The sequence below is a fragment of the Drosophila teissieri genome, chromosome 3R (genome assembly GCF_016746235.2).
Source record: "Drosophila teissieri strain GT53w chromosome 3R, Prin_Dtei_1.1, whole genome shotgun sequence".
Lineage (NCBI taxonomy): Eukaryota > Metazoa > Arthropoda > Insecta > Diptera > Drosophilidae > Drosophila > Drosophila teissieri.
This window is the reverse complement of record NC_053032.1, coordinates 11,463,881-11,589,664: the sequence shown is the minus strand read 5'-3', so window position 1 is coordinate 11,589,664 and position 125,784 is coordinate 11,463,881. Positions and strand designations below refer to the sequence as shown.

Sequence of the window (125,784 nt, the reverse complement as noted above, 5' to 3'; positions counted from 1 at the left end):
CCTCCTGCTCCTCCAGCGCCCACTGGCGCACAGTTGTCGCTGTCGCTGAGCATCATGTCGTGCAGCTCCTTGGCTATCGTCTGGTTGGAGAAGGTCCTCGATGTGGCCTGTCTCTGGCGCTGCCCCACCGAGCTGTGCTGCTCCTGCTCCGACAGCTCGTTCTCTACGTCCGCTGCCGTGTAGCGCTTGAATTTCTAGACACGCAAAGTGCACAAGGCGGTTAAGTCAATGTCGATGATAAATAACTAAAATGAAGTCAATGGGCGGCAAAAAGCGGCAGAGATGAAAGGAACGGAAACGGAAGGCACGCTAGGAAAAGCCGCAGCTTTAAACACTCTTGTTGGCATCATCATCCTCTTTAAGGAACCACGTGGTAAGCAGGTGACTTTAAGCTGCTTTAAGGCTACATAGTACATACCTAATGCCATGAGGCCATTGTTCTACGAATATCAACTGCACGATGTGATAATCTCCATGCACATAAAACTGGATTTTAGACTGGTTTCAGTGCGTATGGTTGCCTGGACTTGATTCAGTTTAAGTGCAATTTAAGCCTATTTTAAAATGCACACGAGGTATATGTGCAAATGTATATATGCACAAGCAATTTCCAAAGCGAGCTTCGTTTAATGTTAGCTATTTAGTGATTACCCTGCAGTTTGTTTCAGAAACAATTGGGCACTTTAAGAAATGTTGATGGCACTATCATGCTGTTTGCTCTAGTTTCTGTTTAAATGAATGTTGCAGCATTTTCATCATTTCATAACTAACGTTTTTGAAAGGCATTTACCGCTTAAGCGGCCAAACTTCGCCCCTCAGAAAATGGTTAGTTGAAAACTCATTAATTCAGCTATATGGGCCGCCAGAGTTGAAGTGAAAAACTTGTGTTATAGGGCACTCTGGACCGGATCGGATCGGATCGGACCGGATATTGAGCACATACCCCGATGCGAGGGTATGGTATTTAAATCTGTGTGAGCTCCTGGCATTTGGGAATTATGAGCGGACGTGCCGCAGTTTGTGCCGCACGTGGAGTGTCCTTTAAGCCGGAGTGGTTCGCAACAGAGATGACTTTCGCCGGGCTGGCCTGGGCAGCGTTTGTTGTTTGCAGCTGCAGTGGTTTCCCTATACCATATACCATATTCCGTATTCCGTATTCCGTATTTGTGCACCATGTTGGCTTTGGTTTTGGATGGCGATGGCGATGGCGGGAGACGTGCGAATGTTTGCAGGCAAACAGGAGGACGTGGGGCATGGTTTTGGATGGCTGCGACAGAGCTTACCTTGTTGTGAACACTTATGTCGGTCATATTGTCGTGCCTGGATGCAATGACACAGGAAATTCTTGCATACACATAAATCATGACTGCCATGGGTATGAAGAAGGAGCCCATGGCCGAGAAGATGACGTAGCCCTCGTTCTGGTTGTATCGGCACTCGCGGAGGTCCCTTCGTCCTGGCTCGTACCTGCGGGAAATGGAAGTGAGCAGGATACGCTTAATGGGCCACCAAGTTAGTCAACTAATGCAGGAAGCTCCCAATTATTCGCCTCCGCAGGAGGGGCTCAGGGGAGTCCTACGAGTCAGAGGGGTCAGAGGTCGCAGGTCGCAAGAGCAGCAGACAATTGCCAGCTAATTATATTCGTTTGTTCAGTTTAGTGTCGCCACTCAGTCTGCTCGGAGGTCTCGAAATTTATGCTAATTAATTTCCACTCACAGTTGGCAACATTTGTAATGCTTAAGATGGACCAAAAATAGCTAATAATGCCCTAAGTGGTCCTTCAAAATTATGCAATGACATCTTTTGGCACAGTTTGCTGCACTGGACAAATATAATATGTTAATTTTATTACACAAGATTTTTAATTGAAAATGAAGGCAAATTGAGTTTTAATTATTTTGGATTCTTAAATAAATTAACCTTCTCTTGGTGGAATTTAATTTCTGCTACTAACATTTGAAGAAGAACTTTAATTGCATTTCTGGTTAAATCTGTTGACTGTGCTAATGAAGTTAAATATAAACAAAGCGCTCTATTTAATTCTCCTTTTAGTTAGTTAGGCAAAGTCGTGGAATTATTCCGCACGGCACAAAATTTGTTCTTAAAGTAGAAGCGAACAACATGGAATTTTATCTAGTTAAAGGGGTTACCTATGCCCGAAGTCGATTAATTTTAGTAGTGTGTGGACTGTCGACAAACGCCTGTCCCAGACTAGGTTGTGGGAACTCCCCTACATAGCAATAATTTCTTAAAGTGTACTTACCATCCCAGCATGGGGGGACAGGTGATGGCCAACGCGAGCAGCCAGACGATTAGGATCATGATGAGGGCCAATCGTTTCGAGCGCCGTTTACGGGAGTACGTGAGCGGCCTGGTCACGGCCAAATATCTGTCGGATGGACGTGAAGGATGCCGGGATTTACGATTAGGGGGAATACGGGAATATGCTCCCGGAGAGCTCTGCTCACCTGTCCACACTGATGGCGCACAGGCTGAGAATGGAGGCCGTGCAGAGGAGCACGTCCAGGGAGATCCAAATGTCGCAGAGCACCCAGCCCAGTTGCCACGAGCCTGCAATCAAGATTCCAAATTAAAAACTTTGCACCAGCCTTTTGCAGCGCGGAGTGGAGCAGCGGGGCTGCGGGATGGCCAACTTAAAATTCCGGTCCAAAGTCAATTTGATTAGCAACATTTTCCATGGCTTTCAGCAAATGCCTCACCTAAGGCCAATTAAAGCGGCCAGCTCGGCAAATTTTGGCAATGTTTCTTGTCCCCTTCAACCCGTTAGTGGTTTAATTTCTCCATTGAACCCCAACCTTTCCAGCTCTTCCAGTGTTTTCTCCTCGTCCGAGGCCTGTCAAGCGATTAATTTTTAAATCAAGCGCCCCTTAATGGTCTCCGTGCGCCAAATGAAAAGTTGTTTTTGTGAGAGTCGCACCGACCAAGGAGCCAAGGAGCTCATTACAAGGATATTGCCTATGGGCTAGCACAGATGGGTTGGTCCAATGTAAGGATGCAATTTGCTGAGTCTCAGAGGACTCGGATTGAACCAGTAAAAGGCAAAATTAGGAGTGAATTAGGAAAACGGGGATTTCTTAATTAATAAAATAAACAAAAATGGCATTGGAATGCTTTTCCATCCGTGGAGGAGTATGTTGTTATCTACATATCTATAAGAACTAACTACTCAGCATTTACTTACTACTCAGCAGTACCTACCCCAACTTCAAGTTGATAAGGCTCCAAAAGCAAACTACTAATCCCGACCGTGTGGGTGTATTACGTCCTAACTTAATGATATGCGTACATATACTTTAGACAAAAATGGTCTGAAAGTGGGGCTTGGTAAATTGTTTACCTCGAAAAAACCTGGGGGCATGAGTAATTATGACTGAGACTTAAAAGGAATCTCCACAGAGAGAAACTAGTGGGTGAATACCTGAAAACAAACTTTATATTAAACAGTTCCAAGCGCAGTTAACAGAAGCCAGTTGAGCTTAAATCAGAAGTGGTTAAGTCAAGGATCATGCAATTAGCATATTTCCCATTCAACTCCACGAGTTCAGCAACAAAGGCGAACTATTTTCTGAAGAGAATAATTCATTCCGATTCGGATTGTCAGTGGTCCGGATGATTATGACAAACTTTCGACATGCCGTTGCCTTTAAAGAATTTCCACAAAGTTGGGCTCGGGAATTTTCCCCTTTTTCGGCTGCTAGCCTCTTTTTTTTGTGTTGAGGAAATTGCACGAGAGCCGACGCAAAAAATGAAAGAAATTCTTTCAGTTCAAAGAATACAAATCCATAAGGCGAGAGAGATACATACTCGCATATTTCACCTAGCAGCATTTACATAAATACTCGGGCCGCTTGCCCCGCCCCCCTTCTGACACGCCTCCTCCTCGAGTTCCTGTTCGTGTCCGTGCTGCTATTCCTGTTCGTGCTACTTTGTTGGGATACACTTGGAGAAAGATCTGTATCCAAATGCCCGCAAGAAATCGCTAGGCAATGCTTCAAGCAGGATCATATTGTTATTCGCAGGTTCGAAAGTTTTTTAAATTCGTCAGGAAGTATTGCTACTGCATTTGTACTTAATTTTATACAAGTCTCATAAACTTGGATTGGATTTTTTCTCAGTGTAGCCTCTTGGTTCAGGGCGCCAAGCTTTTGTTAGCAATTTTTTGAGGGATTTACCGGAATGGCATCTTCATCTTGTAATCACGCGAAAAGCCCGGCAAGCGGCGCCTCCCTTCGCGGAACGACTCTAATGCCTTAATGGCGCTGCCACACACTCACACACCCTGGCGCACACACACACACACACACACAGGCACAGCCACTACTAGACTCACCTATGAGATGGACGGCGACGGCGGGGGGCATGACGAAGATGCCCACGAGGAGGTCGGCCACCGCCAGGCTCATCACAAAGCAGTTGGTAATGGTGCGGAGCCGGCGAGTGGTCAATATGGCCAGTATCACCAGGGTGTTCCCGATGACGGTGACCACGATGAAGGTGGCAAAGACGGCAATCAGGATGATGCCCTGCCAGGAGAGCACCAGGTCGTAGAAGTGCGCCCACTCGGCGGCCGCTGCCGACTCGTTGTAGTAATTAAATGTGGTCACGGGTGCCGTGGGTCCGGGTTCGGTGAGAGCCACTGCATCCGTTCCGTTCGGGCCGCTGGGATATCCACTGCCTCCACCCGTCCCGTTGGCCGCATCCTCGTACACGATGGATATGTTCTCCGGCAGACCACCCACTCCCAGGCCCAATCCCCGAAGGGAGGAGGGAGAGGAGGGAGAGGAGGCGGCCACATACATGAGCGATGGATAAATGACGCTTAAATTATTCAGCTGCAAGTTGACAGCCATGGATCGGCCAGTTGGGTTCTCAATCGAGTGTGGCTATCTCCGGCAGCAGCCCGCCTAGGCCCAGCCATATCCTGCCATATCCCTGGAGTTGGTGGAGCAGGAGCGCGGCCCAGCTGCGGTCATTGTGTCCAGTTGCACGTCCGGTTAACTGGAATTAAAGGAAAGTTCGGCAGTTAGCAAGTTCGGCAAAGGCCTTTGCATGGCAATAAAAACGGCTCTCAGCAGGAAACAATAACAATTTGCACATTCCTTTTATCCTTAAATCTATTTGTACGTGTTTTAAGTTTCCATGAACATACTATCTGATTTATTTTCTGTGACAATTTCCGAAATTAAATGGATTTCACTGCATTCCATACAATCTCCTTTCAATTGCAATCGGCGAAATTGTCACTTTCATTTATTCGCTTGCAATTAAGCATTCAACAATCTCAAGGGTGAAAGTGCACAGCACTGAATTTTCCCGCCTTTGTGATTTACGTTAAAAGTGGTCAACGGTATTGAGAGATTCCTAAGATGGCCTTTGTCTTGGGCTGCCATTACCAAAACAGTTAAATACTTTACTTTTTAAGTAGATAACTGCTAATCCTGTAGTTAGTCACACTTTTACCGAAATAACAAAGCAATGAATCAAATTAAGTTACCTTATCATTGAAAAACCCCACTGGTTCGATTCAATTTAAAATGTATGCAACTATTTGCTTGGAATTAGGTACCGAACTTCACAGACGAACTAATAATTTATGGAGGTATTTCCTATAAGAAAATTCAACATTTTTATATAAATATTCACGGTTTATTCGTAAAGTAAATTCAAGAAAGTCATCACCATCAGAATTCCTGGCAGTAAATGCACTTTTCGTTCTAATAATAATTATAAAAATATATAAATACAATGAGCTTTAAACAAAGTAAGTATTATTACCACAAAGTGGCGAAATGTATTGTAATGTATTACTAATAAATTTGCCAACGAAATGGCTACATTTGCGAATATTTTATTGAATTCGCATATAAACTTTAATATATTCACTTATAGATGCGAATTTTATTGAAAACGGAAGAGGTTTTTCGGAAAGGTATTTTAAGTCAGAAATATTCAAAAAGCCTAATTTGACTATTTATTTTGAATGGCAACATTTGTTTGTAGCTTTTACCTCAATGTGTGTTTATTTGTGGATTATTTACAGCTAACACTTGATATGCCGTATCTAGGAGATAGCCGTTCCATTTCCGAACTTGATAGTCATTCGTCTGCCGGATTCGACTATTCATCACCGAAACTTTTCCACCATTCACCCATTCACTATTTTCACTTTTTCCACAACCGACAGACCTCCGCGTGCGCCTGGCGATAAGATTGGTACTCGACTCGACGCTCTATTAGATATCCGATTAAATTATGTGCAGCTATAGGTTATAGGCGGCACTTTTGCAACGTAGATTCCGGCGGAATATCGTCGGAATATCGTCGGAATATTGCCGGAATAAACAGCCAGCGACGCGGATGACTGTTGACTGAGCGCGAGACTGCAGACCGAATGGCAAGGGCTGGCAGTTCGACACTTCTTGCCACTTCTGTTGACAATAATTTGGCATTAAGTATTATTTATTTAGCGATAGTCCGATGGTGTGCGTTATATATAGGAGTATTTCAGATTGCGACTCCTTGTGAGCGTCTGTTCGGCTGTGTGGGTGCGATAACCAAATTAAAACTGATATCGCAATAGACTAGGTGGCGGTGGAACGCAGGCACTTCGCAATGGCAATCGTAATCGGAGTGGCAATGGCAATGAACACGGGAATGGGTATGGACATGAGTATGGGTATGGTTATGGTTATAGGAATCCGGAATCAAGCCGCAGGCAACGGCGTTTGCCGCAAAAAGGGAATAATTCACATTCAGTACCACAATTTGCATATTCAAATCTCTGTGTGGGAAGCTTGGAATATTAGCTTAAGACTTCAGCTGCAAGTATCTCCGGCAACTGGAAAGTCCGTAATAAATTCCGTGGACCACAAAATTGTAAACTAACTTTTAATTAATTTATGAACAAACATTGGGGTGCTATGCAACATTAAATTAGACTCTTGTTTTTAGGGTAGTTCTGTTTTCTGGCATATGTAATAGGAGGTGCTTTTGTACGCCAATATGTTTAATTATTAACCACTGAATTTAAAATGTGGTGTGAAATACCTGTTTTGCATGAGGCACTAAATGTTTTACTCAACGCGGGCTGGTTCTTATTATAGAAATAGACAATATGGGGCTTGGGGCCAATATGTTTAATAACTGATTCCAAAATGTTGTGGTGTGAACTACCTGCTTTGCACGAGGCACTAAATGTTTTGCTTAGCATGCTAAACTATTTTTGAATACTTAACGCGGCCTAGTTCTAATTATAGCAATAGATAATAAGGGACCAAGGGCCTAGGGCTCTCGGGAAGGGTGTACCCCAATTCGGCCTTCCCGGACTCCTCCCCCGCTTCCACTTCCACTGCCATTTCCCTAAGCCTTTTAATGCTGACGCGCAATGGTCATAAAAGAGCTTATCGCTCACATGATAGCAATCTGGCCGGGGGCGAGGTGCGCAAGGGTACTTTTACTTTTTATGCTGCGGCTGATGTGTAAATATTGGCCCGGCCTAGTGACGTACTCAAAGGTGAAACTGATTAATTGGAAGCGATGCCAAAGCCACGGATGTCTGTCAGGGTTAAGGTATCGATCGGGCTCAATGGAATGTGTCATCCCATCGCCGAGAGATAAGGTCCTCTTTCTTCGGCCGCAAGTTGGGTCTACCGATATCTGCGATATCTGCGGTGGTATGCACGAGTATAGCTTATAGACTTCCAATCTCGAGTGTTCAATTAGTGGCGTTGGAAATCATGTGTGTGAAATCATTTCGCGGGGGCTTTCGGCCGAAAATAGATTTATGAACTCATTCGTTAGAATGTTACTGGGATTCCGGGTGGAAGCCAAAAGTCGGAAAACTGAAATCGCTTTGCGATCGGGGGCTGGAACATTCTTTGGCGGCAAACCACCCATCGGCAATTGACCGCGATAAGCAATGGCGTTTTTATTGGCACTTTGATTGATAATCTAATTCGCAACTCAATTGCCAAGTTTGCACGAGCGGAGCACCCTAATCTCCCTGGTTCCTGGCCAGTTTCCATTTTACTGCCATTTCCATGACAATGGCAGCAATCAGCTCAGAGCTAGAGCTCAGAGTTTTACCCTTTTGCCCATCGTGGTGGGGGCATAAACTATTTCTTCAAAGGCTACAAATTGAGTTGCCCCAAATCCAATTACTTTGCCGAAAAGACCAAACTTATGAATTTCTAATTGATACCGAGCGTTCATCCTTTTCGGCCGGCTGAACTTGAAAGATCGGGGAATGGATTTCCGCCGCTCTTAGCGGAATGGGTCATCAATCAGACGGGCACTCATCTCCGGCATTAGATAAATCTGTATCACTGATGTTAGTGTCCGTGGAAGATTTATTTCACACTAAAAGTTCAACCCAAACAATGGAGCAGAATACTCTTTGTATACGCCAGCCAGTGCCGCCAACTTTATATACCCAAAGACACGATAGTTTTTCGGAAAAAACCGCAGCAAGAGCCTCAATTATTGAACAATCTGAAAACAGATTTATTGAAATATTAATCTCACTCAGTACGAATTCATTTATAAAATTGTTGTGTTTACGGCGCTAATGTGTTGTGTCTTATTCAGATAAAATCATTTGACTTATAGCTGGTATTCTTATATCGTCAAAATCAAGATTTTAATTCTTTCTTTATTAAAGTTTCGAAACCTATTCCCGGACATGAAATTCTTTAAAGACATTTTATGGGTCTGGCCAGAGAAAAAAGGACAGAGAGCAATTGGGCAGCTCTGGTCTACATATTTTCGTATTTATGCTGCCTCATTGCCTATTTTTTAGATATTTTCCAGCTCTTGGCCAGCTGTTTGGCCTTCACCTTATTCCGCTTTAATCGACCAAGCCCCATTTCACATTCGCGTTATTAAGAGATGTTTTTCGGAAAAGCCAGAAGGGCACTTCAAGTGTGACAATTGCAAGGCCAGCCGAAATACTTTCCGACTCTTTCGGAATGCGTTTGGAATGTGATTTTCCTTTTTTGTTACCATGTACAGCACACCAAAAAAAAAACACAAAAAAAATAGTGAGAAAGAAAAAATGCTGAGCTCCGTCAAAATTCATTCGACCGCCCACACTGCACCAGCATCCGACTTCCGTTGAACATTTGTTGCAATTTGCGGCCAACATGGCGTATGTGTAATGTGCATGTGCATGTGCATGTGTAATAATATTTCATTTGCATTCGGCAAATAAACGCTGCGGGACGGAGGGGTGTCAAGAATGGGTGGGACCCCCGAAAGGACTCTCGCTGACGTCAAAACACCCTGCCAGCCAATAGAAGCCACTATTTATCGAGACTGTCAGACACTTATTTGTCCTCTTTATTTGGCAGTGCCATCGAGGTGTTTAGCGTGAAAGCATTTATCCATTACCCGGTCCTTGGCTGATCTATGCAAAGCGTCCATGGTTCCCCCTTCCCGCTTCCCCCTGCCCGCTCCCTTTGGCGCACACCTGAACCGGTTGAAGGTGAAGGGTTCCTGCCGGAGGGTCCTCCATGAGGGTCCTCCTGAAGAAGGGTCCTCCCCGTCGCACTGTTTACTTACTTAATGCAATCGCTTTCCTGCGCAGTCCTCCGCTTTCATATCAAAACATTTCGCATTGTTTTATTGACACAAAGCTGCTATTATTTTTATTGCCCCCCGGCAGGTATTTTTCTGTTATTGTTGTCTGAGGAGCCGCAGCCGGAGCCGGAGTCCCATTTAATTGGATACTTTATAAGTGCACTACAAACGCAGTGAGAGGAGACGCTCGTTCACTTTCATTGCACGTTATTTGATGTTATTAATTTGGTTTTTCTTTCTCTTATAAATATTTTTTTTATATTTTTAGCAGCGTGACGAACTGATTGCACTGAGTAATTCAAGTCACATTATCGATCAGATGAACCGGCGGCTGATCAATCTCTTCTGGATGCTCGGTGTCGGTTACGTTCACGAATTCGTCTGATTGAAATGCCCCGAAGTGTGGCACAGTGCTCCTGCGGACCGATGGACAACCGCCTCGGTTGAGCGCTCGAGGAAAACTGAAAACTGAACTGAACTGAACAGAACAGAACTGAACTGAAAAGCTGACGATGTGAGTCGGCCGAAGTCGTCGGTGGTGGTGGTAGTAGTAGTATCTGTCACTGGGTTTCCAGTGAATTTGTGGATCCCAAGTTGGCGGGCAGGCAAACACGCGACTTTTAAAATAATCCTGTGCCAGTTCCTTCGTCTGGTGTTTAAATATTTTCGCAAGCACTCCAAGTGCTTAATATTCAAATGCTACCTGTGCCCAGAGCAAAGCACATTTAATTCCTGGAACAATGTTTAATTAAGCCGCGACTAACTCCACGCCAGGTTGATAAGACGGGAGCACTGCGGATTCTTGGGGCTCCGGAGCAGAGCAGATTTTACGACGAATTTCCAAATGAAAACATAAACGATTTCGCGGGTACTCAGCAAATCTAAATTAAGACTTTTATGGTAGCCTTATGGACATAGACATAGCTACAGCCAAGCGTGCACAGGCGGCCCGGCTCTATCTATACGGGTATGCATATAGCTATTCGCACAGCGGTCTTTGTTTGCTCATTTTATAACTTGCAGATGCGTCTCCACGCGGACTTCGCTAATGCTCTTACTACACACTCATAATGAGTAGTGTCAACAGCTGCTGCTGCTGCTGCCAGAGGTTAGATTCGATTGTATTCGATTGCGATCCACACGGTTTCACACGGTGTCAAGGTGAATGCGTTCCACCACAGTGGCGGTAAAATGGTAAAGTGGTAAACGGTAATGGTAAAACGCCAAAACGCCAAAAGGCCCAAATGGCCAAAAGGAGAAATGCCCGATATGGAAGGTAAACAAAGGCATGCGCTCTCCGCCGTCTGCAATTGAACCGAAATAATGGCAATGGCACGGGACTCACAGGTCAGGGGACAAGTGGAACCAGCTGAAGTGAAACAAAGGCCATTCTAGCGCCAAAACTGGCTTTTGAATGCTCAATAATGTTACGGTCTCTAGAAAAGGAAATGCATTTCCCTTTAAAGTTATTACATTTTCCGGTCTTTTAACAAGAAATACAATTTTTCAGGTACAAATGTATATAACTTATTATTACTCACACGACGTATCTGTTTTGTAATGTTCAGTTATTCATTTTGTTTTGCAGCATTTTAACCAAACTGTTGCCATCTTATATTGATTAATGTACCATTGTCCTCACCAAAAATTACTCATACGACATGTATGCCTTACCCCACCGATTTCTTAACTAGTTGTGGCCAATAAATGATATTTCACCATTTTTTTATTATAATAATTAGTCAGAGTTTCGTGCCCAAGCCAAATTTTAAGATTTATTAATAAAAGCTTATCTATAAGCAAACAAGAAATATATATATTTCATTTGGAGTAAGCCCATGATTAAATTGAAATTAAGTTGATGAAAACACAGCTCACACCCACTGTTTCCAAGTAATTTTGATTTAGTTGCTAGCATTATATAAATAAATAAACACATCTTAAAGAAATTTCCATTTAATTCCCATTATCGTGTTGCCCAGCCTGCGGCGCAGTTAGTAATCCCCAGGTCAGATCCAAAACCACTGCATACCTCCGGGCTGTTCCTCCAACCGAAGCTAGCCCAGAATCGTTCCGGAGGCCGGAGTGCGGACCACCTGTAATCTCTGCAGCTGTGCAGCGGGTTGGGCTCCGACCACTGAACATCACTTAGATTGATTAAATGCTGGGAAAGCTGTGCGGTTCGGGTACGTGACTCGGCTGAAATGGGCGGGCATAATTGGTGTTCATGCAAAGAGGCGATGATCCCGAAAAGGGTAAAGAGTCACTGGCACGGGGACCGAAAATGGCTGCTGGCCGTGGACAAAGTTTTGCAACATCATTTAATTATCAAATGCACGTACATAAGTGAGTTTTGCAGTGACAGGAAGGTCGTCACCCGCTTCCGCCCCTCAAAGAAGCGCCCCCATTTCCCGGCTTCCCATTTTCCGACCAACTTCAAGGCTAACTGAAAGTTTGTGCCCCGCACAAGTTCTTGGCGCAAGGGAAAAACAGGAAACTTTCCATTTCTATGCACCCGCCAGACTTGGCAGTCGTAATCGCAATAGCAATAGCAATAGCAGTCGCAGTGGCAGTCGCATTGGCAATGGCAATGGCAATGCTAAATTGAGTTTAACAATTTGTCTTAGTGGCACTGGCAATGGATTCAGTAATTGCCTGACAAATCGCTTCCCCACGCGTTGTGGCGCATGACACTCACGCACTTTCCCGACCACATTTCCACTCCACCCAAAGTGCACATGTATCGGACGGCACTCGCAGGACACGACAATTGGTCGCCTAATGTCCCGGCACCATGTGTACTCCAGCGTCATAAAGTTTTAATTTCGCCAGCATAATTAGTCTGGGGAAATGGCGGAAGGAAGCCCTATCCCAGCGTCTGAACTCGACGAGTTCCATTTGCTCACAGGAAAAAATATGTTTATTATATAGAAGACTAGTTGGTTTTACCATTATATAGGGAAACTAATAACATCACATATGATTTTAGGGATGAGATAAATTCTATTTAAATTTAACTAATAAATTTATAAAACTTAAATACCATGAATATATGTTTTTTTATGAAAAGTTAGGACTTCCACGTAAGTTCCAAGAATGCCATAGTCAACCCATAAAATGGTAGGTCTTTTATTGGGCTCATTAAATCGGCGAAATGCCATTTTTATAGGCCAAATGTAAAATCAGCTTCCGACAGAAGCGAGTGGCATTGGTCATGCCACATTTATGACCAATTTCGCCGGCATTTCTTCTTGTGCAGGCTTGTTAAAGTTGCTTTTAATTGATAGGTGAACGAACCCGCTGGGTCCCTAATGCATGGCGTGGCCGCTTAGAGACGGCAAAGGCCAGAAGCTATTAATAATTTCCAATCAATAAGTGTAATATTATTCGCGTCTACGGGATCAGCGATGGCGCACCGAAACGGGAGCTGCGGAGGCCATTGGTTTGGGTTTGGTTTGCCCAGCAGACAGACTTGAGCAGATATACTCCGATTACGGTTACCAGGCACGCCCCAGTCGGCGTATATATTTGTGTATATTTTAAATTTGATTCTCGAGCATCCTCGACTTTTGCCACTTTTCTTTCAATTTATTGTTCCCCTCGGAAAGACCCCATCCTCGGGCATTCCGGCCTGGACTTCCTCCCACCAGTGGGAGTAGTGGCCTATTGTCCGTTAAGCAGATTTCCAGCTTATATTGCGTGTGCTGGTGTGCTGGTAAATTGAGAAAAATCATACAAAGGACCCGGTCGCGCCTCCTTCCAGCTCGGCTTAGCTACGCGGATAAGGGGCGTGGCACTGAAGCATGCTAAACAGGGCGAAATTCTAGAACAACGCCCCTCCAATCTCCAATCAGCCATTCGGGTGGCTATGAATTGGTTAATCAAATTTACAGCTGCAGAATATTGGCACTGGTGCAAACTGGCAATTTCGGTTCTGGCCATAAATGTGCGGAAGCTCCGCGAACAAATGACCAGTCCCACGAACGGCAACCGCAAAAGCCGCACAAACACTACATGCGTTGACCACGGACAAAACCAGAGCACTGAACGCGGAAAACGCTGTTGAAAATTATGAGGCAGGCCGAGAGGATGGAAAGCCCAGGAGGCCCGGAGAGATTTATGCGCATATTAACCAATATTATCTATTTGGGAATTAAAAAACCTTCTCAATTAACGAGTGGAAGGAAAACAAACATTTAATGAATTAGTATTCATTAATCAACTTTAATAGCACACTTTACAAATTTATAATGCTACTACCACATTACTTGTAGAGTAAAAGATATAATGGATTTGTTGGTTGTAACAGGTAAAAGAAGGCGTTTTATATCCTTTATATAGTACACGATCACTAGACAAGTCGACTTTACTATCGAAGACATTCTCCCCAACAACGGGGTTTGGGTCTTGGTTTTAATTATCGTTTTAACTATCGTTTTAACTATCGTTTTAACTATAACTATTAAGATATCGGATTTGCTACTTAAAAGCTAATGTAAAGGATTTAGTACCGGCTTGCATTATGTAGGTTTCCACTAGTAGGCTCTGGACCACAAGTGATACCACTGCAGTTAGATACACGTGCTTATATATACGAGTATGGTCAGAAAAGAAAGTTGAATGAAAACCAATAACAAGGTTAAGCCAAGCCTATAACCGAGGGCTTATAAAGTTCTGCACAGCTTAAAGGGATGTACAAGCAGTGAAGGTAATAACTATAAGTATAAGCTCTTTCGCTGGCATCGCCTCGAATATTTAACATGCATTAAGGTGAAGTACCATTTAAGTGGGGCCAACCTGACTCTGGTGGCTGAAATTCCGAGCGACTGGACTGCTGGCAGCCATAAATAATGCCACACGAAGTTTAAAATGCAATAATGAAATTTATTAAGAACTTATGCGGAGTTAAAACACCAAAGATGGGGACGGCATCCTTGTGTAAACACGGGCCAAAGGACCCACGCAAGTCAAGGAGAGCAGAAGTCCAGATACTCTAGCAAATCGGTAAGTCCTTAAGTTGGCTGAAAGTTGTGCGAAAGTTGGCAACTTTTGCTAGGCCAAAGTTTTGCCCTCGGCTATCCGGAGAAATGGATGTGGCGGTGCGGAACAGTTGACCATATGGAAGGGTATTATGGCAGCGTAATTTACACAGCATGTTGCCACACACATGTGGCCAAGCGTATCGAGATGGCGGTGGCATCATGGCCAGGGGTGAGCATAAAGGCTCCTCCTGACCCACTCCTCCTCAGTCTGAGCGACCTGCTCCGCATCCACATCCACATCCACATCCACATCCGCATTCGCATCGGCCGCCTACGGATCCCACGAACTCCATGGCCAAGCACTTACGTAAATGCCTTACGGCAAAAGTTTTCCCCTTTGTTGTTGTTCTGGCTGTTTTAAAAGTCCCGAATAATTGAGTTTTACGCATAATTTGCTTGATTTTATTTTACTTACGGATCCCCTTGTCTCCTGATCCCCTCCGGAAAAACCGCCTCGTGTGCAGTCCACCACAAAGGTAAACAAAAAAAAAACAATCAATAGTCCCAACTTTTGTTTCGTTTCTTTTCGCTTCACCTAAATATGAATCTTCTGGCCGGGATTATATGATAATCCGAATCGGATTGGAATCGATAGTGCAACATGGGGCAGCGTCCGCGATTTTGACAAACACTAATTAAAATGAATTATTTAATTGGAACAAAAAGGGGCGGCGAAGGCCCAGGGATTTGGGTAAACCAATTAAAATGGCCAATGGCCACGTCAGTTGGGATGCATATGCATTCGGTTAGACACAGATAGGTACAGCATAAATCCATTTATAATTAATTTTTACAAATGAATGCGTTAATTAAATATGCGCGCATCTGAATCTACACGCTTATCAGCAACAAAAAGTTACACATATCCCATCTAAATGGCCGGCAAAACACAAATCAATTTAATTACGAATTATAAATAATTCTGGCTGCATATGGATGCACGCATTAGGACCTCGAATCCCCAGTGAATTTGATAGATTCGCTTTAACATTCAAAGACCCACATACTGATAACAATGAGCTTTTAGTTGGGCTTAAAGATTCCATTTAATATTGTAGATGATACAAACATAATCATAATACATGCTTACACCTCCATACAAGTATATATATTTAATTTTTAACACATTTACAATTTATTATTGAACCTTACAATGCAGCTTGGCAAAGGGGGGAATTATTGTTTTAGATTCTATTATTACAGCTCGTTTTGGGAGTTTCTCCTGTTTCAGCTCCAGCTCCTGCTCCTCCTTCTGCTCCTGCTCCTGCTCCAGCTCCTGCCACTTTTGACCCAGTTTGGGATCGTGTGGGAGCGTTACCTCGAGTACAATGTATATAAGTATATATATGTTCAACACCTTGGTATTCGTAGAGGTAGGATAACAATTGTCAGATGTTCACTGAATATGGGAAAATGCATTCAATACATTTCGTAGGATGCGTTTAGCCACTCAAATAACAGATGAAACCGCTCTCGGTGGTTCGGTGTGTTGTGGTTAAGTGTTGCTTTTAAGTGATTTGCTTTTGGGCGGTGGCAAATGGTTGGTGGGTGGGTGGTGGATGGTGACAAGTGGATGGTGGAAGAGCTTAACATACACTTGAAATACTGCACTGAACAATTAATAACCAACCAGACTATAACATAGAAATATTCATACTTAAATTATTACAATTTTCTACCTTAGAAAGACGATCGAGCTTGAGACGCGACCTCCAAATTGATGGGCCACTTGAGTTGCTTGATTTTGGGTTTTGGGTGCGCACAACTTACAAATAGTATTCAATTAGAAAAAATAGATGTTTATTTTTAAGTACGTAGTGTTTAGGCTTAGGTTGGGGACTTGGGGCCTTGTGAGTGTTTAGTGTCGGTTTAACGTTTTGTACATGCCCAAAAAACTTTAGCAAAAACTTGAATATCACTCGTATTTATGTTAAAATTTGCAATTTTCAAATTCAATTCTCTTGCATGAAATAGGTTTTACAATAAACTTTATAAACGCCATTTAATCAGTTATCGATATAGTTATTAATATATATGTATATGTATATATTACGCGCGTATGTATACAATAAAAATAGGGAGATGCTTAGACTACGATTTTTACAAGCCTATCGCATGGGCATGCGTTCTCATTGTTGGAGACACATGCGAACATAAGTGACATGACCCTTGAGTGGTTTGTAGATTATAAATTCGATTAATGCGCTTGGATTGCGGGCGGGGATCGAATCTCAGATGGATTAACTCGTACACCTTACACCATGCATATGTATGTAGTCGGTAGTATAACTTTATGATCTAAGTTTGACCTGTATTCGAGTCAAACAAACTTAGACTTGAACGGGTTTTAGATGTACAATTAGTCTGCCTGCTAAGCAATACAAAAATATCTATCGTACTTTGCCGTGGAATCGAGTTCGTTTCCATCCCCTTCGGCGGTGCGATCTGTATGTACATTGAAAGTGCCTTCCAAATCGTGATTTGGCGCAGGAGTCGTATAAGTTATATTTTTGGCACTGCTTTGAGTAGCCAAAGTCGGGATGATGATGGTCTTGAGTCACACAATACTTCAAATGCCAAACCATAAGTCAAACAAAATTCATCTGTACATCCGTCCAGTTCGTCCCTCGGTCCGTTAAGTCCGTCAGCTAATCCTACTAATTTCCAGCTTAGCAGCTGCTGTAGATCTCTGGCGATCTCGACTAATGCTCGGCCCATAAAAACCGGCGGTAGCTCCACTCGAACGCTGGCCTCGGACATCCACTGAGGCGATCTCAGTTGTTGTTCTTCCAGCGCGAGAGCAGGAGCCTCCAGCGGTTTTTACGCCTTCTGCTTCAAATTTGCCATATCAATAGATGGTTGGTGCTGTCCTCGCGGCCAGCGATCTCGCTTAGCGAGTTGGCACCGGAGTTGCGGAAGTCCTCATAGCCATCGCCGCCGGAAATGATCAGGGTGTTGTTCGTCTCCGACTTGGATTTGGAGTGCTTGATGGACCTGTAACACGTAGTTTATGTTAATAAAATCGCTACTACCTGCCATGTTCTTAAACTTACCCCTGTTTGGTGTACTCATCGCTGGTGGAGCTGCCTGCATCGCGACCGCCACCTGCACCAGAAGCAGCTCCCTCCAAGCCCGTAGTTTCCACGAACGTGAGGAACCGCACGTGTCCTGTGTGACCATGAGGAATGCCGGTGGGCACTATGTTTATGGCACCCTTTTCGTAGCCCTGCGCGGGGATGGTCAGCAAAACACCAGCACTGGTTCCAATCCAAATGAGATCCTTGCAGCATAGCAGCGATGTTACTCGCAGACAGGCGGCCTTGTGCTGCCGGATGATCTCATCGCAATTGGATAGCATCTTGTTTACGGCGGGGGCGAGATTCACTTCGGTGACCAGTTGGTGGCTGCAATTGGGAGGTGTTAGCAATAGGAGGCATGGAATCTTTTGAACTAGTTTCTACTCACGTATTGGAATGGAAACACTTAATGTGCGCTGAGTTCTGAATGGATATCCAGACATGATTGTTTGAGACTGTCATATTTGTGATCGGCTTCGAGTCCGATGAAATCTGAATTTGATTAACGACCTGTGGGATATAAGAATCATTTAATCAAGTCTTGAATGGGTGGAAAGAATGCACTTCCTTACTGTTAATGTCTCCACGTCCAGCACTTTGATGATGCCCTGAATGGAGCACCATAGTCGGCCGTTGACGTTCAATAGCTTATTCACCGGACTGGTGACCGTGCCTATGGACAGGCAATGCGATGAGCAGGTATTCCAGGAGGTGGCTAAAAGAAAAGCCGATCGTTAGACTTTTTTATGGGTTCCCAAATAAATAACACTTACCACCATCTCTCAGGTAAACGCAGATATCACCGTTGGCTAATGATACAAACACACGATTGTCCAGGTACCTAACCGAAACAAATCATTTAAATAACTAAGATATTGAACTATTTTAGTTCTGCTTACAAAATGGAATAGACGGCCGAATGGTGCTCGATCTTTATGCGGTTTTTCTTAATGCGAATATTGTCAGTGCTATTATAGACGTGGATGCAGCCGTCTTCAGTGCCAATCCACATGGTTGATTGATTGCTCTCGCCCTCCTCGGGATTTGAGTCCTGCGGGGCAAATGAAGTAAGTCACAGGAGCATTGGCAAAGTGATTCGCCGAAACTCACCTGATGCCCATGATAAGAGGGCGCTGGACTGGGTACGCGTTCCGCTAATGTGGCCCCAGATCCCGTGCTGCCGGCGACGTTCAAGGAGGCGGCCGCAGCCTCTGTTTCATCGTCGCTGGAGCTTAGATTCAGTTCCAGCTGAGTATCACTGCCGCCAGTGGTCGCCGCATCCGCAGGCTCACCACCAGCCACAGGCGTTGGAGTCGGCGTCAGCTTCTTCTTTTCGGGTGTCGCCGTGGCCGATGTGGAGGCACTTTGGAAACTGGGTGAGATGCTCTTGCGGTAATCCCTTAGCTGCTGCGTATAGCTCTGTGGGGTGTTGCGCTTGTCCTTCTCCTCCTGGCCGCCGGATCCTGCCGGCTGCTCGCCACTACTATTGCGACTGGAGGCCGCCGAACTGTACGCCGGCACGGAAGCCACACACAGGATGCGGGCATTGCACACGCCATTGCAGCTTGTGACATTCGGCTCCGGATGCAGCGACATGATGCACACCTGGCCCACATAGCCATCGCTGTTGCACACCCATACATCCCGATTGTCACTCAGCGTGGCTGCCGCACATGTGAACTGGAGGCCAGCTCGGGTCTTGCGAATCGGTATGGATGTAAGGAACTCGGGAATTGGATGCCGCTCCAGGGTGGCAGCTGCCGGGAATTATGGGAGCTATTACTTATTCAATGGGGATGAGGTGCAGTGAAAGTACTTACCCAGCTTCTGCTTGGCCTCGTTGAAGCTCTCCTCCCACTGAGTACGCTTCTCCGTCTTGCTAAAGACCACTGTTAGCTTCTGGTTACCATTTCTGGAAAATAAGATTAATATGGGTAAGAAGAATAACACTTTAAACTTTTAAGGGTATTCATTCATTGGTCTTTTAAGGCCTGCTATTAAATTTTCTAGTGCAGGTTTAGCTAGCATAAAAGAACACCTAGTTGGAAATAAATATTAAGGGGTAGCATTTACAGATTGCAAAAATCAAGTTGCAAAGGTTCCAACTAACAGGTGAATAAATACGATTTGGTCTTAATCATTAACTTAACAGCTATTCCAAAACAACTTACGGAGAACTGACGGTCAGCTCGAGCATATTCAGCTGGGTGTCGTTTGTCTGGCGTTCAGAGAGCTGTCGCTGGACTTCGCGGTGGAGCTCGCGGATTACATCCTCCAGATACTGATGCGGGTACTTAAGGGTGACGGTTACATCGGTGATTTGCTGCAGCTTATTGCAGTCTTCGGCCAACGTCTCGATTTCGCTGACAATGCGCTTGATGTTCTCGTCCTTGGCTGCAAAACAGAAACAATAGTTCGTTCTAGATCCCCATTTGCAAGGTATTTAATTAGCTACACTCACATTTAACAATCTCCAGGCAGTCCAGCGAGATCTTGGTGAGGAACTTGTACTTATTGGTGTCCAAAGTGGTGGCCACAGTGCCCGGGCAAATGCTGCTGTTCGGCTTACGGATGGTACCGCTTCGTTTCTTGATGCTCGTCAGGACGAGCAAATCGTTGAACAGGAAGAAGCCACGATCCTTGCGCGCCCCTTGTCCCGAAGGCATGGAGACCAGGTCGAAGAGCAAAAACTGCCTTTCGGGGGCTATAAGATCGGTGATGCCCTCGATGACACCTTCCAGTTCCCGGAGCGTGGCCTCCCTCTGTCCATTCTCCATGATCTCGCGCTCCTTGCAGTTGATGTGCACCAGTATATCGTGGACCAGCTTCAGCACATCCTGCAGATGCTTCGTGTCTGGATGATCGTGATCCGTGTGCTTAATCAATCGCTGGAAGAGCAGCTCATAGCTGAAAATAATAGAAATTCTTAAATGTTTCGTCTTTTTCAAGTTTATATTGTAAATAACTCACTTGGGAAACTTTTGCACGGGTTTTATGAGCAGATTGTCTAAGGTTAGCTTGCCCTTGTGCTCCCGAGCTGTCGTCTCAAGAAACTTGGAAAACGAGGGTCGCTGGTGCTTCATGGAGCGTATGGCATTCTTTGCTCTATTGCAGTTATTCACAAAGGATGTATAGACCTCTAGGACTTCTAGCTTCGAGAACTGTGAGTAAGAACACCAATATTAAAGCAGGTTAAAATATAGAAGTACGATAAACAGAGCTTAATCTAATAAATTATTATTTAAAATCTAACAAAGGAGTAATTGCGGTGTAATTTTTCAGATAAGTAGATAAATTGAAAGTAATCAGGTAGACTTTACCGTGTCCATGAATGCATCACCGACTTTCTGCTGGACATCCCAGTCATCCAAGCGGTTCTTCAGGTCACCGAGAAACTTCTCGTGAATCTCGAGGATGTCGGGTACCATAAAGAAGATCTCATCCACAGTGCGTGTGTCTATCATGCCGGCGTGCTCGGGCGCCTTGAGCACTTTCAGATACTTGACAACGACGGTTTGCAGGGACTCCACGTAGGATTGCTCATTCCGATAGATCTCCTGCACCACATAGGTGCGTGTGTCCTAAAGAAAACAGATAGTGGAAATTAAGTTAATAGGGATTATAGATTGGCACTTGGCTAAAAGGTAGTTGGGGTTAATTACGACCAGACTTACGCCTTCATAACCGCCCAGATTCCATTTACTACTCATCTCGAACTGCGCTCGTCGCTCGGAGTCGTCCTCCGAGTCGGAGCAGGTGATCGAAGTCATTTTCTTCAGCCTGTCGCACTTGTCGTTCTGATAGCCACTCCCGGCCCCGCCCCCTGAACCGGCAGCCGCCCCGAATCCCGCCTTGCTCAGGCGCGCCACCGTGGTGGTGGCCATCGATACCGCCTGCGAGACACCAGAGTTGATGTTGCTGCTGCTGCCGCACGCGCTGATGTTGCTGCTGCTGTGCGAGTGGGTGTTGCTGCTGCTGTTGCTGATGTTGCTGCTGCTGCCACTCGGCAGCTGTTGCATGTGGGCGGTCGCTTGGGGGAGCAGGGCGGCGGCAACGGTTTGGGAGGGCGCCGTCAGGGTGGCCTGCAGATCCAACAGGCTGAGTCGCAGATTCTCGCGATTGTGAGACATGCTCGGAATGTGTATTAAAGTGTCACTTCTCCGCTTTCTTTCTGTTCACTCTGTCACTAGCTTAGGCCACTTTTTGTTTCACTGCCGCAACGACACTGAGTTCTTAAAGCACCGCTGAAGCATTCTGTGTGTTGGATTTGTTGTTTATTGGTGTAAAGACAAAAGCGCACGTCTGGCCTGGCTAAAACGCCCAAATAGACTGAAAGTGCAACAAGCGACTGGCAAGAAGCAAATTGCAGCTGGCCGAGGATGTTGCACATCCACAAAAACAGACACCCACATTCACTCACTCGCATGGAGAACAACCTGCGTAGTCGGAAAGTGGGAGAACCACTTGCCCACGTTCCACATGCCCTGCACTTCCACTCAGAACAGCGAAATACACTACAGATATTTGTTGGCACATACATATAAACAAATATAAATGCCGGAAATTATTGTTAAACATTTCGAATGTGTCGAATAGAAGTCGGCACACATACAGCTACAGTTAGATTTATGTAACGAGTTCTCATACAAAATGTTACAAACGTGCCTAACTTTTAGTTAGAATAATATATGTCACTTTTATCATATATGTATGTTGTATATAGTGTTAAACGAAAACTAGTTGACAATAATGTAATTGATTATTCTTGAGACATTTGTGAAGGTTTTAGCTCTTTTCCCAGTGTAAGTAACTATAGAGAGTCACAAGTCACTCACTCACAGGGACAGCCTTGAGCACCCCGCCCTGACCCCGCAGCTGTCCCTGCCCCTACCTTCCACCAGCCAGCCCACCGCCGACCGCCTGCAGTTCGCGCGTGTGTGCGTGTGTCTGTGTGTGATTTGATAATGACACTGACCATGTTGTTGTTTGCCTTTGCCGACTGAAGGCCAATAAGGCGCAAAGGAAAAACAAAGGAAACGCGTGGGTTGGGTTGCAGGAAAAACACACAGACATTTATGTATGGGTGCGACATAAAAAAACCAGTTGCGGTCTGTCTGTTTTCTTGTTTTTGCTTTGATTCACGGACTAACTGCTGTTCAGCTGTGTTTTGCTGTTGCGTTTTAATTGCCTGATTAGGGCAACAACAAAAGCCAAGCAAGCAACATGTTATCACACACATAAACGCGCACACGCGCTTACAACTTTAAGTGTGTATGTTTGTGGGGGAGGTGAGCGTGTTGCACAGTTAGTTATGTAGCCGTATTTTGCAGCATACATTTGTGCGCAGTTTAGATGGCCGTTGCAGTTACCGTTACACGCGAGTGGGTATATATGAAGGTTAGAGCAGTGCAGGCTGCAAAAGCCACACAATTCCATTTTACATTTCACAATCACACACACACTACGCACATATACACTCATGGAGGGCTGACAGGTAATTGATTTGCTCTCTCCACTCCGCTCCTCTCCTATCCACTACCCTGATGCCCTCTCGCTCGCACTCACTTCATTCACGATAGCTAAGTTGAGAGTTTATATTTGCACTCAATGTATATTATTGGCGTAACGCGGCGCAACAAGAGGTTGGCCTTGTGCACTCAGGTACACATATACATACATACACATGTACAGCGAGAGAAGAAGAAAAATTGAATTTGGAATAAAATGAAAAGTGATTTTCATCTCCGACTTTTCGTCTTTCGAGACATTTTCCCACGCACATCACCATGCATTCCTTTTTCCACCTATGCAAAACTCACACACTCAGACACTCAGACACGCAAAGCACTCCAGCGATAAATTATTTTTCTATATTCGCTTTCGTTGTTGTTTGGTAATTTACGATTCGTTTTAGTTATTTTTCACGTTTTCCGATTTGTTTGTTGCTTTTTACACGCCGTTAGCGGATTCCTCGCTCCACAAAAAATAAATAACAAACCAACGAGCGAACGAAACATGAACAATTCCGCCACACAATGGTCGTAGAAAAGCAAATAAGAATTGAAACACAGCGCACAGTGGTCTCCTTTCAGCCTTTCGCTGCTGCTACTCTGTCGCTGCTGCTGCGGCTACTGCTGCTGCGACTACTGCTGCTGCTGCTGCTGCTGCGCGGGAGAGCAGCCACAGTGGCACATCCCAAATCCAAAGGCCAACAACAGGAGTGCGCGATTCCGCCACTCGACTCAACCAACACATTCCATTGTGCCATATACACACTTAATTTCCATTTTTCATATTCCAAGCGCACTGAAAAAAGAAGCCAACCCCACTAACCCCACCACCCCCACTCTAAATGGCACCCACCACCCACCGAATGCGGAGAGAGCGAGGGAGAGTGGGAGAGAGAGAGAGTGCGGAACGCTGGAGAGAATCACGTTAAAAAAAAAATGATACACACACAGCAGCACGAGTATTTGGCAATCAGGAAAAACGCGCATAGTAAATTGAAGAATATCGGTTTATCTGCTCTATGGCCAAACATCAATTATCCATGTGCTCCGAAAGCAGATCGTAAACACACTCAAAACATTGTGTAGTGCGCTAGTCTCAGCTGTTAAGGCCCCATTGGAATGCCATGCGTCGCGCTCAGAGAGCAACTGATATGGGAAAGAGAGTGGGCTTACCCCATTTTTGCATGCGACAAGTGTCCGAAAAGATAATGTGAAAGGGTTTATTTTTATGCCGGGATTTTCTATACTACCACTACTTTCCTTAAAAGAAATATAATAGAGCAGTAGAGATTGATGCACGGTAGAAAAAAGTATTGGTTTTCCGATTTACAATTTAACTTAAATCATCGTGCATCGGTTAACTAGCTGTATCTTTAAGATACATGTAAAGTGTTATTCAAATAAAACGTCATTATAAAATAGAAAATATTATATTACAAAGTATCCCAAATTTGTTAGTTATGAGTAGAATATCCAGTTAACAAAATGGCGAAACTAATATCGGACTAACACATCCTTTACGATTTTAAATGTTTTTATCGTCGAAATAGTGGGTCAGAAATGCATACTCCAGAAGAAGCACAACATTTCCAAATTAAAATGATCTCACTTTGTACGCCCAACGCAATCTGCAGCACGCATCAGTCATCAGCCTACTACAACTTGCAGCCAATGTAAAAATAGTATGCTGCAACCACTGTGCCTGGAACGGATCGGAATGGAACGAAGGGATGGAACAGATAAAAATGAAACAAGACGGAACGGAACGGGTCTAACACACTAACACACATTTCCAATGCGCACCGTTTTCTTTATTTTCTGTTTGGAGCATGCGCTTTGAAGTTCACATGGCGCCGCTGCCGCTGCTTTCCCTCTGCCGCAGCTTTTCCTCTGCCTCTGCCTCAGCCACTGCCTCTGCCCACACCCACAATATGCACTTTTACTTAGCAAGCATAACAAAAAAGCGTGAGAAAGTCAAAACATGTGAGGGTGTGGGTGCGCGTGTGTGTGGCAAGGCAGCTGGAATAAAACGGGGTATCCCAAGAGAGAGAGGGTAGTAAAGTTAACGATCAGTGGAACTGGAAAGGTTTTGAACTGTCAGTGAGAGAGAGAGGAAAATGTCTACTTTCTGAAAGGATCCACCATTTCGAAACCCCGCTCAAAGTCATCGGATTGTAGCATACTTCCCAGGGCCGTTTTCCGAGCTCAGCTTAAATCAAATGAAATCATTCACACTACATTTAAAAATCTCGTCACTTTTAAATCAAGTAATTTGATTATGCATTCTAATTTCGCTCGGGACATTATTCGTAAGTGAAACACTAAGCATTAGCATTGGTACAATGAACAACAAGCAAACAAATCCCCTAATCGATATTGAGTCATTTTATTTGAATTATTTCTTTTGAATTATCGTGCTGAAAGTCTATTTAGAAAACTCAACATTTTTAAAAATGACTATTCCAATTTCGAGAACTACAAGAATAAAAAATCAACTCCGAATAAGGTTTTCAATTGGATTTAGAACGCTTTTACAGTCTACTATACCTCAACTGATATCAACAAAATGAACTCACCGCTATCGTCTTCTTTCGCTGTTCGGAGATCATATTCTCGCTGGAACCCTTAAGTAGCTCGGCCAACAAAGCGGGCGTTGGCTTCAGACCTGCCTTTCCGCCTCCTCCTGAAACTGAACCCGATCCCGAGGCTCCTGCAGCCAGTGGGGCATTTTTGGCTGCCTTGTCGCCAGATCCAGCATCCAAACTGCGCTTGGCGGCATGATGATGACCATGGCTATGCCCATGACCATGCCCATGGTGATGGTGGTGCTGGCTGGGACGCTCCGTGCTCATTGACTGGCTGCGTTTGCTGTGGTTGGATTTAGGAGCCGGAGCTTCGGAGGCGGCCCGCTTCATGTGATGCACCTGGTCATCCAGTTCCGCCTGGCTTAGATTCTTGGCAGACACGGAGATTTGGGCAGTGGCCGCTGATATGCCCTTAGTGGCGTGCTCCAGCTGCGAGGGCGTGGAAGCCGCACGAGCATGAGATGGCACTGGCAAAAAGGCACTTGTCTTTCTCACCCGCATTGAATTGGAATACTGCGGCAGGTTTCGGGAAGGACCAACCGATCCACCAGCTGTCCCACCAGGAGCTGATCCACGCAGGTGCAAGCTGGAAAATAAAGAGAGAGTTATAACAAATCTCTAAGGACCGTATGGTTCAATCTCACTTGTCCGTCTCTCGCAGCTCCTCAAGGATCTCCTCGAAGTGCATCCGGTTGGGCTTCTTCATCTCCGCCTCCAGCATCTGGCCGTAAGGACCTCTGAGTGGTCGCTTCGAAAACCTCTTGTAGTCGTAGTCGCCGCTGCTGGGCGTGGGACTCGAGGTGATTCGCTCCCTCTCCCGCTCCCGGATGGCCCGATCGCATTCGTTGTCCGAAGTGGAATCGGTGCGCAGAAAGCTCAGGCTCCGACTTGAGGCGTCGTCCTTTTCCTCGCTGCTGTGGCAACTAAAGTTGCTTAGCAGCTGCGCCTTGTCTCGCACCAATCCTCCACTGCCCCACGAGGGCGAACCCTTCTCCAGTTCGGGGGTATTCAATTCGAAGGAATAGGAGCTCTGCGGACTGCTGATGTACATTTGCGAGGCGCCAGGGGTGCTAGCTTCCGGTGATTCGGGTTTAATTGCATTCAGATTGGCCACACGGATGTCCAGCGCTAGACCACGTTGCGGTGGCTCCGTGGGAGCTTGCCAGTCCGCATTGTCTATGTACATGCCCTTCCGTTTGGTCGACTTATCCAGATGCCTTCGTTGCCGCTCATCTGTACTGTGTCGCGGCGTGGCTATGGCCTCCAAGGAGCTCCTCAGATCGACATTGGCCAGGTCCAAATCATCTTGGCTGTACTCCTTGATGTGACGATCCATTGATGTATTCCTGGCCGTGGTGGCCACCTCTACTTGCGGTTCGTCCTCGATCTTAGCCAGTTCATCTCCTTCTTCCGAAGAGCGACTCACGGATATGGTGGGCACAAGGTCACTTCTCACGGCTGTGGTCAGAGTGGACGGCGTCTGGGATATTTTGCAGGCTGCATGCGGAATGGGAGGCTGTATGGTCTCCGGGACAATGCCAAATTCCTCGGGTGCCACCTCCACCCACTCCTGGGCGGGCGTCTCCAGCCATTCTTGGGCGGCACACTCATAGACCGGCACTGGGATTTCGCAGGTGGTGGCCGTTTGCAGGAAGTTATCCGGCGGGGCCTCCAGTGGCAGCTGCTCCTCCATCAGGGTGGCCAAATTCGGAGCACTGCCGCTCACCGACGAGGCGGGTGGTGTAATCTCCACTACCGGTTGTATAGGCGTCGGCACCTCCTCCTTGATCAAGCAATCGCTCTCCGACTGAATGGTATCCGTGAGCGATTCCATCGTGGCATGTGCGGCTATCACACTGCTGGCAGTGGCCGCCGGGAACAGGATACCCGAGCTGTCGCTCGCTGCCAATTCGTTGCTAAAGATATCCTCCTCCTGGATGGCGTCGTGATCCAGCGACTTCTCCTGTCCGTAGTTCAGATTGATGCTGAGTTCGGTCTTTTTCAGTGGTATTCGCACCCAACCGGGATCCGGAACAGCAACTTCCTCCTCCCTGGAGTGCGTCGGACTGGGACTGGGCGCCTCGATGGCCTTGTCCCGTTTTAGGCGATCTCTTAGAGCCGATAGCGTGGACTTGCAGTCGATCTGCGAGAATGAAACGGATCGAAATGGGGCTGCCTTGTGCGCGCTGCGTGAATCCGGCCGTGATGCTAGCGCCGTGCTCTCGAAACTGGCACTGCTGCTGCCAGTGGCCGACGCATCTACGCATCTGCTGGCCGCAGGTCTTTGATTCGGCTGCGCAGGTGGGGGCGGGGACTTGGACTTCTCACGGTTGCTCAACATGAAGGCCTCCAGGTTGGAGAGACTTGTGTTTGGCCGAAGGGAGGCAAATATACGGGCAGCGGTGCTGAGACCACCACCACCTCCTCCACTGTGACGTGTGCGTTCTTCGCTGGGCAATCGGAGGTTAACGCTGCCCGCTTCCGACTCCGAAGTTTGGCTGGCGCCCGTATCCTGGCGCTCCAGGTGCGATGTGCGCGGCTTGCGGGGTGGTGGAACCGGTGGCGGCGGAGGCGGTGGCGGAGTGGGCGTGGACGAGGCGCGGGAACTGCTGCCACCGCCGCCCCCTCCCCGCAAAAGTTCCGTTAGCTCGCGAAGACGCTCCGAACGGTCCGACGTCTTGCGCTGCTTCTCCGGACCGGAAGTGGATGGCGAGGAGGAGGACGTGGACGCGGAGGCGGCTGCCGCTGGTGATGATTTACGCCCGAAACCGAGGCGCTGAAAGCGGTCCAGGGTATTACGTCGTTTCTCCATTGTGTGCTAAAAGTGCGAGAACGGGAGAGATAATTCGAGTTAAACGTTTATTATTCATCGACGGATTGCTCGGCCTGCCCGGGCCCATTATCCATTCCTCCATTCCTCCCCAGCCTCATGTCTTTTTATGGACTAGCTGTGGGCGTACTTGTGATCCCACCCCCAGCCCACTACACCCCGCTCACAAAATAAAAACAAACAAATCGCTGGCAATTCAGTTCGATACACTGAAGCGGCAGCAAACATTGAGTCAACGTCAACGCGGCGTATGTGTAATATCGGCAGAGGGGAAAACGGTGAAAAGATTTCGCTTTACCGCAGGATCGAATGGGATATACGGGATGGTAATTGGAATGAGCATAAGTATTATGTATTTGAATCTCCGGAACCCAGCCAGCATGATTATATTAGGCGCCTGCTCATTCCCAGCGTCATTATATTCGCTGCACAATGACACACATACCAGCCAATCCACGAGAACACAATGTAAGGCAAGCCAACACGGTGCTCTATATATATTAAGCCGATTCGTGTATACATACGCACACAGTGATATTTTTAGTATAAACAACAGATCTCAGCCGCATATATAAAAGTACGTATTCCACATACGTATTTAAATCCAAATACATATAGGTATATGTATGTAGGTGGAATATAGAGAAAATACAAGAGATCTGTGGGACTATGACTGGGAATGAATGAGCAGACAGGCCAACTTACAATACACTGCTAGGAAATCGGACTAGTTTTGCTGATCAAAAGTTTCAGGGCCTGAAGTGAAATATATTTCATACTTGAAAGCCGTCATAACAATATTATTTATGTATTATCTCTAAGAAATCATAATAGTTCCATATATTTAATTATATTTCTTCGATTCTAAGTATCCAAGTTCTAGCGAACTGTTTCCCGCAGTACACGCATTAAAAAAATTGTACAAACAACACAAAAGTAGAGCAATACTACCAATGCGATCCATGGTGAGCAGAACTCTCGCAAGCAACACAAATCACAGGCGAAGATCCCACATTCTCCCGATCTCTCCGATTGAGCAGCAGAACGTGCCGTTCAGGTGGTGCCCATCCATCCATCGTACATATATGACTTATTCTCTGGCCCAACTACAATCTCCGAGAGATCTATTCTGGCCCATTGAAGGGGAAACAAAAGTACGAGTAACTATATGATATATGGGATCAATAAAATCGATCAAAACAAAAGGTTTATGGCTGAAAATTGCGCTCCCTGACAGTTTGGTGATGAATGGTCGCCATCGAGTTTCGGAAAATGCAAATATACATTTATCTATATCTATATATGTTTAAGGTTGATATTCTCTTGCTCATTTCTTCCAAGTTTGGCGCTTTAACTCATCATATGGCTTTCGAGTATGCCTTTAGTTTATCACATACGTATCCTATGATTTTAGTTTTTTTGATATAATTTAAACTTACCCCGTTCTCCTTGTTAACCTCGTACGGAGCATCCACATGAAAGTTGCAGTGGCAGGGCAGAAGAATATTGTTGAGCTTAACGTGGCTTGGATGGTGATTGTTGATTGGGCTTGCAGCACTCGCTTGGTTCAGTGCATTGCACCCACGACTGTGCTGCAGTGGTAGAGAAAACGCACTGCTCCGATCACTAATTTTCTGGTTTATAACATTGGCAGTCACACGCGACAAATCGGTGTACGGATCGTAAGGAACTTTGGGCTCTGCGAAAAATTGTACTGGCAACCGCGATTCGCTCAGTGACTTGTGCAATCCGTTGCTCTTTGCCACCACCACATCCGGTTCCGGTTGGGAGTCGAAGGTCAGGCGACCGTGTCGATCATAGCAGAGGGATCGCGGCCCTTTCAGCGGCCCCCAAGTGCACTCCCCACTCGATCCGAAACGGCAATTGTAGTTGATGTTGTTGCTGAAGTTGCCCTCAAAGGCATGTGGCTGGTAATCCTTGGGGATGCAACAGCTGTTCGCCGGATAGATGCGAGGCGGATAGTGAGTGGGGTGGGCAGGTGGCTGAGGGTGATGATGATGTTGTTGCTGGCAGACCACTCGGCGGGTCTTCAGGGCTGGTTCGTCGGATGCAGGGGACTCCACATAGACACGCGGCTTTGGAGGAACTGGCGGCGGATGGCGATAGCTTCGATAGCTAACGGTGGCACACGAATTGTAGTGTTGCAAATGCTGTTGCTGGTGTTGCTGCTGGTGCTGCTGTTGTAGCTGCTGCTGCTGATGCTGTGACAGTTTTTTGTCAATTGTATAACAACAAATTGCTGGTGACTCGTCGCTGATTTCAGATGACAGGGACAACACTGGCGATGACGCGTCTCCCACTGGTGTTGCTGCTGCTATTGCTGCTACTGCTGTTGCCGTCTCTGTTGATTTTTCCGTTTTCGTTGTTGATGTATTTGGCTGCCGCTTTTCTATTTCTATAACCGGCGGCCGCACAACGTCATCGTCGTCGTCAGCGGCATCCTCATAATGAGCATCGACTAATACGCGCCTCGTGGAATCGACTTCCTCCCCATCGAAGACAAAGCCAAACGACGACAAATCGGACACTGAATCGTAGTCCCCAAACGGCAGCTGCTGTTGCTGATGCTGCTGCTGCTGGTGCTGCTGGTGGTGCTGATGTTGCTGCTGTTGCTGTTGCCGCTGCTGCGGCTGCCGTGGCTGTTGCTTCTGGCGGTCCATAGAGCTGCCAACTTGTTGCTGCCTCTCGCCACAACAATTCTCGCAGAGAATCCGTGAGCTTTTCGCAGCGATGCCAGGAGATAGCTTTTGGTGCTGCGTGTTGGCAAAGTATTTGGCAATGGGATCGTACTCCTCGCCATCGTTGTTGTTATTGTTATTATTGTTGTTATTGTTATTAATATTGTTATTGTTGTGGGCGAGATGCTGGTAGGTGAGCGGCGGATTGGCCCTGGCCTCCTGGCCCCGGGCGATCATTGATCGTTCGCCTGTCTGCCGGCGTGGCTGCTCCTCATTCCATGAGAGCTTCTTGTAGCCCCGGCCGCGCACCACCCGGTGGCCCAATTGCGGTGTGGTTGGCAGGGAGCTGGACAGCTTGAGTGGTGCAAGGTGGGGCACCTGCTGATCGCCTGTGGAAAGGTGGTGAATGTGAGTCAAGTTCGTGTTTAGGAGATACATGTGCTGCTAATCTCACCAATGATAGCCTCCCCTTCCAACTGAATGGCTTCGCTGTCGACGGTCCGCGTCGAGTGGCGCATGCAACAGCAGGATATGAGGCGACTGCTCTTGCTCCTTCTCCTCGCCGACTGGTCAACTTCTATGGGTTGTGGTGTTCTGGAGCTGGTTCTCAAATCACTGCAAAAATTATGCTATTTTTAGAATCGTAAATATTTAAGAAGTCGTAACGGCAAAGTGACAAACATTCAGCTGCATTGGTTATTTTTAGCCTTGGCTCATTTGTATATCTCGTGATAAGCTTAAAATAAACTGGACAAGCACACAATAGTCTATGTTTGGTTTAACACTTTTAAAGATAACTATAAGGTAAACCACTCAGATGTTAGAATGGCTCAAGGCGAATAATTAATAAAATAATTCCAGGCATGCAAAGAATAAACAACTTACTTTAGCCAACAAATTTATAGTCAATTCAGGCAGATTAAACAAGCAACTAATATGCCCCACGTGGTTAATTTGGTTACAGGATATTGCATATGTTCGCCCAAAAGCATGCCACAAGCACTGAACTCCCAATTTTCAAGCAAATCAGCATGCGGGATATCGCTTCGATCTTCACCTCCGCCAAGTGTTTCCATTCTCATTGCTCAGATAATAGGTTTTCATCGGAAGATCATCAAATGTTCCTCGGGAGGGTAGGTCGTATGCAATATATCCCTGACGTGCCTCCGGCATTTCGTGTGATCTATAAGATATAGAAGGCGATGACAGTTCCGATTCGGCCGAGTGTACTCGCAGTAAAGTTCAGTGCCTCAGATATAGCGCACACAGCCGATCTATTTTTATCTGGTGCAGCGCCTACTTCATTCCCAATGCGATCGAGGCTACAGTTAGATTGGATATTATAATAATTCAATATGTGCCTTGCAATAAAAACATTTCAAGAAACTTTATTTTCAATGGCTTAAATATTAAATATGCAGGCAATTCTGATATGGAAACAGGTTAACCTTGTACAAAAGCTTTTGAGTCAATTAAACTATTTTTAAATTCCATGTTTCATGTGTGCTTCTGTTTCTATCACATAATTAATGAAGTTGCAGCGGATCACAAGTAATTTTTGAAAATATTTTTTAATTACCAACGGTATTTATGATCTCTAATGAAAGCCCCAAAACCGACCGGCAGATAATCACCGCCTTGGCCTCAGCCGCAGACTTGCCACCTTTCGATTTCCACCAACGAAACCCGAGTGTTACGCATGCGAATTTTTAGCACAGAGCTGCTAGTCAAGCCGTGACCATGACATGCCCCTCCTTGTGGCCACACTATCTGTGGCACAGCCACTATCCGCTGGCTGTCATTAAATATGTTTGGTCGGTTTGCCAGTTTTTGTTGCATCCACTGGCGTGTCCATTGTCTTTCGGGGATTGGTTACCCGAGTTGGCCAGGCTTTTGTTTCAGTGGAAGACTTTTTCTCCGGCTGGCTGCTGTTAGCCTCCTTTTTTGTTTTCTTTGCCGAACAAGTGGCTTTCCTATAATCTTAATTGATGTTGAACAAACGGCAGAGCATGTTGCACAAGCCGGAGACGTCTCCACTTTTTGTTCGGGCCACAAAAATCGCCTGCAAGAGTTTACCATCAGCTACACATTGTTTAAGGAGAGATTTGCATGAGCTACTCAGCTATCTTTAATATTATAAGCAAATCGTTTAGAGCTAATTGACGGAAGAGGTTACAAAAAGTTGTAAATTGGGACTGAGACGGTAAACAAAAGGATTTTATCAAAATATTCACAAACAATGAGTACGAAAAATCAATAAAAATTAGAGAACTGACTAGAGAGTTTTGTAATGGGTATAAGAGACAAAACTAGATGAAATCCCGCCAAAAGCTTACACTTTTCGGGTTGTAAATACCACGCTGGTTGGGAGTCACACATTTGTCCCCAAAATATCATTCCGCCAGAAAGCCAAAAATATCTTTTCCACCAGAAGAACGCCGAAGATACTTTGAGTGAAAGATGCTCGTGGCGAAACAATTGCAGTGTCGTGTGTGTACATACAGTGTGGAACTAAAATAAAAGTCTGGGAATGCCCAACGTAAGTGCAACTGAATTATTATTCACACTGAAAACCAGTATAATAAAATGAGGTAATGACTCTTTTATAGATCGTACCACTTTAATGGAATATATTGAAAGCCATTAGAAATGTATTTTTAAAGCTGTCAAAGCTCGAAATGTGTTTATTATTCAACTCATCCCCAGTCATCCAATAATTATGAAACTTTCTGTACCCGCACATCTAGATATAAATGGTTGTGCCCGTGTGTACATAGAATTTTGTGTAAGGCATTTTTTAGCCGAGATTTCTGGGGTGTTAGTCCATCGGATACAAATGTATCTTTCGCAGCGTAATCACTCAGGAATGCAGATGCACAGATCTCTCAGCGGCCTGGTCTATATTTATAATCCGACCAGATCCGAAGCTGGCTTATCAGCAGCTGGACTTGCACTTGTCAAAACGGCAGATACAAATGCACCTAATGTGCATAATCGCACCTGCGTCGCGCAATTAGAAGCCCCTCAAGGTCGTCGGAATAATGAGATCCGACTGCGAGCAGCTGATTTAGCTTATCTAGTACTTGGCCGGAGTGCTCAGAACTCAGAACTTCCAAAACAACTTTAGCACATAAATACTATACTGTACGCGGGTAAATCCGTGAGTTTATTGTGAATTCTTTTAGCTGTACGCCAGCTTCTTGATAAATACACGGTTTTTTGAGTGTTTGCCCATGGAATACCTGGGCAGATAAACCACGCACAGATATCAGATCTGGCGACAAGGCAAAACGGGCGTCAGCAATCAGAAGTCAGAGATAAACAAGATGTAAGAATGACAAAAAAATAATTAATAAATAAGAGCCCTCGCTCGAGCAGGGGTGATATGTACGTACGTAGATACATTATAAATAGTTTGCCGCCACTCATAAATAAACAAAAATTCAATTAAAATCGTACGCTGGCCAAATCTAAATGGAGAACCATTAAAAAACCATAAAAGTTTTGACATGTTGCGAACATTTCGCTGTCAGCTGCAGAAGCGCTCCCATCTCATGGCTTCCATCTCCGAACAATAATAACAATTAAGCCAGCTCCTCAGCCCCCCGGGTAACACCTATTTTTTCGCTCTTTTTCGTAACTATTCCATAGGCCTGCCCTCCGCCGGCAGAGTCATTTTGACTGACACGTGACAGCGGGATCCGTGATCCGTGCCAGATGCCCATACCCATACCCATGCCCCCTGCTGCACAACACCAGCCCACATCCCACATCTTCGTCGGCATGCAAAACTTCTTTGTTATGGCCTTTATGATTAATCTGCACAGCTTTTCAGCGGCATATCAGCAACACCTCCAGCTCCGCAGACCAGATGCGTGATGGGATTAGGAGCGCATCTAGCTGGGATCCCTTTCAATACCACTTACATGCACATAGCTCACCTCCAAGCCCAATCCCAGTCCCAATCCAGATCCCGAGCTGGAGGCGACTGCAGCACACCTTCCATATCCATCGCTCACCTGAACTTGGACTTGAATTGAAATCAAGAGTGGCGTGGCCCAGAGACCTTGCCAGTCTCTTTTGCATTGCAAATCAAACGATTCTCCCAGTTCGTACCCCCCATCATCATTTGCGGGCTTGTGGGGCTCTGTAAAGTGTGTGCTTGAAATCGTATCTTTCGGTTCAAGTTCAGCTCGGTTTGGTTCAGAGCGGCAAGGAGGCACACATTAGAATTAGTCTAGGGGACACTTGATACTAAGCATACATAGTTGGGGAGTGCTCAGACTTTATACGATTATATGTTAGAAGAGTGATTGCACTGAGAAGAACGCAGCTATGACCAAGAAATTTAAGTGTGCAAACCAAAATACTAACCATTAAATAAATAAATATTATGACACCAAGTACTCATAGGCAAGAATATACCATTCCTAATATGATTTATATTATCCACCTTATTCCCTAAATACTTACTTCTGCTTAAGAATAGATAAGTTGAAGTGTTTTTCTACAAACAAAGAGAATTAAAACTTTTAAGCCAAATTTCTTTATCCGTATTTACAAATGCTTTATCAAAAAGAATGTTGCTTTTAGCTCCATATAGGGGTTTTTCCCCAGTGTCTTGCATCGAACGCTTGCCCGTAGATCAAACCACAAAATCGTAACCCACACCTCGAGGCAAAAGGCGGAGAAAAATCGGCTCTCGGGGCGAGGCGCGTAAGACCAGATGCATTCGGCATTCGGCATTCGACTTAGGAACAGCCCAAAAATCCAGCTGGCCAAGATCGAAGACCAAATTATGTCAGTCAGTCGGTTAGTCAGCTATAAGCCAAGCTGTCTGCCTGTCCGTCTGTCTGTTTGGGCCAGGGTTCGACATTTCACTTTTGATTTTCGGTTTCGTACTTTCACGAGCCGAGTTTCTGGGTTTCTGGCGTAGTGACCCCAAAGTTCAACCCGCCTGAACCCGACTCAATGTAGAAGCGATGCAGATACAAATGGGATTGGGATTGGGATTGGGCATGGGCATGGGCATGGAGAGGGAGTTGGAGCTGGAGCTGCAGTTTGGGGCTGAAGTGGGTCTTTAGCTGGGGCTGCACAACATTCAATTAGTACATATTAAATTTGTTTGCCCGTTGTTGTTGGTTTCTCTTTTTTGTAATTTTGTTGCATTTTTTTTGATTTCTTTGGCCAGTCCGAACAATGAAGCGGAACTTAACTCGATTTAAGTTTTTATGAGCGGTATTTTGTAGTTTGTATCTGCTGCCTTGTATCAGCAGACAGCGATAAATTGTGTTATGAAAGTGCACTGCAGATGCAGTGCAGGAAGACCCCAACTTCGACTCCGACTTCGACTTGGAGTTCGACTCCGTCTCCGTCTCTGACTCCGACTCCGACTGCGATCCCAGATGCGCCAGTCGAGAGTCAAAGTTGAACAGCAACATGGACTTTAAAGTCTCTGGCCATTGATTGTTACATCGATTTGGGTGATAACTCTGCGGCAATCAAGCGCAGATCGAAATTCAGCGAACACGGGGGAAATCACTTTCATAAATTGCTGGCCATGGAGTTCTTTATCTAATCGGTACTTAAGCTGGTGAACATTTAAGACAATTTTTAAACTGGGTTATTTCCGCGTTGAGATTACCGCAGTTGGGTGAATCAAGAAACCACATTCTTCTTCAATTATATACAGAGAAACCATCTTTTGGGGTATTAAGATGTTAATAATAAGTATCCGATTAAGGCAGATTATTAACGTAAAAGAAAGAGCTATAAACTTGGTTTAATATTAGATGGACATACGGAATTCTTATTTTGAGTTTCTAGCTTTCATTTCATAGGAATCCAAGTTTCATTGAAGATTTCAGCTATGCATAACACTAAATACCTGATATAACTTAATCTCTGGACTTACTAAGAATCTAACAACAGAGTTGCTATCTAATCAAATAGTAACTACGCCCTAGTGCGAACATCTCGTCTGTGCAACTTTCCAGATAACTTTCCAGATTATTCCGCAGAAGAGATGAGCGTTTTAATGAAAGGGAATCTACACAGAAGAGCTATGCATATACATATATGTATATATGGTATTCCCTAACTATGTTTTCACATACAAATGCAGGTTGCATAACCCGGATGCCCGATTAGCCATCTGATACGAAAGCTATTCTCAGGCGCTTGATGGATTTCAATTACGTAAGCTCCGCTTCCACATTGATATATGCACAAGGGTCGTTGGAAAGGTGGCCGCAGGAGGAGGTGTAGTCCCATCAAAGTTCGATCGTCGTCGTTTCCTAATTTTCGGGTTCCGGACTCCAGGTTTTCGCTGCCGGGGCTGCCGCCTAAATGCTAAATGCACGCCGAGATGCAGATGGATAGCGTTTTGGGCGGTGTGGGCGTGGTCGCAGCTAACTACTGACGAGGTCGTGAGTATCACTCAAATTGCCTTGCCGCATTCATCATCGGACAGCGGCCGAAACAGAAACCGAAACAGTAAATGTAACATGTGAGCATTGGGGTGGTCCCCCAGATCTCGGTGAATTATTATGATCTACGGGTTGCCCTATACGAAAGTCTCGGAAAGTGAAAGCGGGACTCTTCTAAAGGTTATTAAGAAACCTGGGTCCAAAGTGTGTTATTATTTATCAAGAGGTTAAACATTAGGTCAGATATGAAAATGCATTTATTTGTGAAGTAAATACAAGATTAAAGTTGTTACATTGGAGTAGAATACTTAGTATTACACAAACGCCATTAAACGAGTTGTAATGATAAGTAATCAATATCTAATTTAGTTTATTATGGTTCCTTCAATTTACTTAAACCCTCAGTTATTACAGTAAACTAAAATTTAGCAGCCATAAGAGGTAATAAAGTGCCGCAGTTGTGGGTCCACCCTACTTTATAAGACACACACCGCAGTTAAAGTCGTTTTTGCTGCCCCATCGGAGCTGTTAGTTTAGCCGGCTGGGGGGCGTGGCCGTTCAGCGCTGAACTCCTTTGGCAGAGACGACGTCGTTATATACGAGGCCCCATAATGGGCCGAGCTCTGGCACATATCCGAATATGAGCTTGGAGGGACCACTTGTCCCCAGCGACAGTTTGCCACTTTCTCACCTCCCCCAGGAGTCGGAGGAGGATTGAAATGGAATTGCGAATGGGAATGGGATGGGGATGGGGATGGAGATGGAGATGGGGGGGATGGGAGCTGGGAGCTGGGAGCAACCGATTCCCGACCAGGCAATAAAAGTTCACCCCAGGGACAGGACAGTCGCAGGGGCGGTGGGAGGTCTGCAGTTGGGCTTAGCTTTTCATTACTTTATTTTCGAGTCTGGGCTCAATCTGAATCTGTCTTGCCAATAACAGCAATGCCACCAAAACAAAAACACCAAAAGCAACAACACCAGCCGGCAAGCGGGAAAACTGCACCGGACTCGCGGTGCTCGTTTAAATGCGGAGTCGCAATGGCATTCGTTGTTTGAAAATCCAAAATAGACAGACAGAAAGAAAACAAGAAATAAGTATATTACTCTAAAGGTTATCCAAAGCATTGCGATTCGCGGATACCCTACGAAGTATGTGGTTACCACGGAATATGAAGCAAATAAAAGGCACCACCAAAAAAAATTGGCACGATCGGAATGCAGATCGAATCAAAGTTACTGGTTGCTAATATTAATCATGTATTTTGATTCAATCTTTACGCCAGTGTTCCCATTCACAGCTGAGAATTAAAATTGGGAAAGGCATTCCTCCACGACCATTTTCCTATCTCGTTAGCTAAAATGTAAACCAATTAATCAGATTATTCAATCAGCTAATTTAACCGACACCTGCCCTTCTGACATTTGATAGATTTTTTGGGTGACACAACCCAAAAAATGCTAAATTAAACAGGTTTGCTGTGATAAGGAAAACAGCGTTGGTTCATTATTATTATAGTAATAAAGGTTAATCCCATTTGGTATTTTGAATAAAATGTGTAGTGTGCAGTTTAAGAGCACCTCAGCCTGTGTCGTTAACTTGTGATAATACAAATGTGGCATTTTCCATTCGAGCCAGTCAGTCACTCACCGGACACGCCTTGAAATAGGGTATTTGTAGGTCTTAGAAGGAAAACTAGGAGTCGAAGGAGCAGGCGGGCCAAAAGGAAAACAGAAATCGTTTTTGCGCAATCCTCACAGATCTGATAAGCAGTTAGAGAGCATTAGACCAGCTAGCACACACTCGCAAACGGCAAACTGCAAACGGCAAACAGCAAACAGCCAGCAAACAAACCAATAGACAAACGGAGAAACACATCCACAGCAGACCCAAAGTGTCTGGGCCAGAGTCTGAGTCTGAGAGTCTGGCTCTGAAAGCCCCAGCATCAGCATCAGCATCAGTACAGCATCAGCATCAGCATAAAGCCAGCGTCGAGTCAAAATCCCCAAGCCCCAATCTCAACTGGCCCGACCGGGCTAACTTTTGAGTGTTGCAGCACTGACTGAGCTTAGCTGGCTGGCCCGGCTCCCAAAAGATCTCCTCCGGATCCCCAGATCCCCCAGATCCCCCAGTTCCACCAGTTCCCCCAAATGCCCAGCAATCCCACCAATCCAATGACTTGAGACTCGCGACGTAACATGCAACATTACATGCCTATAATTTGTTTTCACACAGCAGGACGTTTTCACTCCATAAGACATCAGAAAGAGGTCTTAAATGGTCACATTACTGCCATTTCCAACAGCGTTCAAATGTTCAGAGACGACTAGGAGTACGACTTCGACTGCGACTACGACTACGGCTGCATCTTCTCCAGAGTTTCAATGGCCGTGCCTTTTGGCCAGATCTTTGCTACACAGCCTGCGGGCAATGCAATAATGTTTGCTAACTGTTATTTAATATAGTCATTATTTGGCCACAACTTGTCCCACTGAGCAAATGGCACTTCATTCCCCAATTTTCCAACGCATCCCCCGCGGCATCATTCTGCCGCATCCTCATTCATGCACCGTTGTTGCCCGAACTTTGGCAGACGCAATATGGGTATAGTGCATCGTACACTTTAAGAAAAGTTATGATGAGTAATAGGGGAATCGTGTCCTAAGAATATAGGTGGACTTTGTTAAACGTTTTATATTTATTAAACAATAATTAAGAAGTAATAATTGCAACTCATATTTTGTCGGGTATTTCCCTTTATTGGGTCTTTATAAATAATGTGCAAATAGGAAAAGTGTATCAATGGATCGAAAGAAATAAATTATATATACCGTTACGAATGTTCCTTAAACTAAGCAATCTCCCAAATTGTTAGCTTGAAGATATTTCCATAGCATTGGGGTATTAAATCACTACTTCAATTCGTTTCATTTGCAAGGTAACGCGATTTTGGGAGGAATTTATCACTATTTCCTTATGTGATCTCTTGAAGAAATCGATGATTTTCATAACATTCTTTACAATTCATACAACACTTTAGAAATAAATGAAATCGGCATATTGAATGTTACATTGATTTATTTGGTTTCCTTTTAATTTCCTTTTTATGTGGAGTGGCTATGTAGAGGTAATAAATCGTGAGTTTAGTGTAACAGATACGAATTACTCTTGCATCACTGCACCGATGATCGAATGCACAAGTGCCGGGGCTGGTGCTGGTCATCTCCTGCTCCTCCTCCGGCTCCTTCTGCTTCTTATCCCTCTGCTTCGCAGTCTATCTGGCGGGGCATTCGACCTCGTTTCCCCTTCCGCCACCTCTTTTCACAACTGAGGCTAAGCCCCAATTTGGATTATTTGTAGACATTAAATAAGCTGCGGCCACTGCAAATGCTGGTGGAATTAAGTCGCGCCAGAGTTAAAAATATCCGCGAGACGTCTCGGGATTGTCCCATTGCGAGGTTCCTAGATCGAGTTGTGCCGATAAAGGTGCAGCTGCAGATCGGCTTTACTTGGATGAGCAGAGGAGCAGAGAAGCAGAGGAGCAGAGGAGCAGAAGAGCAGGCGAGGATCAGGATGGGAGGGTATGTGAGTTACCAGGTAAGAGGCATCTTTTCACAATTCAATTGAGTGGCAGGCGGGGCATTTACATATGAGCATACCAAGTGTCCTTTACCGTTATGGCCAGGTAACAATATAATATGAGAGACAGCAAAACAAACAACAAAACAAAACAAAACAAAGCCAACTACCAACTACCAACTTCCAACTACCAACTGCTGCCCACACTAAACAAGTTAACATTAAGCGTCGGCAGCAGTCAGCAGTCAACACCGAACAATAACAATAACAATAGCAATAAAAATAAAAATAAAATACACGAGAGGAGCGGAAGGGTGAGGGGCAAGGAAAACACAACACGAAAAAGTATCTTCAAAATACACTTATGCTGTCTTTTTATGGCATATCTTTTACTTATTTGCCCGCACTTAAGTATCGCTGCTCTTTTCTTCAGATTTTCCCCTTTTTTATTTTCTGTTGTTTTTTCGATTTCGATTTGTGTTTTTATTTTTATTTTCGTAAATGAAACGAAATCGAAATATGGGTCGTCGGCGCGCAGTCTGATTCCGATTCCGCTTTAATTTTTTTCGAGCCTCTCCCCCTAAAAAACCCCTTCGAAAATCAGAAAAATCGGAGATGAAAAAAACTCCTGATCTCGAAACACACTTCCAACAAGAGATGCGAGCCAAATTTCGAGAGCATTATTGGCACGAATTATTAACCTTTTCTTTTGCCATGCTTCATTTTTTGTTGGGATCCAAATTGCTTTTTTTTGGATTTTTTTGGTGGTGCACTTTAAGCCCACATCTCTTTGGGGCGAGAAATTGGCCCAAACATATAGCGTACGTATATGCGGAATGAGCCACAATTCGGCACGAAAGATCGTTCCAATTGGAACATGAGACCGCGACGAGTGCACCTCCATGCATTCGCAATCGCATTCGCACTCGCACTCGTATTCATACTTATTCATAAGTCCAAAGAACATTCACACAACTGGGTTAATGGCTAATCATCATCGCCACCATAGGCGCCTTCTGATTTACGTACTTGGTATGGGTACAGGTATGGGATCTGGTGGAGCTGACCTTGCCCACGCAGTGTGGGTAATGTGTTATGCCCTTCGATTCAACTCGATTCGATTGGATTCGATTCAATTCGATTCGGGTTTTCACCTTTCTACCGTTACGGGGCGATCACTGGGAACTTGGAGCACTGCGCACTATTTGATTTGATTTGATTTGATGGATTTGAATTCCGCGCGAATCGCGGTTAATCCCACTGATAACTGATTCACGCAGCGCGAGCGGCTTCTGTTTTGGCGCTTTTATCCGCGGAGACCTCCGAACACGGCCAAATGTAATTGCCAAATGAAGATCACTCCAACAACCGGCCCTGTATTCTGCCGTGTGGTTGTTGTTGCTGCAGTCGCCGACACATGGTGAATATTCGTATTGGTATTCGGTCAGCTCAGCTGCTCTGCTGGTCTGCTGCACAGTGGGACCGATCGGTGGTCAGAAATAAGTTGTTAAAAGTATCTTAAAAAGTGTTTGTTACAAATTTGCAAGCGAAAAACGGGTTTTAAAATAACATAAAAGATAAAGAAATAAAAGCAAATAATTGCAAAATATTTGGCAATTATTTATTTAGATGGACACATTTTTTTCAATTTTATAATTATTCAAGTTTTAGACGCGGTATGTACTAAAACAAACACGGAATGAAATAGAGGTTTTCGAAATGTATTTCATGTTTCCACTGTAGAAAACGCACAAAAGCTAACTGGGAGCTCATAAATGCGTTTTCATTTGAAATCGATAATTTCTTATCGATCAATGGTTATAACGTATTTTTTTATTTAGTTACAAGGTTTATTAAAATCTGCAATAAAATAAGTCTTATTTTGAATAAATAAATATCGATTGAAATTGAATTATTTTTAAATATATCAAAATAAAAAAGTAAAGAAATCATACAATTCAAATTTTCGCAGAATTTAAAATGTATACTTTTTATTTCATATGTAGCAGAAATATATCGATATTTCCCATTTTTACGCACGCATGACAACCCTATTACTCAAGCCGTTGTTGTTTTTTCAATTAAGCGATTATTATTTAAAAAAGGTACGCCCACGCCCTAGAAACCAAAACAATCTGTAAATTTTTAAAGGATATATCACAGGATAAGCCTTTGAAGTAACTATCCATTGAAAAACTGAAGAGAATCGTAAATTTGGAATGCGTTTTCATTGACCAAAATATTTGGGCGTTGACGCTGTCACGCAGGCCAAATAAGTTTGTGATTGAAAAGTGTTTATAGTGTTTCCCGGTGTTTTCCCACAGCAACATGGTAGTGCTGAGTTCCTGCTGGTCGCCTATCATCTGGTCGGATAATGTCCGGACGGGGAGTTACGCCGTGGCCGCCTATACGGCTGCCCTATCCGTCGTAATGATCACGATGATTTCTTATATGCTGGCAGGCGGGGAGTCTGCGCAGCTCTATTCCCCGCTCTTTGAGACGGATATCCGTTCATCGATGCCCGTGGCAGGTGGATTCTTCATCATCTACTTCCTGCTGATCATCCTGTCCTCCTATTTGGTCTACTACGGCATTAAGATCAGGTAAGACAAGCTTTGGCTTCTTATATTGGTGGATCCAGTCACGACTTTAGCTATTTGCAGCACTCGGGGATGGCTACTGCCCTGGTTGGGTCTCATTGGCCTGGCCATTCTCTTTCAGTTTTGCTGGAGCCTTTGGCTTATTGGAGGCTACTATATATATGTGAGTAGAAACTACTTTTTGCATGAATTGAAGCTAATGGATTACTTTTTCGCCGCCAGCTGGAGCAAACCTTCTCGGCCCTTTTAAACTTTGTTTGGGTAGCCTATAATGTAAGTGGTTGAGATTCAAAATCCTGGATAATCATGCTTTTAAACCCATTTTACTTATCCCCTCAGATCTATTGCTGGCTGGTGGTCTTTTCGCAGTACCAGATATTCCTGGAGATCCAGAATCCAAACATTGAGCTGCTTATGCCATGATAGGAGAACCTTCGTACGAAAGCTCGAATAATCCATTAGAATACTTTTTGACTTGACACGCATCAAGAACTCCGTCCAAGCGCATTTTTACAATAAGAATTCCGTACAATTCCACAGATGCCTACCAAATAGTTTTATACAAATTTATATATTTTACACACATTTATACACAATCAATTATACTAATGTGTAAATCGAATGCCTGCTAAACGACAATTAAACTAATAGATTCGTAAAACTACTAGATACGGGGCTCCTTGGGGCCAAGAAATTAATGTGGGTTTTGAATATCAACGTTTATTACCGTAAATTAAGTTTAGGTGTACTCTAAGTATACGAGTTTGTGTGTGTATGTGTGTGTGTGTGTGTTTACATCGAGAAAGGTATTATTTGTACAGAAACTTTAAATGAAAACTGACGACCTTTAACCACAAAAGCAGGGTATCTAAACTGGATGAAAGACGAGGAAGTCGGAAAAGGATCGGGCATAAGAAAGTCATTAAATATACATTAAGGTAAATCTTAGGATCGAATATTTTACAGAGCCTGGTGTTTGACACAGAGCAATGGGCTGGGATCGCTGGCCTAATAGACTAGGTCTTCTCCTCCTTCTCCTTGTTGTAGCGCTCCAGTTCCTTGAGGAACTGCGCCTTGGGTTTCATTACGTTTGGCCGTTCTCCGCGGCAGTTGGGGCAGAACCACTTGCCCTTTGGTTTGAGCACCAGGGAGACGCACGAAAAATGGAACCACTCGATGGGGCATAGGTCGTTGTCGCACAGGATCATCTCGCCGAAGGAAATCTGCAACAGAAAACGCGATTTGTGGCGAATCTTTTTAAAAGCAATAGTACTGCGAACTCACCTGATTGCAGACACAGTAGGTCGGCTCGTCCGGATCAATGGTCTCCGGCGGAGGCGTCTCCTCGCGCGTACTTGCATTGGCATTTGAAGCCCCAGATCCGCGTACCTTGCGTTTCTTCTTCTTGCCGGAGTTGTTGCCACCGACTACGCCGGCTCCGCTTCCGCTGGCACCACCACCTCCAGCTGCTCCACTACTCGTGGCTGCTGAGCCGCTAGCCAAACTGCCGGAAGCCGACTGTAGACTGGCCTTGCGTCCTTGTCCCGCTCCACTTGCTCCGCCCAACGAGGATTTGCGCTCGCCACTGCCACCACCACTACCACTGGCTTCATTCGCAGAGTTGGACTCGTTGCCGCCCATCTCCAGAGAGCTACCGTTGTTGACAACGCTCTCGTTTCGCCTCCTCGACCTCTTGCTGCCTGTGCGCTGCAGATCTCCGCCAGCACCGCCTCCTCCGCCGCTAACATTGCCATTGGAGCCGCTGTTGCCGCCATTACTGACATGGCTTGAGCGCTCCGAGTTGGACGTTGAGCTGCCACCGTTTCCGGAGGTCATGGCAATGGAACTGGACACAACACCACCAGCATAGCCGCCCAAGGCGTACAGATTCTTGGCCGAAAGCAGGCCGTTTCCATTCAGGCCACCATTGCCGGTGCCCGCTTGGTTCCCCTGCTCCCTCATCGGGCTCTGCAGACGTTGCAGCTTCGAGGGCGCGCCATCGTCCAGAAGCGTATACCGATCGCGGTCCTCCTTCAGGTCCAGGTTCTGCTGGTCGGTGTCCAGCTGCCGCAGCTTTCCGTCGATTATCTCCTGCATATGATTGACGATCTGCATTTTTTCGTCGCCCAGTTCCTGCGCCTGAATGAGACTCTGGTGCATCCTGGAGATGCTTCTGGACCGTCGCCCGGCATCCGGGGAGTTTTGCAGGGACAGATACAGGTCGTAGTAGTGGTCCACGTCGCGAATGAGGCCTGCAAATCGAGGAGATTTCCCCAAGGGGGAGGTTAGGTTTTCCGCTTTTCCAACAGGCGTACTCTCGGCCAGAACTCACCTCTGTACTGGACGTCTATGTCGCGGATGCGGGACAACTGGCGCTGCACGTCGTCCGGCAGGTTCTCCACCGAATCGATATAGTTGTCCACATAGGTGGCCGAATTGATGGCCTCCGACTCGGATGCAATGGGGTTTATCATCTTGTTTGGACTGCGAATCGCTCTAATTTCGCCGCGACATCGGCTCGGGGACGTGGGATCAGGTGGGAGCTGCTCTTCCGGCGCTCTGGAAGGGATCGGCTGGCTATATAGTGCTCCGATTCCACTCAGTTCCAACTTTTTGTATGGCGTTGCGAGTCGCAACTTGCGACTGTACTCGTGTGTGCGTGTATGTGTGCGTAGGTATTATTTATATGTATGTATACAATGGATGGTGCTTCGCAACACTAGTCGGCTGGTGTTTTGCTGCACTGAAATCAGGGTTGTTAACGGCACTACTGTTGTTTCAGTTAAACTTTTTATAATTAACTACATACATATATATATATAACTATATATTATAGTTTTAAAAGTTTGTGATAATTTTTATACATCAATTCCAAATCATCAACGAAAAATATGAAAAATAGTACTTATTCTTATAATCATAATGGTAAAATTATTCTATTGTTCTGTTAACTTTTACTGTGTCTTATTTCACTTTTGAATAGCCAACAACTAGTGCTGGAAAAGCATTCAAAACCAACCCTCTCAACTATTTGCATTTGCGCGGGAAACTGGAGTAATTCAAATATCCATATAACCTGTATTTTTAAATTAGGAAAAACAAATGCAATTATTTTATTTTTTGTGTGGCCACTAGTTTATTTCAATATTCTTTCGTTGTGACATACGTCAAAACGTCAATTTTCAAGTCTATTCTTCATTCAGTTTCATGTTAGTCAATGCATAATAATCCTATTTATACGAATTATATATTTACAATATATGTTTCATGTCACAATTTTCTATGTCGGCACCTACTTCATGTGCACTAACCCTAAAAGTGTTACGTATTTCGCCATGTAAGTATACCGATATTTATAAAAATTAGATTTATTCAAAGAGTTTGAGTCTATTCTTCCTGAGTTCTGGCTCGCACTTCTTGTGCATTTGGCTTAATCATAGTGAAGTGATGTGTTTGAGATTCGAAGTCCAGCTTGTCGATATCGTTAGTAGCTTTAAAAATCTGTAAGTATATACTGCAGTCTGCTGATTTCCTCTTCCTCGGCTTTTTGTACATTATCCCTATGCAATTTGGTGGTTTTGTGTTTGTTTAGATTATATCTATGACGGTAGTGAACATCACAGAGCTCGCACCTGGTTTAATAAATCACGAATAAGTAAATGGGCAATATTCGGCATCTTATTTTGCACCCACCTATGAGGTCGTTTTCCTGTGTGCACATCCTGGTGCTTTGTAAGTAGTGAGCGCAGCAAGAATCCCTTCAAGCAGATATCACAGCGAAACGGAAACTTGTCGTGTAAGGCCTGATGCCGCTTCATAGCAGATGGGTCTGCGAATGACCTGTGACAATTCTTGCACTGGAAGGGCTTGCTGCCGTTGTGGGAGTTCATATGTAGGGCTAGACCGTTCTTGCTGGTATAACTTTTGGGGCACTTGGTGCAGTAGTGGCGACTGGCGCCTTCTTCCCTCGATTTCTTCTGCGAGCGAATGCGATTGCCTGCCCCATGAACATCTCTGTGGCCATGGGAAATGATTAGATGACAGGACCACCAAATAGTTCAGTACCTACCTCTCGTGCCTGTGACGACTACTTGCGTTTGAGAACGACTCATTGCAATGGTTGCAGCGAAAGGGATGCTCCCCCTTGTGCCGCACTCTTACGTGAATGTTGCGCGTATATACATCGTAGAACTTCTTCGGACACTCTGGGCACTCAAAGTTCTTGGCGCTATTGTGCCGGAGCAAGTGCATCTGCAGCTGAATGCGTTGGCGGAAAGAGTGCCCGCACTTGTCGCAGACGTAATTGAAAGGCTTGGCTTGAATTCGTTCGCGCTGCCTTCGTTTCTTCTCCTCTGGACTCACCCTCAATCGAGGTCGCTTTGGTAGGGGAAGCGAATAATTTGGTTCAGCTTCCTTTTGGCTATTGTATTCACCCAACACAACCTTATAGACCTTAGCTCCGTGCTCTACTTTACCAATCTCTTCCTCAGTCTTACATTTTTGTATGCTAATTATTTCATTGCATGATGGCTTACTTTGCTCCAGAGCTAAGTCTTTTTCTGTATCTTCGCCAAGACCTAAGTCGTCTTCACTTAGTGACTGAGTGACTCTAGTGGTGACTGACTCTAGATCCATTGGAAAGTCGTCTTCATCCAGGGCGCACTCACTTTCCGACCACAGCTCTGGGCTGAAATCTTCTGGTCCTAGGACTTCCTGTGCCTGCTGGGCGGACTCTTCATAGAGGACATTTTCCAGCTCCAACTCCATTTCTTCGTCACAAACTTGGAGATTGTACTTTTCCGTCGTCTGCCTAAGCTTTTTGTCAATCTGCTTGCACTTGGCTTGGAATTCCACGGCTTTCTTCAGAGTTTTCAGGCACGTTGCGCAAATGTGATGCGGTAGCTCCTTTACTCCTTGTTGAATCTGCGTTAAATGTAGGTTTATTTATTAACTGGACTTTATTTTAATTTTAGATGGATTGATGGATTTGGATTGATTTTTCTGTTAAATTGCTAGGAATATAACTGCGTATATTTTTATTAAGCATCATATATTCTTGTCATATATACATATTTTATAATATTATATATAAAACAATCAACCCACCCCTTGTTAGACATACCCATACTCCAGTGATGACCTTTATGTGGTAGAGGAGCGCCATGTTGTCCCTGTCATAGAGATCCTTAACACCCTCATCCCGTGATATGATGTGAAAGCAGGTGCGACACTGGCTACCTGTCGGGAGATCCCATTCCTGGAGCCCAGAGCTTTCCTTTTCAGAATGACTGTCGAAGAACTCACTGTCTGGCGTGGCAGTTGCATGGGCAGTGGTGATAGTGGCGTCACTGTCGTCTGCCTCCGCCAGGAGTAGCTTCACTAGCTTTTTGTTGACCTGCCTCGAGGAGCGCTCATTTCGCGCTCTTTTCACTGTGTCTTTGTTGTCGTTTGACTGGAGAGCCAAACGAGAAAAAAACAGAAGGTATACATATACGAGATTAGAATACTAATGATGCACAAGAGGAGTCTGAGTGACACACCCATTTTGAATAGCTGGCTTTCCTGGACGACCACATCTTGGAAAGTTATCCGCAAATGATTGGGTTTCTCCCGTTTTGGCAATGCTGAGTGAAAAGTTTCCGGTGGAAAGTTTCGCGGGCTGTTGGGAAATTTTTCCCCAGGAAAATGAATTTGCTATCACCGTGATGTTCTTCGACGAACTCGCAGAGAAATCTGTTGCCGCGGATGTGAACTGCGCACTTCATCCTTTGCCGGCAAACTGCGAATTTTCTGCAAAACAGCAAGCCGGGTTTGCAGGGCTGCACAACCTTGAATTAGGGGTTGAATTCAGGGCTGCGGCCATGTGCGTAGCTAAAAACACTTTTCAGGGGGCTGCGATTATAGTACATAGCTTCATACACTTATTATTTGTTTTTTAAAAACTTATCTTTAGTTTGCTGTTTTCTTTACAACTATCAGCTAGCTTCTTCACAGAGCGATTTTCTTCATACCAAAGTTTTATTTTCGCATATCTAGAAAGACGAGAACCTATATCATTTGTTGACCAGTGTAATAGGTAAAAATACACATATGTGCATACATAGATACCTGACTTTCTCATTTCACTGAAGCTTAGAGAGATAAAGCTGGTTAGTTAAAGCAGCGAAAATAGGATAAGTCTGAATATAACATCCGAATAAATAATGTAACATCAAGTATTAAACCCTATGATGACAAATAAAATTAAAGTTTTGGATTTTTATGCAATTTATAGAAAACATCTTCACAATCTTAGTTTTTATTTAAAAAAAAAACCTAATATCTAAAACATAATTAAGTAATCATGATGACGAATTTAGTACAGATTTGTCCAGGTTCTTCTGCTCCTCAACTTTCATGCGAAGATTCGAGATGGATGATGTATTCCGGGCGGTTCATTGCGCTCCTCATCAGAAACAGAGGTTCGATCTTCACCTGGGTTAAGTCCGCTGTTCGACAGACGGACCTTCAGAGAGTGGAAGTAGAAAAGAGTTGATCTATAATCGAGTCCTTGTTCTCGCCGCCTTGAGAAAAGAGCTTTCTTTGCCCCTCTTGCTTCCCTCCCTGAGTTTTAGTGAAGACCACATTAAAAGCCAGTCTTTGGACAATGTTATTGTTATCTAAATAGCCAGTAAGAAATTTGCCATATTGTTTTTCTACGAACCGCAAGAGGCACTGCCGGAAGGAAAAGTTTACACGAGACTACTTCAGAATGGAAAATGTACACTAACATCAAATAAATACCCAATTAAACCGGTTCTTCTTTTTAACACGTTTTTGTCTTTATTGGAAATTATTTTCCATTTGGTTTTAATGAGAAAATGCATCATCGATAATAGCATATTTTTGCAACACAATCATATACTATTGGGCTATAACTTATTAAAAAAAACTAGTCGACTATTAGATACCCGTTACTCAACTAGTGATGGGATGATAGACAAATTTCCACATTTTATTAATTAAATATAATATACAGAAACAAACTGGCACATCAGGCATACCTAATTAATGCATACTTAATACCAACTCCTTAGCTTTTTAAGTTACCGAAATCTCGACGTTTACACGGACGGACAGATGGAAAGGGCTAGAATACATATACTTCATAGTGTAGGGAACGCTTCCTTCTGCCTGTTTCATATTTTCAAGTCCCTAGAACACTCTGAGAAACGGGTATGAATACTTAAAGCAGACTCTGTTATGTACAATTTTTTGAGATAATTTTTTAGCTGTATTATCATTTTTAAGAAAAGGTTCCAGAGGGACATTTTTCATGTCTACAGCAGAGCAATTGAAGGCAAGGATGAATGCTCAACAAACCTTACAAGAAACCAACAATTCACTCTTTGGGTTGGACAGCAATATCAGCACCTGGGTTCTTTGACTGCTCCTCGACTTTCCTCCGGTGGTGCTTCGACTTGTAGTGGGTGGCCAGGGCGTTCCTCCTATTGAAGAACGTCTGGCAGAGCTCGCATCTAAAGGAAATGTATTTAGCAGAGATTCAAATACTGTTCTGTTTGCCTCAAACTCACTGGAATGGCTGTTCCCCCGTGTGCACCACGCTGTGATCCTTGAGGGCCGTCGAAGTCTTAAAGGCCTTCTGGCATGTGGAGCACACGTGTGGTCGGTGGACGGGGCTCTCCTTGTGGTTCCGCTCGTGGTTGAGCCGCTTGAGGCAGTTGTCAAATCGCTTGCCGCAGTACTTGCACACGTAGGGCAATTCGCCACGATGCTTGATCCGCACGTGCAAATTGAGCAGGTGTTGGGTGAACTCCTTGCGGTCGCACTCCTTGCACTGGAACTCCTTGGTGCCCTTGTGCCGTCTGAGGTGGACATTGAAGTTGCCCTTCTCGCTAAAAGTTTTGCCGCATTGGTCGCAGAAATATAGTCTGTGCTCCAGGGCATACGCTCTTTTGGCAGCCCCCCATTTATTTCGAGTGGCATATTTGTCCTCTTTGCTCTTATTCCTTCTGGTGGGGGAAAATTCGTCAGCAGTGGAAGTGGCAGTGGAGTTAGTATTCTCCACCATTTCATTTCCAGGGCACTCCTCTAAGGAGTCTTTCCTTCTTGTCTTTCTTCGCTTTTTCCGTACCTCCTCGATGACTTGTGGTATTCTGGGCTCTTCCTTCATAACTTGTAGGATTTCGGATTCGGCCTCTTCGTGCTTTATGGACTCCTCAGGTTCCCCATCTGAAAGGAGGAGCTCGCTCTTCACCAGAATAGGGTCCTCGCACCGAAGAGGATCGACGAGATCGGCAGGAGGAACTTCGGGGACGATCAAGGGATAAATAGGAGATTCTAGTGTCCTAAGAGGAATTTCATCCACTTTCTTGCTGCGCTGTGGTGGGATCCTCCCCTGTAGAAGAATCTTTTGAGCCTGTGTAAGAGGGACCATGTTGATCGGCACGATATTAACGGGCACAACATCCACACCACTTTTTTCCCTATTATTTCTGTCTTCCTTGGTAGTTGTTTGCCCTGAATCCGAAAACTCTTGTTTGCTCTGATTTTTAAACCAAGAGGAGTTGGTTTTGAGGCAGAGCTCCCGGAAGGCGATGGCGTCATTCAGGTCCAGCAAGCAGGATAAGCAGATCCTCGTGGGCACACCCGGCTGGTTCCTCAGCTGGAATCGAAGAGGGCATGACTCCGTGCTTACTGGGAATGTTCACCTACCCAAAGGCCCGTCAGTTTGAGGATGTTGTTCAGGACGTCGCTGCCCTCCTTGTCGAAGAGTGCCTTGGCGTGCTCCGCCTCCTGACCACAGGTGCGGCACAGCGTCGTCATCCTCTTGGTAATTTCAGCAAAACTTTATAGTTTTGTTCAAGTAAACAAAGTTGGACTTGTGTTTGACAAACAATGTCGTTTATCGTTGATTTGTGTGAATGGCACTTTTTAAAGTGGGCTACAAGTAACAAGTTCTTTTTTCAAAAGTAATAAGTACAGCCAGATATTACGATATTTTATCTTATTGATATCTTACAAATTAGCCTTTCCTAGTCTATATTACTATACATCGTCGCAAATTGCATTTAAAAAGCGCTCCTATTTTCCTAACAGGTAAAACGTTGAGCCTCTAAACGAGGGGCAGCACTTGACAACAAACTATTTGTACCTCATTTCTTTTTGGAATCGTTCTCGGACTTAACACTCGCTGCGGTCTCCCTCTTTTGGTGCAGCCTGGATCGGTAGTGGGTCTTCAAGTTCGAGTTCCGCGTGAAGGACACTTTGCACACCTCGCAGCTGAGGGAAGAATAGGAAACAAACAGTTGCAAATTTGAACTAGTAACATTTCAAGCAGGATGTCGTAAACAATAAGTTTATATCCATAAGATCTTACTGGAAGTTGCGCTCGCCGGTGTGGACGACCTCGTGCTTGGCCCTCTGGTAGTTCGACTCGAATCGCTTGTCGCAGTAATTGCACTTGAAGTTCTTTGGTGTCTTTCTATTCCGGTGCACCCGGCTGAAAGAATGGGGGTGTTAGAGGGGCATTTCAGGGTATTCAGGATATATACTCACTTTTCGTGGCGAGATCGCATAGTACTGTGTACGAATTGCTCGCCGCAGAATTGGCAGGCGTAGGGCTTTTCTCCGCGGTGCTTCACCCGAATGTGAATGTTCAGGATGTACCTGTTGAACTCCTTTTGGCCGCATTCCGGACACTCGAAGGGCTTGACGCCAGAGTGCCTAAGCACGTGCAGGTTGAAATTGCCCTTGTCGGTGAATTTCTTGCCGCAATGATCGCAGACGTGGACCTTTTGGCTTACATATGTTTTTCTTTTTTTTTTCGCAGGTTTCAGAAAGTCGGTGTCTTCGTTTTTGGGAGATGATTCGGATTTTAGTGACTTTCTAGTGTATTTTCGAGGCGGCTTTTTATCTTTCTTGAGGTCCGATTGAAGAGGTTTGCCTGGGGTATATGATATATCATCATCATCATCATCTGTATCGTAGTCGTCATCTTCGTTTTTCCAAAGCTCGTCGTCATCATCCTGTTGTGAATGCTCCTCATCCTGCTGTGAATCCTCCTCATCTTGCAGTGACTCCTCCTCATCTTGCTGTGACTCCTCCTCTTCTTGCTGTGACTCCTCATTTTGCTGAGACTCCTCCTCATCGTCCCTTGCTTTCTTTTTATCCACCATATCCTCATCATCTTGCTGTGTCTCTCGCTCATCCTCCAGCATCTCCTCATCGTCGGGTAAATAGCGGTCATTCTCCACAAATTCCTCCTGCTCATCCTCCTCCTCCTTCTTGTACATATCGTGCTCCTCCTCCAGTCCCTCCTTATCCGCATAGGACTCCTCGTACAGCACTTCCTGCTCGACTTCCGCATTGTTGATTTTCAGCACCTCGTGCGCGTCGCTCAGCGGATCATCCCAGCAGGCGTCATCTTTGGCTTCCAGTTCCAGGCTTCGACGCTGGATCGTCAGCCGATTGTTGGTCTTGATGCAGACGTGCCTGAAGGCAATGGCGCTTTTCAGGCTCAGCAGGCAGCAGGAGCACATATATCTGGGCAGCTTCGAATGATCAGTGAGCTGCAGATCAACGTACATTAGTGGTTTGAATTTCCGAATTGAATTTCCAATTGACACACTCACCCAAACGCCCGTCACCAAAGCGATTTGCCTGACCGTTTTACTGCGCTTATCGAATATGCTTACTGGATTTTGGGTGTATATTAAATCTCCACACAACCGGCATTGTGGCGTCATTTTCGAGAGTTGTTTTCGAGCCAAAATTCCTTGCTTTATTAATGGGTGCTTCTTCATCTTGAACCATTCGCAGCGAACGGTTGTTTTCTGTCCGCGTCCCTGGGTGACTGCCAAGGGATGGCGCCAGAATTTGAAAATCGCGCCATTATCTAAATGTTATGAAATTCGTTTTAGAGTATATTGGCCTTCCGTGGCCAACAAGAACTACCAAATATATTTCACATTTTAAGCATTGGAACCTTTAGATCTAAACTTATGCTATTATAGGGGATTATATCATATGTACTTAAAATACTTATCAGAATTAATCAAATTAAACATTAATTTTCTGGTTTTGTCTGCCAATCATTAAATATTAAGTTATTTAATTACTTTGGAATGTATGGTTGTCAAAGAAAACTACACTTAGAGAAACTACGTTATAGTAGAAAAGGCTAATAACAATAATGTAAAACTAATAAGAGCAGTTTGGAATAATATATAAGTTTGCAATGTGTTTTGAGAACAAAAAACAAATTCAAAGTTTACGAAAGGCAATCCAGTGCCAAAACATTAAGAATACTCTCGAACATTTATATCTAATGGATATCTTAAAACTCAAAATAGTCCAAGTCGTGTTTTCAAAGTGTGTACACATAATACACAACTATTTCGCATCCTCTAAAACAGAATTAAAAGCGATCTCTAATTCGTCTGCGGATAAGCACTGCTCAGAATCCAGGATGGCGGTGGCCTTTTTCTGGTGAGCTATCGAATTGAAGTGATTCCTTAGCTTTGACTTTCGGGCAAAGTCAATGTGGCAAATGTCGCAGCTGAGAGGAAGATACACGACTTATATCGATTCTTCGCCAATTCAATATCAGTTTACTTACCCAAAAGGCTTAAGTCCTGTGTGCAGAAACTTGTGCTTATTCAAGCAGGTCTTGGTATTGAATCTCTTGCTGCACTCGTCGCACTGGTAGCTTCGATCTCTGATGTGCCTCGTTCTGCCATCGTGATAAGAAATGATTTATAGAGCGTTTTTAAAGTAAGATACAAATGCAAGGAAGACTTACCGCTCATGGCGGGACTTAGCTGAGCTGGTAAAAAACGTATCCGTGCAAAATTTGCACCTGAACGGCTGTTCGCCCATGTGGCGCACTCGTTCGTGTAGCCGCCAAAGATACTTGGAGACGAACTGCCTGTCGCAGAATGTGCATTGAAAGTCCCTCTGACCCGTGTGGCGCACCAAGTGGATCTTTAGATTGTACGCAGTCTTGAAGACCCTTCTGCACTCAGGGCACTCCAGGGATTGCATTTTCCGGGTTCTCCTCTTTGCAGGGGCTATATTCTGAGCTGCCTCATCTTCTGGAACCAATATGGGAGGCCTTGCTACCTTGATACGCGCATCCGTTTTAGGTAAGCACATTTTCGTTCCAATTTGTATAAATTTTCCCATGTTAGGGCTTTGGGTATCAACTTTTTTAGGAACGTTTCGTTTTGCCAGCGTAGAAGGAAAGACATTAGAATAATGTCTAATGCCTTTGGTAGATGTCTCTATAAAAGGGTTTTTGTGCTTAACATGGGACGATTCTGGATCATTTAAGTAATGCGGTCTTTTTTCTTCATCTTCATTGTCGAGATGAAAATAAGAATCGCATTCCTCTGCTTCTTGCTCACTGATGATCTGACTTTGGTGAATTGGATAGTTTTCTGGGTCAGATAGTTCTTCTTCTTTGGGCTCCAAGTATGGAGAAGTACGGCATTCCTCCAATACAAAGTCACAGAAATCCCCCTCTGGTCCTACATCAGAAACTGGGATTTTAAGATACTGATCACCTTCAGATTCCCGCTTCAGCACTGCTCCATTGTAAATTCGTTGAATGCGCCTTTTCAGCTTAATGGATGTATTCAAGTCATTCAGACATGATGGACAAATGTGGCGCGGCTGGTAGTCTTCCTGTTCTAACTGTAAATGGAGTAAATGGGTAGTCCCATTGACAGGCCTCAGAAACCATCAACATACCCAAAGTCCAGTAAGATCCTTGATCTTGGCCAGAACTCCCAGGCTAAAAATGCTCGTGGGACTCAGGTGACAGAAACACGAGCCACACACCTGGCAACTCGAAGCCATTTCCATTTCAAGGATTTGAAAGTTTATCACGCTGAATTCCCAAAGCAATCATTTCATGTAACTTTTTTAATGATAAGAACTATGGGACAATCGAACTTACAGTCTCGAAAAAAGAGCAGCCACCGTGCTGGTTTGGTTTACATTTTAAACCGTAAAATTCGTATAGTTTTGGTATAGTTTAAAAGTGTGAGCCATTAAAGTTTTGTTTTGCGGGCGATGGCGTTGCCAGATAGGTGTGGGAAAACTAACTGTTCTTTTTCGAAGAAACCAGGGACTCTACATATACAAAACCGAACTAGTTTTTATTGATTACAATTCTGTAAAGTTCTGTTACTTCCTAAGACATTCTAAATGTACAGTAGACATTGGTTCTATATGATTTTTATTTAAAAAAAACGTAATTTGTAACTAAAATAAATTTTATAACAAATTGTAATCCGTGACCGAAGTGGAATTTCATCAAATGTAGTGCCAATCGTCTTATGGCTATTGGTTCAAATAAGTTCTTTGAATCAGCAAAATAGTCCGATAGTCTGCATCCCTGGCATTGGCGAACGTGTGGCGCCAACGGAGTCGTATGTTTTGTGTATTTAAAGTTATGTGTACAGCCCCTCCTCCGCGATGGCTTCGTCATACTCGTAATCTTCAAAGGGCGCATCCTGGTCCAGAAGTTCTTCGTGGTCCTCATACTGTTCCTCCTCCACGTCCTCCAAAAGTACATCCAGTTCGGCCTGGCTGTCCTCCATTTCTGCCTGTCCCTCTTCCATATATCCTGGACTCTCCTCCGGATCGGCATCTGATTGGAATTCCTCCTTCGGGTCGTCCACCAACAAGTTGACTCGCTTGCGGTGGTACTTGGTGGAGTAGTGACGATGCAGAAACTGCGCCTCCTTGAACTCCTTGTTGCAGGTGAGGCAGCTGAGAGAGAATACAAAAACATTGATGTTCAATCCGTCTATTTCGGGTAGTTTTTAAATGATTCTTACATGTGGACATCCGGTTGGTCACTCTTGTGCCCCTCCTCGTGCTTCAACCGACCCTTCTCGCTGTTAAAACGTTTGCCGCATATTTTGCAGGGGTGCACCAGCTCGTTAGCATGCATTTGACTGTCAAAGCGATTGGTTTATGTGGTACTTTATGATACATGAAGACTAGTAACCATTAGGCCAAAACTCACCGTTCATGACGACAGCGGCTGGGACTATTGGCGAATCCCATACCGCAGAACTTGCAGACGTACGGTTTCTCGCCCTTGTGATGGACTCGGATGTGCAATCGGAGCAGTGGCATGGTGTAGAATTTACGACCACACTCGTCGCACGAAAACTTCTCTTCGAAGTGCCGCAACTTGTGATCCTTCATGTTGCTGTGGTCGTTGAACGACCAACCGCACTGGTCGCACACATATCGCTTAATCGAGCGATCGACCTTGGGCTTTGGTCGCCGCTTTCTGGGCTTTCGGACGCGCTCCCGCGGAGATGGCGGTGGACTATCTGACTTCTCGACCTCCGGCACACGGAGGCGCTTGACCCTGACTCGTGGGGATTGACTGTTCGGGAGTTTTTGGGCCTCGAGTCTAATTTTCTTGGCCGGAGGGAACCTTACAATCGGCTTTACGTCCTCCAAGAAGTCTTTATCGTCATCCATGAACTCTTTATCTTCGTCCAAGAATTCTCTATCATCCTCCATTAGCTCCTTATCGTCCTCGGTGTCGACCGTATCCTCCTGCACTTCCCGCTTCAGCATCGGATCACTTCGCACTTGCAAAACCTCTGCGGAGCCTTTAGAGGCGACACTAGATTTCGGGGAGCTCCTCTGGTGAAGATTCGCGTGCGTCTCCAGGCAGCGTTGCCTGAAGGCTACGGCTTGGGTCAGGTCCAGAAGACAACAGGAGCAGATGTGCTGGGGCAGCATCTTCTCCAAAACGATCTGAAAAGGCATTGCTTATGAATAATTTCGGAAAACAAATAAAAGGGACGCCACCTCTAAGCCCGTGATCTGCTCGATGGCCATCCGAATGCGATGGTTTCGCTTCTCGAAGATGTTCTTTGGGTGCGGCGTAAAGATGCGCTCGCCGCAGATCCGACACTCGCTGGTCATGGTTGCACAATTGAATACAATTTCTTAATTTACACTACAAATTACTATTATAATTTTTGCGCAGCCGGTTCGGTTTTGCAGTGTGACCGTCGCTCGCAATAACCAAAATCCTCTTTGGCGCGAACAAATGATATTTCCTTGATTAGAACTTTGCTGACGAATAAAAAAAAAACTTTTTATTTTAAATATTTTGGTAAACAAAATCATTTGCTTTTAAGAATTTCTGCGATTTATTTTCCCAGTCATTTTTTTGACCATTCACTGAAAAATTAATAACTTACTTTCATATTTGGATTGCGAGTCAATTACAAAAACATATCTAACGTGAAAATATTTAATAAATAAACGAATACATTTTTTTTTTGGTAAGTATAAGCTTGAATCTAATGCTAGTATCCATTTCGGTTAGCATTTGTTATTATCTATAGGCTACGATTATAAAAATAAAATAAACAATTCAATGCATCGTGTATAATCTGCATAATCAAGTTGTAAGCTCTTGTGTACAAAGAATTGTTAGTAGCTAACCTAGGAAAAGCGATTAGCAATCAAAGAAAGTCTCTCTTATCGTGTAATTGTCAAATCTTTTTAAAATGCTCTAAAGGAATGCCTCCAGCACGGGTGCCGCGATGAGGCGCCAGCTTTCCCGCCATCGCAGCTCCTGGAATTCCTGAATTTTGCGCTGAAAGCCAGCTCTGGTCTCCAGTATGCTTGGATTCTTTGGAAAATTCTCGAACCAGATTCTCAACTGCTCGGCCAGCTGAGCATGGTCCCCAAACACGAAGCCATTCTCGCCGTGCTTCACCAGCTCATCCAGGCTGAAAAATGAATTTGTGGTAAGTAGTAAATAATAATAAAATTAAGAAGAGATGAAAGAGTTAGGCAAAAATACTTACCACTTGAAATCGTAGGCACAGACAGGCAGCCCGCTGCCGAACATATCGACCACCTTCATAGGCAGGTCTAGCCCACTGGTACTCCAGTGCAGGCACACTCCCAGGTCGGCGCTGGCCAGAACAGTGGGATAATCCTCGATCTCCAGCCAGGGTGTGATTACTGACACCTTCTGCCATTGCAGCTTGTCGATCTCCGCCACATAGTGCTCCTTTTGTGGGCCCTTTCCAGTGATGATGCACAGCAGGGAAGGATAAACCAACGGCTCAGCTTGCGCAGTTTCCTCGTAAGCTTGCAAAGCCTTAAGGAGTATCCCAAAGTCCTCATCCGGCGTCCAACTAGTGCTTGAAACCAGCACAGCTTGTCGCTGGGGTCTGTACTGCACAATACCAGTCGTCAGCTTCTGGGTAAGAGCGGTGGCCTCCAGAACATCGGATTGTTCGGAGTCCTTGGCCTGGAACTGTGGGTAGTCCTTGCCCAGCTTCAGGTACAGCTCGTGCTTTTGAGTCAAGTCGATGGGATGGAATTGCGCGGGCGCCCGATCATATAAAACTTTAACAGGCCTGTAAGATGAGTCATGGCTTAGTGATTTACTAAAATCGGATGAGTTTGGACTTGCCCAATGCCCCAGTTTTGCTGCAGATCCTCCTGCATGGCCCGCGTCACACAAAAGTGTGTGTGCGCCTTGGAGCCGAAGTATCGCTCCAGTCGCCTAACCAGTCGAATTAGAGGACTCTGCTCTCCTTTGGACATTCCCAGAGCCAGCACTGTGTAGGTGTAGTTGTGCCAATCGATAGCCAGTTTGGTTCGGGTGACCGCGCAGTACAGGTAGCACACAATTAGCGTGGGTATCCCGGGCGGATTCTGGACGAGCAGGAAGCTGGGACGGCCAATCGAGATGAGAGCCATCAGAAGACTAAGCGTCTGCCAAAAAGCCTTGAACAGCAGGCGCAGTTTGGGCGTTAGGTTAGTCACCGGGACGGCAGTGAGCTCATGGATTCGGCAGCGGGGATGTTGTGTCAGTTCCTCCAGAGGCCTCGTCTCCAGATATCCAATCATGTCCACGTGGTAGTTCTCCTCCAGAAGACTCTGGGCATGGTACTGCATGCGCGGACTGCGTCCAATGTCGCCCAGCACGATGACGCAGGCGTTGCGCTTCTTGGGCGGCACTTCCGTCATCGCTGGGCAGGAAAAACACGAGCTTTATCTCCGATCAAAGTGAATTGCGCGTTTTGTTTGTGGTTTCGTTGAATCCTAGGGAGTAGTGGGACCGTACTCCATTGCAGCGAAAAGGCACGGAACTCTGCAAGTATGCCGCTACGTTGGGGGGTTCATTCGTTTAAAAACGTCACATTCTATATAATATATAAAATCTTATATAAAATCTTTTTTCTATAGACCTTCTTAAATATCTTTGTTTTATTTATTAAAATGATTATGAGAAATGTTGTTTTTCTACCCAAGCACTAATATTTCTGAACACTCCTGTTAAACAAAATAAGTTCGGCTAACAGAGATGCTAACAGAGAACTAACAGCTGAAGAGTGACCATACTTTTGTGACGCTGCAAGTAGGTACTTAATTGGCCTAAGCGAGGCTGGCCACACCGCACCGCTCAAACTGAATTTTACATTCAAATTCGGATTCGCTCGGACGTGACGTCGCGGCTCGTGAGTGCGGCACTTTTCTAGCGGGACATCAAGCTCTGTGTGTGTGTGCGCGACAGTGCGACGGTGTGTGTGTGTTTACCCACAAAGCTGTGCTACGATTTTCGCAGCAACTAATGCTCAAGTAGAGGAAATATTATTAAATATACTAGGTGGTGATAAAAACAAATTGTTCAAACAAAGTGCGACTAAAGCTTACCCTTGAAGACTGCCTAAACGGGAGAATCGCCGGTGAGTAAAATCAGGAAATGCACTCCAACTGCCGTTATTTTACGCATTTTCGCCGGCAAAACAAGCCGGCGTTCCACCCTCCAGTTGGCGCCTGTCTGGTTGTCAATGTGTGGGTGGCTCTATCGGTGTGCGTGTGTTGGTGTGTGTATCTGTATCTGTGTGTGGGGTTATTTCGAGCCATCGAATTTCGATGAAGTGGAAATGCAAATTTCGTACACCGCACACTACAATTTCCCGAGCTCCTGCCGGTTTTGTTTTCCATTTATGCATTTTTATGCGCGTAGTATTTTCTCTAGTGCCATCATAAAATTTGTCACACGACTGTCTGGGATTATAACTAGGTGTACAGATGCGGCAGAAATATTAATATCATGTACCGATTAGACTATACAAATACCTATCAGCCCTCCAAATTGTAAAATATGCTAGTGTTTGAAATTACGCTTAAAGATTCTCAAAACTTAACTTAAAGTATAATATAAATACAAAAATTATTATTGAAAATAGGAAAATAAAACTAATAACTCTTTAATATTAACATACTATATCCATACATACTAGAAAGTAAACACAAATAGAAAATTTATTATCGAACTAATATGCCGAATTGGATTTATTGCACTAAAATATGATTTTCAACATGATACAGTTATTGTATTATTCTGGCCCCAGCTGTGTGTGTGCTCCACGTAGTTTATCCCATTAGGCCCGTCTGCAATTTCTGATCCAGACGCGATACGCTCCGCGCATCCTCCTTTTGCTCCTGCGTCCTTCGTCCTTCGCAGAAGGCAAATAGCCAAGCCAGCAGACCACCCCCAAAGTGGGTGGTGGACTGGGGGTGGTGGTTGCACTGCTGCCCGGGTGGCTGGGTGGTTTTCGGTGGGTTGCCGTATTTTCCTGGGGTTGGCCCGCAAGTTTCCACTCTTGATTTTTGATTTCTGTGCGGCTTTTTATGGCGTTGCAGAAGTTTTCGCTCTGCCGTCGCCCTTTTGCGCTCTTTTCCATTCTCTTTCCGTATGGCAGCATTTGGCATACAAAACTTATCCTCGGTCTAGACACGGAATCAAAAGGACATTTCCTTAACCAGGTTTATGCGGCGTAAATATTGCAAATATCATATCTCACGATAATTCGTATATTTGCGCTGATATTCTAGATGTTACACTAGATGTAATTTATATTCTTTTATTTATATTCTTACTAATATTTAACAACGAGTTCAATTGAAAAGTTGCGCTACTATTTCATCTCTTCTCTTTCATTTCAAATATTTCTTTATGGTAAGTTGGTAACCAGCAAGAATCGTTCTTGGAAAGACTTTAATCGATTAGGAAATATTGGTAATTCAAAGAAACAACGCATTTTTTCTCACATTTCACAACATATCTATTTCCATGTACCATGCCGAATCTAATCGTATAAACTGCATTCATTTTAGTTGCATTTGTCTATATTCTTTTGCGTGTTTGCTGTCTGCGACATTTTCTCCTTTTGCTTTAGCAGGATTAGCATTAATTTCATGTTGAATTTATGTCACTGGAAATTTATTTCGCCCAAAAAAACTCAAATCTATCCGGAAAATTGCTCTCTTGCAGCTACACCGGCAAAACATATCAAAGAAGGGATTATTTTGGACTGAAAAATTCACTTTAAAGGCGCTCCAGAGCAAAAACCCGTGACAGGTAAGCTTTTGCAGGCAGTGCGTGTGTGTGTGGATTTTGTATGGGATGTGGGTGATGTGGTTGGATGGATGGATGGATGGGTGATTCAGGGAGCTGAGGCAGTCAACCTGAATAGTCGATTATCGCTGCATCTAATTTGTATGCCAAAGTCGTCGAGCTATGTGTACTCGTATGGCCCGCATGCAGACCGCTCCGAAGGCGGCGCGAGCTATTTGAATAATTCGCATCATGGACTCTCGGATGTCGGGGGTATTCGGTCTCCAAATGGGGCAGATATTCAAGGGGCAGGGGATGTGGCAGGAAAGTCAGGGAGCTGAAGAGACGGCGCCGCATGCAGGCAGCTGCATGAGCTTGTAAAATGCCAGCAGACAATGCCAAATATCCTAAACAAACTTCCGCTTCGCAGACGGCGTCGACTTTTCGACGCAGAGGTGGCTATAATTAAAAGCGGAGCGAGCGAGAGGCCACCACCTGCCACGTGGGAGTGGGAGAGAGTGCGCGATAGCGTGGCAAGTGCAACGCATCCAGGCCCCTTTTTCTATTTTCGCTGGTACCTCGCTGGCTTCGTTTACAGCCAAGCACTGCAAGTAAGGAATTGTTACATTTAGATGGAAATTAGATGCATGGATTTCATCAGAAATAATGAAATAATCATGCCTTCAAGTCAATAAATGCATAAGATATTGACCAATAAGTGCATTAAATTGTATACATTTTCTAGTTCTAGTTCTGTGAAATTTAATTTAAACTGATTCGGCACCTCGACATGATCGTAAAATTATTTACTTTTGTAATGATTCAGTGTTATAATTGGGCAATTAATAACGTGATTATTTAATAAATTGAATTTAATGTCATTAAACAAAACATGTTCAAAGAACAGAAATATTGTTGAATTGCCGTCATCTAATTTCTCTCAGCGTATCGCAAGATCTGTACCACGGCAGTGATCAATATCAAGTGCCTTTGACATTTTCCAAGTATCAAGCGACAACTGTTCGCTCGTGGAAAGCGGGGAAAATAGCTGCGGAAGTGCCTCTTCCCCTTTGCTATTCTCTTTCTCTAATTCTCGCGTTGCACTTCAATTTGTGATAGTTGTTGTCGAGAAGCAGGAGGGGATTGGGACTTGAAGCAGAGGGAGGACGAGGTCGAGGGCAATTGAGTTCAGTCGCCACACGTGACAAACATGTGGAACAGCTCACTCCGAGCCATCAAAAGGCAAATTATGCGGACCAATTCAGGTAGCAGTAAACGAGGAGAAAGATACGAGATATCTAGAGCAGTTTCTTCGGGTCAATGACTAGAGTTTCTTCCCATTCCTTTATACAGGGAATAGCAAATTAGTTTTAAGACTAGAGTTGGTTGTACTGTTAGGTTTAATACAGGTATATTGTTGCTTAACTCCATAATTCAAAACCTAAGTGTAGAAGCAAAACATACTTCAGTAAGCTTGAAGATAAGAATATTGTTAACATTTCGTTTTGTGGTTGAAGCTTGTTCTTTACGCAATTACCACAATCAGCAAACAAGTTTTTGTTGAAAAGGGCCATACAACATTTTAAATTGTTTCCAAACTTTTAATATCAAAAATGCATAGAGGTTACTAGAAACTATATCTCACAGATTCAATTGCGGAGTGGTCCACTGCAAGGTGCTAGAGATTCTGCTGAACTGTCGGATGCAAAAGTCTCGTCAAAAGATGCAAGTTTGCCAGCGGGTCATTTGTGTGGACGCTTGTATTCACGCACGTGGACACTTCAATGACTGACTGACTGACTGAATGACTGGCAACTTGAATGCCTGACTAACCGAATAAATGACTAACGGACCAACTGACTGACTGAGTGACTGACTGACGGGGCACGCAACAATTGTGGCAACAACAGATACGACTATAAGGAGGAAGGCGAGAAGGAAAAAAGTAAAGAAGGAAGCGATCAAGTTTTTCCTTCCCAGCTCTGCCTTCCAAATTTATGCAGTCCCTCCAAATGGAGGAGGAGGACCTGGAGAAGGAGATGAGGTCGTGGGGTGGATGGGAAAAGTACCGGGTGAGTGCCCTGGGCAGCGACAACTGCAAAGTGTTATTAAGTTGAGTTGTTGTTGTGCCGCTATTACGGTGGCTCTTTTGTTGCAATTCCCTTATGTTACTACAGTAAAACATAGTTTTGTCAGACAGGTATAGAAAATAGGCTTTATTTAATTGATATATGTATGTACATATTTCGAGACCAAAACTCTTGAAATATTTTCCAAAAACATGAAATAGTTTTTCGGGAACATAAATACTAAATTCCAGAACATTTTAACATATTTTTCAAAAACTTGAAATAGTTTTTAGGGAACATAAATATTAAATTGTAGAACATTTTAACATACAGTCATCTAAGCCTTAATAAAAAGTAAACTTTTATTTCTGAACTACTTTAATTAGTTAGCTAATAAAACAGACCAAATAATTCGATTATATTTGTATATTTGCCTATTTGGCAACTTTAGGAGTGAAAATTAGTTCAAGATACTTAATTAACAGCTGTGCGAGCTTCAATCTGTGCAAGTTCAGCGTTCCGGGCAAACGAAAAGTTTGAAATCAACCCGGGGAACTTTGAGTTAGTGAAGTTGGACTGTATGTTTGTGTTGTCACTGCTCTTTCTCATTGTTGGCACTTGCTTTTGCTTTTGCTTGTTGCCTTTGGGCCATATTTTGCACCTTTTACGTTTATTGTGACATTATGCTTTGAATAATGGACGACACAAAAACAACAACTAAGACAAAAACAACGGCGACAGGGCAAACACTTTTTTTTTAGAAGCCCGAGTTCGACGGTCGGGGAGTGAAGGTTGGATGATGGACTTTGTTGGGTTAGTGCCTGCCACTTTCCTTGTGTATTTTGCATCCTTTTTACATTATGTTTTGATTAAAAACTGAGCCACAGCTTCACCGCAGCAGCTGGAAAAGAGGAAAACACGAGGAAAAACACTGAATACACAGAGAGAGAAAATCAGGAGCAGTGCAAACAAAAGGCAAAGGCAAACAAAACATAACAAAGTGCGGTGTGCACAGACTTTGGTCAAGGAAACGGGGGCGTGGCAGCCGGTCGGCGGGTAAATAGCTGCCACTGCGGCGGTCACTTTCAGGACATCGGAGCGGCAAAATAAAAAATATGATATGCTGCGGCTAAGTGAAAAATGCTGATTAAAATGACCAAGACCAAGAGAGCCAGCTTGTGGCCCTCGGAAATTTATTAAAAGGAGTTATGACATAACTTGAATTACGCAAAAAAAGTGTGGGTGGAAAATAATCTGCCATTTCACTTAACATTTCTGCCCATCGCCCCTGTGCAAATAACTCAGATGTCACTTTCAAATATCTCGATGACAGCTCCAGTGGCTCTTTTATTTGGATTTAATTAAAATGTTCTGTCTAGCATGACGGCGGGGAAAAGTGGAAGTCGACTTGTTTGGATCTGATAATGTGATGTAATTTTACATAGGTAGTTTGAATCGAATCTCAAAAGCAGTAATCTCAAGTGGCATACAAGTGGTTAAGCGGGCTTTTAAATATTAAAAACTTTTTAATTAATAGTAAAAATTATATTCTCGGAAGTTAGAAATAGGTGTTCACCTATCAATATATTTATTCACCGGTTTTGTTTTGAACAGAATTAGGGGGTAATTAGTTTAAGTTATTATATAAATAATCATGTCTTTGGGCAATTTGTTCGAGCATGTTTGTTTTCCATGTCATCCGTGTAAAAGCTGAATCGAATTTTAATGAGACTTTCGTGTTGGCCGTGTTGAACATAATTTTCTTTGTTAACCGCAAAGTTTTCATTTTTCACTTGATGCTTTGGAAACCAATTAAAATTATCCCTGTGGAAGGCGAGGGGAACACCATGTTACATGTGCCAGGACACGAGACTTGGGATACAGGACACAGGACACGCTTCCCTCAGCTGAGCCGGTGGCTTGTCACACCTCCAAAAAAAAGGGGGGGAATACGAAGAAAATCCAGGGAAAAAACAAAATGCGAACTGGCAAAAGAGCAGCGAAACCCGACTCCTCTGCAGTTGGTAAACTCGGTTGCCACAAAGTGAGTGAGTCATTATGGTGGCAAGCGGAGGGTTTTTGTGGCCAGCATGCGGATGGGGAACCAGGGGAAGAGGGGGCAGGGGTTTGTCGTTGGCGCCTGTCAGTTTTTTCTCCCCACAAGGATCCGATGTGTAACTGCGTGTGTTTTCGGGGCAGCTGCATTGTCGGACAATTAAGCGCTGTCCCCGGCTGAAACTAAGCTCATTGCACTCAGAAAAACTAATTAATTAAAGAGCTAAATGCGCTGGGAAAAAAATACAGTATGAAGATATTGACAGAACTCCAAATCGGATCTTGAAGTATATAAAATATATGAAATGAGTATTTCAATAAGTGTATAAATTTAATACTTTAGAATCCATTCATATTTTTAAGTAATTATTAATGTTTTTGTGTTATTTTTTTTTATAAATATAATTGGTTCATAAATTGTATCAACATTTTTTTTTATTTTAAGTATTTAAGTAGATACAAAGTTTAATAAGAGTTGCCCAACTAGTAAAGTAGCAAGCTTCTACTTGTGCACAGTAAGAAAACAGGGAGTTTGGCTGTGGAGCTTCAACGTCTTTATTAGATCGACTTGTTTAAATTAACAAAATGAATGGCCAAATATTTTTCATTTGTGGGTAGAGGTGGTGCCTGGATGGGATGAGTTCATTCCCCGCCAGGCAGCACCTGCCCCTCTTTTTCACTTTACCATCTTCAAATTGGGTTCATTGTCGTTGTATCTCGTGGCTTGTAATCAAACAAATGACTGCGCCCAGGTGTTGCCGCAGGCGGTGCCACACCCACACCCACACCTACACAAGCCCCCTCCCCACTTTTGGAAACTCCACCCACATCCTTACAATTCGGAGGTATAGGCAGGCTCTTAAAGCTTCTTTCATTGCCTGTCAGTCGTTGGGCTTCGGCTTCATTTCGCCCTTAACGTGCGTTTGCTTCCATTATTGGCTTTTGGCAGGCTCCTTTCTGTTGGTCCTCGTAAACCGCCCATATGTCCCTCTGTCTTCCTGTTTTTCCCAGGCGTCTCCCTCTTTACTTTTAATGATGCGCAATTTGTCGTTAATTTTTTGGGCATTTTGTTTTATGTTTTATTTTTGCTTCTCATCATTTCCCAGCTGAGACTTGCCTCTATCGCTTCCGGGTTCTTGGCTTTTACACAGGGAAAAATAAAGGATGCCAATAGTTCGATAGTGCGATTTCTAGTAAGCTTCAAACTTTGAATACTTTGAATATCTATCAAAGTTTTGCTAGGACATTATCAAGTTTGGGTATGTAAAGCAGTAAATGGGGCATCAATTTGAAATAGATTTTATCACTGTGTATATTTCCATTCCACTTGCAATTCGACTTTGTTTTCTCTGCTGTGACTTTGGGGAATTTTTGTTTTATGTGTTTGGGTCGTGCTAAACTTTCGTCGTTGTCATCATCATTTCATTAATGGCGTTTTTAGTTGTTACTCTATTCCCTATTCATGCTATTGTTGATCTATGTCCTTTTCGGGAGGCTATTAAAATCTGATTATGTGCTCCAATGGGATTGCGAATACATAGATAGCAAATGGCGGAAGCCCTAACATTTTCCATTACATTTTCCCCAGCATTCTCAACCGGTTTCCGGCCATTGTGTTCATTAAGTTAAGCGCTCGTTGAAACTAAATGGCGCTTAAAGGATTCCGAAAGCGGAGAGAGCAAACAAGGAAGTGCGGGAGAAGTGAAAGGAGAAAGCATTACCAGCCACGTGGCAAACCCTTTTACGACTTCATTTTCATTAGCGCACAGCGAGCAAAGTGCAAAATCCAGCCAAAAATCGTCCAACTGCACCCGCCATCCATTTCATCCATTTAGAGCCCCCCTTCTTGGGGTGGCGAAACTACTGCCCAAACTACTACCCAAAAACAAACCAAGTCGGAACAGAGCAGACCAAAACCTGCCCCAGAACCAGAACCAGAACCGCCAACCAAAACAAATGCCCCGCGGCATTGTGGCAACTGTGCATCTGTTCATCTGTTCATCTGTTCGCCTGCTCATCCAATGCAGCTCCTTTTGCCGGAAGTGCTCCACCGCATCACCTGGTAAAATGGGTATGACGGTTGGGTGGGTTGGATACAGTCTCCAGCAAAAAACTGTTGAACTGGTCTCCATACAAAATATTCTTCTTCTATCTATTATAAATTTGGGACTAGCAATTTGAATATTTTAAGCTCTTAATCAAAATAATTTGTATTTTTCATTCCTATCAATTAAGGTAGAAACAATTGAGGGATTTGTTTAATATGTTGATCTAAAGTGGTCAGCATTTAAAGCACATTTAATCAGGTTGTAAAGCTGTTATCTTATTTAAAACTGTTAAAACGACTAGACAATTATTGCAACGTATTTAAATGCTTTAATGCTTATTAGAGGCATGCATATTTAATAATGAACGGCTTAGTGGCAAAAAAGGTTATAAAAAGCTTGAATGTAGGTAAATTTAAATGCTTTAAATAAATATTGTATTTAATGTGTTGAAAGTATTCCGAGTTGGCCAAAAATATCCCAAAGCATTCCAGCTGCAATTCCTCGGAATCCATTCTACTTGAAGCTATAATTTTGTTCGTCTGCCGTTTCTGCTGCTGCTTTTTCGTATGTTTGCCTCAAAATAGAGCTCAAAATGGTGAAGAAGCTGAGGATGGTGTGTTTTTCAACTAGCTTTTAGCCAAGAGGCGGCTCATTTCACTCGACGCCTCATGAAGCAACGAGCATTGGCCCAAACGCCACTCCGCCGGCACATTCCACACACTCCCCACTCACCCATCTAGTGGTCCAATCCAATTGCCATGCAAATGTGCAACAATTGACAACAGAAACAGGCGCCAGACGAGATGCGATGCCATAGATATAACTACACATAGCAGAAGGAGAAGGGGCTGGGTGGCGGATGGCTGGCGGATGGGGACACATGACGCACATGGACATGGACAGACAATTAAGTGTCAAGTTTTTCACGAACATTATTATGGAGGGGGCTGGAGCACCATGGCGAGCTGGAGCAAACTGCTACTAGTGACGAGGAGTGTTTTATGCTGTTTTACATTTGTCTCGGTATGGAGCGGATGCTCAGCGCGCTAAAGAGGCGTGGCAGGCGTGCACTGCGAGAATATCCCCTATTTCAAATCAATGCACGCTGAAAACTATATAGACTAAATATATATAACCTAACGAGTTTATGAATTAAATATAAAGAGAATGATTTGTAATATACACACAGTTTCCGCTTGTAAATTGCATCAACATAGATAGATAGATAGTTGAATATTCAATTTGGTTGCAGTGCAGCGGGATGTCATCGCAGTGACATTTGTCAACTGGATGGCGACCAGAACAAAAACGTTGAGATTTAATGGTTGGGGCTGTGGGGCAGTCGCAGACAACGGGGCGTATGTGTAACTTCCGGATTTTCTTGTTGTTATTGTGCTTTTCCATGTTTTTTTTGGGATGCTGCCTGGGCAAAGTGGATTATGCAAGTGTGTGTGTGTGGCTGTAGTGGGGATTTTTCATTTGCCCAGCTCCCCTAAAATTTCCCACCTTCGGGGGAGTCCTCTCGAAAACGGAAAACACTGCAGAAGCCAGGCAGGCAAACAATTGCCTAACAAAAGCGGCTTACGTACAACACTTGAGGCTCGCACAATTCTGGCTGTTGCTTTCTGGTTTTTGCTGCTTTTTGTTGCTTTTTGCCATTTGATGCTGATGTTGTTGTAGTGCTGCCAACTAGAGTCTGACTGCAGTTAAATTACAATTGTTCGCTTTGTTGCACATTTGTTTTTCCACCGATTTTTGCGCAATTTGCATTCTACTTGGGGTTTCCCATTCGCCATACTCCGTTCTATTTTAGGGTATTATAAGGTTGGTCTGACGAGCCACGAATTGGTTCGCAATTAATATTAACACCCACATTTTATAATCCATATCAATGCTCTATGCACTTTAATTTCTAATAACTTGTTTATTAATCAATGCATCTTTTTTTCAGGTAATAAACATTTTACGACGGAGTTGTCGGCGGGAATTATATTTAAGACCGTGAGTTGACACTAACTAATTATTTATTTTATTGTTTTTTAAACACTCCAATTAGTTCCCCAATTCGTATCTAGGTTTCAATTAGTAGTTCATTCATTTAAATTCATTTAATTGCCGTTCTGCTCAATTTAATGTAATCATCGTTTGTTCATCCCATACCACTGAGTACCACCAATTCGAGTCCCTTTCAGTTTTGGTCCCAGAACCGTTTCTAACTGTGTGTTCCCTTTTCAAACCTCCATATAAGTAATATGTAATTGTGTCTGGTTTGCTCGAAGGGGGATGCACACATTCAGTGGTAACAGGAAGAAGGGGGAGACAGGTCGACTAGCGGGAAAGAGGGGGGTTGAGTGGCCCCACCAGCTTTGTCACAATGTTTTCCGCTTTTCCCCGCTGCTCGCTGCTTTTTTGCATTGTTTTCCATGTGGTGGTGTGTGCGACAGTGTTTAAATGGTATAAAATGCTAATCGCATTTGCCCCACACGCCGTTGATTTATGTCTGTGTGTGTGTGTGTGTGTAACGAAGGGATTTCTTCCTGCCACGTGTGTAGGTGTAAAGGCTTATATGGAATTTGGCTGCCACGGCTTAAAATTTCGTGTTAATTGTAACCGAATTCAAAATTAATTCATTAGTCATAAATCAGGCGTGTGTGCGCAGAAAAATTAAATAATAATCCAGGAGAGCGCGAAATACGAACGCACAAATTCCTTTGCAAATATGAAATGTAACGCTCACACAAACAAATCTCATTTGCATATGCAGGCTAACTTCATTTGCATGAAATGCGACGTCGCTTACCCAAAAAGAAAGGAAACAGGACCAAAAGAACTGGGAAACCGGGATGCCAGGGTATGGGTTAAGCAATTGCACTTCGTTGACTTGGAGGACCAAGGAGAGCAATAGCAGTGTGTTCTTGAAGACATTCACACTGAACTGTCGAGAAGCGGAATGAAGACAGTGCGTTTCGAAACAATAAGGAAAAGCCTGATTGTAGTTTTGATTGATTTAGGCCCTTGCGCAATATGATAAGGTTTTCATGCAGCTGGAAGCTTAATATGTTAAAATATTATAAAGCGTTTAATGAACTTACAAGATTAGCTATGGAAAACTCCAATTTCCCTGTCAAATCAACTACAATATGTGGTTATCATATATCTTGGAAAACTAATTCGTAATTAAGTAATTTGATCCGTTTACCCTCATTTATTTTGTATTTGTGCATTCGGTGCGCTGGTGTGCATGAAGTACATAATGTGGGTGAATGGAGTACACACAAGCAGTCCAAGGAGGAGACGCAGGACTCAGCAGAGGATTGGATGCAAGGAGTTCGCCGGAAGGACGAAGGACTAGGAGGAAGCTGCGGCTCTGTAGCTGCCTGCGTTCTCATAATGAAGCATCACGAACTTTTGTATTATAACTCATTAAATTTCTGCGGCTGCTGCAGCAGATGTAGTTTCTGAGATGCACTAGCAAAAATTACTTGTATTTTCACTACTTATAGGGACTTCCTGCTCCTTTTGCTGTGCATCCTTATGACTTCTTTTCCTTTCCCACTTCATCTGGCATTCCACTTAAATTCGTTTAATTACTCGCTACGGTCTGGAGCCAAAGTCCTGTACTCGTTTCGACCTCTTCATTATTATTCTTTTGGCCCCGAATTCATTTTCATTTGTGCAGCTCGTAAGTTTTCCCCATCGCCACATGGCAGTCTGAAGTCATTTTTTGACAGCTTTCCTCTGTCTGAATCTCCCTCTTTTTTCTACTTAATCCTTGTTAGCTTTCGGCGCGAGCTGGTTTTTCTCCGTCTGTCGCGCATTTTATGCAAATTACTTGCTTAAAGCTTAAAGAATAAAAAATAAATGGCAAGTGCAGATTGGACCTGGCACAAAGCCAGTCACGTCACATGTGGCTGGGGAAATATGCCATTCGGCTTTCGACTTATCGACTGGGCTCCCTCCTTTTAAACCTGGCCCAAGAATATCCTTTTTCTCAAATGCGAGTTGCGTGACTTTTGTGACTTTTTATATTTCTTATGGTTGCCTTGCTCATCAACGAAGCTACTGTCGTCGAGTCATCATCATCAGGGCTCTCATCATCATCATCATCATCGTCATCATTCGCTTTCCTGTTGACAGTCGAGTATTAAAATGCCACCGAATTACTACCACCGACTTTGCATTTATCTTTCCGGGCTGCTCTCAGCTTTTTCTTGGAGTCGCAGCTTTATTAAATGGAGCATAATTTATGTGAGGGATTTCATTTTATTGCCTGCAAAAAGGAGACTCATGATATGCATATCAGATGATTACCTCAACGGAAAGTGTACTCAGTAAAGGGAGCAAAGATGGCAGGGAAACTTAGCTAATTGAAGTCTGATTACAGTAAAGAACCCCATGAAGTTCTAGCCCAACCACTTAATTCCTTTACACTGCTCCAAGTGGGTCAGCATTTCGACCCAAATTTCAGTCCCCAAACCAAACCAATCCAATCCAATCAAACTTACTCTAAAACCACCCTGGAAGCACTACAACCCTTTGGGTCAACAGCTTCGCCGCACCCCGCAATCAAGTTCAAGGCATGCATGTAATAACCAACTCAATTACTGGCCCATGTCAGTTTGCTATCGATTTAATAATTGGCTGATAAAAGTAAAAATACACCGCAATCGATAAAATCCATTAGCCATAAACAAGGGGGTTGGAGTGTTCTGCGTAGTTTCCTGCCCAAAGAAATCAAAAATCGATTAAGCTCCTGATGAATTTCCCTTTCTCCACTGCGGTTGGCAAAAAAGTTTTAATTACGCGCAAATAAAACGTGTATCGCTGTTAATATGGCAGAAGTTCTTGAAATTTTCATCGCAAATTGCCATTTAAAATGCAATCACATTAACCCCAGACATCCTTTGATCAATTGAGCCAATTGCGGAATGCTTAATTGCTGGTGCTTAATGGGTTTTTTCGCCATTCTTGTTTCTGTTCTGCAGTTACTTGCATATAAATGGTTAAGTCTGCTGCTGGCAAAAAAAATATACTTTCAAAAAATGTTAATTAACGTTGTTGAAAATGCAAACATTTTTATTCAATTAAATGTAACAAGGTGCAAGTATGCTTCATATTATAGCATGTCACTTTTGTAAGAGAGAAAATATGACAAATTTGTATGCCACACAAAATTTATAATTTGCTAATATTTTATGAACATCCCATCCTTTTTGCTTAGTGTAAGCATAACTGCCAAAAATAAAGGAAACACGTCTCATCTTCCTGTTTCGGATGCATCTGAAATCTAACTAACAGCTGCCTCTAAAGCGCAGATGAAACCTCCAACTGCCCGAATGACTGACCATTAATTTGAACAAAGCTAATGCCGAAAATTATATGGCCAACGGTATCCGCCGAAAAATTTGGGTTACCCTCGAAAACGAGCAAAAAATACAAACAAGGAAACGGGTTTGCTGGCGACTGGTTCGCGAAGTAAGTTCCGCTCCCTTGGCCCCAAAAAATCGGTAAGGGACCTGCAACAAGAACAGATGTCGGCGATCGCGGTCGAGTTACCTGAGATCGGACCGCTTCGCTCTCGACTGCACATTATACCATATATGCTGTCTTCTTTGATTTGAGCAGTGGCAGGTGCAAAAATCCAAGCCTGATCAGCGCTTTAGGGTCTCTGTTTCTGGGCACTGGGAGAAATGGGGGCCAATATGAACAAAACTAAAAATACAAAGTAGTATAAGTGTCAAACAATATAATTTACTATTTTGAATTGGAATTTTTCAAGCATTGACTAACTTTCATTTCACTACCTATTCATATTTTGTATGGCAAACAAATTATATAAATAACGTTCTTTGATCTTAGGTACAGAATGAAAGCTAATACTTTAACCTAGGATGAGAATGTAGGTTCGACAACAGAAAGACGTATGTCCTTGGTAACATGATCGCTTAAACTCAAAGTAAGTCTGTGGCTTTCTAGCTCGAGATATTCCTCAGTGCAGGTATATTCGCTCCTTTCCCTGGCTTTTGTGTCCGTTGCCTTAACTGATTTCCTTTGCTCCGGCACACCTGCTGTCCTGTCCTTGTTTGCGATCTCCCCTGAACTTCGAGATATACATGTATGCATATCCCTATATTTCTTCTTTGCACTCTGACTCACGCAGGTAGGCTGCGTGATCCTTTTGTGGCCATAATGGCCTTTTCGCAATTTGTTTGCTTTGGTTGTTGGGCTCTGCGTTAATCGAAAGTGCTTAAGTCTGTATCCTGCGCAGGACCCTCGAAGATTACAATCTGCGGCTTAGGGCGGTCGGGTCTGGAACGACCTCTCATCATTGTCCGTGTCAAAATAATTGCCATAAATTATTCGACTACCTGCTACTGTCTGGAAACGACCTCGTCGAATCACTGGAACAAAAACTAAACTCCTTGGAGATGTGTTAATTTCTGTGACTGTCCTTGTAAGGCAGTTATTCTAGGTGTCAATTGAATTAATTTCTTTTGTATGACCCTTGAAACTTTGTTTCACTTTGTTTCTTTCAGTATCTACTTTTCAATTAAGTATGCAGGCCAATGACATATAATCTCTGTGAAAATGTAAAACGTAAAATACTTAAATACTTGCGTTTAGGACGCCTGTGACTGCCTTAAATATTGCATTGCCATTTTCTCGTTTTCTTATTCAAGCCCTCTGCTCTTATCAACGTTTGATGAAGTGATTCCACTTCAGTATCACTTGACCAAATAAAATTTCCTTCATTAAAATGAATGAACACCGAAAACTAAACTTGAAATTGCCGAGCCTCAAGGGGAAGGTCCTTCTGAAAGGGGATGAGGACGTAGAAAGGAGGCAAGAGGCTTAGCTATCTCTGAGTACATCTATTCCGAGTTCAGCTCGCATTTTGCAGTTTGTCGTGCCGTTGTCGTTCAGATTTACGAAAATTACTACTGCTGTACAGAGGGGGCACTTCAACTTGAACTGTCGCGCAGTTGGTGTTTTCAGAGCAGACTTTCCCCACCCACCGGGCCAGAAGACCGCCCATTTTCACCACCCCCTTTCGCCTTTCTCCACGGCACTCCCCAAAGCCCAACTGCATTTGCCAGTGTTATTCCAACGCCACTCTCTGTCGTATTGTTTGACAGTTCTGTCTCTATTTCCCGTCTGTCTGAACCCCCCGAAAACGGCCCAGCACCAGATAAAAGAAAAACTTTAGTTTCCGACTATACACACCGAAATTGGTGAGAGAAACAAACCAAAACCAAACTAAACCAAAAATCGATAGCAATAACAGACGAGAGAATATCAAGGGAATCATTCTTTGGAGGCTTTTGCTGAGCTATCTGCTATTTTAAAGCCTCACAGGTCTGAACGATTCAAGCATTAAAAGGACATTTTATAGAAGACAGTTTTAACATTTCTAAATGGATTACTAGAAATATTTATGGATTTTATTTTCCCCTTCCTGACAAGTATTAAATGCCTTAGGCATAGCACCATATTTACAGGTGAAAGCAAAATGTCCGTTAAAATGGGTTGAGATCTTTCGTATCTGTAAAGTATTGAGCATCATTGTTATCAACCTTTAGACAAGTGTCGAAACTTTTTAAATAGACTTTTAAGTGAGTGCCGGGCAAAGCCGTCATTTTGTCAATAAATAGAGTGCCTGGCAGTAGAGTCCCGCCTTTCCTCAGCCGCCTGACTGCCGACGGTTTTTATTTCCAATTTTGCAACCAACCTCCCACGGATGTGGCTCCTCCTCCTCCTCCTCCTGCTGTCTGTTTCCTTCATTTATGTTTGACAGACGCTGAGAAGTACGTGTTTTGCCGGGGAGGTCCTGGGTCCGTGGAGGAATGGGGATGCCTGTCAAGGTAGGGACGTCGGAGCAGTTGGAAAATCTTTGTTGATAACCGCATCTTTTCTCCGGAACTGACTCATCCTCCGGCACCTATCAATTGAGGAAATATCACTTCAAGTGGCCAGGCTATAAAACACAAAAACCCCTCCAAAATGTGGGAGCCCAAAGTGGAGCCCAGTGTGCCACTTGAATCGCCTCGAGTGCAAATGAGAAAAGACGGATGAGTGGCCGGAGATCCTGGGGTCGTCCGGGTTCCAAGAGTGTCCTGCGTCCTGTACTGTCGCTGGAAATTTATCATTTCGCACTCTGCGCTCGAGTGACAAACGAGTGCAAAGCGAAAGAGATGAACCACCGATGGGTAAAACGAAAATGTTGAAAAGTGACTCCATAATACACTCCGAATTTCGGGGTTTCTGGTGTCTGATAATGTCGGGTTTCCGATACGTGAGTTACAAATTATTAAAAAACGGATTTTGGTGCTGCTGTCATAATTAATAATGATAACAAAATATGATATTCGCTTTTCCAGAGGTTTTATCAATAATGTATGTTAACGAAATGCAAAATACACGGTTGAGGTGAATGTTTGAACAGATATTATTTACGCATTTGTTAATATTAACATTTTATTTGCATTTGAGTGGATAATGCCAATTTCTTTGTTACCCAACAAACATATTTAAAGAATTAAAGTTATTAGAACCCAAAGTACTTTGGCAATTTACAGCCGTTTTTAGGCAGCTCTGTTTTCACTTGTGATTTTACTCATTTTCCCAATGGAGCATTTCCCTATTGACTTGACCCCATTCCAGGTATCATAGATATCATTATTTCAATAAATGTTGTTATCTAGAAGGAATGTTTGCATTTGTATTAGTGTGAAGTGTGCCTATGCTATCTTTGTGTGCCAGTTAGTGAACTTTTGTGGTGCCTCCCACACAACACCTCACCGCATTTGAAGCGGTGTGATATTTACTTTTTAGGCCCACTCCCAGTACTTTGTGACTATGTTTAATGATGAAGTCGGGGGCCACTGGCTTTATCTCTGCTTACTTTGCCACCTTATGGGTGGGAACCTCCAGATTCTCCCATTCTCCTTTTCTCCTCTGACTTCTCTCCTGAGTTCTCTAGTTCAAATTGCCCGAGTGGCCGTGTCGGAAGTTGCCTAAAACATTTTTGTGATTCTGTCCGCCTGCTTTTTTCGTCCCACTACCCGCACATAAGTTTTTCAAATTTGTGCTAGTCCAGATCCTGCGGCTCCTTGAATTCCTCCCTTGAAGTCCTGCCCTCATTGCCTTAGATTTCTGCTTAATTTATGTTTCTATGCCGAGTCTGTTGGTCTGTTTATCTGTCTCCATTACTTACTACTCGTATTCCCCTAAACTAGTTCTAGTTTTCTCGTTTTCTTTTCTGCATTTTATATTTGGCTTCCCGAATTCCCTGTAATAGGTTGGAGTGCTGTCTGAAAGTATAATTAGAGATAAGTAGATTGAAATTTTTATATCATTAAATTCCATTTAAGGCGTGGTATGTTATAACTCTCTAACAATAAATTATGCTATGCTGTTCCGCTAAGATACAGGGCACTTACAATTCGTTACCACTTCCCAGCCTTTCAGTGCTAGTTTTTAGGCTTTAAGTCTCATTTACCAGGTGCCGAGGCTCCCCTATACGTACACCTGTCCTCCTCCTGCATAAAAATGCTGCTGAATGCTCTGCCCCACCTACATTTTCACGTCCTGAATTTCCATTTACTGGCAGGAGCAGCTCCATTCGGTGGGGGCTTTAAGGTTTTCGGCCGCATGATAAAGTTGCCCAGATTGCGTCACATCTTAATGAGCAAATGCAGCGGGCAGGAGCAAAAGGACTGAGGTTGCAGGATATACATAAATGGGGACGCAGCTACTTCCGCGACCAGGGCGACGGCCATGATTAATCTCAACACTTTCCGACCCATTAATTTCACTCGTCTGAAGGGAGCTTTGCCATTCGGCGAGGCAATGGATAGGGCACAAAAACAGTGGATTGTGAAGGGGTCTGGTCTGCGAGTTGTCATGCGAGTGCTTCGATTCGCATTACTTCACACTCCTTTTGCAGCTGCACAGTTTTTCGAGGGGTCCTCCGTTTATCCCCCGGTTTTTCATCCACCTGTGGGGATTTCATACTCCCCTAATGTGTCGATGTCCAGCCCTTTTTGTAACAAGGAGTCCGTTGATGATGATGATGGGCAGATGACGATGAGGTGTAAACCAACAACAAAATACCAGATTGAAAGTGCTCTGCCGCATTGTAACTGCCGACTGGAAATTGCAATTTACTTGCCCAGAAAGGTAAGAGGTTGACGCATATGAGCAATGCGTGTCATAAAATGGCTAAAATATTGCCCCAGGCTGAAACTGACATTAGGTGGTGTGGGTGGAGCAACCTATTCCGGGGTTATCGACAGGGGGAGTAGGACATGGACATTAGGACGTGACCCGGTCGGGGGAGTCTCATTTCCAGCCATCGTCATGGCAGCACCCTAATCTATGTCCTGTCGAAAGCGGGGAGGAAATATATATTTATTTATTTTCCTGCTTTTCTGCTTTTTATTTCCTAATTTTCCGATGCTCTTCTCCACTGGCAACACGAATTTTAGGGGAGATGGGTGATACTGACAAGTATAAAATATTTCGTTAAAGTTTTTAAAATGATTAAGAAGAAAGCCACTTGAAAGAAATATAAGAGGTGGGATTGTTAAATAAATGCATAAAATAAATGAAAATATAAGATGTGGATTGTTAAATAAATGCATTAAATAAAATGCATTAATAATAAATAAATGCATTAAATAATGCTTTTATTTATTGAAGAAGTAATTTTAGTGCTATGTTAGTTTTATATATCTAAAAATGAAAATATTTATAAAGAAAATAAATTATAAATTAGCTTGCGCAAGTCCATTTTGTAGGGCATTCCAAGCTTCGTCCTTGCCGAATTGCCATTATTTCCTACTACGTTTTTACGGATTTTCTACCCCTCGTTGTCAGGAAACGAAATTACATTTGTACCTTTAATTTATTGATGTTTGAATGCGTTTGCCTAGTCACAGGACATTCCAGAGTTCACGGCAGTGCTGGTGAGGCAAGATATTTTTTTTGTGAGGGAGGTGTGTCCTGCGTAACAGCTGTGTGTGAAAGGTGCGAGTGTGTTTGAAGGTGCCGATGTGAGGGGGATAACCTTAGTGGGCTTAGTTTAAAGGTTCATTTGTTCAGCACCCGTTCGGGGCGTGAAAATAGCCAACTAATAGAATGTCTTGACCCGAGAAAAGGGTTGCCAGCAATTTGATTTACAATCCTGCCCTAATGGCCGGAAGCGGAAGTGCCATGTGGGACGGCAAACAGAGGCAGACATTTTTCGGCACGTGACAGCACGAAATGCTAATGAAGTGGGCAATGGAAACCGTTTCATTTGTTTTAGCACCCACCGCACAAATGCCAGGTGTGGATAGTAATGACGGATGGAGAAATCTCCTTTGGCAAATTGCTTGTGAGAGATTTCCCAGCGAATCGGGTTCACTCAAAGTTAACTGACTCCTTGATGCCGTCATCCAAATGGCCATAAATTATAAGTGACGAAGGATCAGTTCGTTAGCTTTGACGGCAAAATCTTGCAACTTATTTACATGCCACACTATCTGTATATATATTCTATTCCTTATATATGCTATTCCTTACCAGAATCCCCAATCTGTGCTTTCAAGAACTTAATGCCACGTGCCAGACAACAAAGAAACGCACTCCCACAAAAACGAAGGATAAATTTATCATTTGCAATGCGCTCGAAACGAGGAGACATGCCACCAAGGTTTCGCGCGAGTCTTTGTTGCAGGATGGATTGTAAAAACGCTAGTGCAAACTAATTAGTTGCTAAGTGGCCCAGACTTAAGAACGGTAATTTTGCTGTAGTTTTAAATGTCAATAAATTCTTTGAATTAACTTTTGTTCAATACTCAAAGGTAAATCATAACCATTTGTTCGCACACTCAAACTTTATCTAGAATGCCCATATTTTGTCATAGATTTCAATCTTTCCTTTGTATAATTCTCCAATAAAATGTAGAACTCACACAAGGCACCAACACTCAAGCGGCGACAAAAGTTTTGCAGCTTGACAATAAAAAAGTTTAAAGTCCTTTTGCGCCATTAACCAGACTGAGACAAAGACTCGGTTCACACACCCATACTCATACCCTGGCCAAAAGAAAAAGTTGAGTCGCACGGGAACCACCCATAAAGTCTGCAGATTGCCAGGGCCAAATGTTTGCGTAAATTTCCTGCAACAATTTTGCCAGTGGCCAAAAAGCAGGGAGGTGGATTCATTGGTGGTGCAGGGATGTGGCGCAGGATGGTGGTGCAAGGTGACACATTCCTTTAGAAGCAAGCAAGTGGCTGCTGCAACCACTCAGTTGCTTGTTGACTTTTCCTTTGTTTTTTTTTTACTTTTGACTGCTGATGGGAAATTTTTCATTTTTAATGCCACAGGACAAAGGACATAGAGGCGAAGGACTTTCATGTCGCACTCTTTCTAGTTGGTGTTCCGCTCGGCAATCATATTGGGATCAGCATTGTAAATTGCCCGACTCGAGTCTCATATTTCTTTATTTCTCTGCCTGATTTTGATAAATGAGTCGGGGGAGCTGGTGAAAATCTCCCATGGCACAGCTTGTAGCATTTGATTGCTTCTTGCCCCGGCGAAAGTTAAACATTATTTCCTTATTTATTTCCCTCAACTTTCCAGACTCCGCAGACGCGCAGAACAGAACCCTTTTGCACGCATTTCCTTTCGCTTTTCCCGTTCATTTTCATTTTTTTGTCCGAATACATAAATTTGCTTTGTCGCAGCTTCCGTCTGGTCATGTTTTATTTTCTTTTTTTGCGTTTGGGGTTTTCCCTCCTTACTTTTCCGTGGCCCGTGTTGAACAGTTTGACAAGCTCTGAACATTGGTAAACTTTTTCCCCGACCCCCTAACTTCTTTTGCAAATGAGATTTCGTTCAGTTTGCTGTGATAAATTGTTGATGGCGCTGAATGTGCTTACATGGATGGTGTGGGTGGGAATTTGCCAGGGGTTAGATTCCCAATTTTTTGGGGCATGACTCCAGGAAGGCGTTTGGCATTTCGCTTGTCGAGAAATTTTTGGTTAAGCTGGGTGAGGAATTTCATCGATTTTTTTGATCGCTTCCTAGAAGTTTTCCCCCTCTTTCGGTTTCCTTTTAATCCGATTCAATGAACCTAATATGGAAATTATTCTTTGGAATTTGCGGTAGCGCGGAGGTGATCGAATGACCTCGAATGTGCGCAAGGAAACCAAAAGAATCTTATATATATCAGGATTTCCTAATAACGTATAATAAAGTTATGCAAGTTTTAAACCACTTTTCCTTAAATAAGCACACTCCTTCAACCTGATCCAACTCATCAAAGGAACACAAAATGAAACGGTGAAACTCTAATGAAATATGCAAATGATTAAGGGCTGAAGGATGGGTCAGTGGTCAGTCAATGGAAGTAATTGTGGAAATTATGCGCTAATATTTTGCACAGTCCAACAACAACAACATTTTGCCATTAACTAAACCAAAACTGAAACCCAATTAAAAGTTAAACGCCACAAAGGCAAAACCCATTGAAAAGAGCTGGAAAAGCTATAAAATCACTGAGCGAAATTGTATATACATTAATTAATAATTAAATCTGTGATTTAAATCAAGGCTTTTATAGTTGTAAAGATTACTTTATAGCTTTTTAATAAAGCCATCTAAACATAAGCTTTATGCTTTATCCAATTTTATAGCCTGATTTGTTCAGAATATACACATTTGAAGAACACGCTCGGTATTTTTTTCAGTGGCATGTCTTGAAGTACTGAATATTTTTTCCTTGGTCAAGTTGAAGGCTTCCGGTTAGCTGCAGTCGAGGCCAAAACGAGGATGCGAGCAGCGCGCTTAGCATTTTATAAATAACATCCGAACACGCAAGCCGTTTGGCCAGGTGAAAGCGGGGAATGGCGGGACAGGGGGGCGGGGAATCCTCCAACGAGTTAACGAAGCCATTGGCCGTAGTGTGGCGTGCCGAAAACTCTTTTCGGCCAAAAGCAAACTGAACCGAGAGAGAAACTTTTGCAGCTGCAGGACAAGGAGCTCGAACTACGGTTGCCGTAAGGAAGTTTGATTAAGTTTTCCATCGACTTAAAGTTCCTGCCCGCGAGGCGTCGAAATTAACTAACCCGGAAAAGAGAGAACTACGTTCTCCGCAGCAAGATAGAAAGAGACAGGGACATGGCGAAAAAGGACGTGCCTGGGTTCTCTATGAACGAGAACCCGGAGAAGTATGCTATAGAGATTCTCGCAGGCACGTAAACACATTAAGATGAGTGCGACAGAGATGGCCGAGGAGAGCTAGAGAGTGACAGGGCGATGGGATAGACCGAACCTCCTTTATGATTATTGTCTTAAAATTAATCAAAGTGCGTGCCTGAATTGGCCAAACTTTTTGGATGGTGTCCTAATAGATTTTGGGCCCTCTCACGCTGCCCATCGCTTCATGTTTGTGTTTTGCATTTAATTGATATCCAAAACTCATGCCGGGACAGTAAAGACTCCCTAAGGAAAATTATAGATTAATGTTTAAATTTCTTCTCATTTAAAATTTGGTCTTGTATGTAAGTGGTAAACACAAATCGCGAATTCTTCAGTACTAACATTAGCTTGGGTATATTTTAAAAATATTTAAATCAGTCGTTCTTCGGTGACTTTAATCTTTAATATCCACTGCGTCTGACTTTATTGTGAAAACCAAGTATAGTTTTTCAGCTGCAAAAGTTTACTGTGGTAATCCCCACCACCAGCATTCGCTTCGGGTCAAACTTTAATACTTTCGTGGGAGATTAATTAAATTACAGGCAATATTTGTTATGCAGAGGACAACACCAGTCGAAGGATTTGCCTTCGAAGCGAAACAAATTGTTCTGGCGTGTGGAAAGTTTCCGGGCTGGAGAACTTTCCCACTTGTGGTGTGGTATTGTATGTGTATGGGTGCAGGATAGGCTGGGTGAGGATGTGGGTGCTTCAGCTGGCGGTTCCGGTGTGTCAAGCCTCTGAGGTGGCATATTTGACAATGTGTGCGGCCGATTTGTCGTTTGAAATGCCCGACACTTTGCGGCTTGAATGTCACAAGGACACCTGCGGCAATGGTTTCGATTCACTGTTTGATTTTCGGCAGGCCGCTTCCACAAAAAAGCACTGCTCAAAGGCCGCGCACCACACTTGCATATGGTTGAGGCGCCACACTTTGCGAGTTGAGAACCAGCTGCCTCCGCTCGACAGGCTTTCTCCTCAGCTAACTACAAATTGAGGAATTGACACGGTCTACACAGGAAAGAAAAATGTAGGATTGTATATATGCATAAATGTAAAAGTTGAGCGTACTTTGCGAGTAAACAATATGCTGATTCAAAAGTTTTTGTGGGCAAAGCATGAATTCTACTTTTAATATTTAAAATAATTAACATGATAAATTAGGCGTTTGTATACTCCTAAAGTTATACCAAATGCCTCTATATACTTCAAATTTTATTAAGACTATTGAGTTTCATCAAAAAGCATTTTGGGGAGTAAACAACTTTTCTGCAAGTTTTTCATCGTGTGCTTTCTGTTCTCGAGTTTTTGCCTCCGTCAAATGTCACCGCCATTTTATGTATTTTTAAATATACAAAAACAGCCAAGAAAAAATGCAAAAAAACGGAGTCAAGTGAAAGCACATTTTTCAACTGTCATCAGTTTAAGCTGATGAAATTGCTGACTGACAAACCCCAACCCACTCCTCTTTTTTCCATGCCCCCTCAATATTCGTGGTTCATTTGCCATCATCGTCAATAATATGACATAAGTATACTTGGAAAAATGTTCCTCCACCAAAGTTTTCCCTTTTCATCTTGGGGAGCCTGCTGTGGCTGAGCTTTGTTGATTTCATAATGTTTTCAGACGTTTTTGCTATTTTTTGATTTAGCGCCCGTTATTGTTTCCTCCTTTCTTATTTGGTCTCCATCTACGAAATAGCTGGAGATTTTATTTGTATTATTTTCCTACTCTCTGTTTGTATTTTTATTGGCTCTGCTGATTATGATGCTATTTTTGACACTCGATAAAGTCAATAAACACGCAAAAGTAAGCTATTGATGGTCGTAAACTATAGATTTTATCGGCTGGGGCGGAATTTAATTTGTTATTTGAGAGTATAAGATTAAATGTAGTATGTAGGAGTTCTGCTACGTATTTTAAAAGGAAAATTGTTTAGATTTTAAAAGTAAAATTGGGTATTATCTGTAAATTAATCTTTATCTGTGATAGGCCCTCAGCCAGGCAATTTTTAAAGGGAAAGGACTGTTGACTTTATTGCTTAACCGTGCATTTGATTCATCGCTTTTCCGTAGCCGTCATAAATCAATTTATTTATATTTCCATTTTGGTTGTTTTCCTTCTTTTTTCGCAGCATCGACTATAACAAATTGAAGCCAACCAATCCGAACCTACTTTGAGGCAAAAGTGCGTTACGGTTCCGCCAATTAATATCGATGGTGAGTTGATTTTTATTGCGGAAAATGTGCTCTTGCTTTATTTGCAATGCATTTTCCATTTTTCCATAAATTGCATTTTGCAATGAAATTTCATTTGCCTTAAACTCAATTAAGTCTATACGGTGTATAAATATTTCGAAATATGCAGGCTAATGAAATTTATGGTAGTCCATTTTGATTTGTTTGCACGCAATTTAGTATAGGCTATAAATTGTATCGGTTTTAGGGAGTGCAGAATGGTTTTTGGGTATCTTAAAAACAAATTTAATGTTTTACTAAATTTAACCCATACGCTAAATCAGAGAATATTTATTTAACCCTTATAAATTTTAATCAATAATTAAGCCATACAAATTAGTCTGCAATTCAACCAGTTTTTTTCCAATAAGTTTTATCAGCAAGTGTAGGTTTTGGTTTTTTATTTTATGAAGAAATGCAGTTTGTTGAACTTTTCCCGTGCAATTTGTATTACTAATGCGAACGGCAAACAAAGATGAACTGGGAAAAAGTGCAGGGAAAAAATAGCAATGGCAAGCCAATGAGTCGTATGATTCGGGCAATTGCGATTCCAAAGGAGCAAAACTGCTCGTTCGCCTGGATAGCTGGCCCAGATATCCTTCGGTTTGAGCCGGAAAGATGTCCGTAATAATTCACATCTGGCCAGAAGGGGGCAAAAAGCCCGGGAAAAAGGATTAAATATGCAGCACAAGTCGAGAGCAGGAAGACTCTTAGTCACACGAAAGGAGCATCAGAAAATAGCAGTTGAAAAGTTTAGTTTAAGTGTAAGAGCAACAACAACACGAACCACATCGACAACGACAGGCAGCAGAACTTGGCTTAAATGCGCTCATGTGCAAAAATGCCATTGTTTTGGATTTGGTCGTAAACAAAGCGGTGAAGCGAAGGCAAAAATTTCCTTTTCGTTTCCACACCCCCAAGAAGCATAGAAAAACTTGGAAAGGTTGGCACATTTTCCACCTCTCCCTTTCGAAGTTGGGGCAAAAAAGAAAACGGAAGGCACTGGCTAGTACAGCAAATAAGTGTAAAAGGTTGGTCAAAACTTTGAGACCTGCTTAATTCCCTGGAAAGTGCACTTAAAGGAATTAGAAAAGTGGTTATTTTAGTCATGATATGGTCAATTTATCAGGTACTTTGCTAATTTATATATTTTTTTCCAATATATTACCAGTTCTTAGGAAATAGGAATTTAACCTAATGAATTTGGACTATATATTAAATGGTGCGCATATAAGTCCCCAGGTGTTATCTTTAAAGGGCTTTGTTTTTGTATTCTCGAAACTCTGAATAATCTTTAGCATTATATACACCCTGTTTGTTATTAATAGGGTACGAGCAAGCAACAATAGAAACAGAGACAGCAACAATGCGCGTTCAACACTTAAGGACGCCTCCTCACACACACACACACACACACACACACACGGACACACACAGAAGGACTTTCGAACACGCAGGATTGAAGGAGGAAGGAAGTATGATAGTGTGGGTGTGGGCCCAGAATTCTAGATCCCTTTTAGTTCCATTTCAACTTGAAGAGTGGGTAAAAAAGTGCTATTGGGTTTTTGGGTTCTTGTTGCTGCTGTTGCCGCCTTTGCTTTTGCTTTTGCTTTTCCTTTCAACGTGCGTAGTTTCCTAGAGCGCAAAGGAGAAGAGGGGGAATGGTGGGGACTTTGGCAGACTGTGCCACAAATGGCGTCGCATGCTAAAAACCCAAATAGCAACAGCAACCACCGCTGCAACAACTACAACAATGTTGTGAATGTTTGCTTGCAATCTCACTGGAAAAACTTTTGAAATGCTGCAAAAAAAAAACCAGAAGCTAGACTACGTGGGCGGAGGTGATGGGGATCTCGAGTGACTACAAGTCATAAAGTACACAGCACAACAGGGCAAACACAGAAAGGACAATACGCAGACAACTAAGAATCCAAGTTTCCCAAAAATGTGTCCCTCGAAAATGTTCGTGTCCCGTTTTCTGACAGTCCTTAATTGCAGTCACATTTTTGGCATATGTCACCACACAACCACATATGCAATTACAGGACACGAGGCAAGCAGTTACATTGAAAACATTTTAACCAAAATTGAATTTACTCCCCAACTCCATCCACCCCAGAAAACTCGGAAAAGACCGAACAAAGCCGCCCATTAATAATTCCAAATGGTCGCCAACAAATTGACCATTCGAAGAGTGCTATCCACTATCCATTGGCCCATGTAAGGCTTTCCAGAAGTGCCAGAAAACAGCAACAGTTCCATAAAAATGGCTTATAAATTATTATGGCACAAAAGAAGTAAAAGAATTTGTTCGGTCACTTTCGCAGCGAAGCCGAGTTTATAAATTGGCCATAAAGACCAGAAGCGGACAGAGAAAAGTCGGTGGTTTTGGGGCTGACAAAAAAACTTTGCGACAAATTGCAGGAAAAAGTGCACTGAAATGTAGGGCTGACTCGTTGGTTGCCCATTTCAATTCGGGGAACTGAGAGAATTGTTTTTAATAAATTTATGCTGGTTTCGCTAAGTAATTTTTGATTCCAATGCTTATTTGTAGAATAAAACTGCTACCTTTACAGCATGCTTTAAAAATCAGAACAGTCGCTCATACCCCAAAAATCTAGTGGCAAGTGGTCACTCAACAATGTTGTAAAAGGTTTAGCCAACAATTGGTTGCTCGGTTTATTTGTATAAAATAGATTCTGTCTAAATATTTATGCTTTTAGTTTCGAGTTTACTTTTCAGGCCATTGATATTTTCCCTTTTCCACTCCGTTTGCCGTTTGTTTGGCTTTCATTTTGGCAAATTGATTTGTCCATTTGAACAAATTCATACTGTGTACATGCCATACGGATACTTTGTTTATCTGGATGGCATAGATGCTAACAATAACAGTTCAATTTAGTTGATTAATTGTCAATCAGCGGGGGTATTTGCTTTTCACGGCCTTTTAACCAAGCCGCAAGGAGATGCTTGCGGACTGATTTTTAAATAGATTTTCACGATTCCGCCACTCTCCATTTCCTTGGTCCTTTCTTATATCTCGTTCATCTGGTTATCCCTCGTCATGTGGCAGCTGCTTTTAGGTTGCAAATAAATATTTTATGGCACTTTGGATGCGCTGTCTCTCTTTCTCTCTCCCGCCTTCGAACACAATATGGCCGCCGCCATTTTGGCATTCACTAGTTCGCCATTTTTACCATTCCGCCATATTTCATTTCCGCTTCCTCCACGTGCTTGTTGTTTTTGCTCCTGGTGCTTTGTTTGTTTGCCACTGCCATGGCGCATTTTGTGAAAAGTCAATTATTTATGCATGTCACGTTATTTTCCGGCAAAAGAGCACAAAAAGCTGAAAGAAAGGAAAGAAACCCAACCAAACCGAACCAAACCAAACCAAACAATCATGAGTTGGGTAGCAGAAAAACAAATAGCACGAGCAAAAAAATAAAGAAATTTGCGCTAAAATGGCCAAAAATTCAAATGTCACCGCCAGCAGTAACCGCATTTTCCCCCTCCTAATTTTTCTCCGCATTACCCCGCACCCTCCCTTGCCCAGTTTTCACCATCAGCATTTTCACATTCGTTAGGTGGCAAGCTGATTATTAGATTTGACTTCTATGTGCGTCCTTGTGTGCTTTTGTACACTTTTTGGGTAAACGTATATATACTTGTGCCTGACACTGTGTGTGTGCATTTGAAAGGAGCACATACATACATAGGTGCCAACAGAGAGAGGCGCACAGGGATATCAGGACAACACATGCCATTGAAGGCAATGGAATTGTAATTCAATAGAATGAAAAATTTCTTCATTTGCTGCCGAAATAATTTTTCATTTCGTTATGTCAGCACAATATCGACACCTAAGCTAAGCAGATTAAGTTCGAAGAGGTTATACCCAATTCAAGCCATATTCATCGCTTCTTTTTTGAAGTAAAGAAAATATTCTTATAGAATAGCTAGATTAGCTTATATTTTGTGCTTATTCTAAGTTTTTTCTGAGATTTCCAAGCGGTTTACATATGTTAGCAAAACGTGCGGCACGCCAAATATACTGACAGCCACTCAAGTGCCATGCCGTCTGGCACTTTTAATTTCTTTAAGCCAGCCAGCCATTCATCAATCAACCCATCAATCAATCTCGCTCGGTTGTCATATGAAACTTGACACTTAACCAGACTGGACATTATAAAATATATATGATATTTGCTTTTCAGCTGCTATAAACTTCAATTAAATATATTTGAAGCAAACTCGTGTGCTGTCCCGTGGTCAAAGGAAAATATAATAAATTGAATTAAATATAAATTAAATTTTATAGAAACGCAGTGCTGAACAAAAGGAGGCAGCAAAAAGGTAGAGTGAAAACAAAGGCCAGAATCCAGCGAGTACTGAGCTCAGTGGGGCGTTAAATTGAATTGTTGTCACCACAATTTACACAGCCACGCCCCGTTTCCTCCATTATTCTGGCTCGCTTTTTGCAAGCTTTTATTGTTGTTTCTTCTGCTGTGTGCATTATCGGGCTTCTTTTCTTCTGTCATATTATTACATTATTTGCCATTTGCTTTAGACCAGCCGGGGCACACACAAGTTTTTCCCGCTTAATTTCCCGGCCATCCGCCGTTTTTCCGACTCGCTCCCTTTGTCAGCGGCGACGGGGCGTATGCGTATTGTAATCAAGTCATAAATTTGCTCAACTGCGAATTGGTCTAAAGCGTTGCCAGGCATTTTCCTGGCCCACAAGCTGCTGTAAACTGCCTTTCAAGCCGCACGTGCCAACCAACCAGCCATTCAGACACATAAAGATTTATCTTCTGGGTGGGCCAGGGCACTCCTTTTTGCTCGTTTTCGGTTTTCAATAAGAAAGGATTAAGTTGAGTAGGAAAACTACAAACGACAGGCGAGCTTTCTACCTCTTCGCAACCCATGAAAGCCAATAAAAAGCAAAGATCGCATATCTATAAACCCACTTTTATAGAGGCCATCTCCTCTTTTTCCAGCCCCATTTTTGGGCGATAAGTGTTATATTCAACTGCCAGCTGTGATTCTAAGCCCCGACTCCCCCTCAAAAAAGAAGAAAGTTTCATGTTACCAGGAGATGTGCCTCCCCAACTTTTCTTAGCCGGCTTTTTATCCACTTTTTGGTAGCTGGTAGCTCGCATTTCACCAGTGTGCGTGTGTGTCACTTATACATTTTCTTATCTCGACATTAAATTTGTCTGCTTCAATTGGGAAATCTTTAACTTGCGACCAAAGGAAGTTAGATGTAATAAACTTCAAAAAACACTGCAGAGGCAGGACAAAAAGAGAAAGACAGAAGAGTCAAGCCCAACGGCAAATAAACAAGAGCGAAAGGAAAAAATTGAAAAATGTTCCTTCTGTTTACTGGGAGTTTTCCCGGGGAAACAAATTATGAACAGCTTGCGCCATATGAGAAGCACGCCCACTTAACTCCCTGAAACCTAAATGTTTGTGGCACTTGACTTTTCTCACCCTCAAACACTGACCCCCATTCCTTGCCCTCCTACCATTCACTTTTTGTAGGTTCGGAATTTGGAATTTTGGAGCTTTGGCTTCATTTAATTTTCATAAGGCCAAATGGAAATTTCATTCTTCATTCTTCAAGTGGCTTTCGACCTGCAACTTAACCAACCGAGCACCCAAAAGTGGCTGATGAATCAAAGGGAACTCGAGCTGGCTTCCTGGAGAGTTTTTTACTGCAAGTTGAGAGGGCATAAAAATCATGAGTCTATTAAGCTAAGAAAAGTATATATTCTATAATTGGAAATACAAACACTTGAACTGTTTCATACATTCTGTTTTTTTTTTATTTTAAAACTTATAAAATCAACTCTTGCAAATCAGTTATTCTTTCAAATAATAAATACTAACTAAAAAACTTAAATGTATGGAGCCTAATTTCCCTTCGATCTTTTTTAACAACAAAAGTAAAAAGCAACCGGTTTTTTCTTCGTTTGTATACAGATGCATATAATGAATTAGCTTTTTTGTGAAATTAAACATTAACTTTACAATTAATTGTAAACATCGCGTTTTATTTACTCTTACAGAAAATGTAAATAATTACATACAGTAATTAAAAAGTTTTCATAGTCTTTTTTTCTAGGCACTTTTAAAATCTTGTTTTATGATTTCTTTTCAGTTTTCTTTCCATCTGGCTGGGGACAAAACTTTCAGCTTTATTTTCAATATACCTAATAATATGTAAAACTAATTTCGAGTTGCGGGAAGTCAGTCCTTTGCTGTTTTCCTCACTCCTGCTTATCCGCACGAGTTTTGTGCAAATTCCTTTTAGAATTTCAATTAAACTTTGCGTCACTTTGTCGCAGAGCTTCCATCTCTGCCAGCAGCTGTCAAGGGCGGCGCCTAATGGAGGTGGTGGGAAAAAGCGGGGAAATCGGTGGGGAAAAGCGTGGAAAAATCGGGCCGGGAATGGGGTCCTCCTGAGAGGCGGAGTTTGCCGCGTTAGCTGTCAACATTTGTTGAACACAAAATTTCAGTTTAGCATTTTACGCTTGACTAATGGTTAGTATGGACTATGAAGAGCAAAAGAGACGGGCTGCACAAACAAAAGAAACAGAGCAATGTGATAAGAAAGAGAGGCCAGAGGTCGCCTTAAATGAATAATGCATTTCTATCCACAATTTAGCCAACTTCGGTTGTGTGCGTCTTTTATTTTTTGCCTGTTGTGAGCCGGCAAAAGTTGTATTTTCCCAGCCACTAACTAAGTCAGAAACTTAAGCTGCTAGCTAGCCTTACGCTTTTTGTATAACTAAATTGCGAGACCTGCATCGGGGTTTTGGTTTTCCATGACCGAACGATTACTCGATTTCAATGCAAATTGTCTGGGGCTTTTCTTTGCTGCTGCACTTTTGTCTTTTGCCTAACTTCGTTTTCTGCTCATCTTATCCTGGTCTATCGCTTCTATCTTTGTTATGGGCCACGTTGAGAGCCAAACAACTTCATTCATATGCATAAACTGCAATCAAACGGGAGAAGAAAAACAGCTTTGCGGAAATCCTTTGCTGGGTGGAAAAGTATTTCCCATTTTTAATAATCGTAGCTTATAGAGCCTTATAGACTTCGGTGCGCAGATAAAGATGCTGCCAAAGGACAAACTCACTCTCTCACACACACACTAACGCAGGGCTTAAAGTATTCTGGGAATACATTTTTGTAATTTTGTTTGTTGTTGTCAGCAGTTTTTATGAGTTTTCTTCAGGCATGAACTTCCACTATTCCCAATAAGTACCAAGTCACATCCCACCCGCTCCTTTTTTCTTTCCCGCTCCTGTGGCCCTCTTTTCTGCATGTTCACCCAAGTTGATCAAGTTTTATGGCAAAATATTTCCTGTTCAACGGCATTATCGATTCTGAAGATAGAGATACCCTAGACTTGCTAGATATAAAGATACATTCTCATCCTAAAGCAGTTGTTATTGACATAAAGTTATTTCTATATTGATAAGTAAACACGATAGTACAAAAGCACTTAAAAAGCTATCCATTTTGAAATTGGTAAATATTATATATTTTTAGAACAGATAATGTTACTAATGTTTTCTTTGAATACCTTTTCAACTGCAGCCTCGAAATGTGGAGGACAAGGAAACGTCAGTTAAGCCGCATTTCCGATAGGCAATTTCCTAGCGCTCACTCGCTGATTTCCATCTGGAAATCGAATTTTAGAGAGTGCATAGAGACTTCGTGTTGTCAGAGTGAGCCGTTTTTAATGTCCGTGCTTGAGTTGCTCTGGCATTTCCCAGCCAAACCTCCAATTTCCACCCCTCCGCCCCTTGGCAGCTGCATCCTTGCAGTGAGTTTTATGCAAATATGCTCAAATGTGTTCATTGCTTGAAAGTTTCCCAGCCTCTCCTTCAGGGAAAACCCCCTTCTTCCCCAGGCAGCTGTCTTTGTCTGTCGGTGGGTCCTGCTTGTGGCATTCTCGTGTCATAATCTCTGACAACTATCGGCATTCTTGTGGCAGCCAGCTGAACTAACCCCTTGCCCCTCTACGTTTTCCCCCTACGCCTCTGACAATCCTCTTTGCTAACCAAACGCACTTGGCATCCGCATCTGCATGCCATTTGATTTGCTGACTTGGCTTACGTTCTTCTTTTTTAACACTGCTGAAAAATGTAGATGTCTACGCTCACTACCAAAATGCATGAATACCAATCGTAATCTTTAAAGAATTGCTTTCAAGTTGCTTAAAAATAAAATTGGTTGGTAAAATGTATTCCCCAAAGATTTATTTTGTATAAAGAAGCGATTTTTCTCCAGTTTTAGTAAATTTATTTGATTGCGTTGAATTGGGAGTAGAATGCAACTATGAGCCGTTTTGATGGTTCTTAAAGTATATATTGTATTATTATTATATATTATTATTTCTCGATTGCGAAACGATTTGTTCTCAGTGAAAGACCATTCCGAGGAGCTGTTTTATGGGAAGGTGGCTTGCAGGAAAAGCAGCTGCCAGCTGCGGTTACATTTTTCCGCTTTGTATTTCCAGCTCTGGCAACAACTTTGTTGCTCGCTCAAATGTGACCACTGGCCATTTCTCATCTTTCGCAGCTCCTTTTCCTGCTCCATCTCAACTTGGCCCCCTTGCGGTTTTGTTATTAAGTGAAATTGAAACCTCTGGTCTCGACTTTGGCTGCCGTCTCAATTTTACTGGCATGTGCAATTTTTAATAGCTTCTACCAGTGGAGGAGTGATTGGGTCAGGTCGGTTCGGTTTAGCTCCAGCTCCAGTTTGTCCTGTCACTTGGCTGGCTGATCCTTCATTGCCCTGTGGTTTTGGCCTTTAGCTTGTTTTGTCTCGTCTGTTCACTTTGCTGCGGTTTGATCCTTGAGCAAAATACTTTCGGCTTAAATTTCCTGATTGACGATAGCAGTCTGTTGCTAGGCTGTTGATGTTGTTTCCATATGCCTGTGGCCTTTGGCACTCTGGCAAATAATTGAACTTGTCATATAAATCCCAACATTTGCAATTGTTTTTGTGCGGTTACTCCCCCTTTGCAGGCTGGAAATTGCTTCGATTTATTGGTAAAACATGCAGAAACGTACAGAATAGAGTGTGGATAATTTATTCAATGGCTTACTGATGGCTTTAGTGAAAATGCTTGTAACAGATTTTGCAATTTCCCACACAATACAAAATCAATTAAATCCTGGCCAAGTCACATCATGCTGTTTTCCATATACTCGTATGTACATGTAGGAATAAACGAGTATATGTCTATGAATGTTTGTATAGGCCTAACGTGCCGAAATGTGTTTATGAATCAATATTGCGCACACGCCCCGTTGAGCTGCGGCTTCTGTGCCCATTGAACGACCGTCAGGCGAACATGCCAAAGTTGATTTCAATTGCAATGCAATCATTATGAGCCACGGACTCCCTAGTTTTCTCCTCTCCGGCCTTTTTCATTTTCAGCCCACGGCGTAATTTTCCTTTTTTTTTCCCACTTTGTTCTCCCTTCTGTTTGTTTACCACTCACATGAGCAGCTCATAGCCGCCAGTTGGTCACTCGGCTAGCTTGTGTAACTTGGTTGTTGCTGTTGCTCTGCTGTTTTCTGTGGGTGTATAACTACTGAGAGCAGCGAGGGAGTTGGAAAAAATCGTTGTTCTTGGCTATGGCTTAATTAAAAAACCAATTTTAGCCGCTGAAATTGAAAGGAAATGATTGTCAGGAGCAGCGATTGTGGCTCTGGGAAAATGGCTCTGGGAAAGGGATATAAAACGGATAGAAATAAATGGGTTACTGTTTCGCCGAGGGCTAGCAATATTAACAACAAACTAAATAAATAAACGGCAGGGGAATGGCGATGTTGTAAAGTGTACTTAGCAGAAGTATATGAAAGATTTCATTTTGAAGGGTGAACATATGGGTGTTCTATGCGGAATACTAGTCACAATAAAATAAAGAAATAAATTGTGAGCAACAGTAAACAAGTAGTTTAGAAAATGCCTTTTCTGTTTGACTATTTTTTATAATATATATAAATGCCCTTTACAATTCGTTGTTATCGATATAGTAAATAATTTTATAAGTAATTCGACTTGAGCCATATAATTTCATTTTCAAATTCTTAGTACTTAATGAATTGCAGAAATGTCGGGAAAGTGAAAGCCAAACATTGTTAAGAACATTTTGTGTAATTCTTAGTACAAAGGATTACTTTGCTATCTTGTAAACTCTTTCGCTTGTTAAAAGGGTAAATTTTCCGCTCCGCCTTTCGTGTACTACTTGTACAACATTTGATGAAAGTGGCTTTCATGTTCTTACTTTCTTGATTTTTTTCGCATGCCTTTTGTTCGGCTTTTCATTTTTGCCATGTGCGCAGTTCCAGTTTCCCTTTAACCTTTGCCCATTCCGAAGAAAAAAGGAACAACGTTTTTCTTCTTGTTTTGGTTTTTTGCGGCAAAGTAGGCAACGCGTAGGAAATGTCAAAACAAAATGCCGCTTAATATGGCGTGCCCTGGGTTTTCGACCCACCTGTGCGGAAACCCCGAAGGGTGGGTTTTGGAACCCATTGATGTTGTTCGGGGGATTCATCGATTTTCTTAAGCGGCAAAAGTTTTCGCTTTGAATACGTTTTTTTTGTGAGTCTGCCCAACTCACTCATGCAATGTGCACAGGAACAACAACAAACCGCTGACTACGATTGCACAACAGCAGGGCCCAAACACCCCCGCCGGAAATTTACCCTCCGAAAAATCCATTCGAATGCGATAAATTCCCCGGCAGTTTTACGACCCGGACTCCGCCGGGGGCCAAGTGCTCTACGGGAATGCAAGCGACAGGGAATCCAACTCGAAGGGGGTGGTTGGTAACCCATCAACCCCTCGACGTGTAACGCAATTTAAGCGCTCTCAGAATTGGTAACATTTCAACGCGATATTGGGCTTAGACCGTCTGCAAGTGGTGGCATGTGGCTCATTTGTTGCTGCCCCGGGTTTTGGATGGGTGGTTTGCCATTCGGGTGGTGCATGGGTGGTGGGTGCATGGGTGGTGCAGTGAGCGCGCCCACTCGATGCGATAATTTACATGCAGACAATGGGCTCCGCTTTTATTTGGCGTCATTTTATGCGATTCGCATTCTAATTTATATAGTTTATTATGTTTTGCTCTAATTTTATTTTCCCACTGGTAGCGATTTAATTGCAGTCATAAATTTGCCCAGCTCCCTTGTGGCTTTGTTTTTGTTTGGTAGCTGTTTATTTGGACGTTTTTTTTTTTTTGGTGATTTCGGGTTTCCCAGGGCATTTATGACCTAGTTGCGCTCTAATGCTAGGAATAAAAAAATTGATTTTAATAACAGCTTATGCGCTATGCTTTCCCAAGTTTGCACAAACATAGTGTTTGGTCGACACCCTCTATAATAAATCAAAATTAATTGTACCCGTTCTGGGTTAAACCTTTTTTGGCGGATTTTCCGGCTGCCCCAGAAAGTCGGCAGCACATTTTCAGCTCACTCACGTATTGGGTGCTGGAAAGTTGAAATTGAAAAAAATTTCATCACACGATGGGGCAGAGGGGTGCAACACGTATTAACTCGACACATGTGTAAATCCAATTCAAAACATGCCACGTGCAACCAACCTACCACCCCGACCCCCGTTCTCCATCCTCCACCACACGGCTAAGCCAAAAACTTTTGCAAGCCAATGCAGAAAATAAATTCTTCTCCTTTTTTCCTTTGTCCATGTTTGTTGGAAACTCTGACTGAAAATACATATAGATATATATATAAGAAGTGAGTCACGATGTTGCAGAAATGTGAATAGAAATTTTGGATGCTTGAGGAGAGATGCTGCTGCCAGCAAAAGTTTACTTTAAGTTTGGAAAAAAGATATTTTGCGTCTTTTAACCTCTTGAAATCTGCAAAGTCTTGTTTAAAAAGGAATTTGCTTTATTGCGTTGAAGCAATTTAATGCTTAATTTTTTCTTCCCTAGTTAGTAGAATGGCGGCCAATTTAAATTCTCAGTGTGCTCACATTTGTCACGCTTTCGGTAACAAAAACCAACTGCCAAGATGCAGGCGAAAGAAAGCGAGTTTTCATTGTGTTTGATTTTGAATGGAGAGAAAAATGGGAAATGAACGGGAGTAAATGATGCGGCGAGGAAAATGCAACATTTTCATTTATGCAAAATGGCAAAAAAGGCAGAAAGCCCAACTCAATGGAAGCTTAAATAAATATATAAGCAGCAAGAAAATGTTACAAAGATGAAAATTGCGACTGTATTTCTTTGTTCAGCTCTTCAGCAATGACCGTTCGTTCGTTCGGCCATCAAAAATAAAAGTGGGGTTGGTGTGGACCATGGAGAAGGGGTTTCTCCATTCGGACCGAGATAAATGAAGCAGAAGTGGAAAGAAAAAGCTGCTTGCCCATATAAATTAGTCGGAGTGGCCTACTTGAGCATGCCAAAGGCAATGTGTGAGCCTGGAATTCGAGGGGAAAAGCGTGTGGGCAGAAAAGCGGGAAAATGAGCGGGTGCTGTGGGGTGCCAAGTGCCATTTAGCATATTTTTTCGTATTACTCGCCCTCTTGTTTCTTGGGGGCGGAACTGGAGTTTGCGCCCTTAGAGGGGGAACAGAAGACATTCCAAGAGAATGAGTCAGTAAATGTGGAATGAGTTGGTTCTGGCAGAACCAACCTGAAGAATTTAAAAGTGGCCAAGAAAGTATGATAGACAGAGGGAACTGTGCTAACCAAATAAATGCAGTTAAGTGAAGTTTTTAATTTGCATTAACAACACGAATGGGGGACGGGAAAAAGCAAGGAGCAGCCGAGCTATTTTTTCTGCTGCCAGAGCAAAACATTTTAATTTTACGCAGGAATACACAAAGGAAATGCCAGGGACAAACACACATGCACTTAGAAAAAAGAAGAGATACACTTTCTGTATATCAAAGTATTATCTCAAAAATAAAGTATTGCTATTTATAACACAAGAGCAATATCTTTTAAAATCCGTGCATTTCATTATACTTTAAGAATAGTTTAAAGTGGAAATAGCTCGTCATGATCTCAGGATAATAGGTCCACGCTGTTTACTGTGTACTCACACCCCTCTCGGCGCCCATAAAGTGGCTGCTTCATCTGCGTAAAAGTCGTGCGAACGCGACAAATTGCCCCAAGGACAGGGGCAAAAGTTCTTGGGTCTTGGTCTATCTCCTCGACTGCCTCCCGAAAACACAACACCACCCCCAAAACACAACCACCCACATTCCAGCCACCTGCCCCATCTTCTGCTGCACCGGCACAAAACAAAGACAAAGAAAATGCCCCAAAGGAAGCAAGTGAAGACAAGGAGGTGGAAGGGGAGAAAAGAAATGTAAACATCTGCATTTATGACTTTTGCGGCTGGCTAATCTCATGTTGGGTATGTCAAAACAGGAAGGATGAAGGAACTCCAGGGAGTGGCACTGCCTTGGGTCCACATTAACCACCCTCCACTTCTTACCGGTAACAAAGGCACATGGCCCCCGGAACTCAAACATGAAACAGGACTCGTTGCTCTGGGTGTGCCTGGTGAAGATTGTAATTAACATCAAATTATTATCAATAGGAGCAAACGAAACAGGACTTATAGGATCATGGCCGACTCTGTTTGGATTGCAACCGGAGTTTGTGTGGATAAGGTAGTAGATGGACGACAAACGTCGAGTATATTAGGTTTCAGGCAGGGATGTTTCACTTGGGCTAACTAAATGTATCGGATGCATGTAATTGGGCCAATAATATTCAATTGAACGGAAATTCCATTTATTAATGATTTACTTTGAATGAAGAGGGGTTTTATTTGGTTAACTGAATTATAAATATCTGTAAAAATATACTTATCATTGTCAGGACATTAAATCGCAATGGCTTACTGCTGATGGTCAACTGATACCCTGATATTCTGATTTTACTGCCATTTTCCTGTCGCTTGTGCCATTGACAATACGTTCACAGAGCAGCCATTATCAATTAAATCGGGTCAATTACTGGGCAGCGCGAAAAACGCGGATAAGGGCACATTCCTGGTCATTTGTTAACTGTGTTGTTGCAGCGCGCTTAATTACAAACGACGTCGACGCGAACAAATTGCAAACATTTTATTATTTTTGCATGGCAAACGGAGCGCACAAAGCGGACGCGAAGGAAGGCCAAGGAACTGCGTTTTCCATTTTCCATTTCCCATTTCCCATTTTCCACACTTTTCCCGCGGTGGTGTCGAACAAAACGCAAAATTGCTGAAAGGCGGCATAAATGTTAACGGCTCTACACGTGTTAGATTCGACTGCAACACGCAAAGCTGCAAATAGTTTACCTGACTTACAGTTAGTAAACTGCAGTAAGTGCAGTGAGAAAAATGGTACTGATAATATAATGCATTACGTTTCGAGGCAGCAGTTTGAAGAGAACAATTAGACTGAATTGAAGCCTTGTCACCTAAGACCGTAAAGTATCTTTACATTAATAAAACCACTAACCACAATATCTTAACTTGATGCCTACTATCATTTGTACCATGCAATTAGATATCTTGAATTCCTACATATTTAATATAGCTATATATAGCTTTTTTCGCAAATTACTTGATTTTGGCTTAGTGTTCCGTTGGCCTATAATTATGCTGCTTCCGATGTGGCAGAATACGAGTCGCGACGCATTTAACAAGGGCCCAGACAAAGGAGGCTCCTCCCTGGAGGTTCTGCCTCTGTCTCGCCATCCCCAATCCCCCAACTGTAGTCCTTCCGACGCATTTGTCTGTCTGGCAACGAGGCTTGGCTTAATTATGCGACAGCCAACAGCGCCAGCAACATGCTACATGCTACATGCTGCATGCAACACCCAACATCAACAGCAATATCCACAGCACCACTCCGAAAAGCAGCAGGAACTGAAACTCTCATGTGCCAAATTGGTTTGCAGACACCGTACGGTCGGCAATTTCTCCTCCATTTCCCCCAGCGGATTGATTTATAGTTTAACCACCCCTTTATTCCCTTTTTGGGAGTTGTAATCTTATTTAAATTGTTGCCAATTTGAACGCGTCAATTTGGCCATGTGTCGTGTAGCAACAGCGATGCCATCCTCGTAGGTGACTAATTAAAATACGGCTCGGATTTGCGCACGACAATTAATTATTTATGGTTTAAGTGGGGTTTAAAAATGTCATGAATATTTAAAGAGCTCCGCTGATTGATAATTGCTTGCCTAATTACATAATCGAATGGTTGATTAAAAAGGTTTAATTACAATAAAACAGCAGGTGGCGGATGTTCGGGAATTATTTTGATGATTTGACTATTTGATTAAACTCATACACTACACCGATTAGACTGAACATGAGACTATTTAGGTTTTTTGTTGTATTTTATAATTCAAATACTGTTGAAAGTGACTCCCGCTAGGTGGAGCTCGTGTGCTGCGTAACGGGTATCAGATAGTTTATAGGTGATAATAATTTATATGTTATAAATAAATAAATGCTCTTGTGTGCTTCCAAAGTGTGCGTAATCATTAAAATTTCGAAGTTGCCTGTTTTCGCCGAAAATGTATTGTATTTACTCTCGCCACAACTAAAATGCACATTTATTTTCCTCCCTGTCATTGCAGTCACGACAAATCAGTGTCAATCAAAGTGTGGGAAATCGACACGAATTTCCACAAATATGCGCCGGCAAATAGAATCGTCGGACGCTATAATGAGCCATATCAGCGGACAAATATTACCCACTGGAATGGGAAATGGGAAAAACAATGAGCAGCCTCATCATCACGATCATCGTCATCAGCAGCAGCAACAGCAGCACTTGAGTAAATAGAAAATCAGTGTTCAGAATCAATACAAAATCAATATAAATAGTGCGGAGCGATAGACAGAAATTGATTGTCAACATTATTCGCTGTCGCTGTCGCGCAGAGCAATAAAAACCCGACTAGCAACGACAAAAGCCATCGCAGCGTCGAAAGCCAAACAAAGCCCAGTTCCCCAACGAAGATGGGTGGCAAGCACCAGGGATCTGGGGCAGGAGCCTCCTCCGGAGGCGGCAGCCTCAACTCCAGCCTCTGCAACTCCGTGATGACGAGTGCCACCACGGCAAGCAGCAGCCTCACCCAGCAGCAGCAGCAGCTCCAGGCCAAGTACATCAAGTCGAAGCGCCACCAGAGCCGCTACACCAGCCTCCAGCACTCCGGCCACGATTCCGGCAGCTATCTGCACCTCAACTCGCTGTGGTCGATCTGGTACGGAGTGCTACTCACCCTGTTCCAGGGATACTTGGCCATGCACGGAGCCTACAGGTTCTTGGGTAAGTTGAAGCCACATCGGCTTCCTGGATAAATTACACAATTATACAATTTTACCGCAAGCTGAAAGCCAACAGAAGGAATAAGAATTTCTAAGCTTTTTCAAAGTACTGCTCATTCTGTTTGACTTGAATTGAAAATGATTAGTCATGTATACTTAAATATGTTAATCCATTTTTATAAACTTCTAGATGTGTACATTGTTTTATTTGCGTTTGCTTGGTTTCTTTTTATTACTTAAATATTCCATTTGCTGACGACGAATGTGCTGCGCACACAATTTTCTTTTCGCAAAATAAACTATAGAATTACCACATGAATCGCATATGTTTAAAACACCCCAATGAAAATATTATTTAAAGATTCTATATTATACATATTCGTTTGCAGGATGCTCTCTGATACCCTGGAAAATCGAACCTGTGGCCGAGCTGAATCTGCAGATTGTGCTTTCTGGAGTGGTGTTCATCCTGCTGCCGGTCTTTTTTACCTCGGCTGTATTTAAGGTGAGTGGTTGGCTTGTGAGGTGCTGGTGGTGGTGGTGATGGCATTGTTCCAATGGGTTTTTAATCGGGAGCATGCTCCTGCGATAATTAACTGTGTATGGAAGTGTCCTCTTTCTGCCATTGTGTGTACTCGGTTGCACTCAATAATTAAATTTTTTGTAGTCTCCGCCGCTGCAGTGGCTCCGTATGCCTGTGCGCTGCTGCTCTTTGGGTTTTTGTGAATTATTTTTAGTGGCATTATTCACGTTATTAAATTTATTTGCAAACAAAAACAGCAACAGCAGCAGCGGCAGACCAGGAGGAGCATACGTTGCGGGTCCTTTTCAGTGGATCCGCAAAATGGCTGACAACACAGCACGAACGCACACATTCCAAACAAACATTCTATTGGTGTGTGTGGGTCCTCTGTGTGCGAGGTCCTTTCACCCCTTTCCCAGTGTCTCTGCTTTTATCAGCATAATAAATGCAATTATGGTTTTCCCTTTCTATTTCCCTCTAGCCGAGCTGCACATATAGTTTTCATACTTTAGTTAGTGTTTTATTTATCTCATATTTATTAAGTGTGCGGGCAGACGATGATGGTACAAGCTCGATAGGAAAATACAATCACCGACAAACGGCATTCACTCCACCACCATTCACTCCTTTTACTTGTTTCCGATAAAAGCCACTTAAAATGAAAGACAGATATGAGGGGAGACACGGAAAGAAAATGGTGTCTGTATCGGAAAAGCAGTTTGTCTTCATCGAAACCTTTCTTTTTTACACTAGAAATCAGATAAAGTACCGACATTTTCCACGCTTATAAGCGTACGTTGATTTGAACTGAATTTCCTGACGGAAATACTCTACTTGGACAGAAACTAATAGGGATTTATTCATATAATAGTACTATATTAGTTATTTACTTGAGTAGCATTTTCCCAAGTATAATTTCGCTTGGTGTGGTGATGCGAGTCTTGGCGTTGGAGCTCCTGTCATTCCAGGTCCTCGTCCCCATATCAGTACCCCTTGCACCCACTCAAACTGAAAGTTTTCACAAATAATTGGCTTGTTTTTAAAACAAGCGAAATGGAAAGAAGCTGCAGGAATATGGAGTGGGGAAATTGGGAGTGAAGTGGACTGGAGTCTATAGTCCGCCACAGACTGTCCATTGGCTGTGACAGCAGACTGACCGTAGATCCTGTCACAGACTCTGCCAGCTGCACACCCCTTTGAGTCCCCAAATACACGATTTCATTATGTATGGAACTGAGAGGCCAGAAAGGGGTGATTATACTTCCTTGGAGCAGGAAGTACATCCGATTAACGCTTTGGGTAAATAGATGAATGTTGGAAATGGTCAGTATTTTACTTTATTACATATTTTGTAAAGTTTGTCGGTATTAACATCGGCTGTAAATTAGATTTATGACCTTAAATATCCGTCATTGGAAGTTGGTACAGAAACCCCCTAAAACTCTGAATAAAATTAATTAACTTTCAAATTATGTTTCCCTTTAATATTCTAAATACCCACATTGTTGGGTGACTCAAATATTTATTTATTTAAATTGACAAAGAAAGAAAATCCGGCTCAAAGCTATTCAATTTCCCATTGATTTCGGTATTAATATTCATGGCCCTGTCGCAAAAATCACTGTGTGCGACTTTCCTCGCCATAAAAGAGTATACAAATTGTATGCAAATATTCCTTTTCACCGCCGGCCAGACAACCACAAAAGCGGCAGAACAGCACCAACAACAAAAACACCACCAACATCATCAGGAGCCGCCAAAAAACGCAGCCTGGTAAAAGCTGCCTATCAGTCAGCGGCCAGACAGCGGGCGATGAAAAGCAAGTAAAATGGGTGAAAAGTGGGTGGGAAATAGGGAAAGGCGGAGGGGCAACCCACCGAAAACCAAAAACCGCCAACGAGCTGAATGACAAAGGGAGGGGAAGAACACAGACAGCCGTGGGGAAAGGGGAAAGGGGAAGGGGAAAGGGGCTTCATCACACGTCGCCGAACGTTTAATAAAAGGCAACAACAAACGACAACGAACAGAAATTGGTTGCAAACTAAAATCCCAACATTGACCATTGAGGCGTGGCTATCAGGACCCTGGCAGGAACCAGGACTCACAGTCCCGAAATCAGGACGGGCGACAGGAACAGAGCCAGAAGTTCATAGTTTTGCTTAGTTTTTTGCCATCAGACCAACAGACCAACAGACCAACGGACCAGTCACAATTACGTTCAACTCCTACGGGTACGAGTACGAGTATGTGTCGAGCGATAAGACTTGGGGCAATTGGAAAGTGGTAAAAGCGGTGGAAAGCCGGGCCAATTGGGTAAAGCGGGCAAAAGAGCAGGAGCTGCTGGCAAACTGTCACAGCCATAACAACGAGATGCAAAAACTTTGCGACTTTCATATTTGCACAGCATTCGAAATTAAACGAATGAATGAAACCTCTGAGTGGCGGAATAGACGGCACTCCATATGTGGCAAGTGTCATAACGAAATGGCTGGCCAATGCCGGAAGAACTAATAATATACTGAGCTTGTGACACTTGTTTATTAGTATCATTAAAGGAAGCAGCACTAGTGCAATACAATGCTCTATAAAGTCGAAGTTATGCACGTTCCGTACAATTAAAACCTTAAATTAAACATGTGCTTGAATTGTTTCCCTTTGCACGTGGATTTCTAATTAATCCCCGCCAGGATACTCAAAGCATCTTTGTGCTTTTTCCACATCTAAGACGTTAATGAAGGCGTAATCGCAGTGACATGATTTAGAGATGATTTGCCTGCGGCGAAGGAGCCGCGAAATGTTGGCACATTTAAATGTATTATCCGCCTGGCACTCAGCAATTCCCCAAGCCCGCCAGCACTTGCAATGCACTTCGCTTTTTGCAAATTGCAATCATTGTTGCTCTTTGGAAGCAAACCAAACCAAACGAGACAAAACCGAAACCGACGCCGAAACGCAGGAAAACAAAGTGAACGAGTCGGTTTCCATTTGCTGCTCATGGCGCTCATGGTGCTGTTGGCTCAGATCCTGATTCAGATCCTGCTCCTGCTCCTTCATCATTCTGATGTCTGCTTGTTTTTAATTTAAAAGCCCGAAAGCTCGCCTTTATTTATATGTACATATAAATGTGAGCACGTGATTTTAATGCTCGTTTATTTCGTTTTTCTGGTTCGTGGAAATAAATGTAGAGGGAGCGTGGGAATATATACTTTATGTGGGAAAAATAATAGATGCATGTATATTGCATGGGTGCGCGTATATAAATATTTCATTTCGCCATTTGTCACGTGCAACGTTTCCTTTATTTGTTGCTCTTGTTTATGCGCCAACGCGTCGTATGCGCAATGCCTTGGTTTGCTTCACTCTGTCGCTCAAATCGCGATGTGTTCGCATTTTGAGCGCATAAAAAATGCATTAAAAACCCAAACACAAAAGCACTTTTTGTGCGCATTTTTGTTTCTGCTCTACACATGTACACTTTCTGTACGTTTTTATTTGTGGATAGATTTTTTAATAATGGCCCCGGGCCCAAAGGACGTGTACACCAAATTGTCCGACATGCAGTTGGACTGGTGTGCGGTCAACCAAGGATATCGTCCCCTTTGGCCAGTCGCCTGTTGCAGGCAATTATGAAATGCGAAATGCCATCCCGTTTGATAGATTCACAGTCGAGTAATTTATTCAGTGAGTATAGTTGATGCCACTTGGTTTGAGAAAATTTGATATCCCATACCGAATAATTTGCATAAATTAAGTTGAATGTGTAACTTTGGGCAGCCTGAAATTAAATTCAAATCATACACATATCGCATTACTTTCATGAAATTAATAATATTGTTTTAATAAAATACTAATTGATTGTCGTGCTGGGTGTTGATTATAGGTTGTGAATCACGGTAATAAATAAGCGACTGTGTAAAATATCAGTGCATTGATTAATAAGCCCGTGACAAAGAAAAAATCTCTTTAGGTCAGAGGGCATTCAGAGGTCTGATTTTAGTCAGAAGCGTTTAACGCAGTAGTGGATACATATGCGACCATATAGAACATATATATTCTTGATCAATATCAACAGCCGTGTGGATATAGCCATGTCAGTATTTCGCACGAAATACTTTTTCTTTTAAGAAAACTAGTCCCCTTAAAATAAATGGAGAACAAGGACCACCAGCTTGCCTAAGCTTACTATTTTTCAAACACATTCAATGGATAAACACTTATTAGTCGTCAGTCCGTTTAAATTTGTTTAATGGACGTTAACGAAATTTAATAATGAAATAATACAAAATGATTTCACTTATTTATGAAGTGCCATAGAATTTCGATATATATTTGCTTTGAATTTACATTGCTTTCTGTAAATTATTGGTAACTTATTTCTTTCAGTAAGTAGCTAGCATTTGTGTTGCACTAAATAATTCCAGCTCAAATAAGAGAAATTGAAATTGCGTATGCATGCACATTTCACAGAAAGTGGAGTGAGTCTAGTGAAATTTTCAATTTCCGCCCAAGAGGGAAAAGCGAAAGCGAGGTTGAATCAATAAGCATTCATTGCCAAGTCCTTGGCTCTGCTTAGTTAAATCCACCCAACTGGCAGATCGTTTGCATATGTGAACTATATACACTATGCCCTCTTTTCCAGCCCAATGAGCTTGTCGAAAACCAAATTATATGCACTGCATTTCATTTTAATAATTCGGCATTTTGTGGACTACTCGACAGGTTGGCAACTTGGCAAACGACGGAATTAAATTGGCCACAGGTGCCAGGGAGCGGCGCTGCACCCTCTCGCCGCACGATGGCCTGGAGGAGGAGTCGCGGGGCGGAACCCTTCGAGCCCTTTGGACCCACGGCGGACCCACGGCGGCCTTCGTCCACATCCTGATTGCACTCTGCCTGCTGCTGCCGCGCTTGCTGCTCGAGGCTCGCATCATTGAGAACGGATTGCTGCCAAAAGGTGAGTTTAATTAACCAACAGGATTCGCGTTGAATGGGCGAAATCAGAAACGGATGGCGCTCATAAGTATGCAGCAGAGCAATATGAAGCTGCCGGAAGTGTTCGCCATGTTGCTTTATTTGCAGATGTGCATTTCCGGTGCGCGTCTTTTCCTGAGTCAAAAATTAAAGTTAATTTCTGTCTCTGTGAATATAATTATCAAACTGCGTTTGTATTTTTAATATCGATCCACACGTTACTCATTACGCTATCATTGTTTCTTTTCACAACTCAGCATTTCTTTACTGATTCTGATACATTTTCCTAGTTCCTAGTTACTTTTTAGCCTAAACTATCTACTGGAAACAATCTTTGAATGGCTTTCATAATACTAATTATCTTGTAGCCATCTGTACACATTCTCTGCATAGGGTACTAAAAATTTCGAACCCCTTTAAGCTACTTTTGTAGCTTTTTTTATTGCATGTTGATTATGCATTTCCCGCGGAAAAGCAAATTCTGGGGACAATGGGGCAGGAGAATAACCCATGCACAATGTTGCCGAGCACGAATTGCATTTATCCCCGCTTTCATTGTTGTCAAGCATACGCCACGTTGTACATTGTCATATTGATGGTGTGATGACACTGGCGCTGTCGCTGATGACAACTATTAAAATGAACATGAGTGGAGGCGGTTTTTCCTGGCAAGTGGATGGGAAGTGGGTGGGCCTTTTATCAATCATAATTTCCATTGTCGATGCAATCAATTCACAATCGCGTTTGCCATTCCGCTTTTTAATTCAATTTATTGTTCTTTAAACGAACTTAAATTGGCTGCAATTTCCATCCTTCTCGAGGGGAAATCGCAGAGCACGGTAAATGAGCAGGCCAATTTAAATTCGCTGGCATATGTGTGGGCCAGGACCAAACTGTTTAACCAAGAAGTTTAGGATGCTCTGAAGGACGCTTAACAAAGTGAACTTAGGGGAATATCCGAAGGAAGCAAAACAAAAAATTCCGAGGAGCTGCTGGAGCAGCCGCTTCAAAGGCAATCGCCGGGGAAATCTGCTGGCCAAACATATACAGCCCGACCGCTCGGCAAACAAAAACACAAACGAACGAGCGAGCACACAGGCTAACAACCGCAGGAGCAAACACCACTCACACTCACACACATGCACAAACTCATGCACAGACAGGAGGAGAAGGTGGGGGACAACGGGCTGACAGGGGAGGGAAGGAGGTTATTATGGCCTGCAATAAGCCATGTTAATAACAAGGCAGCAGCAATGGCAACGGCATCGCTGCGGAAACGAGTCAAGCGACCCAAAACTGTGCAAATGTTGGCCAACTGTGAGCAGGACACCAGTCGAATGAGTCCTGGGCCACGTTGCATCGACGGGCTCTGTTTGTACACCACATCCTGGGAGCTCCACGTGTGCTTGCGCCTCTGTGTACAGTTGGATCGACGAGTCTCACATGATGTCGCCGCCGCCGTCCTGGCAGCCCAGTAAACTAATTCCCCAGTTAATGACAGGCTGGCAAAAATAATGGCGGTGAACGTACATATCCTTGGAGCAGGAAGGTGCGAAGAAACACTTGCTACTTAACGAGATATGTATAAACTGCAACTAAACTGCATTAATGTACAACATAGCTTCAAGTTACTTATATTTAAATTGTTATTTCCAAAGTTGCATTTAGTCAGCCCGAGAAAAAGACAACTTCAGAAGATCTCAGTATCTTTGCTTTAACTTTCCCATGATAATGTGGTGTATGGTAAAATCCCAAAAACCATCTTTATGAACCTCCATTACAATTAGCTGCTTAATATTGAAAGGTTTGTTCAGCATTTAAAGTTGCTAAGCCGCTTGCCAAAGTACACATACCATTTTCCATCAAAAACTTTCGCTAAATGGCCACGAATGGCAGCTGGGATTGCAAAAGGGAAAAAATCGCGATGGGCGAAACAATGATGGAAGGCTATAGCTGTAGATGTAGCTGTAGCTACAGCATCGGCAGTCAAATCAAAATTTACTACATTTAAAGTGGATGGCCGAGCCCGAGCCCGAGCCAAAGTCCCCGGCCAGCAGTTGGTCGGGAGTGGTTGGCCGGTTTATTGAACCAGTGGGAAACGGAGTACAGAAGTGAATCGCTGGACAGGCGGGCAGGACGAAAAGACAATGGCATCGACCATCGGTCCATCAGTCCATCGGTCCATCGGTCCGTCGCTCCATCGTTGCCACGCGGACTAAATTAAAAATGTGGCACCGACAGCGGGGCATTGGGTTGGATTGGCATCATAAAAACCATGACGAGATGGGTTTAAATCCTCGCTGACTGACTAACTGAGTGACTTGGATGCAGGATCCCCTCCCGCCATCCCTGTGTGATTTTTCAATTAATTTCGTTGTCGTTTTTGTTGTTTGTGATGCTTCTGTTTGAGTTTTTTTTTACCCTGTTTTTGCTGGTCCAGTGCCACAAAGTCGATCTCTTGTCGCTGACAGACATTCTATCGGCGGTCGATGTGCAATCCATGCTGGGCGGGAAATTGTTTTTCCACCCGCACCCCTCTCCTAAATTAGAAAATCATCGGCGCAAATAAAATGTGCAGTCAAAGCTAAAGTTGCACTTCGCCAAAAGGGGTGGTAGAAATGGAGTTTATGGGTGGAATGGCCCGGGGTCAAGGGGCCAGCTGGTCAAGCTAAGTGCAATGCCTTGTCTCGCAACTCCGTTTTCGCCATTTTTACGCTCGACTGACTGGCTTGCTGGTTTTTCTCCATTTTCCCCCCATTTCTAAGACTTTTTTTCTTCTCCTCTTTCCTTGCCTTTTGTCCCTTGCAATTTGTCAACGCGTTTGACATCCCTAAAGACTTAAGCTGGCCAAGATTGGCCTGTCGGCCCGGTTGGTGATGCGCTTATGCTAGTAAGTTGGGAATTATGATTTTTAGCCGGCAATTAGAAATTTTCTCCAATTTGATTGACGCCCCGTGATTGGCTGGTGGAATCCAAAAGGTGGGAGGGGATCTGCATAATATCGGGACCAAAGCAAGATGGCGCAATTAGGCGAAACAAATCATAAAAAATGCTTTTAAAACTTTCGACCAACTCGCATAAAAAGCTGCAGGGTTGAAAGCCATCAAAAGGAGTGGTAAATGTGGCCACAAATGCATTTCATAAAATTCTGCTCAAGCTTTAACGACTTTTAAGATATGCCGTATACGCGGTGTGTCTTGGAAGCCGTTAATTATGGACTAATGAAGAACTTTTAAAACTAGTGTGGTAAAGATGATATAAAAAGAGGATTGAGCTAAAATGGAAAGATAATTCAGTCATAAATTTCCTTCCATTTTTAAATGTTTTTATTCGGTTATGAAATAACAGTTCTATTTAATACAACTTAAGTCTCAAACCAAGCAAATGATTTTTCCAAGATTTTTATATTTTCATTTCTTCACTTACCCACTGACCCATCAAACTGCCTCATTTACATCACAAAGTAAAAGAAGACTTATTAAAATATTATAATAAAAAGTTTCCGACGGCCTGCAGCTGTTGTCGCCATCAGAAAAGAACACTGAAAAAAAGGACGATGTTTAGGGAAAGAGAGACGGAAAGGAAGTGGCCGCAATTCGTTAATTAATTTCATTAATAGATGACACCAAAATCACTACCAAGAACAATTTTATGGCGAAATCTCTTATACGCCATCCTGCACTCATAAATAATTAATGCAGACATCTCTGGCGAAAAACAAATGAAAATTCTGATGAGAACGGTTGGCGGTAGGCGGGAAAAGCGGACGAAAAGCAGTGGAGCCTAGTCCGGTGCCATATTGAGCGCATAAAAGGCTGCTAAACAGCGAGGCTCAGATTACCAGGCTGTTCCTGGTGGCAGGATGGGTGGGTGGCAGTGGGTGGCCTTCTCCACTGGTGCTTCGCAAGTGGCTCAAGACATTGGGCCCGGACTGTCCGTTGGGTGTGAGTTCTACGCACAGCGGCGGTAGTCGGCATATGAACTTTTTATTAAACTATATATAAGTGGACGAGAAAATATAATCAAATATCTTAGTTTTTACAAAATATGGTATAGTTTTGATTGTGTGGCTTTAATTTTTGGAAATTTCAATTTGCAAGTGAATCTAAGATTATGGATGGCAGTGTCACTAGCTTTCAAACCACCACTGTACATGGGCTTAGCTTCTTGCAGCGGAGAACTTATCATTATTCATGCTAAAGACTTAACGAGCGCGAGCTTGGGCTGCAGGTTGGGGTTGGTGGGGACTCTGGGAAAATGGGGGGCCCGTCTTATCGCAACTATTACCGCAGCTGGAAGTCGCCTCCTCCGCCTCTGTCTCCGCCTCTGGTCGCCGTGGCCGGAGTTGGATTTGCGCATTTTCATTACTCTTATCCCCAGAGCTCCGGCATCTCCGCACACCGTCCCTTTGGTCGCTCGTTCCGGTTTTTTTCTCATTGGTGTTATTGTCATTGGCATAATCAAGAGGGAGGATGGGTGGTGGGGTGGTTGGGTGGCTAGGTGGCTAGGATGCCATGTGGAGGTTGAAAGCCCGGGTTAATCTTCAGATTTTCGGCGTTGTCGGTTTTACGAGCCACTTGCCGCTTCGCCAGCATCGTCTTTGGCCATTACAACAAAGACAACGGCAGAAGGGACATATTATTATGGCAGCCATTGTTGTAATTCCACATCGGTTCGTGTTTCTTGGCTTTCGAGTTGGTTTCGCCCATCCTTGCTGGCTTCGTCCTTCGCCTTCGTTTCGGGCCATTGTCTTTAATATTTGCTTGGCAATTCCCATTTTAGTGGCTTTCTTTTATTTCCCGCCGCCCGCTGGGTAAACGTCCTCAAAGCAATTCGACTAATAAATTATTTTATGAAAGTGTTAACTTGGCAAATTTTCATTTCTTTCCTGAGCGCTGCATTATTAACAGGAGCATTCTATAGGTGCTATGTATATGCCATGAGCGACATCATAAAGCAAACTAATTAGAAAGCTTTCTGGAATCTTTGCAAAGCTCAGCGCCGACTTAACTGGGCTAAGACAAACAAATTTGTGACTCCGGGGCGGATTTAATTGGGATTAGGGTCTGGTGGTAGTGGTGGGAAAGTATTGCGGTTTGCCGAAAAATGGGGGGCTTACATTTGTTTGGGCAGGAAAGTTACCTGTTTTGACCCCAAAGGGATTGCGCTGTCAATAGAAGTGTCTGGATTATTTCTTGATCGATTGCCTTTCAAGAAGTTGGTTAATTGATTGTTGATTTCCTTAATGTCATGTTTTTAGCTGTAAAGTTTAAAATAAATTACCCCCTTAACTGTAAAATATATATAATCCCAATATATTAAGGCCAAAACATGCCAAACTTGTCTTAATTATCAAAGTTTTCACAAAAAGTCGTGGCGGAGAACACACCTAATGAAGTCAAAGTTATTGAATAAATAAACAATAATAATTAAACAGCTTCGAATGGTTTCTACTCTTTAAAGTTTACTGGAGAGAACCCAAATCAAAGAACAGTGCTTATCTGCTCGCCCAATTGGTTCTCAGACTTCACTTGAAAACTCCTTAACTGCTGTGGAATAAAGAAACAGAGTGGCATGCCACTCCCAGGCGCTCTCTGGGAAAAGTTTCAATTCTCGGCTGGCTTCAATAAATCGCATTACCAGGACCCGACCGTAATAAACATGAATATTAAGTAAAGCCATTGCAAAGCAGATATCAGTTCGAAAGTTGGGAAGTATGCATGAAAGCTAAGGATATCGGGTGAAAAAGTAGGGGCGTCAGAGGTTCAAATATGTTCATATGTTTCCAGTGTGCGCCTAATTAGACCTCCGAAACTGGCCGGGCATGTTGCCTAATGGTGGGATTGTGTGCATTGTTTTCCCATTTGGGGTGGAATCGAACGGAAATGGGATCTGCCGGAAAAATAGTTTTCTGTTTTCCTCTTTTGGCCTTCGAGCAGAGCGAACACAGCGTAGATTTCCTATTGTCTGGACATTCCAGTTCACGTCGTCATTGATTTGACTTGATTGGTATTCATTGAGATTCAGGCAAAGAAGCGGAGCCCATTGTCCCCGTCTAATAATCAACGGGGCGTGGATTATAGAAGCACTGCAAGTATCGGTATCGATGCCTCATTTAATTAACGATTGCCACACGGCTGAAGGGTGGATTCGAGTGGAAGACAGGAAGCATCCTGCTTATTACACAAGCTCATGTTTATGCAAGGAGTGTGTGTGCGTTGGTCCTTAACAGGTGCTTACCATGTAATCCTGCGTGATGTATTCGAATTAGATGCGAAAGCAACTTGCCTTCCCTACCGAGTTCAAAGCAATTAATTCTATGTACTTGAGCAGCCATCAATCCACAAACCCCCTCAAATCTTTCTCTTTCGCTCTCTACCATTCCAGAGCAAATTTGGGCCACTGAATTGGACTTTGTTGTGATCAATCGACGCAATTTGATGGCCATGTCGGTGGTGGGTGCCACACCCTTTCCCAGGCACCACCAGCAGTCGAGCCAGCAGTCGAGCCAGCAGCAGCACCAGCAGCATGGCAGACTAAACTTTACCGCAAACAGCTTGGAACAGGACGAGGAGGACTACTTCAACGATACCATGTTCACGGCCATCCGTGGAGTGCCAGCCGGGGGCAATAACAATTTGTTCGATCTGCGACCCGATAAGATGGCAAACGGCAGAAAGGCGGCCAAAACTACGGCGACGACCAGGACAACAACCACCACCAACAAACTGGATGCGGGCAAGGGCCAATACTTTGAAGTGCCCGATTTAATTAATCAAGACATCGACGAGGAGGAGCGCCAGGAGCTGGAGGAGGCGATTCGTGGCGAAGAGGATGATGGAGATGATGGTGTGGGTGTCGGCGAGCAGGGAACCGTCATCATGCCAGATTTCGATGAGTTGGCGCCAAGAACCGCAGTTGGAACGACCACCACAACGGCTAAGGCGACCTCCGATGCCGACAAGTTGAATGTGGAAAATTGGCAACAGCTGGGAACTCTGGGCAAAGAGGCCGCCTCAACCAGCACAACATCTACCACAACAACAACTACGACATCGACATCGACCACTGCAGCCACAACAACTAGTACGAGGGGAACCAGCAGCACCACCACCACCACTATTAAACCCATGGAGATAACAACCAGCAGACAACCAGCACATCACCATCATGGAAAGTCCCGCAAACACCACAAACATCACAATAAACAGCGTCAACAGCAGCCACCGCGTCGCCATCACGTGGCCTCCCACGAGCAGGCGATCCTCGAGAGCTTTCCGGAGGAGGAGACCACCACGCGCGACAGCAGCATCCACCGCGTGCGACCCGAAGTCCTGCCGGAGCTACCGATTCCCTCGACGCCCGTCTCGGCCTCCAACTCCAAGATCATTGCCATCAAACCGAAGAACCAGAAGCGCAGGATTTCCAAACGGGCGGCCGGAGTTGAAATCGAGCCGGAATATCTGCTCGGCGATGCCAATATAAATTCCAGTGAATTTGTGGCCAAATCGAATGAGGAGGAGCCCGAGGAGAGCGAGGACTTCGAGCTGGAGGATGGAGATTTTCAGGCGGTGCCCGCCCTGACTCCGGCCCCTCCTTCTGCACCAAACAGTCCGAAGGCAGGGCAGGATTACGTTCGACTGGATGGCTTTGCCGGAATGTTGCAGCTTTTCTTTGGCATTGATAAACCCATCGATGTGGCCATATTCTCCCAGCCACCCAGTGCCGAGTTTGTGAACCTACTTTGCGCCCTGTTGGTGTGGTCCGTTCGGTATCCGGCAGTTTTCTGGAATACCTCGAAGGCCTTTGCCTGCGTTTTCAGCCTCCAGATGGTGGTGGCCGCCCTGGACATCATACTCGGCTATGTGGGCATCTCGAATCTGTACAAGCTGCAGATCTACGCCGAGGCCATGCCGGTTCATCAGCCGGGACTCATCCTGAATGCAGTAGTCACTTTGGCCTTGTATCTTTTGTCTACCACTTTGGTGTTGGCCTCTTCCATGGTCATGTACTTGTACGGACACGGACGCCTGGCCACCCGGATGCGGGATCGCTCCATCATTACGTTAAAGAGCCACCAAACCTGGATCTACTTCGCCCACTGCGCCTCCTTGTGCTTCGTCCTCGCCTTGGCGGTGGTGAAGGCTCCGCTGCTCAATGATCTCAGTGCCACCTACAAGAACAACTTGCACTGCCCCACCTTTCTAGCTGGTGAGTAGAAAGTAGATAAGGTTTCTTACAAATAACGATCTAGAGAAAATTGGTACTAAATCGTAATTAAAATTTAAAACATACATTGCTAGAAATGAGAAAACTACGCAGAGATAAATATTATTAGGCTATTTAAAATGAAATGGAGACTACATTTCTTTTATTACAATAACTCATCATAATACTAGTGATAGCCTTTAAAATTTCTCTGCAAGTTAACCAACCGGATGAATACCAAATTAATTACAACTACTATAGATTTAACTGCACGCTTAAGTTTTTATCAAAAACAAGAAACTTAAATGTGGAACAAGATGATTCCATTTCCAAACACCGTTAATAGCTATGTTTTCAGATTATGATGTTTTAGATAGAGCGGTAGGGAGCAAATCTCTGCCATGTCCGATTCCCCAATCGATTAAGTGTTAGATTTGCATAATTAGATGGCCGGTAATCGGGTACCGGGGACGCCTTGAACTCGGTCTTAGGTATGTTTTGTGGTCTAAGCCAATTAGCGGCCTTGTTTGGACTCTGGCTCTGCCGTCGGGTGAGCGGTAATCGGGGGTTAGATAACCCGATGAGACAAAGGAGCCGTATTAAGTGTCACTTGGGGCTAGACAATCGAACTGCAGACTCGGTCCAATTAAGCTGTCATACGGCCGATTGCCGCCGCCTTAACCGTATTACGCTTTTACCTGTGCAGCGTCACCATCTCACCTTTCCCCCTTCGATTTTGCAGCTCTTGTCGGAGTGACACACCTGCTGCTGTGGATTGTCATCTGGCTCTGCCTGACCATCAAGCGGCGCTGGCACTTTAAGCTGCCTCCGCTGGACAGCACTTACGGCGGACTGCTGGGGAAGTCCAGTGCCCAGCCGCTCCTGATGTCCAGTGGCCAGCGCACGGGGAGCAACTCGAGCAGCAGTGGCTGCAACTCGACCAGCACCACGGTGAATGGTGGTGACTCCAAGCCGGACATGATGAGCACGGCCACCAGCACGGAACTGGGAATGGGATTGGGATTGGGTGGGGGCATCAATGGGGGCATGGGCGGGACGGGCATGGGGCTGGCCGCCCAGGAGGACATCTATTGGCCCAAGCTGACGCCCAGTTCGCCCAAGCTGAAGGTCACCTTCAACGAAGTTACGAGTACGTCTGATGATGTCCTACTAATTGGTGACCAAGAACAAACTGATGGCAAGCGGTAAAAAATCGTTTTTTAGCTACCAACAACCAAAACAACAAAAGCATTGCGGGTTTCCAAGCTCCGTACTTGTCCGTTCTCTTAACTCTAACCATAGCAACTAGTTTCATTTGATTTTTCTTCACACACACACACACTGCACCGCCAAGAAAAAAAAAACCCAAAACCCACCCACCTAGCACTATTTTTCAGGAATTTCATGTGATTTTTCGTTCTTACCTAGACTGCTAATTCATTCATTTTGTACTTTATCGGTGTGTTTCCTCTGCACGTCCCATTTTCGGGAAGAGCCATTATTGAAAACTAATTGCCCAACACTAGTCATTAGTGCTGCGTTTTGCCACACCTAATTTACCCCACATTTACCAGCACTGTACTCTCAGTTTTAGTTTCGATTCGTGCGTGCTTCTGACATTCGCCCATTTATATAATCACTTTTGTGTTTTCGTTTAGTTTAAGCATTTGTTTGTCCACTAAAACGATTCTTCAATTAAACATAGCAAAACGATTTATCCATATATGTTCGTATATATCTATAGAGAGACATGTATGTATAGAGGATGAAGGATAATAATGAGAAACTATTTTGTTCCGCTTGTCGCCTGTTTTTTAAAAACGATTCTTATTTATTTAATTTTTAATTGTTTGATTTACTAGAACTTAATTACTACTAACTCTAGCTAATTGAGTGTGGGCGAATTGCATTTCAATTAACAATTAACCACTACTAAAACAAAGCATTCGCAGATTATGTGTTGTTGTTGTCGATGTCGCCGTGTTGTTGTTGTTGTCCTTGGTAATTTGTTTAACTAACTGGAAAACCATTGAACTAACACAGACAGTGTTGGAACGAATTCCAGGGAAGAGAATGGATTTAGAGGTCTGTGAACAAGCTTTAGTAATTGGATAGGTAATGAAGAATAGCACCAAGTTGTATTACCAACTTAAATAAAAAGAAATTTCCATTTAAATAATCCGATTTAGAAACAGTCTTAATGTTAATAATCTTCTTTGTGATTTAGCTGCAACCAAACTTAATTGGTTTTATAATAGTTGTGGCCTATAAAGAACAAGTTTTTCATTTTGAAATTTCCATTTAACTAATCTGAATTAGTAACAGTCTTAATATTAATAATATTTTTTTTGATTTAGCTGCAACATAACTTAATTGGTTTTATTATAGTTGTGGCCTATAAAGAACAAGTTTTTCATTTGTAAATTTCCATTTAACTAATCTGAATTAGAAACAGTCTTAATATTAATAATCTTTTTTGTGATTTAGCAGCAACAGAACATAATTGGTTTTATTATAATTATGGCCTATAAAGAACAAGTTTTACATTTTTATAGCCGACAAGAGGATACTTTTAAACCATTTTCTTACATTTAATGTTAATTTCACTACCCAAGGCCTTTAAAATTCAGAGTTTTTAAAATGATTCGCTTCCTTGGGTTCGTTCTGATCCCTGAGGTGCCTGAAAGACCTGGTGGCAACCAACACAAGGCGGCAATTTAATTTGGTAGTATATCATCCACTGACCGGAATCCCATTCTCCTACAGCCATACGAGCCGTGGAGCCTCGGTATGTTTTGCCAGTGCTGCGGGGGAAGTTGACGACGGCGAGTACGCGACACTAAGAGCAGCCACTGCCGGGGCCGTCGTGGGCATCACCATGGGCAGCATGAAGAGGGGCGTGAGCAACACCTCGGTGGGCGTTAGTCTGCTCCACCTTTCCGAGTACGACGAACTTCCTCCGCCGCCGCCGGCCAACCATCACCATCAGCAGCAACATCAGCAGCGGCAGGCCCACTCCTTTGCCCATGGACATCCCCACGACTATGCGAACCTGAGCGGATTGGGTGGCATCAGTGACGACAACATCTCCGAGGAGGGCAAGTTGCTAGCCTGTGTGCGCGATGACAGCATCACCTACGCATCCACCAGGGATCTGGAGCCACCGCAGCCGTCGAACCAGGCCCAGGCGCCACCACCACCTCCACCGCTGCCCATGAAGGGAGCTCCCATTCCTCAGCCACCAGCGGTAATGCCCCACTCTGCCGGCATCTACGGACGCGCTCCTCAAGCAATGCCCGAGATGATGCAGTTGTCGCCCGAGCGCCACCACAATCCACTTCAGCATTCGCTGCAGCATCCACAGCAGCATCCTCTCCAGCATCAGCAAAAGCAGCAGCCACCACAGCATCCTCTCCAGCAGCAGGGCCATCCGCACCAGCATCTAGTCAGCCCCTTGGCTCCGGTCACGGTCGCAGTTCACACCAACGAAGCGCATGTAAGTCGAGGAAGTGGGTATAGGTCAGGCTTCGAACTGCAGGTGGATACCCTAATAAAATAGGGTTTTTTTTAAATAATCAGGTTTCAGGTAGGGGAGAATGTTTAATATTGATTCTATTTTGGTCAGTATCCTCTTATTGCATAACATTTAAACATTACAACATTTATAACATTCAAAGTGTATAACATTAAAAGATTTTGGCAGTTGGGATGTATAGTTTACATAATGATTATTAAAACTCGTATTTCTGTCTGACTTCAACAATTACGGTTCCCTCATAGACATTGCACATATAGTAAGTTCTCCTTGACAATGCCACAAATTCCCAGACTCTAAGGCGTACCCACAGCTAGAGTATTTACCCTTTAGCATAGTGTGCAGTGGATATTTCTGTACTCTTGTTTGGGCGATTTGCATGTGGGACTGCAGGGAGGCGATGCGTCGTCATGTAGGGGCGTGTAGCATGTCACGCCCCTGGAGCAGCAGCCTGAGATTTATGTTTGCTGTTATGAGACAGCATAAATCAGTGCCAGGGCCACAGACATGGGGACCTGGTCTGGGGACAGCGGCAGCGACACTGTCCGAATTAGTGCTCCGGTTTGATGGATGACCTGGAGGAGCAGGATGGGGCGAAGGGAATGAAGAGTGTCTTCCCGATTTGATTTGATTTCGTTTTCACTTGCAGGAGGGGCCACACTGAAGCAGAGCCCCTACTGTCGTCTCCTAGAATCTTTCATTATCCCAGCAGCTCCTTCACCACTTTCACTGACTCCCCACTCTCTCTCTCTCTTTTTATGTTTGTGCCCCATTCCCAGATTGCCTCCAGTTCCACACCCCGTTGCCTACGTCGCGCCGATTCGGGCGTTCCCAACGAGGCGTTGACACCGCGCAGCGACACCACCTCCACCACCGAAAGTACCAACACCACCTCACCGCCGGAACGCGCCCCCTCCGAGTCCTCCAGTGGCGTCCACTCAGGCGAGGAGCGTGAGCTGGAGGTCATCATCCGGCCGAGGGCCAACAGCAAGCCACCCCCACGCCCTCCACAGCCGCCCATTCAGGAAGAGCCCTACGGTCGCTGCACTAACATGCGCATGTCCAGCTTCAATGCGGATCCCTCCGCCACCTCTTCGGCGGCCATCAATAGTGCCACACTGCCGCCACAGCGTTCGGTTCCGGAGCAGAAGTTCGACTATACGGCTCACTGCAGCACGATGCCACTGCCGGTGGGCTGTCACAGCCAGCAGCTCGCCGGGAGCGGTAATGGCTATGCCTCCACCTCGGCAATGACCAGTTCCATGGGCGGCGGCGGTATGCAGTCACTGCCGCCATCGCAGGTCTCCAGCTTCATGACGCCCAACAGTATGCACTACGCCAATGCCTCTGTGGCCCTGGGAAATGGTAGTGGTCAACAGCCGCACACCACGCTGCCAAATGGAGTGCGCTACTCCAATCCGCACTTTCTGCGCCGCCTGCCGCACGTGACCAAGGCGGCGGAGTCGCCCTACGGACACCTGGGCTACGGAGCTGGTCACCACGCCTTCGCGAAGCTGCCGCACGAGACGCATCCCACGATTCCGGAGGATCGCGACTCCGCCAACTACTCGATGGCCTCCGACCAGGACTGCGGACTGTATGTGACGGCCCAGCTGCACTAGGATGGCTAGGGATCCCAGTTTATTTATACTATGTACTTAGGCTTATTGCAAAGAGCATTGCGCACCATGTATTACCCCCTTAAGTCATAGGTTAAAGTCTGATTGCTTTACGGCACGGAACACTATACTATAAAGTGTTAAATGTCGTGGTGCAATCGGTGTTTGAACCCATAGCCTTACCAACTTGCAATGCCGTAAGTCCCTATATCCCATATCGCTCTAAGTTAGCCTCTCGGTTTTTGTACAGCTCCGGGCCCCCAGAGAAGCCATACCAAATCCACTAATCTTCCAAAGGATCAGCTGGTTACCGGACCCCAAATGAATTAAATTACTCTTCGTTTGCTTTGCCTTGACGATGATCCACTCAAGAGTGTAGCGCTAATTGCCACCCAGATGACCCACTAAAAAGAATTGAGAATTGAAGCTTAACTATATCTACATCTAAACTACACCTATACCTACGTCTACGGCTAAATCTAAATCTAATATATATTTATATTTATACATGCTATGCTCGTATACAATGTGTAAGATAATAAGCTAATCGAGTTTAAGTAATCAATGTAAACTAAAGTTTATCATATCATATATGAATGAATATCGATAGCTAACTGTAAGACCTAAGCAAATATTAATGCGAAAAGAATAAAATATCATAGCTCGATCATGTGCAAGCACTCAAAGTATTTCCCCTAAGCAATTTCTCTTATCAAACGAGCGAAAATTGGAATGAACAGAAGGCATACGAATTTAAGCTGCAATTCTATGGTTTTTATTGTAAGGTTAAACTGTAAAGTGGTACATCGCAATTTTATGGCACTAACTAGCCAACACGTTATGCTTCTGCTAGTCGGCATAGAGGATAGACACCCAGCAAGGCTTTGGCATATGTATTTTCTATGGTCTCTCAACGCTTATCGTTTAAGATGAATGTAAAATGTAATGTAACAAAGCGACAATATGAACATTATCTAATGTATGATACGATTGAATACTATCCACGCCCCATACATATCTCACACGCACAAGACTTTTGACCTCATCCCTCTGCACTCGCACCCGCACCCGATACACCCGCTTACTTGTTTTGATTTCTGTGCCCTGCGTAAGTAGATAAATGTACTCCTGATTTGGATCGGAGCCAATGAGTGCTCTTGAATCTAATATCATATCTAAAATAAAGACTAGATTCAGTTGATGACCCTTTTGGTAGAGCATTACCATCGTAGCCGGTCGTATTTATTTTTGTTGTCAAGACTGATTAGTAATATAATACATTTTGAAAAGCACACCCATCACCAAACTTGAACGATCCGAAGTTGGCTTGAGAAATTCATAGCATTGATACGATAGTGGATAGGCCATAAATATAGTTTAGTATGTCATCATTAACTTGGTTCCTTTGAGAAACGCACTATACTAAACGAGATGTGAACGGTTAGGAAAGAAAACTTTTGTAAAATAATTTCCAATTAATTAAAGCATTATTCAAATGAAATATCCAAAAGAGATACTTAGTATGCCCTTTAAGAACATCATAAACACTTGAGTTAGAACGTGGGTCTTTTTTTTGCGCAACAGAGCAAAATCTGTAAATGAAAGTAAGGTTAAGCCGAGTATCCGATATGGCGCATGCATCCACAAAACATTTATATTTCACAATATAAATTAATAAATGTTTAAATTATTTATATATACAATATACGAATTAAATGGTTTATCAATGGTAAATAAAGAAATACCACCGCTTTATGTAAAATCCCAAAAACCGAATTTTTACTATGGGGAAATTATACATGGGGCCAATTTCAAATGTATAACTAAATAGATCAACTTTCCCAAAAAGACGTAATAAAACACATATTTATCCTTTATTAGAAAACAATTTTTAATGAATTTTCTTTTGTTTTGTTCTTTAAATGTTTGCTTTTCATTAAATTTCCTCTTTAGTTTTTAGTTTTACACAATTCAAGTTTCTGTGTTCATCAATATTAATAATGCTCCTCTCCGCAAATTTTAGTATAATTTTAGTTTTTGTGTTTTTTTGGTTTTTTTTTTGTTTTTACATATTCATTTCACAGTTTATTGTCGTTTCTCGACCTTCGATTGTTGTCGAGATATTAAAATACAATATAAGGTGTTCGGGGCGCCCAACGAGAGCGCAGTCCTTTGCCTTTTTAATCAATTTTGTTCAACATTTGCAATAAATGATATATTCTCGTGTTGTTGATTTTGTGTATCGTGTATTAACGTCACCTGTCACTCGAATTGAACTTAGTAAATAGCATTTAGTTTCTTGTATTGGTTGCCTTTGAAATAACTTGCCATAATATATCATTTGCTTCATTAACACTTTCTATATGCTTTTGTCTTTGTTGTGACTTAAATGTAACGAATTCTATAGGAATCCTAATAAGAATTTCTGGTATGACAGTACGGTAGAAATGCCCTCTACGAAATATTCTTTTTGCACTATTGTTCAGCAATTTGTATCTATGTATCTTAAACCAATTGATTCCGGCACGGGCATTTAACGTCGACCTGGCCGAAGTTTAGTATTTCTGTTCGTCCTTTTGCTGGATTGCTGAGTAATCAAAGCAACTTGAATGTTTTGCTGAAGGAGAGCAGTGGAAACAATATAAAGGTTTAGAGATAGAGAGAGTTTTATCATAAAAAAGTTCGTATGGGGTTCGTGAAGAGCGGAGTTTACAAATCTGATTATCTATAATGTTGTATGTATCTGAATGTATGTTCCTCTGACTTATATATCGTATAATTAGTTGCTGGAAACCTCGCTGGTAGTTTTACTTTTCTCAAATATCTAAAGCGCGTTATCCTCCCAATCTCCCAAATGCTCCATGCGCGACTTTTTTGTGATTTTTTTGCAGCAACATTTTGAATGCATTGTCCCTGTGTTTCGGCATTTCATTACGTATCTCTAAGTTGTTTAGTTCTGATATAGGAAGCTGCTGCTTGGATGGATATGCACATGTCAATATATTATTTAACTACGCTTCAATCTGTATCTGCATCTGTAGTTGCAACTGTGTCTTTGTATAGCTGTGTGTATCTGAATGAATGGACGGAAAGGTTCAACTGAATATTTGTAGCCATGAGCGAAAGCAAAAAAAACGAGCACTAAACAACTGGATAGGAACAATAGCTAGATGTCTCCTCCATAATCCTTCATAGTTATCCCTCTGCCCTATGATCTAATTTGTATTTATAAAAGTTAACTGCTCCCATCCATCATCTGTCTGCAGGCCAGTGATATGTTTGCTTCTCCCCAGGAATGCATTGCAAAATGTTGCCCAAAAGAATGCCAAAAAATATCTGAAATGAACCCGCGGTCAATTGCAAACTATTTTTGGTATTCCGTTACACTTTTCCATTTTCCATATATATAAATATGCTAATGTATGTACGTGTATGTACGTGTGTGTCTTTGGCAAGCAGGTAACGATTTTTACAGCTCACACTATTAACTTGAAGGTACTTGATGCGTTTCGAGGCAAGTTGATTGGAACCAAGGCGGCAAAAGGATGCTAAAGCGACTAGTGAAGCGAGGGGAGCTACAACAAAATCGCGTTATAGTATATTCATATAGAGAGATAGCTTTCCATTGCTCTAAGTTAAGTTTAATTAAACGATACTTTCTGCCTCAAATATGTCCTCATCGCCGACGTCAAAAACTCGCACATTTTGGGGTGACTGCGGAGTTTTTTAAGGTGGCGCAGAGCGAACCAAATGCTATATAGCCTTAAATCGGGGAAGCGGTAGTTGGTTTATAAGTCGGATATCCGGATGTGGTGTATATGTAACGTGTGTGGATCATCTATGTACAGCTTAGGTTCAGATTTTGCATTATTAAGTTAAACTTTCTCGTCTTTCTGGCCTGGTAAATATTTGTTGTTCTTTTTGTTCTTTTTGTTCGATTAATACATATCTCATGTCCCTTCCCTTTAGTTACCTAATCTTAAGCTTTAACTTTATCGGTTTTATCGTAAGTTAGGCTTATTTAAGTGTTAGTGGTTCTTTGCTTGCTTAAACAGTAAATATATTTATGTATATATCGATTTATATATGTGTGTATATATACTTAAATAACTCCCGTCTCTGAAAATCTATAACTCCCTTTACTGATTTAGATTTAGCTATTTATTCAATAAACAATTTATATCCTTCTGCGTCTCTGCTCAGGCTAAGGCTTAGGCATGACTGACACTAGCACTTGAACTTTATCCACCTTCTCCTGGTTCTTTCTTCTTTTTGTTTTTGTTTTTGTTTTTTTTTTTTGGTTTTTATGCTTTTATCAGTAATAGTTTAAGTAATAATAATCGTAGTAATCGTATTACGAAAATAATAGTGATCTTAGGTGTGTAATAAAAATTATTTTAAATATGCATAATTTACAAGTATCCTTTTGTCAAATGTTATCCGTTATATTTGTGTATATGTATATATAGACTGCCTCTACATTTATCATTTAGCTGTATTCCGTAGTTACGTTTTTAAACATTTTACTGAGTCTGCTCTGCTCTGCTCTTGTGTTTTCTGTTCTCTGTTCTCTGATCTCGGTTCTCGG

At 43.3% G+C, this 125,784-nt stretch overlaps 11 protein-coding genes across 19 annotated transcripts in view; 2 read left to right on the top strand and 9 right to left on the bottom strand.

The window, feature by feature from the left end:
• Positions 1-10,028, bottom strand: part of LOC122619774 (D(2) dopamine receptor) — an 11,312-nt gene extending 1,284 nt beyond the window's left edge. Inside the window, exons 1-6 of one of the 2 annotated variants that reach the window (XM_043796891.1) lie at positions 9,580-10,028; positions 4,352-5,019; positions 2,469-2,571; positions 2,264-2,389; positions 1,284-1,467; positions 1-194 (exon numbers count right to left, since the gene is read on the bottom strand). The exon at positions 1-194 is cut by the window's left edge and continues 1,284 nt beyond it. In XM_043796891.1, coding sequence (XP_043652826.1) covers positions 1-194; positions 1,284-1,467; positions 2,264-2,389; positions 2,469-2,571; positions 4,352-4,871 — 1,127 coding nt within the window. In that variant the 5' untranslated portion in view covers positions 4,872-5,019; positions 9,580-10,028. Of the gene's footprint in view, positions 195-1,283; positions 1,468-2,263; positions 2,390-2,468; positions 2,572-4,351; positions 5,020-6,028; positions 6,373-9,579 lie in introns of those variants that run through there. The other variant, XM_043796892.1, reaches the window with a different exon arrangement.
• Positions 10,029-15,674: 5,646 nt separating this feature from the next.
• On the bottom strand, positions 15,675-42,657 carry LOC122618959 (rho guanine nucleotide exchange factor 17). 4 transcript variants are annotated; one of them, XM_043795554.1, is made up of 18 exons: positions 42,375-42,657; positions 31,795-31,955; positions 30,081-31,729; positions 26,456-28,629; positions 26,307-26,397; positions 25,803-26,240; positions 21,037-21,297; positions 20,687-20,877; positions 20,178-20,623; positions 19,888-20,110; positions 19,537-19,628; positions 18,827-19,473; positions 18,616-18,767; positions 18,490-18,557; positions 18,289-18,431; positions 18,105-18,226; positions 17,693-18,043; positions 15,675-17,633 (listed from the first exon to the last, which is right to left on the bottom strand). In XM_043795554.1, exons 2-18 carry the CDS (start codon positions 31,856-31,858, stop codon positions 17,474-17,476), a joined length of 7,272 nt encoding a protein of 2,423 aa, XP_043651489.1. In that variant the 5' UTR covers positions 31,859-31,955; positions 42,375-42,657; the 3' UTR covers positions 15,675-17,473. The 4 variants fall into 4 exon arrangements, with proteins under 4 accessions (XP_043651489.1, XP_043651488.1, XP_043651491.1 ...); XM_043795553.1 differs by having other exon boundaries at positions 25,803-26,397; positions 42,375-42,656; XM_043795556.1 differs by lacking the exon at positions 42,375-42,657 and adding an exon at positions 32,398-32,523 and having other exon boundaries at positions 25,803-26,397.
• A 724-nt stretch (positions 42,658-43,381) lies between these two features.
• LOC122619841 lies at positions 43,382-44,606 on the top strand. 2 transcript variants are annotated; one of them, XM_043797035.1, is made up of 5 exons: positions 43,382-43,450; positions 43,670-43,948; positions 44,009-44,108; positions 44,168-44,218; positions 44,285-44,606. In XM_043797035.1, the coding sequence occupies exons 2-5, from the start codon at positions 43,674-43,676 to the stop codon at positions 44,366-44,368; spliced, it is 510 nt and encodes a 169-aa protein (XP_043652970.1). In that variant the 5' UTR covers positions 43,382-43,450; positions 43,670-43,673; the 3' UTR covers positions 44,369-44,606. The 2 variants fall into 2 exon arrangements, with proteins under 2 accessions (XP_043652970.1, XP_043652971.1); XM_043797036.1 differs by having other exon boundaries at positions 43,436-43,522.
• A 39-nt stretch (positions 44,607-44,645) lies between these two features.
• On the bottom strand, positions 44,646-46,624 carry LOC122619840 (inhibitor of growth protein 1). The gene is made up of 3 exons (XM_043797034.1): positions 46,278-46,624; positions 45,230-46,197; positions 44,646-45,168 (listed from the first exon to the last, which is right to left on the bottom strand). Exons 1-3 carry the CDS (start codon positions 46,417-46,419, stop codon positions 44,962-44,964), a joined length of 1,317 nt encoding a protein of 438 aa, XP_043652969.1. The 5' UTR covers positions 46,420-46,624; the 3' UTR covers positions 44,646-44,961.
• A 549-nt stretch (positions 46,625-47,173) lies between these two features.
• On the bottom strand, positions 47,174-49,761 carry LOC122620762 (zinc finger protein 69). The gene is made up of 5 exons (XM_043798371.1): positions 49,486-49,761; positions 49,068-49,397; positions 48,015-48,868; positions 47,639-47,959; positions 47,174-47,577 (listed from the first exon to the last, which is right to left on the bottom strand). Exons 1-5 carry the CDS (start codon positions 49,519-49,521, stop codon positions 47,439-47,441), a joined length of 1,680 nt encoding a protein of 559 aa, XP_043654306.1. The 5' UTR covers positions 49,522-49,761; the 3' UTR covers positions 47,174-47,438.
• A 1,052-nt stretch (positions 49,762-50,813) lies between these two features.
• Positions 50,814-52,807, bottom strand: LOC122619848 (transcription factor Ouib). 2 transcript variants are annotated; one of them, XM_043797043.1, is made up of 4 exons: positions 52,661-52,807; positions 52,421-52,610; positions 51,520-52,364; positions 50,814-51,462 (listed from the first exon to the last, which is right to left on the bottom strand). In XM_043797043.1, the coding sequence occupies exons 2-4, from the start codon at positions 52,550-52,552 to the stop codon at positions 51,327-51,329; spliced, it is 1,113 nt and encodes a 370-aa protein (XP_043652978.1). In that variant the 5' UTR covers positions 52,553-52,610; positions 52,661-52,807; the 3' UTR covers positions 50,814-51,326. The 2 variants fall into 2 exon arrangements, with proteins under 2 accessions (XP_043652978.1, XP_043652977.1); XM_043797042.1 differs by having other exon boundaries at positions 50,815-51,462; positions 51,520-52,610; positions 52,661-52,790.
• Positions 52,808-53,087: 280 nt separating this feature from the next.
• LOC122619846 (transcription factor Ouib) lies at positions 53,088-54,748 on the bottom strand. The gene is made up of 4 exons (XM_043797041.1): positions 54,580-54,748; positions 53,504-54,516; positions 53,325-53,447; positions 53,088-53,227 (listed from the first exon to the last, which is right to left on the bottom strand). The coding sequence occupies exons 1-4, from the start codon at positions 54,691-54,693 to the stop codon at positions 53,101-53,103; spliced, it is 1,377 nt and encodes a 458-aa protein (XP_043652976.1). The 5' UTR covers positions 54,694-54,748; the 3' UTR covers positions 53,088-53,100.
• A 305-nt stretch (positions 54,749-55,053) lies between these two features.
• On the bottom strand, positions 55,054-57,039 carry LOC122621182 (zinc finger protein ZFMSA12A). Its single transcript, XM_043798964.1, has 5 exons — positions 56,907-57,039; positions 56,699-56,837; positions 55,749-56,641; positions 55,566-55,679; positions 55,054-55,505 (listed from the first exon to the last, which is right to left on the bottom strand). Exons 2-5 carry the CDS (start codon positions 56,810-56,812, stop codon positions 55,340-55,342), a joined length of 1,287 nt encoding a protein of 428 aa, XP_043654899.1. The 5' UTR covers positions 56,813-56,837; positions 56,907-57,039; the 3' UTR covers positions 55,054-55,339.
• Positions 57,040-57,191: 152 nt separating this feature from the next.
• Positions 57,192-59,003, bottom strand: LOC122620801 (zinc finger protein 354B). Its single transcript, XM_043798429.1, has 4 exons — positions 58,790-59,003; positions 57,984-58,735; positions 57,793-57,912; positions 57,192-57,724 (listed from the first exon to the last, which is right to left on the bottom strand). The coding sequence occupies exons 1-4, from the start codon at positions 58,904-58,906 to the stop codon at positions 57,403-57,405; spliced, it is 1,311 nt and encodes a 436-aa protein (XP_043654364.1). The 5' UTR covers positions 58,907-59,003; the 3' UTR covers positions 57,192-57,402.
• A 223-nt stretch (positions 59,004-59,226) lies between these two features.
• On the bottom strand, positions 59,227-61,091 carry LOC122620609 (chitobiosyldiphosphodolichol beta-mannosyltransferase). Its single transcript, XM_043798167.1, has 3 exons — positions 60,420-61,091; positions 59,803-60,363; positions 59,227-59,724 (listed from the first exon to the last, which is right to left on the bottom strand). The coding sequence occupies exons 1-3, from the start codon at positions 60,977-60,979 to the stop codon at positions 59,505-59,507; spliced, it is 1,341 nt and encodes a 446-aa protein (XP_043654102.1). The 5' UTR covers positions 60,980-61,091; the 3' UTR covers positions 59,227-59,504.
• A 375-nt stretch (positions 61,092-61,466) lies between these two features.
• On the top strand, positions 61,467-122,829 carry LOC122620608 (protein tincar). 3 transcript variants are annotated; one of them, XM_043798163.1, is made up of 10 exons: positions 61,467-61,698; positions 71,480-71,529; positions 85,908-85,992; positions 101,647-102,341; positions 102,730-102,845; positions 107,583-107,817; positions 114,222-116,045; positions 116,785-117,247; positions 118,809-119,538; positions 120,357-122,829. In XM_043798163.1, exons 4-10 carry the CDS (start codon positions 102,032-102,034, stop codon positions 121,197-121,199), a joined length of 4,521 nt encoding a protein of 1,506 aa, XP_043654098.1. In that variant the 5' UTR covers positions 61,467-61,698; positions 71,480-71,529; positions 85,908-85,992; positions 101,647-102,031; the 3' UTR covers positions 121,200-122,829. The 3 variants fall into 3 exon arrangements, with proteins under 3 accessions (XP_043654098.1, XP_043654099.1, XP_043654100.1); XM_043798164.1 differs by lacking the exon at positions 71,480-71,529 and adding an exon at positions 63,294-63,380; XM_043798165.1 differs by lacking the exon at positions 120,357-122,829 and having other exon boundaries at positions 116,785-117,192; positions 118,809-119,029.
• The last annotated feature ends 2,955 nt before the right edge of the window (positions 122,830-125,784 follow it).

What these genes read in the sequence shown, in the direction of transcription:
- LOC122619848 (XM_043797042.1), bottom strand. Translation starts at nt 52,771, where the DNA reads ATGACGACGCTGTGCCGCACCTGTGGTCAGGAGGCGGAGCACGCCAAG. An exon ending in TCAAACTGACGGGCCTTTGG is followed by an intron (nt 52,611 to 52,660) that starts GTAGGTGAACAT and finishes CTTCGATTCCAG; the next exon opens with CTGAGGAACCAGCCGGGTGT. An exon ending in ACGGGGGAACAGCCATTCCA is followed by an intron (nt 51,463 to 51,519) that starts GTGAGTTTGAGG and finishes CATTTCCTTTAG; the next exon opens with ATGCGAGCTCTGCCAGACGT.
- LOC122620609 (XM_043798167.1), bottom strand. Translation starts at nt 60,979, where the DNA reads ATGACGGAAGTGCCGCCCAAGAAGCGCAACGCCTGCGTCATCGTGCTG. An exon ending in CAGCAAAACTGGGGCATTGG is followed by an intron (nt 60,364 to 60,419) that starts GCAAGTCCAAAC and finishes CTCATCTTACAG; the next exon opens with GCCTGTTAAAGTTTTATATG. An exon ending in TGTGCCTACGATTTCAAGTG is followed by an intron (nt 59,725 to 59,802) that starts GTAAGTATTTTT and finishes TTCATTTTTCAG; the next exon opens with CCTGGATGAGCTGGTGAAGC.
- LOC122620801 (XM_043798429.1), bottom strand. Translation starts at nt 58,906, where the DNA reads ATGACCAGCGAGTGTCGGATCTGCGGCGAGCGCATCTTTACGCCGCAC. An exon ending in AGCCGCTGTCGTCATGAACG is followed by an intron (nt 57,913 to 57,983) that starts GTGAGTTTTGGC and finishes TCGCTTTGACAG; the next exon opens with TCAAATGCATGCTAACGAGC. An exon ending in GACCAACCGGATGTCCACAT is followed by an intron (nt 57,725 to 57,792) that starts GTAAGAATCATT and finishes ATTCTCTCTCAG; the next exon opens with CTGCCTCACCTGCAACAAGG.
- LOC122619841 (XM_043797035.1), top strand. Translation starts at nt 43,674, where the DNA reads ATGGTAGTGCTGAGTTCCTGCTGGTCGCCTATCATCTGGTCGGATAAT. An exon ending in TTGGAGGCTACTATATATAT is followed by an intron (nt 44,109 to 44,167) that starts GTGAGTAGAAAC and finishes TTTCGCCGCCAG; the next exon opens with CTGGAGCAAACCTTCTCGGC. An exon ending in TTGTTTGGGTAGCCTATAAT is followed by an intron (nt 44,219 to 44,284) that starts GTAAGTGGTTGA and finishes TTATCCCCTCAG; the next exon opens with ATCTATTGCTGGCTGGTGGT.
- LOC122619846 (XM_043797041.1), bottom strand. Translation starts at nt 54,693, where the DNA reads ATGACGCCACAATGCCGGTTGTGTGGAGATTTAATATACACCCAAAAT. An exon ending in CTTTGGTGACGGGCGTTTGG is followed by an intron (nt 54,517 to 54,579) that starts GTGAGTGTGTCA and finishes GTTGATCTGCAG; the next exon opens with CTCACTGATCATTCGAAGCT. An exon ending in ACCGGCGAGCGCAACTTCCA is followed by an intron (nt 53,228 to 53,324) that starts GTAAGATCTTAT and finishes TTCTTCCCTCAG; the next exon opens with CTGCGAGGTGTGCAAAGTGT.
- LOC122619840 (XM_043797034.1), bottom strand. Translation starts at nt 46,419, where the DNA reads ATGATAAACCCCATTGCATCCGAGTCGGAGGCCATCAATTCGGCCACC. An exon ending in CATAGACGTCCAGTACAGAG is followed by an intron (nt 46,198 to 46,277) that starts GTGAGTTCTGGC and finishes CTCGATTTGCAG; the next exon opens with GCCTCATTCGCGACGTGGAC. An exon ending in CCTACTGTGTCTGCAATCAG is followed by an intron (nt 45,169 to 45,229) that starts GTGAGTTCGCAG and finishes TTTCTGTTGCAG; the next exon opens with ATTTCCTTCGGCGAGATGAT.
- LOC122620608 (XM_043798163.1), top strand. Translation starts at nt 102,032, where the DNA reads ATGGGTGGCAAGCACCAGGGATCTGGGGCAGGAGCCTCCTCCGGAGGC. An exon ending in TTACCTCGGCTGTATTTAAG is followed by an intron (nt 102,846 to 107,582) that starts GTGAGTGGTTGG and finishes ACTACTCGACAG; the next exon opens with GTTGGCAACTTGGCAAACGA. An exon ending in TTCACACCAACGAAGCGCAT is followed by an intron (nt 119,539 to 120,356) that starts GTAAGTCGAGGA and finishes CCCCATTCCCAG; the next exon opens with ATTGCCTCCAGTTCCACACC.
- LOC122621182 (XM_043798964.1), bottom strand. Translation starts at nt 56,812, where the DNA reads ATGGAAATGGCTTCGAGTTGCCAGGTGTGTGGCTCGTGTTTCTGTCAC. An exon ending in GCTAAGTCCCGCCATGAGCG is followed by an intron (nt 55,680 to 55,748) that starts GTAAGTCTTCCT and finishes TCACGATGGCAG; the next exon opens with AACGAGGCACATCAGAGATC. An exon ending in ACAGGACTTAAGCCTTTTGG is followed by an intron (nt 55,506 to 55,565) that starts GTAAGTAAACTG and finishes TCTTCCTCTCAG; the next exon opens with CTGCGACATTTGCCACATTG.
- LOC122620762 (XM_043798371.1), bottom strand. Translation starts at nt 49,521, where the DNA reads ATGTGGTCGTCCAGGAAAGCCAGCTATTCAAAATGG. An exon ending in AAGCCAGCTATTCAAAATGG is followed by an intron (nt 49,398 to 49,485) that starts GTGTGTCACTCA and finishes TTGGCTCTCCAG; the next exon opens with TCAAACGACAACAAAGACAC. An exon ending in AGTCGTCACAGGCACGAGAG is followed by an intron (nt 47,960 to 48,014) that starts GTAGGTACTGAA and finishes CCATGGCCACAG; the next exon opens with AGATGTTCATGGGGCAGGCA.
- LOC122618959 (XM_043795556.1), bottom strand. Translation starts at nt 32,513, where the DNA reads ATGCCGGAGGCACGTCAGGGATATATTGCATACGACCTACCCTCCCGA. An exon ending in TCGGCCGTCTATTCCATTTT is followed by an intron (nt 18,558 to 18,615) that starts GTAAGCAGAACT and finishes TGTTTCGGTTAG; the next exon opens with GTACCTGGACAATCGTGTGT. An exon ending in TGGACGTGGAGACATTAACA is followed by an intron (nt 18,227 to 18,288) that starts GTAAGGAAGTGC and finishes TATATCCCACAG; the next exon opens with GTCGTTAATCAAATTCAGAT.